This window comes from Anomaloglossus baeobatrachus, chromosome 6 (assembly GCF_048569485.1).
Source record: "Anomaloglossus baeobatrachus isolate aAnoBae1 chromosome 6, aAnoBae1.hap1, whole genome shotgun sequence".
Classification (NCBI taxonomy): Eukaryota; Metazoa; Chordata; class Amphibia; order Anura; family Aromobatidae; genus Anomaloglossus; species Anomaloglossus baeobatrachus.
Window position 1 is genome coordinate 239,787,465 of NC_134358.1, and position 144,179 is coordinate 239,931,643.

General features: G+C 46.0%; 1 protein-coding gene across 1 annotated transcript; it reads right to left on the reverse strand.

Annotated features, from left to right (window-relative positions):
• Positions 1 to 13,902: 13,902 nt before the first annotated feature.
• On the reverse strand, positions 13,903 to 99,456 carry LOC142244253 (N-acetyllactosaminide beta-1,6-N-acetylglucosaminyl-transferase-like). Its single transcript, XM_075316456.1, has 3 exons — positions 98,362 to 99,456; positions 19,264 to 19,353; positions 13,903 to 14,191 (listed from the first exon to the last, which is right to left on the reverse strand). Exons 1-3 carry the CDS (start codon positions 99,335 to 99,337, stop codon positions 14,001 to 14,003), a joined length of 1,257 nt encoding a protein of 418 aa, XP_075172571.1. The 5' UTR covers positions 99,338 to 99,456; the 3' UTR covers positions 13,903 to 14,000.
• Between the last annotated feature and the right edge of the window lie 44,723 nt (positions 99,457 to 144,179).

Here is a 144,179-nt window from a genome sequence, read left to right on the forward strand (position 1 = left end):
GTGCTATCTGTGAAAACTATGAAAGCAAAAATCAGATATATGAATGAGGCCTTAAAAATGAGTTAAAAAAATAGAGGTGTCTGATTAGCTCCAATCTTATTCTGAAGCAAGACGATGACCACAACATACAGTCAATGTCATTAATAAAAATAACTTTAGTGTAAAGAATAAGGAGTCCTGGAAGTGGTTATATGGTGCCTACAGAGTTGTGATTGCAACATCATTGAGTCTGAGTGATGTCATATGAAGGGACAGAGAGATTTGCACAAGCCTATATTCACAGATATTTGGTTATTTCTCCAAGATGTTTGGAACAACCTCCCTGTCAAGTTACATCAAAGACTTTGTGCAATTCTACCTAGAAGAATTGATGCTTTTTAGAAGGCAAACTGTGGTCACATCCAATAATGACTTGATTTAGATTTGTCTTTTCTTTATTCACTTTGTATTTTAACTGATATATATAAACTATTTAGGCGTCATGTGTCATCCCTGTGCTGTCCATGTTTAACATTGCAAAGTATAGGAGAAGCTATGTACCATATTTTGCAGACTATAAGACACAACGGATTATAAGATACACCCCAAATTTAAAGGAAGAAAATAGGAAAACAAATTTAATGTTAAAAGGGGGGTTCTGTCTTAAAATCCGAATCCGTTTTATAATCCGTATATAGCTTACTGGGGGATGCAGTGGAGCGGTGTCACAGGAGGCAGGGTCGCAGCTGAAAAAAGTTGGCAGTGGCACAACATGCTGTGCGTCCGAGGCTGGAAAGAGGGAGTGTGGCAGCAGCGTGATATGGGCACCATTGATATCCAGTCAGTGGACAAGATGGGTTTCAAGAAAATGGCTGCGGAGGCAGTGCATGCACATGTCGCGGGCGGAGGAGGGGACGCTGCGCTCTCCCACTGCTCGGGTCCGGCTGCCGCTGCTGCTGCGGCCTCTGCTGCTCGGTGGCTCAAGCGATGGGCCGGATCCCGGGGACTCGAGCGGTGCTCCTCGCCCGTGAGGGAAAAGGGGATTGGTTTTGGGATTTATTGTTGTCCGTGACGCCACCCACGGTTGTGGTGATTGTGTGGACACCACCGCTGCTCTGTATGGGGATCCAGGGAGCGGTGACAGGGAGCAGCTTTGTTGTTATTCCTCCCCTCCGTGGGTAGGGGGTTGGTTGTCCCGGGGCCCGGTGATGGGGTAGGGATGGATGGCAGGCCGGGTGCGGGGCCTGGTGATGTGCAGGGTCGCGGGGGCAGCGCTGTGCCGTACGGCACGGTGGTACTCACTCAGCCTGAGACGTTGACACAGTTCTCGGTAAAACACACGGCTGGAAAGACGGTTCCCACGGACGGCTGCTGTTGCTTTTCCCCGGTAGTTGGAGGTGACGGTCTCTGTCCCTGCACCTAGTGTAATGTTGGTAGCGATGGGTTCCCACCGGTAACCCACTCCCCGACTTGGATATGGGCCGGAGGAGCCCCTCTTTGCCCGCAGGCGCTGGCCCTGAGAAACTGGTGCCTTGGCGGTAGCGGTGTCTCTCTCCTACGGTTGGACTGTTGCCTTCAATCGGGACTTAGTTGTTGGGAGACCCGGAGGTCCCCTTCACTGACGGATTTGGCAAATTCACGGCGACTCCTAAGGCCCCTGCCAATGGTGCTGGCTTCTCTTCGTATACCGTTCCGGTACCGCCGGGCCACCACCCGTCCACGGTCCTTTCGGCAACCTCCGATCAGCCTCTCCTGCAGACGGTCACCACCATCTGCTAACCTTGCTGTCTCAGTCCGGGGCACACACCCGGACCAACTTCAGGCTTTCAACTGTCACTTTCTCTTCCACCTTAACTCCTCTCTCTTGCTCCTCTACCACTCAACTCCTAAACTCATCTCTAAACTGCCTGGTTTTCCCACCTCCAGGGCTGTGAACTCCTCGGTGGGCGGAGCCAACCGCCTGGCCCTCCCCCTGCTGTGGACATCAGCCCCTGGAGGAAGGCAACAAGGATTTCTGGTGTAGCTTTGGTGTACCTATCCGGGGTGTAGGGTGTGGTGGTGTCATTACCTGTGACCCCTGGCTTGCCCAGGGCGTCACACACAGTTTGAGATCCCAGAGAGCCGAGACCGCAATCTGTGCTTGTGCCGCCTTCGCAGCCATTTTCCTGAAGTCAATCACGTCAGAAGCAGAGAACGTACAGATTGAGATCTCAGGTCTCTGAGATCTAAAACTGCCCGTTGCCTGCTTTTGCAGCCATTATCCTGAAGTCTATCTTGTCCACTGACTGGAGATCAATAGTGCTTGTATCACGACACTTCCTCCTCCCAGCCTTGGGCCCCACAGCATGCCATGCCACATGCTGACTTCTATCAGCTGTGACCCTGCCTCCTGTGACCCTGCTCCATCACATCCCACAGTAAACTATATCTGGATTAGGATTTTCACCCCAACTTTTTGGGAAAAAAATAAGTCTTATAATTATAAAAATACAGTAATTTATTAATCCATATGTGGAAAAACACTGACCAAACACTGATAACACACAATTCTAAAACACTGATGATATCACTAGCAATTTTTTTTTGTGTACGTGTAATATCAATCTGAATGAAGCCTAACATTTGTATTTTTTAAAGCATTCTTACTTTGCAGCACTTTTTCCACAGCTGTCTGAAATGATTGCATAATACTGTACATTTTGGAAGAATTTCTTGTGGTGTGCGCTAAAAATAAAATATATTGTTAACAGTAAGAAACAAAAAGCAGCGCAGGCAACACTGTAAGGGCTTCCTAGCAATGGAAGTAGAGACTTGATTTTTTTCACTACAACTCCAAAACATGGACTACCAGCTATCATATAAGACTGGAAAATCGCTTTTTATCCTTTAAACCTACTGTATATTTGCAAATAGTACCTGATGAAACCTGTACCTTTCACAATAGTATCACATAGCCTGTACCTTTCCAAGATCTGTTTCACTGAGCACTTTTACCATATAAATCAAAATAATGGATTGAAGAAAATTCACCTTTCTACACCTAAGTAATCTCATGCACTGCTTGCTTAACCTATTCACCCCCGAGCGATTTTCCATTTTTCGTTTTTGTCTTTTCCTTCTTTTGAGAGCTGTAACTTTTTTATTTTTCTGTCAATCTTGCTATATGAGGGCTTGTTTTTTTTGTGGGACAACTTGTACTTTTAAATGAAATCATGAGTTTTACCATATATAAAACTGATGTGTTAGTTTGATGCCTCAGGTTGGTACGAGTTGCAGATACCAAACAAGTATAGGTTTACTTTTATCTTAAGGGGTTAAAAAAATTCAGAAGTTTGTCCAAAACAAGTGGCGCACTTTTTTCACCATTTTCCGTGACCCGTAGCGTTCTCATTTTTCAGAATATGGGGCTCAGTGACAGCTTTTTTTTTTGTGTCTCAAGCTGATGTTTTTAATGGTACCATATTTGCGCAGATACTATGTTTTGATCGCCTTTATTGCATTTTGAACAAATTTGCGATGACCAAAAAACATAATTTTGGTGTTTGGACTTTTTTTGCCGCTACGCCGTTTACCGATCAGGTTAATTGATTTTATATTTTGATAGCTCAGGCATTTCTGAACGTGGTGATAACAAATGGGTGTATATCTTTTATTTTTTTAACCGTTTCATTTTCAATGGGGTGAATGATGGGTGATTTGAACTTTTAGAGGTTTTTTTTTTAATTTTTTCAAACTTTTTTTTATTTAACTAATTCCCCTAGGGGACTAAAAGGCTCAGAAGTCTGATCACTGATTAATTTCTGTTGATTAGAGCCACACTGTTCTGATCAGCAGAAATGCTGCTCTACTGTTACAGCCGCTGCTCTGCTGGCTGTAACAGGAACTACATCATGATAGCGACAGGAGTCATCACATGACTCATTGCTACCATGGCAACCATCGGCTCCCTGTGATCATGTCATGGTGACAGGGAAAGGCGATTTCCCCGACACAACCATTTAAATCACGCTGTCATATTTTGATAGCGCAATCTAAGGGGTTAACAGGTGCAGGTGGATCGCGGATAGCCACACATGTCTGCAGTTCAAATCATCAGACATGTTTTCTGGATCACCACCGGCTCACTGCAGCAGCTGGCAGTGATTACCCCTTCATGATTAGGGATGTACCGATACGTATTCGGTCATGAAGGGGCTAATGATAGCTATATTGACTTAATTTTAAGGGTTGTCGTACAGATTGAGGCCTTCACAAGTATGTATAAAACACGTATGTAAAAAAACGGTACTGGTGTTATCAGTGTTTTCCATTATTGTCCGTGCAATCAATGTGTCATAAGGCTGCTTTACACCTTACAATTTCTCGTGTGATCGCATTTGCGATCGCACCCGCCCCCATCGTTTGTGCGGCACGGGCAATTTCTTGCCCGTGTCACACAATGTTGTAACCCCCGTCACACGTACTTACCTCCCAAACGACCTCGCTGTGGGCGGCGAACATCCACTTCCTGAAGGGGGAGGGAAGTTCAGCGTCACAGCGACGTCACACAGTGGCCGCCCAATAGAAGCGGAGGGGCGGAGATGAGCGGGACGTAAACATCCCGCCCACCTCCTTCCTTCAGCATTGCCGGTGGGACGCAGGTAAGCTGTAGTCATCGTTCCCAGGGTGTCACACGGAGCGATGTGTGCTGCCCCGGGTACGATGAACAACAGGACATGCGATTTTTAGAAAATGGGCGATGTGTCAGTGTGACGCCCTGGACTTTGCAGTGCTGAAGGAACGGGCCATCAATGCCCTACAAATCCTCAGAATCCGGCGCTCCCGATCCTCCATCTTGGCTGGTTGACACTGCTCCCGTCTCGGTAGCGCCCCCCTTGTTGGCCCTGCCAGCCCCTGCTGCAGCCACCGGAGTTCCGGAAGATCTGACATCGCAAGTCCGGCGCATGAATGAGGACGTCACCCGGATCCTCGCCGCTCTCTAGATACCAACGACTGGTACAAAGACTATGCCTTACTCGTTGTACCAGCGATATTGGGCTGATAGTGTACTTGCCCCTCCGGATGATGGCTTAACTACCATGCGGCCAATGGGCTCCCTATGATCCAGGTGGGGTTCAAGGAGGTGACCCTGACTGTGGGACAAACAGAGCTGAGACGTCAAGGGATGATTGTGGTGCTGAGTGATTCCAGTGACCGTAACCCAAAGGTGGTCCTCGGGACCAATGTGATTGAGCACTGCATGAGGGAGGTGTTGAGCCTGTTGCAACAATTGTCTGCCACTGCGGGACGGGGCCGGCAGAGGGCACTGCAGTGTGAGATCCTGGCCCTCCTGCAGCAATAGCAGGTGAACATGACAGGTGGAGAGATTGGTGGTGTGCGGGTGATGGACGCCGCGCCTTTGGTGGTGCCGCCGCGGAGTGAAATGATGATTTGGTGCAGGGAAGCAGTAGGACCCCAAGGACAAGATTACCCGGCAATGGTAGAGCCCTTGCCTTCGGAGCACTGGCCCACAGTAATGGCAGCCAGGGGGGTGATTGATGTCAAAAAGGTGAGAGTGCCCGTGAGAGTGCTGAATTGTGGAGAGGAAGAGGTCAGGCTCCCCCGCAACACCACTGTAGCCAAGTTGTTCACCGTAGACGCACATGCTATCCACGAAACCACCCCTACAACCACTACACCACACTCAGGCAGTGACCCTCCACCCGAACAATTAGAGGAGTGGTGCCGGGAGTTGCATGTCGGCATCGAGGCTACACCCATGCATCACAAGGAAGGGGTATACAGGGTAGTGCAGGAGTACGGGCAGGATTTCAGCAAGCACCCGCCAGATTTTGGGAGAGTTAAAGGGGTTCAACACCATATCCCCATGGGTACGCATCCACCCATTAAAGAGAGGTACATGCCAATCCCACCTGCACACTACCAGTGCGCCAAAGACATGTTGAGGAACATGAAGGAGGCAGGGGTCATCCGGGATAGTTGTAGTCCCTGGGCAGCTCCATTGGTGCTGGTGAGGAAGAAGGATGGTACCATGAGAATGTGTGTGGATTACCGGAAAATCAACCAGATAACACATAAAGATGCCTACCCTCTTCCCCGCATTGAAGAGTCGCTTGCTGCGCTGAAGACTGCTAATTATTTCTCTACCCTTGACCTTACTAGTGGCTACTGGCAGGTGGCGGTTGCACGGGAAGACCGCGAGAAGACTGCGTTTGCTACCCCCATGGGACTCTGCGAGTTCAACAGTATGCTGTTCGGGCTGTGCAATGCCCCGGGGACCTTCCAGAGGCTCATGGAGTGCTGTTTGGGGCATCTCAACTTCGAGACTGTTCTGCTGTACTTGGATGATGTGATTGTGTATTCCAAGACGTATGAAGCCCACCTGGAGCACCTTGCAGAAGTGTTTGCGGCCCTCGCCAAGTACGGGATGAAGTTAAAACCCTCTAAGTGCCATCTGTTGAAACCCAAAGTGCAGTACCTCGGGCACGTGTTGAGTGTGGAAGGTGTAGCCCCAGGTCCTGAGAAGATTACCGCTATCCAGAGCTGGCCGCAGCCAACCATGGTGAAGGAGGTGAGGCAGTACCTGGGCCTAGTGGGCTACGACCGCCGTTTTATCAAGGGGTACACGAAGATGGCTGCGCCCATGCAAGACCTCCTCGTGGGACAGACCAAGAATGGTAGATCTCCGGGACCCCCGTTTGTCTGGGGTGAGAAGCACGAGGAGTCCTTCCAACAACTGAAGTCGGCCCTTACAGGGGAAGAAATCTTGGCTTATCCTGATTACAGCCTCCCGTTCATCCTCTACACCGACGCCAGCAATGTGGGCCTGGGTGCGGTCCTGTCCCAGGTACAGGATGGAAAGGAGAAGGTGATCACCTATGCCAGCAGGAAGCTCCGGCCCGCAGAGAGGAACCCTGAGAATTACAGCTCCTTCAAGCTCGAGTTCTTGGCCCTCGTGTGGGTGATAACAGAAAGGTTTAAACATTACCTCATTACCTGAAGTTCACTGCCTATACGGACAACAACCCGTTAACACATCTGGATACGGCTAAGCTGGGTGCTCTGGAGCAGCAGTGGATGGCTTGACTGTCCAATTACGATGTCACCATCAAATACAGGGCTGGCCGCAAGAACACCAACGCGGATGCGCTGTCTCAGATGCCACACTTGCCGATGAAGGGATGGAGGAAGACAGCCTGGAGGAGATCGAGCTACCTGCATTCCATCGGCCAGGGGGGGAAGAAGCCCTGCGTTAGCCAACAGCAGGTAAACCTTGACCCACTGCCCAGTCAGGGGTGGCAAGAAGCCCAGGATCAAGAACCTGCAGTTCAGCTGGTCAAAACAATGATTGCCCAGGGTTCTTCCATGATGAGCCCCACAGCCCCCTCCAAAGCTCAGCGGTTGTGGAAAGAGAGAGACCTTCTGTACCTGCATCAGGGGAAGCTGTATAGGGGGTTGATCAACCCGAAGACCCATGAGAAAGTTCACCAGCTGGTGGTGCCCCAGTCATGCGTGCACAGGGTCCTGCAGGCCTACCATGATGGCGCAGGACACTTCGGCTGGAAGAAGCTGGAGATACTGCTGAGAGAGCGGTTTTACTGGGGCAAGATGCGAGAGTCCGTGGAGGCCTGGTGCCGAGAGTGTGGTCCCTGTGCGCTGAGAAGACGGGACAAAGCCAGCCAGAAGGCCCCGCTAAAGCCGATTATCACCCAACAGCTGCTAGAGTTGGTCGCCTTGGACCACGTCAAGCTCACGCCCAGCCGAAGTCGGTACACCTATGCCCTGACCATTGTCAATCACTACTCAAGATTCATGGTGGTTGTTCCCGTCAAAGACTTGACAGGCCGCACCGCAGTCAAAGCTTTCCAGGCCTACTTTTGGTGGATGCATGGCTACCCCGAGAAGGTGCTCACAGATCAGGGCCCGGCCTTTGAAGCAGAGGTGTTCCAGGAGTTCTGCCACTTGCACGGCTGCAAGAAGATCCGAACCACACCCTACCATGCCCAAACTAATGGGATGTGCGAGAAAATGAACCATCTGGTCCTGAACCTTCTCAAGACGCTACTCCTGGAAGAGCGGAATCTGTGGCCGGAGAAATTGCCTGATTTGTTGGACATGTACAATAACATCCACTGCAGCTCCACCAAGTGCATACCGGCGTATCTGATGAAAGCCCAAGCAGGGCGGCTGCCAGTGGACCTAGAAATGGACATAGAAGTGCCCGAAACCCTTCCTCCCACTGCCAACTGGGATGCCAAGCGACAGGCACAGTACTGACGGATCCAAGAGTACGTGGAAAGGAATCTGCTTCAAAATCGAGAAAAGCAAGAGCAGCGCTTCAACAAGCGGGCTCAGGCTGCCCCTTTTGTACCCGGGGATGTGGTGCTGAAGCGCAAAAGGAGAACACATAAGCTCAACGATCAATGGGAGAGGACTCCCTACGTCATACAGCCAACTGGATGGGAGAACGAGAAGACCTACCTGATTAGTCGCGACCAGGGGAAAACTACAGCCACTGTTTCCAGGGACCACCTGAAGAGATGCCCGGGTCCCCTGAGACTGGTAGAAGAGATCCCCGTGCCCACGCCGAGCGTGGAGGAGAAGAGAGGGGTGATCCATACAGTGATGGGTGACTTTCCAGCTGATTGGCCTACGCAGAACGGCGCGATAATTGTTCCTTTAATAATGTTCCCACAACCTGTGGAAGAAATGGAGCCGGAGATGCCCGCCATCGAACCACCCGAGAAAGCGCCCAGGGATGCACCTACACCACGCCCCGCAGGTCTCTACCCGCCATACCTGACACTCGGGAAGAGGGACCGGTCGTCCCCTCTCCCCCATTGCCTCCACCTGAAAGTATTGGACCCAGAAGGTCCACGCGCCCTAACCTAGGTCAGCCCCCGCTTAGGTACAGGGAAACTGCCATCTAGGGGTGCAACATGTTGATTATGTACATATGTGTGTGAATGAATGCCAATCACCCGAGACTCTCACCTGATTCGAAGCCTGTTAAAAAGGTAGCGGTTCCATACTGCCCGTCCCCATTGGGACTTTGTTGATTCACGTTATTTTACCCAGTTTTAAAATGAACATGGCCGAGAACTTGCAGACCACCCAATAACGCTTGGGTTTGTAAATAGTCCCGGACCACCTTTCCCGTCCTACAGTCTCCGGAGAGGCTGGTTGGAGGAAGGGCCTGCGGCAGAGGAGGCCGAGGTCCCGTCACCATGCAGACCGGTGACAACCCTCTGGGCCAGGGGTGCCCTGGACGTGTGGCCTCTGAGAGACTGCCGGGTAAGGAACTTTTTACCCGGCCCGTATGGGCAACACCGGACCTTACCCGATTCCTGGACTGGGGAAAAGGGATGCTGACCTGGTTTTAGAGGCAGCATCAAGGTTTAGGTTTGCTTTGGTGGGCAAATGGAAGGACCCGGTCCCGTCCCGTTCACGGTTTAATAAAATGTTGGTAACGTTTAAGCAAAATGCCTCCCGTAAGGGATAAATACAAAACTTTCTTGATTGTAAATACTGTTATTATAACTGTACATATGTTCTCTTTTATCTTTTCCAGTTACAAAATAAACGGTGGTGGACGGTCTGTGGTTAACCAAGGGAGAGTGTGACGCCCTGAACTAGCCAAGTAGTCACAGGTAGACCCACGCACTACACCTGTCCCCTAAAAAGGAGTCATCAGCCAACCACAAAAACCCTGGTCACCTCCCTCAGTGCTCGATGGACACACCAGGGGGCGGAGCCAGGCAGTTGGCACGACCACCGAGGAGTTCAGAGGGCCTGAGGCAGAAAACACAGCAGTTGAGCAGAGTTGAGTTGTCAGTTCAGTTGTGAGCGGTTCAGTTTAGAGTTCAGTGGAGGAGGTCAGGCCTGTAGGACAGGCCTTTGACGGACTGACAGGTGTGAGGGTCGTAGCCCGAACACCTTGGCTAGGAGGCAAGCAGAGGCCTCTGCCTGCAGGAGTTGGGAAGACTGCTCGGTGGAACCGTCGTGGACCAGGACAGGGTAGTGGCCCGCCGGTACCGACCCGGGGAACCGACTCGGAAACCGGAGCACACAGGGGGGTACTCAGACCCTAAAACGAGGTCCAGAATCCACTGGCCTGAGTTAATTCACTGATTGCGGTCTGGACTATAGGTCCTTTCCCACCCAAGTCCCGACTGAAGACAACAACCCACCGAGGGGGATAGAAAGCCACCGCACAGGCAAAGAGATCCCAAGGGCCAGCGTCTGCGGGAAAACGGGCCCTCCCGACATATACACAGCCGGGGAGCGGACTCCCGTCGCTGAAGCGCAGGCAGTCTACATCTACACAACACGGTGCAGGAGAAAGGCAGAGACAACCATCCGGGTGGGGGACCCGACCGCAGCCTGCTGTGGGCACCGACCACCATCAACTTGGTTTACCAGTGACTTGTGTGTGTCAATAACAGTGAGTACAACAGTGCCCTCCGGCCGCACACACCGCCCTGCACCGCCCAGCTATCCCCAACGGGTCCCGGGGGCCATCATCCCTGCCCACGGAGGGGTTAACATCTTGCTGCACTACCATCTCCCCCAGGTGCCCCGTAACTGCAGCGGTGGTGTCTACACCTTCACCACATCCCGTGGGTGGCGTCACGAACTCAAGCACGGCTCCGGCCGTGCACCTACCTAACCCCCCACCAAAAGCACCAGCATCCCCTTTGAGAGCGACGTGACCCCGGGTCTGGATGCGCTCGAGCCACCCACCATTGAGCTCGGATCCGAGCAGCTCGGCTGCGGCCGAGTGCAGGGCGTTACATCAGCGATGAACGAGAAGGTGAGTATTTCTGCTCGTTCATAGGTGTCACACGCTACGATATCACTAATGATGCCGGATGTGCGTCACTTACGACGTGATCCCGCCGACATCTCGTTAGATATATCATAGCATGTAAAGCCCGCTATAGACTTGTATTGGACCTTGTCATCCCTACAGACCCAAGAGCATAATAAACATAAGATTTTAAAAACAAAAATAAAACTTTTGCTCACGTTGTTGCTCCCTTCTTTGACCTCTACGCTACTCACTGTCACTCATCCGGTCCTAATCACGTCTTTTGATCACTGGCACGAGTTCTGTTTCCCCAGGCCGCTTCACACTAGGCTAGAACTTCCAGCTCTGATAAGGCCCGGGACAGGTCTGTGCAAGTGTTTACAATGTCATAATGGCATGACGTCTTGATGTATGACGTGACCATGTGCAGAACTTAGCGCGCACGGCAGTCAATAGAATGTGTGACGAGGACTGGATAGGTAACAGTGTGGAGCAGAGGGGCGGTGATAAAAAGATGCAGCAAGGATTCAATGGGTGGCGGTGAGGAGCAGATGCGCCAGAGAGTTGAGCAGTAAGGTGATTAGAAATATTTTCTTCTTCTTTAGCCTTTTGGTGGCCCTATTTGGCTCAGCATAATGGCAGTCAGTAATGGAAGTGACTTGCTAAAAATTTGCATTTGGGCGAATTCAGATTTTTGTAATATTTGAGTAGAATTAAATTCCACCCAAATATATTCGCTCATCTCTAGTAACCATCAATTAAAAATGTGAAGTCCCGAATTCTTTGTCATTGAAAGAAATTTTCCTTAGTACGAAAAGATCATTTCATACATCTGAATCTGCAGCACGGATATAGAATTCTTCCAACCCTGTTTTCTGTAGATGAATGGGACAGATGTTAAAATTTGCTTCTGTTGAATAGGAAGATATTCAAAGGCTCTCATCAGTCCAAAGTGAAAAAAATAGATGATAAATTTACATGAGTAGGAAGCGAGTAAGGATTCAGGCAAATGTCCTGTAACAGCTGAGAAGAAGGTAATAGAGCAGTAAAAAGGGCTGTACTGAGAACAGATAGAGGCGTACATATTGCCTGTGCAGCTTATTCAGGTACATGGGGGCTCAGGGAGGAAAAGGGTCCACTCTAGACACACAGTAGTTTGGGTTAGACCATTTGTTGCCTTGATGGCCATGATGGGAATAACTGTCTTTAGTTCACAGAAAGTACACTCCATAAAATGTAACTTTTATTGATAATCTTAAAACATAGAAAAATAGAAAATTAAAATCTTTGGTCCCCAAAAAGTCAATAGTGATGATAAACTGCTGCCAATATGTATATAGTCAATATTAACCAGTAGAGATAAAGAGGGAAAAAGTTTTACAGGGGGAAGGGGGGAAGCCCTATTAATCATCTCATGCTACCTCTACCTGATCACAGAGGTTGACAACCTACAAATACACTTTGAGTTCCCGCTCAACATAGACAACCCCTAGAGGTCCCCATTATGCCCTACACATGAGGAGGATAAAAGAATGTAAAATTGATTACGATTATTGGATATCAATATAATCAATGTATTGGAGGCACAAAATAAAGTACACAGGTAGGAATATTTGCCCACAGTTGAGCAGATGTGATGAATTTTGTCCATATGCATGAATTATTCCATTTGAGACTATAAGAGATACTGAGCTTTGGATGAAACTATGCTAAATTGAGTGTATGGGGATTCAGCTCATCAAACAGCATGGGGTTTTATGGGCCTCATCATCAGTAAAAGTTGTTTTGGACATTGTGTCTACATATGTACTGGAAAGCTATGGTTTCATCCAAAGCTAAGTTTTTGTTATAGTATATACTCCTGATAAACCTATTTAGGGGAAACGTGGCAAGTTTATGTCAGTAAAGTATACTATGTGGATTTGGTAAATTAGTTTTTACATGTTATTATTCATACTCAGAATATAGTATACCATCTGATAAAAGCATACTATGTGAATTTGGTGGATTGGCTTTGACATTACTATTCATGCTCAGACTATAGCCTATTATGTATTGGTGAATTGGTTTTGATTCACGCTTACAGGAAATTCATATTGTTTCAAATGGGATAATTCCTGCCTATGGCCACAATTCATCACATCTACGCAACTGTGGGCAAATAGTCCTTCCTGTGTGCTTCATTTTGTGCTTCCCATATATATGATTCTTATTGATATCTGGTAATCACATTTTTCATGTTGTTAGCATTTCCATTTTTTTTTAACCAGTGAAGTATAACCTTTCGCCCTGAGTGGGTTGCCAATTGCACTTCGTAGGGTGCCAACCTCCATGGTCAGAAATAGAGGGTAAATGGGGTTTATTCGCCCTCCTTTTGCAAAAATTTTTTTACCTCTTTACCTCTACTGATTGATATTGACTGAATACACATTGGCAGCATTTTCTCATCACTATTGGGGATGTCAGGTAACCAAAGATTTTAATTTTCTTATTTTCAATATTTTAAGATTATCAGTAAAAGTCATGTTTTCTGCTAACTAATTTGGTAATTATATAGACTGTGAAGAGTATCAGGCTAATCAGTGAATATTTCTGAATAATTGTATTTAGGTTTCAACCACCTAAAACGTAACAACAGGTGAAGGCAGCTGCACTATGCTGTTTGAGTACCTCCCATAGAAATCAATATGGCTAATGGAAACAAGGTAGCAAGCAATCCATGCTGTTGGCATAAATCCCAGGTTACGTAACTAGTGAAGTTCACTGTGCTATGCTGTTCCCAGAACATGCTGAATACTTTCACCGCAATAAATGTGGACATAGGCATTACACTTTGATGAAAATGAATGATTTCAACCAAAACGGTCAATCCGTCAGGTATCACTGATCATGCTTGGTGCAGCAACATGTCACCAGCTATGGTGCACAACTGATGTCTGTTGCATTTTTACTATTGTAGGCACTATTCTCTTATTTCTCAGGTCAGAAAATTGTGTATTGGCAGTCTTTAAGGGCTTAAAAAGCTGCATCAAAACTAACCAAAACAATATTGAGTATATAAGTGCAACGCAAAACCAGTTGCTGAGAATAAATAGACACGATAAACAACATAATAATAAAAAATATAAAATATTTTATAACTGTACACATTTTACTAATATTCTCCAATTACTTCCCAGTGTGAATCGGCATGGGAAGCTTTTTATAATAGTTAAAAGAACCAGTTGGGTTGCAGCGCTGTTTCGCTCTCAGACAATGTTTTGCGTCGCATCCTCAGCTCCAGGCACTCCATTGTAGGAGGATAACTTGACAGCTCAAACTTATTGGCAAAAACTCTTGTGGAGTTATATAGCCACGGTAAATCTCCTTCTCCATATACACACACTTGTCTGACATATCGACCTGTAACAGATGAAAGAGAAACAGTTAATAGCAGGCCTATTAATATATGATCACTACAACCGGGTCTTGTACACATCAGAGTTCAGACATACCCATAGTGTACTTATGACTAAGTTGAAAAACAATAAAAATAAATAAATTGTAAATTATGGCCATTTTGTAGTAATCAATACTTTGTCGGACCACCTTTCACTACAATTACTGCTGCAAGTCTTATGGGGTATGTCTCTACCATCTTTACACATCTAGAGGCTGAAAGTTTTGTACATTCTTGTTTGCAAAATATCTCTAGCTCAGTGAGATTGGATGGAGGCGTCTGAGAACAGCAATTTTTAAGTCTTACTACAGATTGACATTTAGATCTGGACTGTGACTGGGCCATCACACACATTAATATGCTTTGATCTAAACCATTACATTGTAGCTCTGAGAGTACAGTACAGACCAAAAGTTTGGACAGACCTTCTCATTCAAAGAGTTTTCTTTATTTTCATGACTGAAAATTGTAGATTCACATTGAAGGCATCAAAACTATGAATTAACACATGTGGAATGAAATACTTAACGAAAAAGTGTGAAACAACTGAAAATATGTCTTATATTCTAGGTTCTTCAAAGTAGCCACCTTTTCCTTTGATTACTGCTTTGCACACTCTTGGCATTCCCTTGATGAGCTTCAAGAAGTAGTCACCGGAAATGGTTTTCACTTCACAGGTGTGCCCTGTCAGGTTTAATAAGTGGGATTTCTTGCCTTATAAATGGGGTTGGGACTATCAGTTGTGTTGTGCAGAAGTCTGGTGGATACACAGCTGATAGTCCTACTGAATAGACTGTTAGAATTTGTATTATGGCAAGAAAAAAGCAGCTAAGTAAAGAAAAACGAGTGGCCATCATTACTTTAAGAAATGAAGATCAGTCAGTCCGAAAAATTGGGACAACTTTGAAAGTGTTCCCAAGTGCAGTGGCAAAAACCATCAAATGCTACAAAGAAACTGGCTCACATGAGGACCGCTCCAGGAAAGGAAGACCAAGAGTCACCTCTGCTGTGGATGATAAGTTTATCCGAGTCACAAGCCTCAGAAATCGCAAGTTAACAGCAGCTCAAATTAGAGAGCAGGTCAATGCCACACAGAGTTCTAGCCGCAGACACATCTCTAGAACAACTGTTAAGAGGAGACTTTGTGCAGCAGCCCTTCATGGTAAAATAGCTGCTAAAAAACACTGCTAAGGATAGGCAACAAGCAGAAGAGACTTGTTTGGGCTAAAGAACACAAGGAATGGACATTAGACCAGTGGAAATCTGTGCTTTGGTCTGGCGAGTGCAAATTTGAGATCTTTGGATCCAACTACCGTGTCTTTGTGCGACGCAGAAAAGGTGAACGGATGGACTCTACATGCCTGGTTCCCACTGTGAAGCATGGAGGAGGAGGTGTGATGGTGCTTTGCTGGTGACACGGTTGGGGATTTATTCAAAATTGAAGGCATACTGAACCAGCATGGCTACCACAGCATCTTGCAGTGGCATGCTATTCCATCCCGTTTGCATTTAGTTGGGCCATCATTTATTTTTTAACAGGACAATGACCCCAAACACACCTTCAGGCTGTGTAAGGGCTATTTGACTAAGAAGGAGCGTGATGGGGTGCTACGCCAGATGACCTGGCCTCCACATTCACCAGACCTGAACCCAATCGAGATGGTTTGGGGTGAGCTGGACCGCAGAGTGAAGGCAAAAGGGCCAACAAGTGCTAAGCATCTCTGGGAACTCCTTCAAAACTGTTGGAAGACCATTTCCGGTAACTACCTCTTGAAGCTCATCAAGAGAATGCCAAGAGTGTGAAAAGCAGTAATGAAAGCAAGAGGTGGCTACTTTGAAGAACCTAGAATATAAGACATATTTTCAGTTGTTTCACACTTTTTTGTTAAGTATTTCATTCCACATGTGTTAATTCATAGTTTTGATGCCTGCAATGTGAATCTACAATTTTCAGAGTCATGAAAATAAAGAAAACTCTTTGCATGATAAGGTGTGGTTTTGGTTTGGTCTGTACTGTATGTTTAGGGTCATTGTCCTGCTGAAATTTGAACCTGCATCCCATTTTCAAGTCTTTTGTAACCTCTATCAGGTTTTCCTCCAGAATTGCCTTTTATTTAGCTCCATCTATCTTGTCATCAACTCTAACCAGCTTACGGTCCCTTCTGAAGAAAAGCATTTCAACTGAATAATGCTGGCACCACCATGTTTGATAGTGGGGATGGTGTTTTCAGGCTAATGTGCAATGTTAATTCCAGCCATACATAGCATTTTGCATTAAGGCTAAAAAGTTCTACTATGGTCTCATCTGACCGGGGCACTTTCCTCCACATGGTAACTCTGTTAAGGTGAGATCAAACTAGAATGTTTTGGGATTAGCGCAAAACACTATGTGTGGCAGAAAACTAACACTGCAGATCACCCTGAAAATACTATCTCCACCGTCAAACATGGTGGTGGCAGCATCATGCTCTGTGGGTGCTTTTCTTCTTCAGGGACAGTGAAGCTGGTCAAAGTTGATGGGAAGATGGATCGAGCTAAATACAGGGCAATCCTGATGGAAAACCTGTTAGAGACTACGAAAGACTTGAGACTGTGTCATAAATACACCTTCCAGCAGGACAATGAACATAAATATACTACCAGAGCAACAATGGTGTAGTTCAAAGCATATTCAAGTATTTTAATGTCCCAGGCAAAATCCAGACCTAAATCCTATTGAATAGGTGTGGCAAGACTTGAAAATTTGATGGAGAGCATCTGTGAACAGCAATCTCACTGAGCTAATACATTAATACAAGAAGATGCCCAGGATGGGAGATGTGATTACAGGAAACAGCTAGGATAGAGAGCATTATTAAAGAAAAGGCCTATGATGGGGGACAACATTACAGGATGGGGGCTAGGAAAGAAGATATTATTTCAGGAAGGGGCCAATGTTTGGGACATGATTACAGGAAAATTCCAGAACAGAAGATATTATTACAGGAAGGTGGGAAAATGGAGACATTATTAAAGAAAGGGTCTAGCCAGAATAGGGATATTATTACAGGAAAGGGACCATAATAGGGAACATGATTACAGGAAGGGGCCAGAACAGAGGACATTATTACAGGAAGGGGCATATGATCGAAAACATGATTACAGGAAGTTGCCAGGACAGATGATATTATTGCAGGAACGAGCCTATGATGAGAGACATGATTACAAGAAGTGGAAGTTCAGTTTGCAGAGTGCAGCCTTACCAAACCTGCACAGGAAGCCAGTGTAAGTCACTAATTGGCAGTTTGGGTCTCTGCCTACATACAGCCAGCAATAAGCAGAACAGTTCTGGGGGTTTCCATTTTTATGTTTGGAGGGTTACACACTACATCTGATCATGCTGTTGTTACCACCAGTGCGAATCGTTCAAACACTACAAGTGGCTCACACTGGTCTAAGCACCGCATGTACTTAAGCACAGTGATGCTTGTGCGAGTGGTCAGCATGCATAAAGCACCCAAACTTTGTTTTATTTGTAAAGTCGGTTTTCGGCCCCATCTCTGAGATCCTATCCTAATATGTAGTAGGTGAAATAATATCAGCAAATAGAAATTAGAAATGTAGTATAGGACTTCTAATTCACTATATTTCTTATCTCATGTGCAGGACATTGCAGGAATTTAGGTATTCATGGTTATGACTACGCACATAGCGACAGTTAGTTGCTAGCGTCGTAACCATGGCTACCTTAGGTCCTGCAATACCCTGCACATGAGATAAGTGACATAGTGAATCAGAAGAACTATACTACATTTCTAATTGGAGGTATTTGCTAATATTATTATACCTAATACATATTGGGATATGATTTTGGAGATGGGAATACCCCTTAATACAGGAAGGGGCCAGGACAGAGACATTATTACAGGAAGTGGTCATGATGGAGGTCATTATGCAGGAAGGGCAGGCTAGAATAGGGACAATATTACAAGAAAGGGGCCATATTTGGGGACATGATTACAGGAATGGGTCAGAACAGAGGACATTATTGCAGGAAGGGGCCCATGATGAGGAACATGACTACAGGAAGAGGCCAGGATGGAGGACATTATTATAGGCAGGGCACAGGATGGGTAACATTATTACATGAAGAGCAAACACATGTCTTTATAGGATATAGAATGCTTCAATGCACCATACATTTGATCAAAATGCAGGTGAGGGCCCTAGGGACCTAGAAGACTCTAGTTATGAAATTAGCTAATATATTTGCTTTTTTCAGTAGGAGGAGTATGATGTGTCCACTCCAGGGGAAATGGATAGTTTTCATTCTGAATACATTTCTATATATTTTCATGTCATTTGGCAAAATTCAAGCAATCTAATTTTCATGTATGGAACGAAGGCTATCATCAGCACAATGCACACTGCGATTTTTCTACACAGTCACATGGTCCAAGTAGAACATCGTTCATATAAATAGTGCTACTGACTACTGTGGATCTTTTGTGGACTTAGACAAAACATGGGAGTGTTGTATAAATTCAGCCTATGTCAACAGTAACTTCTGATGTATACCCAGGCAAACCATAAATTACCCTGTAGGTCTCAATTTAAGAAAAAAATCAAACAGTGTGGATTTTGGATTTGTGGGGTAAATTGAGTCCTCTGGATACATTTGGCATGGCCTGGAGACTTTCTTAGTGCATACACCAAATGTTGTTAAAAGAAAAGATGTAAAGACCATAATGTAATATCGCAGTGTGCTAATCATGGTTTATTGTTCTGGCGTTTTATCAATTATAAAACAATAATTACATTTTATAAGAACTTGTGTGGTGACCAGTATAATAGTGTAATGGAAGACAGTTGTCTGTCAGCATTGCATGAGCAGGTGAATGTCGTACACATCAATAGGTGAAAGTTTCAATAGGCATTTCAAAAAGAAGCCGCCACTCCACCCGGAGGATCAGCGATATCCTGTTCTGCTATGCGGATCAAGTGACCTGTTATCTTTGACTTTCAAACTACTGTAATAACAATGAAAGCACATTACCATGGCAACCATCGTGACTACTGTCATCACTCCACTTTATCGCTCTGAGATTACCTTCCCATTTAGCATCTGGCATGGAACCTGGAAAATCTGTTGGAAAAAAAACATTGTCTCAGGAAGAGTACATCACCATGGCGTATAAATCAGATGTACGAAGAAGGTGTTTCCTTTCTAATACCAAAAATTGTTACATGTGATGGAGTAGAACAACTTTCCCAGGACTCTGCTTTCCAATTAGTGTAAATCTAGTGTTAGAACTAGAATCAGAGCTTATTACAGATATGTAACAATTTATCATGTGACTACCACCTTACAAAAGTATTACTTTTATGGTGCCTGGTCAGGTGAAGTTTATGTAGTATCTCCTAATCTTAATCTTAGGAGTACTTTGCATGCTGCGACATCGCAAGCCGATGCTTACGATGCCGAGCGCGATAGTCCCCGCCCCCGTCGCAGCAGCGATATCTTGTGATTATTGACGTAGCGAACATTATCGCTACGCCAGCTTCACATGCACTCACCTGCCCTGCGACGTCGCTCTGGCCGGCGACCCGCCTCCTTCCTAAGGGGGCAAGTCGTGCGGCGTCACAGCGACGTCACATGGCAGGCGGCCAATAGGAGTGGATGGGCGGAGATGAGCAGGACGTAAACATCCCGCCCACCTCCTTCCTTCCGCATTGCAGCCGGGACGCAGGTAGGAGATGTTCCTCACTCCAGCGGCTTCACACACAGCGATGTGTGCTGCCTGCTGGAACGAGGAATAACATCGTACCGTCGCTGCACCGGCATAATGGAAATGTCGGACCCTACACCGATGATACGATAATGACGCTTTTGCGCTCGTTAATCATATCATCAAGGATTTGCACACTACGATGTCGACTGCGATGCAGGAAGTGCGTCACTTTCAATTTGACCCCAGTGACATCGCACCTGCGATGTCGTAGTGTGCAAAGCCCGCCTTAATCCCTCCCAAGCAAACTCAATCACACCCGGCCTCGCAATTCAACATGAGTATTCTCCAATTGCTGATTACAACACCTTAAAGGGAATCTGTCACTAGGTTGTCACTGCCCCATCAGAGAGCAGCATGATCTCTAGGGGCTGAGCTTCTGATTCTAGTGATGTGTCACTTACCGGGCTACTTACTGCAGTTTTTATAAATGTACTGTTTTATCTGGCACAGAGCTAAAAGTTCTCTGAATATGTGACGCCCCTAACGCTTCAGGCGCCACAGGGTACTGCACCTCCATTAGGGTGTAATACTTATCCTGGGTCCAAGAAAGGTCAGTACCGGTTTCCACTCACACAAACATACAGTAACGCTGGGTTGCCCTCCCCAATGGGGACCAGGCCAGGGTTGGATCACAGTAGGGGGTCACTGAAGCGGTGCGTTTACAGGACGCCACCGCACTAGGGTCTCCTCGATCCACTGGAATCGGGGACTCAGGGTCAGGGACAAGCAACCACCAGGGGGAGACAGGAGCACACAGTGGGAAGAGCAGGTTGACCTAGTGAGAGTAGTGAACCAGCCGGTGGCAGTGGCTGGGGGCAACAGCTCAGAACACACAACACAACTACAACAAGGAGAGAACAGCTTGAGACACAGAGCAGAGCGGACGTGCCGCGAACAGCTCTATGGGCCAGGGCGTTTAACACAATCGTTTGGGAGAAGCAGGCGGCTGCTTCCACAGAACCGGCGCTGTCGGGGTACAGAATCCTAGGGCATGCATACTTCACGATGTCTACCAACTCTGCAAGGGTCGCGGGGAATGGCTAGAAAAGTCACCGAACCCATCCCAACGATTCAGCAGCCAAATAGCATATAGGATGGTTGAGAACCAGCCCCATATCGGAACAGCGCTATCAGCATACAGAATGGGACACTTTACTGACACCGGGATCCCCAGGTGCTTCACACCACTGGGATCTGATACTTAGTGCATCAAAAGAGAAAGGGCTCACAGGCTGACACACACACCGGACTTGACCTTTCATGGATCCGGGATCGGCTGGAGCCCATTGTGGCGGAGTCCGGTACTCTGGGGCAGCGCCTGAACTACCAGTGAGTAAACGACCTGGAACTGCAGCGCCTGTCTCTGTTTCTCCTTTACCGGCGCCGGCGCCCAGTGCCGTGGCGCCAATGAGGACTACCACCACCCCTGTCTGTCCTCCATCATCCTCCCCAGGGTAATCCCGCTCTGCCTGTGGGGAGCGACACTCTCCCAGCTGCGACCCTTAGCATCAGCCCCGGAGAGCAGCACCCACAGTGGCGGCCCATCCCTGGCCGCGTACCACAGGTGGCGTCACAATCAAAAATAGACTTTCCTAACCGTCACTATCACCCCCAACCTCCATTCTTCCTCCCTTCAACCGCCTTTCCTCCTCTCCTGTACATCTCGGGGTCACGAAACCGGGCCAGGCCAGCCCGTCACGACGCAGAGGATCTGCACCCCCGACCCGGCGATGTGTCGGGTGAAAACCCCTCGACCCCGGGGTGTTACAAATACCCCCGCCCACACCACTGATTGACAGACAGCTGTGCATAGGAGGACCTGGGGGTGGGGTTATACAGAGCTCAAAAATATGGAGGACTATATAGCAGATTTACTAGTCCTCTAGTGATAATCTCTTGTTGATAAAACAGTGATTTTATCAAAACTACAGCATGCAGCCCAATAAGTGAAACATAACTGGAATCATGGTCCCTGTTTCTACATTATGCTGCTCTCAGATTGGAGAGTGAATACCTGGTGACAGATTCTCTTTATTCTCTTACCAACATATGATGTTACATTATATGCTGGCTCCGTGAGCCCATATCTTTGCTGGCAGATGATGACTATGCTATTTAACCATCATAATCTTCTAGTAGCTGCCTACCTGACTGACAACCTCTATGCTGTGTGATCTCAGGCAAAAGAGCTGTCAGTCAAGCAGGAGAAAGCAGTGCTAGGCGAGGAATGGAGCTGGAGTGACAGAGGCTTCAGATCTACAATAGCTCTACAGCCTAATTTACATATTAATTCAAATGCTGTAATGGAGGGAAAGACTGACCATGTAAAGATATTGCTGGACTTGTCGTTGAAATAGCTACTTGCACATATAAAAGGTTTGAGGGGTGAAATCCTGCGGACAAATTTCTTTAAAGCATGATTTGCCTAACAACCAGATTACAATCTGGTTGGGAATTTGGCAAAAAGAGCAATCAGTTCCACAATATATGTTAAATAGAGTAAGGTTTGCACGTGTTTACTATTGCTTCATTTACACAGAGGAATGTCGTATTCTCATTTTTCTGATTTTCAGGGGTACCAAAAGTCAGAGCCCCATTGATCATACATTTTACTTGTGGTTATGTGTTATATGCAATTTATGGGCAACGTCTTTATGTGAAATCACATACATGTGTGATGCCCTGGCAAAACCAGGTGGTCACAAAAAGAGTAAATCTTCCTTGGCACCAACACAGTCCCCACACAGATATACACCAGCCAATCAGGCCCTACTCACCCCCTCCCTAGGAAAATGGGAGGGAGCGAGAGGAGCTTAGGAAGTGCAGAGAGGAGTTAAGTTTCAGTTCGTGCTGTAGTCAGTGAAGAGCTGACAGGAGGGAGTTGGACCTTCTTGGAGAAGGTGGTAGTCGGGGTTGGAGCCCTGGACTAGGTGGCAGTGAGGGCCACAGGCATGGAGATCCGGTCACGGGGAACCGGAGGCCGACCGGGACAGGGTTGTAGCCCGCCGGTGCCGAGAGAGGGGATTTGGTCCGGAGGCCATTAAAGCAGACTAGTCCAGACAAGAAAGAGACAGGCAGAGAGTGTGGAAGAAAGGGCCCCTAACTCACCACATCAGTACAACCTCATCCAGCACCACAACAACTATTGACTCCCCACATCAGTGCAACCTCATCCAGCACCAGGACAACCGAACTGTGAGTTTACCGCTCCCTGCAATCCCTCACAATATTCTGGGCCCTGTGTTGTGAATGTTAGTTATCTTTTGGCTGCTGGGAGGCTCCCTCTGGTGGCCAGGAATGGTTTGGACTTGGACCAGGTGTGTTGTGCAATGGGCGTTTCCTTTGCTAACGCTCTGCTTATTTAAATCCTGGTCTGATTGCAGGCTGTTGCCGGATGTCAGTTGTTCTTTGTATCTCCAGCCTGCTTAATCCTGCTCTACACCACATCTTCCCCAGATAAGTGCTTGCTCTTTATTTATTGTCTGGTTCTTTTGTTTATCTGGGTTTGTCATTTGCTGTGGTTGGTTCCAGTTTATTTGCTTGCAGGGATTTTCCCCTTCAGTTGCTTGGCTGGGGAACTCCCTGCAGTTCTGTTTGGAGTATAGCTCCTTTGGGTCCATGTGTTTGTGGCTTGTTGAATTTGTTATGATTCTTGTTTTCTGTTCATTGGTATGACAAGAGCACCGGGTATCGGACGGAGTTTTATACTATCAGGAATTTGGAATCTTGCAGGGTTTTTCTCCGGCCACCATCAGCCCCTTTCCTGTCCTTTCCTATTTTAGTCAGTGGGGGCCTCACCTTTTGCTAATCCTGTCATCTATCTGTGTATTGTGTTTTTCCTATATCACCGCAGTCTTTGAATGTGAGGGGCTTGCTATTCTTGTCTATTTTCTGAGGCAGAGAGTTATTCATCTTTCCTTCCTTTAGGATAGCTAGTTCTCCGGCTGGGTTCGCGGTGCACAGGATGTTAGTTCACCCCTCGGCTACTTCTAGTGTTGATGGTTAGTAAGGGGGTGGCTGCCAGAATAGTTACCAATGCTCTTGTCACCTTTTACCAATGATTTGTGTTGGTCTTCCATGGATCCGGATCATAACAGTACATCCGGCCAACAAATTTAAAGGGTACTCTTAAGAAGGAAAAAAAAAAAGAAAAAAAAAAGTCTGCAGAGAAATTTTTTTTTTTTTTGGTGTTTTTCCTCTTCTTTTTTGGGTTCCATGGAAGATTTCTTTTGTCTAGCATGGATGAATTGGGTGAGCGTGTTGCTCATCTTGATGCTAAGGTTCGTCGTATAGAGTCTTATCTTGCACAGACTCCCCTTGCAGAGCCTAAGATTCCCATTCCTGAATTTTTTTCGGGAGATAGGTTGAGATTTTTGAGCTTCAAAAATAATTGTAAATTATTTTTTGACCTGCGCACTAAGTCCTCAGGGAATCCCGTACAGCAGGTTAAGATTGTCATCTTCTTACTGCGTGGTGACCCTCAGGACTGGGCCTTCTCTTTAGCGTCTGATGATCCGATTCTCAGTGATGTGGACTCCTTTTTTCAGGCCTTGGGTTTATTATATGACGAACCCAATATTGTGGACCAAGCAGAAAAATTCTTGTTGTCCTTAACTCAGGGTTTGGATTCTGCAGAAACGTTTTGTCAGAAATTTCGAAAGTGGGCGGTCCATACCAAATGGAATGATGATGCGCTTGCGGCTCTTTTTCGGAAGGGTGTTGCTGTTTCTGTGAAGTATGTAATGGTAGGATTTCCCATCCCTTCTGGTCTTGATGCCTCTATGACCTTTGCCATTCAGATTGATAGACGGTTACGTGAGCGCAGGAAGATACCTGCTAGTTTTGTGCCTGTGGAACAGCCTTTGGAGCCTATGGAGTGTGATAAGGTCCTTTCTAATGCTAGTCGGCAGGGGTTCAGACAGAAGAATAGACTGTGCTTCTATTGTGGAGACGCTTCTCATAACATCTCTGTCTGCCCTAAACGTGAAAGGAGATTGGCTACTTCTGTTACTGTGGGTTCTTTGCAACCAAAATTTCTTTTGTCTGTCACATTGATTTGCTCATTGTCTTCCTTTTCTGCATTTGCCTTTGTGGACTCAGGGGCAGCGCTCAATTTGATGGATTTTGGGTTTGCTAGGGATTGTGGTTTCCCCATGGTTTCTTTGCAAACTCCTATTCCTTTAAGGGGCATTGATGTCACCCCTTTGGCAGAACATAAACCCCAATTTTGGACCCAGGTGCCTATGAGAGTTGCACCAGCGCATCAGGAAACTTGTACATTTTTAGTATTGCATAATCTACAGGATACCTTGGTACTGGGATTTCTGTGGTTGCAGACCCATAATCCAGTTCTTGACTGGAGATACTTGTCAGTAGCTAGTTGGGGTTGTCAAGGTTTGCATCAGGACCTTTCCGTGTCGTCCACGTCTGCTCAGGCAGTTGATGTTCCGGCCTTCTTGTCTGATTTCCGTGATGTATTTAATGACCAGGAATCTGATTCTCTGCCCCCACACCGGGACTGTGACTGTGCCATTGAGTTGGTGCCCGCTTGTAAATTTCCCAAGGGGCGGATTTTCAACTTGTCTGTGCCCAAACATGATGCCATGCGGTCATACATCAGGGAATCATTGGAGAAGGGGCACATTCGGTCCTCATCTTCTCCTTTGGGTGCCGGCTTCTTCTTTGTTGCTAAGAAAGATGGGTCGTTGAGGCCTTGTATTGATTACCGTCTTCTTAATAAAATTACGGTCAAATATCAGTACCCTTTGCCTCTGATGTCTGATCTCTTCTCTAGAGTGAAGAGCGCCAAATGGGTTACGAAACTGGAACTCAAGGGTGCGTATAATCTCATCCGTATTAAGGAAGGTGATGAATGGAAGACAGCTTTTAATACTCCTGAGGGGCATTTTGAGTACCTAGTGATGCCTTTTGGGCTCACTAATGCACCCTCCGTCTTCCAGGCCTTCATGAATGATATTTTTCGGGACCTTATTGGTAAATTTTTGATTGTGTATTTGGATGACATCTTGATTTTTTCTGATGATTGGGACTCTCATGTTGGGTAGGTACGGGCTGTTTTTCTGATACTTAAGGATCATGCACTGTACGTTAAGGGGTCAAAGTGCCTCTTTGGGGTGCAAAGGATTTCCTTTTTGGGCTTCATCTTGTCTCCCTCCGCTATCGAAATGGACCTGGTTAAGGTTCAGGCTATTTACGACTGGGTGCAACCGACTTCTCTAAAATCCCTGCAGCGGTTTTTGGGGTTTGCTAATTTTTACCGTAAATTTATAGCCAATTTTTCTGCCATTGTCAAATCTCTGACAGATTTGACAACGAAGGGAGCTGATGCTGAGCATTGGACCCCAGAGGCAATTGTGGCCTTCCAGGAGCTTAAAAGGCGATTCACTTCTGCCCCAGTCCTGCAGCAACCTGATGTGTCTCGCCCATTTCAAGTTGAGATCGATGCCTCAGAGATCGGAGCAGGTGCTTTTCTGTCTCAACGAGACGCTACTTCGGGTAAACTTAAGCCCTGTGCCTTTTTCTCTCGGAAGTTTGCTCCTTCTGAACAGAATTATGATGTGGGGAACCGGGAATTATTGGCTATGAAGTGGGCATTTGAAGAGTGGAGGCATTGGTTGGAGGGGGCTAGGCATCAAATTGTGGTGCTTATGGACCACAAGATCTCATCTATCTGGAATCGGCCAAGAGGTTGAATCCTCGCCAGGCCTTGTGGGCTTTGTTTTTTACCCGGTTTAATTTTGTGGTCTCTTTTTTGCCGGGCACCAAGAATGTTAAGGCCGATGCCCATTCCAGGAGTTTCTGCGCTGACTCTTTGGAGGTTGTCGAACCGTCTACTATCCTGAATGATGGTGTCGTTTTCTCGGCTATTTCGCCTGATCTGCGGTTGGCACTGGCGGAATTTCAGGGGGATAAACCTGATAGATGTCCTACAGGGAAACTGTTTGTCCTGGACCAATGGAGAGACCAAGTTGTCTCTGAGGTTCATTGCTCTGTTTTGGCGGGTCATCCTGGCTTTTTTGGTACTCGGGATCTTGTGAAACGCTCTTTTTGGTGGCCTTCCCTGTCCAGGGATGTCCGTTGTTTTGTGCAGTCGTGTGGAGTTTGCTCTAGGTCCAAGCCCTGTTGTTCACGTTCTAGTGGGCTATTGTTGCCTTTGCCAGTACCTAAGAAACCTTGGACACACATCTCTATGGATTTTATTTCAGAGCTTCCCGTCTCTCAGAAAATGACTGTGATTTGGGTGATCTGTGACAGATTCTCCAAGATGGTCCACTTGGTTCCCCTATCTAAGTTGCCGTCTTCATCAGAGTTGGTGCCTTTGTTTTTCCAACATGTTGTTCATTTGCATGGTATTCCCGAAAACATTGTTTCTGACAGAGGGGTGCAGTTTGTATCCAGGTTTTGGAGGATTTTTTGCTCCAAATTGGGTGTTCAGCTGTCTTTCTCATTGCCGTTTCATCCTCAGACTAACGGTCAGACTGAAAGGGCTAACCAGACCCTGGAGACCTATTTACGGTGTTTTGTTTCTGCGGATCAGGATGACTGGGTTTCGTTTTTGCCTTTGGCTGAATTTGCCCTTAACAATAGAGCTAGCTCTACTACATTGGTAACCCCCTTTTCTGCAATTTTGGGTATCACCATAGGTTCCTCTCAGGGCAGCTTGAGGCGTCTGACTGTCCAGGGGTGGATTCGGTGGTCAACAGAATGCAGCAGATTTGGGGGCAGGTAGTGGATAAATTGTTTCAGTCCCAAGAAACTGCCCAAAAGTTTGCCAACCGGCGTCGGACTGTTGGTCCCCGGTTTAAAGTAGGGGACATGGTGTGGTTGTCCTCTAAAAATATTCCTATGAGAATTCCATCTCCTAAATTTAAGCCCAGATTTATTGGACCTTATAAGATTTCGGAGATTATCAACCCTGTATCGTTCCGTTTGATTCTGCCTGCGTCATTTAAGATTCACAATGTCTTCCATAAGTCCTTGTTGAAGAAACATGTGGAGCCAACAGTTCCTGCAGCAGTGCCTCCTGACCCTGTTTTGGTACAAGGGGATCTGGAGTATGAGGTTTAAAAGATTCTGGATTCCCATCGCAGTAGGCGTCAGCTTCAGTACCTTGTAAAATGGAAGGGTTATGGGCAGGAGGATAACTCTTGGGTTGTGGCTTCTGACATTCATGCGGACAGGTTGGTTCGCGCCTTCCCTCATGCTCATCCCGAGCGTTGGTGCGGGTTCGGTGACCCCTCCTCAAGGGGGGGTACTGTTGTGAATGTTAGTTATGTTTTGGCTGCTGGTAGGCTCCCTCTGGTGGCCCGGAATGGTTTGGACTTGGACCAGGTGTGTTGTGCAATGGGCGTTTCCTTTGCTAACTCTCTGCTTATTTAAATTCTGGTCTGATAGCAGGCTGTGACGGATGTCAGTTGTTCTTTGTATCACCATCCTGCTTCATTCTGCTCCACACCACTTCTACCCCAGATAAGTGCTTGCTCTTAATTTATTGTTTGGTTCTTTTGCTCTTATCTGGGTTTGTGATTTGCTGTGGTTGTTTTCAGTTTATTTGCATGCAGGGATTTTCCCCCTCAGTTGCTTGGCTGGGGAACTCCCTGCAGTTCTGTTTGGAGTATAGCTCCTTTGGGTCCATGTGTTTGTGGCTTGTTGAATTTGTTATGATTCTTGTTTTCTGTTCATTGGTATGACAAGAGCACCTGGTATAGGACGGAGTTTAGATCATGCGATCTGAGGGCCTTTTTGTACTATCAGGAATTTGGAATCTTGCAGGGTTTTTCTCCGGCCACCATCAGCCCCTTTCCTGTCCTTTCCTATTTTAGTCAGTGGGGGCCTCACCTTTTGCTAATCCTGTCATCTATCTGTGTATTGTGTTTTTCCTATATCACCGCAGTCTTTGAATGTGGGGGGCTTGCTATTCTTGTCTATTTTCTGAGGCAGAGAGTTATTCATCTTTCCTTCCTTTAGGATAGCTAGTTCTCCGGCTGGGTTCGCGGTGCACAGGATGTTAGTTCACCCCTCGGCTACTTCTAGTGTTGATGGTTAGTAAGGGGGTGGCTGCCAGAATAGTTACCAATGCTCTTGTCACCTTTTACCAATGATTTGTGTTGGTCTTCCATGGATCCGGATCATAACAGTACATCCGGCCAACAAATTTAAAGGGTACTCTTAAGAAGGAAAAAAAAAAAGAAAAAAAAAAGTCTGCAGAGAAATTTTTTTTTTTTTGGTGTTTTTCCTCTTCTTTTTTGGGTTCCATGGAAGATTTCTTTTGTCTAGCATGGATGAATTGGGTGAGCGTGTTGCTCATCTTGATGCTAAGGTTCGTCGTATAGAGTCTTATCTTGCACAGACTCCCCTTGCAGAGCCTAAGATTCCCATTCCTGAATTTTTTTCGGGAGATAGGTTGAGATTTTTGAGCTTCAAAAATAATTGTAAATTATTTTTTGACCTGCGCACTAAGTCCTCAGGGAATCCCGTACAGCAGGTTAAGATTGTCATCTTCTTACTGCGTGGTGACCCTCAGGACTGGGCCTTCTCTTTAGCGTCTGATGATCCGATTCTCAGTGATGTGGACTCCTTTTTTCAGGCCTTGGGTTTATTATATGACGAACCCAATATTGTGGACCAAGCAGAAAAATTCTTGTTGTCCTTAACTCAGGGTTTGGATTCTGCAGAAACGTTTTGTCAGAAATTTCGAAAGTGGGCGGTCCATACCAAATGGAATGATGATGCGCTTGCGGCTCTTTTTCGGAAGGGTGTTGCTGTTTCTGTGAAGTATGTAATGGTAGGATTTCCCATCCCTTCTGGTCTTGATGCCTCTATGACCTTTGCCATTCAGATTGATAGACGGTTACGTGAGCGCAGGAAGATACCTGCTAGTTTTGTGCCTGTGGAACAGCCTTTGGAGCCTATGGAGTGTGATAAGGTCCTTTCTAATGCTAGTCGGCAGGGGTTCAGACAGAAGAATAGACTGTGCTTCTATTGTGGAGACGCTTCTCATAACATCTCTGTCTGCCCTAAACGTGAAAGGAGATTGGCTACTTCTGTTACTGTGGGTTCTTTGCAACCAAAATTTCTTTTGTCTGTCACATTGATTTGCTCATTGTCTTCCTTTTCTGCATTTGCCTTTGTGGACTCAGGGGCAGCGCTCAATTTGATGGATTTTGGGTTTGCTAGGGATTGTGGTTTCCCCATGGTTTCTTTGCAAACTCCTATTCCTTTAAGGGGCATTGATGTCACCCCTTTGGCAGAACATAAACCCCAATTTTGGACCCAGGTGCCTATGAGAGTTGCACCAGCGCATCAGGAAACTTGTACATTTTTAGTATTGCATAATCTACAGGATACCTTGGTACTGGGATTTCTGTGGTTGCAGACCCATAATCCAGTTCTTGACTGGAGATACTTGTCAGTAGCTAGTTGGGGTTGTCAAGGTTTGCATCAGGACCTTTCCGTGTCGTCCACGTCTGCTCAGGCAGTTGATGTTCCGGCCTTCTTGTCTGATTTCCGTGATGTATTTAATGACCAGGAATCTGATTCTCTGCCCCCACACCGGGACTGTGACTGTGCCATTGAGTTGGTGCCCGCTTGTAAATTTCCCAAGGGGCGGATTTTCAACTTGTCTGTGCCCAAACATGATGCCATGCGGTCATACATCAGGGAATCATTGGAGAAGGGGCACATTCGGTCCTCATCTTCTCCTTTGGGTGCCGGCTTCTTCTTTGTTGCTAAGAAAGATGGGTCGTTGAGGCCTTGTATTGATTACCGTCTTCTTAATAAAATTACGGTCAAATATCAGTACCCTTTGCCTCTGATGTCTGATCTCTTCTCTAGAGTGAAGAGCGCCAAATGGGTTACGAAACTGGAACTCAAGGGTGCGTATAATCTCATCCGTATTAAGGAAGGTGATGAATGGAAGACAGCTTTTAATACTCCTGAGGGGCATTTTGAGTACCTAGTGATGCCTTTTGGGCTCACTAATGCACCCTCCGTCTTCCAGGCCTTCATGAATGATATTTTTCGGGACCTTATTGGTAAATTTTTGATTGTGTATTTGGATGACATCTTGATTTTTTCTGATGATTGGGACTCTCATGTTGGGTAGGTACGGGCTGTTTTTCTGATACTTAAGGATCATGCACTGTACGTTAAGGGGTCAAAGTGCCTCTTTGGGGTGCAAAGGATTTCCTTTTTGGGCTTCATCTTGTCTCCCTCCGCTATCGAAATGGACCTGGTTAAGGTTCAGGCTATTTACGACTGGGTGCAACCGACTTCTCTAAAATCCCTGCAGCGGTTTTTGGGGTTTGCTAATTTTTACCGTAAATTTATAGCCAATTTTTCTGCCATTGTCAAATCTCTGACAGATTTGACAACGAAGGGAGCTGATGCTGAGCATTGGACCCCAGAGGCAATTGTGGCCTTCCAGGAGCTTAAAAGGCGATTCACTTCTGCCCCAGTCCTGCAGCAACCTGATGTGTCTCGCCCATTTCAAGTTGAGATCGATGCCTCAGAGATCGGAGCAGGTGCTTTTCTGTCTCAACGAGACGCTACTTCGGGTAAACTTAAGCCCTGTGCCTTTTTCTCTCGGAAGTTTGCTCCTTCTGAACAGAATTATGATGTGGGGAACCGGGAATTATTGGCTATGAAGTGGGCATTTGAAGAGTGGAGGCATTGGTTGGAGGGGGCTAGGCATCAAATTGTGGTGCTTATGGACCACAAGATCTCATCTATCTGGAATCGGCCAAGAGGTTGAATCCTCGCCAGGCCTTGTGGGCTTTGTTTTTTACCCGGTTTAATTTTGTGGTCTCTTTTTTGCCGGGCACCAAGAATGTTAAGGCCGATGCCCATTCCAGGAGTTTCTGCGCTGACTCTTTGGAGGTTGTCGAACCGTCTACTATCCTGAATGATGGTGTCGTTTTCTCGGCTATTTCGCCTGATCTGCGGTTGGCACTGGCGGAATTTCAGGGGGATAAACCTGATAGATGTCCTACAGGGAAACTGTTTGTCCTGGACCAATGGAGAGACCAAGTTGTCTCTGAGGTTCATTGCTCTGTTTTGGCGGGTCATCCTGGCTTTTTTGGTACTCGGGATCTTGTGAAACGCTCTTTTTGGTGGCCTTCCCTGTCCAGGGATGTCCGTTGTTTTGTGCAGTCGTGTGGAGTTTGCTCTAGGTCCAAGCCCTGTTGTTCACGTTCTAGTGGGCTATTGTTGCCTTTGCCAGTACCTAAGAAACCTTGGACACACATCTCTATGGATTTTATTTCAGAGCTTCCCGTCTCTCAGAAAATGACTGTGATTTGGGTGATCTGTGACAGATTCTCCAAGATGGTCCACTTGGTTCCCCTATCTAAGTTGCCGTCTTCATCAGAGTTGGTGCCTTTGTTTTTCCAACATGTTGTTCATTTGCATGGTATTCCCGAAAACATTGTTTCTGACAGAGGGGTGCAGTTTGTATCCAGGTTTTGGAGGATTTTTTGCTCCAAATTGGGTGTTCAGCTGTCTTTCTCATTGCCGTTTCATCCTCAGACTAACGGTCAGACTGAAAGGGCTAACCAGACCCTGGAGACCTATTTACGGTGTTTTGTTTCTGCGGATCAGGATGACTGGGTTTCGTTTTTGCCTTTGGCTGAATTTGCCCTTAACAATAGAGCTAGCTCTACTACATTGGTAACCCCCTTTTCTGCAATTTTGGGTATCACCATAGGTTCCTCTCAGGGCAGCTTGAGGCGTCTGACTGTCCAGGGGTGGATTCGGTGGTCAACAGAATGCAGCAGATTTGGGGGCAGGTAGTGGATAAATTGTTTCAGTCCCAAGAAACTGCCCAAAAGTTTGCCAACCGGCGTCGGACTGTTGGTCCCCGGTTTAAAGTAGGGGACATGATGTGGTTGTCCTCTAAAAATATTCCTATGAGAGTTCCATCTCCTAAATTTAAGCCCAGATTTATTGGACCTTATAAGATTTCGGAGATTATCAACCCTGTATCGTTCCGTTTGATTCTGCCTGCGTCATTTAAGATTCACAATGTCTTCCATAAGTCCTTGTTGAAGAAACATGTGGAGCCAACAGTTCCTGCAGCAGTGCCTCCTGACCCTGTTTTGGTACAAGGGGATCTGGAGTATGAGGTTGAAAAGATTCTGGATTCCCATCGCAGTAGGCGTCAGCTTCAGTACCTTGTAAAATGGAAGGGTTATGGGCAGGAGGATAACTCTTGGGTTGTGGCTTCTGACATTCATGCGGACAGGTTGGTTCGCGCCTTCCCTCATGCTCATCCCGAGCGTTGGTGCGGGTTCGGTGACCCCTCCTCAAGGGGGGGTACTGTTGTGAATGTTAGTTATGTTTTGGCTGCTGGTAGGCTCCCTCTGGTGGCCCGGAATGGTTTGGACTTGGACCAGGTGTGTTGTGCAATGGGCGTTTCCTTTGCTAACTCTCTGCTTATTTAAATTCTGGTCTGATAGCAGGCTGTGACGGATGTCAGTTGTTCTTTGTATCACCATCCTGCTTCATTCTGCTCCACACCACTTCTACCCCAGATAAGTGCTTGCTCTTAATTTATTGTTTGGTTCTTTTGCTCTTATCTGGGTTTGTGATTTGCTGTGGTTGTTTTCAGTTTATTTGCATGCAGGGATTTTCCCCCTCAGTTGCTTGGCTGGGGAACTCCCTGCAGTTCTGTTTGGAGTATAGCTCCTTTGGGTCCATGTGTTTGTGGCTTGTTGAATTTGTTATGATTCTTGTTTTCTGTTCATTGGTATGACAAGAGCACCTGGTATAGGACGGAGTTTAGATCATGCGATCTGAGGGCCTTTTTGTACTATCAGGAATTTGGAATCTTGCAGGGTTTTTCTCCGGCCACCATCAGCCCCTTTCCTGTCCTTTCCTATTTTAGTCAGTGGGGGCCTCACCTTTTGCTAATCCTGTCATCTATCTGTGTATTGTGTTTTTCCTATATCACCGCAGTCTTTGAATGTGGGGGGCTTGCTATTCTTGTCTATTTTCTGAGGCAGAGAGTTATTCATCTTTCCTTCCTTTAGGATAGCTAGTTCTCCGGCTGGGTTCGCGGTGCACAGGATGTTAGTTCACCCCTCGGCTACTTCTAGTGTTGATGGTTAGTAAGGGGGTGGCTGCCAGAATAGTTACCAATGCTCTTGTCACCTTTTACCAATGATTTGTGTTGGTCTTCCATGGATCCGGATCATAACAGTACATCCGGCCAACAAATTTAAAGGGTACTCTTAAGAAGGAAAAAAAAAAAGAAAAAAAAAAGTCTGCAGAGAAATTTTTTTTTTTTTTGGTGTTTTTCCTCTTCTTTTTTGGGTTCCATGGAAGATTTCTTTTGTCTAGCATGGATGAATTGGGTGAGCGTGTTGCTCATCTTGATGCTAAGGTTCGTCGTATAGAGTCTTATCTTGCACAGACTCCCCTTGCAGAGCCTAAGATTCCCATTCCTGAATTTTTTTCGGGAGATAGGTTGAGATTTTTGAGCTTCAAAAATAATTGTAAATTATTTTTTGACCTGCGCACTAAGTCCTCAGGGAATCCCGTACAGCAGGTTAAGATTGTCATCTTCTTACTGCGTGGTGACCCTCAGGACTGGGCCTTCTCTTTAGCGTCTGATGATCCGATTCTCAGTGATGTGGACTCCTTTTTTCAGGCCTTGGGTTTATTATATGACGAACCCAATATTGTGGACCAAGCAGAAAAATTCTTGTTGTCCTTAACTCAGGGTTTGGATTCTGCAGAAACGTTTTGTCAGAAATTTCGAAAGTGGGCGGTCCATACCAAATGGAATGATGATGCGCTTGCGGCTCTTTTTCGGAAGGGTGTTGCTGTTTCTGTGAAGTATGTAATGGTAGGATTTCCCATCCCTTCTGGTCTTGATGCCTCTATGACCTTTGCCATTCAGATTGATAGACGGTTACGTGAGCGCAGGAAGATACCTGCTAGTTTTGTGCCTGTGGAACAGCCTTTGGAGCCTATGGAGTGTGATAAGGTCCTTTCTAATGCTAGTCGGCAGGGGTTCAGACAGAAGAATAGACTGTGCTTCTATTGTGGAGACGCTTCTCATAACATCTCTGTCTGCCCTAAACGTGAAAGGAGATTGGCTACTTCTGTTACTGTGGGTTCTTTGCAACCAAAATTTCTTTTGTCTGTCACATTGATTTGCTCATTGTCTTCCTTTTCTGCATTTGCCTTTGTGGACTCAGGGGCAGCGCTCAATTTGATGGATTTTGGGTTTGCTAGGGATTGTGGTTTCCCCATGGTTTCTTTGCAAACTCCTATTCCTTTAAGGGGCATTGATGTCACCCCTTTGGCAGAACATAAACCCCAATTTTGGACCCAGGTGCCTATGAGAGTTGCACCAGCGCATCAGGAAACTTGTACATTTTTAGTATTGCATAATCTACAGGATACCTTGGTACTGGGATTTCTGTGGTTGCAGACCCATAATCCAGTTCTTGACTGGAGATACTTGTCAGTAGCTAGTTGGGGTTGTCAAGGTTTGCATCAGGACCTTTCCGTGTCGTCCACGTCTGCTCAGGCAGTTGATGTTCCGGCCTTCTTGTCTGATTTCCGTGATGTATTTAATGACCAGGAATCTGATTCTCTGCCCCCACACCGGGACTGTGACTGTGCCATTGAGTTGGTGCCCGCTTGTAAATTTCCCAAGGGGCGGATTTTCAACTTGTCTGTGCCCAAACATGATGCCATGCGGTCATACATCAGGGAATCATTGGAGAAGGGGCACATTCGGTCCTCATCTTCTCCTTTGGGTGCCGGCTTCTTCTTTGTTGCTAAGAAAGATGGGTCGTTGAGGCCTTGTATTGATTACCGTCTTCTTAATAAAATTACGGTCAAATATCAGTACCCTTTGCCTCTGATGTCTGATCTCTTCTCTAGAGTGAAGAGCGCCAAATGGGTTACGAAACTGGAACTCAAGGGTGCGTATAATCTCATCCGTATTAAGGAAGGTGATGAATGGAAGACAGCTTTTAATACTCCTGAGGGGCATTTTGAGTACCTAGTGATGCCTTTTGGGCTCACTAATGCACCCTCCGTCTTCCAGGCCTTCATGAATGATATTTTTCGGGACCTTATTGGTAAATTTTTGATTGTGTATTTGGATGACATCTTGATTTTTTCTGATGATTGGGACTCTCATGTTGGGTAGGTACGGGCTGTTTTTCTGATACTTAAGGATCATGCACTGTACGTTAAGGGGTCAAAGTGCCTCTTTGGGGTGCAAAGGATTTCCTTTTTGGGCTTCATCTTGTCTCCCTCCGCTATCGAAATGGACCTGGTTAAGGTTCAGGCTATTTACGACTGGGTGCAACCGACTTCTCTAAAATCCCTGCAGCGGTTTTTGGGGTTTGCTAATTTTTACCGTAAATTTATAGCCAATTTTTCTGCCATTGTCAAATCTCTGACAGATTTGACAACGAAGGGAGCTGATGCTGAGCATTGGACCCCAGAGGCAATTGTGGCCTTCCAGGAGCTTAAAAGGCGATTCACTTCTGCCCCAGTCCTGCAGCAACCTGATGTGTCTCGCCCATTTCAAGTTGAGATCGATGCCTCAGAGATCGGAGCAGGTGCTTTTCTGTCTCAACGAGACGCTACTTCGGGTAAACTTAAGCCCTGTGCCTTTTTCTCTCGGAAGTTTGCTCCTTCTGAACAGAATTATGATGTGGGGAACCGGGAATTATTGGCTATGAAGTGGGCATTTGAAGAGTGGAGGCATTGGTTGGAGGGGGCTAGGCATCAAATTGTGGTGCTTATGGACCACAAGATCTCATCTATCTGGAATCGGCCAAGAGGTTGAATCCTCGCCAGGCCTTGTGGGCTTTGTTTTTTACCCGGTTTAATTTTGTGGTCTCTTTTTTGCCGGGCACCAAGAATGTTAAGGCCGATGCCCATTCCAGGAGTTTCTGCGCTGACTCTTTGGAGGTTGTCGAACCGTCTACTATCCTGAATGATGGTGTCGTTTTCTCGGCTATTTCGCCTGATCTGCGGTTGGCACTGGCGGAATTTCAGGGGGATAAACCTGATAGATGTCCTACAGGGAAACTGTTTGTCCTGGACCAATGGAGAGACCAAGTTGTCTCTGAGGTTCATTGCTCTGTTTTGGCGGGTCATCCTGGCTTTTTTGGTACTCGGGATCTTGTGAAACGCTCTTTTTGGTGGCCTTCCCTGTCCAGGGATGTCCGTTGTTTTGTGCAGTCGTGTGGAGTTTGCTCTAGGTCCAAGCCCTGTTGTTCACGTTCTAGTGGGCTATTGTTGCCTTTGCCAGTACCTAAGAAACCTTGGACACACATCTCTATGGATTTTATTTCAGAGCTTCCCGTCTCTCAGAAAATGACTGTGATTTGGGTGATCTGTGACAGATTCTCCAAGATGGTCCACTTGGTTCCCCTATCTAAGTTGCCGTCTTCATCAGAGTTGGTGCCTTTGTTTTTCCAACATGTTGTTCATTTGCATGGTATTCCCGAAAACATTGTTTCTGACAGAGGGGTGCAGTTTGTATCCAGGTTTTGGAGGATTTTTTGCTCCAAATTGGGTGTTCAGCTGTCTTTCTCATTGCCGTTTCATCCTCAGACTAACGGTCAGACTGAAAGGGCTAACCAGACCCTGGAGACCTATTTACGGTGTTTTGTTTCTGCGGATCAGGATGACTGGGTTTCGTTTTTGCCTTTGGCTGAATTTGCCCTTAACAATAGAGCTAGCTCTACTACATTGGTAACCCCCTTTTCTGCAATTTTGGGTATCACCATAGGTTCCTCTCAGGGCAGCTTGAGGCGTCTGACTGTCCAGGGGTGGATTCGGTGGTCAACAGAATGCAGCAGATTTGGGGGCAGGTAGTGGATAAATTGTTTCAGTCCCAAGAAACTGCCCAAAAGTTTGCCAACCGGCGTCGGACTGTTGGTCCCCGGTTTAAAGTAGGGGACATGGTGTGGTTGTCCTCTAAAAATATTCCTATGAGAGTTCCATCTCCTAAATTTAAGCCCAGATTTATTGGACCTTATAAGATTTCGGAGATTATCAACCCTGTATCGTTCCGTTTGATTCTGCCTGCGTCATTTAAGATTCACAATGTCTTCCATAAGTCCTTGTTGAAGAAACATGTGGAGCCAACAGTTCCTGCAGCAGTGCCTCCTGACCCTGTTTTGGTACAAGGGGATCTGGAGTATGAGGTTGAAAAGATTCTGGATTCCCATCGCAGTAGGCGTCAGCTTCAGTACCTTGTAAAATGGAAGGGTTATGGGCAGGAGGATAACTCTTGGGTTGTGGCTTCTGACATTCATGCGGACAGGTTGGTTCGCGCCTTCCCTCATGCTCATCCCGAGCGTTGGTGCGGGTTCGGTGACCCCTCCTCAAGGGGGGGTACTGTTGTGAATGTTAGTTATGTTTTGGCTGCTGGTAGGCTCCCTCTGGTGGCCCGGAATGGTTTGGACTTGGACCAGGTGTGTTGTGCAATGGGCGTTTCCTTTGCTAACTCTCTGCTTATTTAAATTCTGGTCTGATAGCAGGCTGTGACGGATGTCAGTTGTTCTTTGTATCACCATCCTGCTTCATTCTGCTCCACACCACTTCTACCCCAGATAAGTGCTTGCTCTTAATTTATTGTTTGGTTCTTTTGCTCTTATCTGGGTTTGTGATTTGCTGTGGTTGTTTTCAGTTTATTTGCATGCAGGGATTTTCCCCCTCAGTTGCTTGGCTGGGGAACTCCCTGCAGTTCTGTTTGGAGTATAGCTCCTTTGGGTCCATGTGTTTGTGGCTTGTTGAATTTGTTATGATTCTTGTTTTCTGTTCATTGGTATGACAAGAGCACCTGGTATAGGACGCAGTTTAGATCATGCGATCTGAGGGCCTTTTTGTACTATCAGGAATTTGGAATCTTGCAGGGTTTTTCTCCGGCCACCATCAGCCCCTTTCCTGTCCTTTCCTATTTTAGTCAGTGGGGGCCTCACCTTTTGCTAATCCTGTCATCTATCTGTGTATTGTGTTTTTCCTATATGACCGCAGTCTTTGAATGTGGGGGGCTTGCTATTCTTGTCTATTTTCTGAGGCAGAGAGTTATTCATCTTTCCTTCCTTTAGGATAGCTAGTTCTCCGGCTGGGTACGCGGTGCACAGGATGTTAGTTCACCCCTCGGCTACTTCTAGTGTTGATGGTTAGTAAGGGGATGGCGGCCAGATTAGTTGCCAATGCTCTTGTCACCTTTTACCAATGATTTGTGGTGGTCTTCCAGGTTCCGGATCATAACAGCCCCGGGACTACACCTCCCCTACCCGTCACAGACAACTTCCCTGTAAATATCCCCTTTTCACTCGTGGACGACGCACAGCTGCGCGAGCCCTGGATCCGGTTGCCACTCGAGCCACACCACTGCCCAGATCCGAGTGCCTCGAGCGGCCACCCGGTTGTGATCTGTCCCCTGCCCACGACACATGAATATGATTGCGGGGGTGACAGCATATGGTGAGGGCTCAGCAGCTGATCTCTCTACACATGCTGTAGATGTAAGGTGAATCTCTAGCAGCAATCTTTAAATTGAACTTGGACCACTGCTAAGGCACGCTAGCTGCCATAGACCCCATGACCGAATTGCTGGCCATCGATGGGTCACCTGCTCAAATACCCACTGCTGTCATCTTTGTACTCTTGTGCATCTCAAGCTTCATCTGATACCTCAATCTTCACTACATACTGCAATTTTGAAGCATTGCAATATATAGTAAAAGTAGTGATGAGCGTGCTCATCATTGCTCGATACGCAATCGAGCATCAGGGTGCTTGGGGATGATTGTTACTTGGCCAAGTATTGTGGGTGTTCGAGCTCCATGCTCGAGTTTTGCAACTGTTTCAATAAGCACGCAGGGATTGCCTGCCACACATGGTAATGCCATAGCCATGTTGGATGACCGCATTGCATCATCGGGTCTTATATGAGACCTGGGGTAAAAATTGTTTATTTGAATATAGAATCCCTCACACTATCCCTCATTCACAAATTTAAAAAAAACAAAAAAAACAAAAAGGCATAAATATCCATCATAATCCATGGTGTAGTGGTCTCAAAACATCCTCCAAATCCATATTCCAACCTATGGGGCGTTGTTCTTAGAATGAGGCTCCATAAGTCTCTCCCAATCAGTGCCAGACCCAGAATTTCTCACGCGTGGTGACATAAAGAAGTTACTGATGTCATCGTGCGTGAGAAATCCGGGTCTGGTGCTGACCGGGAGTGACCTCTGGATCCACACTTTTTTTTAAAAATTATTTAAGTTTTCACTTCTCAGTACCGACATGGGATCAAAGAAGCTTCCAGACGTCTTCTCCATGCTGTTCCCGTTACATTTGAGTGCTGTTTCCAATCATGGAAGGCTCTGCCTGAAAAATGCTCAAGTTCCCCATAAACTTCTATTATATTTGTTACTCAAATCAAGCCTTTGGACACACTCAATTTGAGTAAGGAGCACTCGAGCACTTTAGTGCTTGATTATCACTAACTTTAAGCAATCAACTCAACTTTAGCAACCACTGCAAGGCAGCTGTTGCCAAAGCAAATGAAAGCTTGGGATTCAGGTGTAGTTACAGATGGAAAACAAAGGTTATTAGGGATTGGAAGTACTGTAGCACAACGACAGGTTAGACTTGGAGGGAAAAAGACAGCATAGGAACGCAATCATATTACAATATACAAACAATGACTGGACCGTACGTAAATGTCTAATGATCTTTTTACAAGGAGGCATCCTCAATGTCTAGAGGAAAGAAGAGTTTACCATCATCAGATACTTTAATTGTTAACTGTAAAAGCACTGAGACTATTATTAAGCTCTCTGCTACACAATGTTGGGATGGATCATTGGAAAACTTCAAGGAGGGCCTAGATGCCTTGGGTGAAAATATAATATTACATGTTATGGGCACTATGTTTCTAGGAAAGGGATATTGATCCAGGGGAATAGCCTGATTGCTGTATTTGGAGACAAGAAATGCATTTTCCCCCAATTGGGAAAATTAGCATCTGCCTCATGGGGTTTTTGCTTTCCTTTGAATAAATACTTTGGGATTAAATATTGGACCTGATAGACTCGTGTCTTTTTATTCCCTTATCAACGACGTAATTAATTAACTCTTAGCCATATTAAAGATCTCTTCAATTTTATTAGAAGTTGAGTAATTGTGTAAATATATTGCAGTTAAATCTTTTCTTTTCGTGTATCTGTGCAGAGCTGGCTTTGGTGACATAAAACAATCTTCTTCTCACAGATTGGAGTCCAGCACGAAATATTGTATTGTAGGAGCTCAGCTATTGAACTGTATGTAAAAGAAAGGTGAAAATGCTGTAGGGTGAGTATAATACTAGGGTCAGGGTATTTAGGTTAAAAGCACCACTCTGGCACTGAAAAACCCCACTGGAGTGGTGCTTTAAATGCCATGTGCAAAGCATTTGCCCACAAAAAATGGTGTCATGTAATTTGTTTTGGGGGATGGAATAGGATAGCATGTTCACCGCTTATGATTTAGCTTGTTTCCCTTCATTAGAGCCCTATAAAAACTGGGTCCGCAAAGGTTGGTCTGACCTTTACTAATGTCCCCTACACATTGTACAGTAGAAGTCATTGTGACACATCCGCACTGGGGCCTGGGGTGACTCGTTATCGGGCCACGGTTCTGCTTCTGGGACGCCGCGGTGGCGAGGCCCGGCTCCGTGACCCCGGTGGTGTTGTTTAGAAAATAGGAAGGGGATGATGACAGTTTATTCGTGATGCCACCTGTTGTATGCGGCAAGTTAGGTGCCGCTGCTGCGGGATGGGGGCCTCTGGGGCAGATGGTGACACTGTTGAGATGGTGCAGTTCTCCACAGACAGAGCTGGGCCCCAGGGTGGATGGGAGGCAGTAATAGGTGACCGCAGGTGTTGCACGGCTTGTAGGCACAGGTGAAAAACGGCGCAACACAAGGATGCAGTGTCAAGATTTTTACTCACTGTAGCAGGTACCATGGTAACACAACGTCAATGACCACCTTTGGAGTGCTGAGTTCCACTGTGAAGGGCTCCAGCTGATCCTGGGTAGTTTGGAGGTTGAGTCTTGTGCACCTTTCTTATATGTACCTTCCCTGGTCATCTTCCTGCGCTTGTTTCTCCCTCCTGCTTTGCGACCTCACACACAGAGCCCTGAGCCAGTGCCCGTGGACCCTTTTAGGTGGCGTGAAGCTCTATACCTTGTCCCTTTGGGGTCACCTTGATGAGTGAGAGTGTTGTGTTTTGTGTGAACTGGTGGATGACCTCCTCTATACTCAGGATGGAATACCACACCTCTGGATGAGATGCAGTTCCTCTGTGGCGACTGAAGCCTCATGGGCGCCACAATTGCAAAATGCATGGTGTAGGCTTTTGCATGGCATCTGAAAAACACAAACAGGGGCTACCATGTGACCTATGCTGAGTTAGGCATATTGGCTCTTTATCACTCAGTCTCTCTTTCTTTCTTTGTTTCTTTCTTTCTCTTTCTTTCTTTCTTTCTTTCTTTCTCGCAGACCTCATAATATGTCAATACAGTCCATATGGTACCACTATGATCTTTCATGAAACAGATTCTGAAATTAGGAATTTTGTCAAGCTTTTCACAAGCCTAACTGTTCTCCAAAATGTTTGGAACAACCTCTCTGCCAAGTTTCTTCAAAAACTATATTGAAGTATACTAGTAAAATTAATGTTTTAATACTATTTTGAAGGCAAAGATACCAAATATTGATTTGATTTACATGTTTCTGTTATTAGGGGACTGTGCGGGGTTGAGGTTGATGTTGCATACAGGAGCCTGTGTGGGCTTATACTCGTACTGTATGTAGGGGCCTTTGTGGGCTTATACTGTATGTGGGGGCCCGTGTGGGCTTATAGTGTATGTAGGGGCCTGTGTGGGCTTATACTGTATGTGGGATAACAATCAAAAAGACTGCTGGAACACCATTGCAAATGTGAACAGGGTGCTAGCTAAAAAATACACAATCTATATGAAGTGAAAACTGCACACCAAATTCATAGAAATATGAACAATCATAACTGCTTTATAATACATAAGGAATGAAAAATACAATTAACCATATGAAAAATTTAAAAAAATTGAAATGTGACATTGCATAACTGCTGAGGATTATTTGAAAAAAAGAGATATTTAGCTAATGTATTGATCAATTCATTACTGCCCCATAACCACTTCATGGTAATCTCTTATTTATGGGGTCTCTAACCAAATGTTACCTCTATGTGCGGTTGAAACTTGCTTGTGTATGGGAAGCCAGGGACCTGTCTATATAGGAAATTGAACCATCGCTAAAGGGGAGGACTGGGTTCTCAGACAGAAAAAAGTTGCATAACAATCAAAAAGACTGCTGGAACACCATTGCAAATGTGAACAGGGTGCTAGCTAAAAAATACACAATCTATATGAAGTGAAAGCTGCACACCAAATTCAGAGAAATATGAAGCTTTCACTTTATATATACTGTATGATGGGGCCTGTGTGGGCTTATACTGTATGTAGGGGCCTCTGTAGGCTTTATCTGTATGTGGGGGCCTGTGTGGGCTTATAGCGTTTGTAGGGACCTGTATGGGCTTATACTGTATGAAGGGCCCTCTGTGCGCTTATACTGTATATAGGGGCCTGTGTGGGCTTATACTGTATGTGGGGGTCTGTGTGGGCTTATACTGTATGTGGGGGCCTGTGTGGGCTTATACTGTATGTAGGGGCCTCTGTGGGCTTTATCTGTATGTGGGGTCCTGTGTGGGCTTATAGCATTTGTAGGGACCTGTATGGGCTTATACTGTATGAAGGGCCCTCTGTGGGCTTATACTGTACATAGGGGCCTGTGTGGGCTTATACTGTATGTGGGGGTCTGTGTGGGCTTATACTGTATGTAGGGGCCTGTGTGGGCTTTATCTGTATGTTAGGGCCTGTGTGGTGGCTCACACTGTAACAAGAGGGCTGTGTTGGCTCATTTTGTATATAGGGGTGCTCATATAGTATAGAGCAGACCTGGGCAAGGGGCGGCCCGCGGGCCACATCCGGCCCGCCTACTCTCTGTGACCGGCCCGCCTGGCTCAGGGTGTCCTTGCTGGCCGGTCACTGATGAGGGCAATCTGACCTGTTGTCCAGAGCTCCAGGCTCCGGGAAGCCCGTGGTCAGATTGCCCTCATCACACGCTGCGTGCCGGGTAGGAAACAGAGGACAGATCCTGCAGCTCCGCACAGTCAGTGCAGGCAGCGGAACGTAGGAATCTCTCCTCTGTTCCCTGCGGCAGCTTTTCTCTGTGACACACGCGCGCCTTTATATCGTCAGTACAGCGCGCGTGTGTCATTTGAAAAGTTCCCGCACGGCAGCAGAAGATGCTGCAGCAGCCGGGGCCGTATGGAGAGAAGCAGCGGCTCCTAGGAATACAGCGTCGGTGCAGCCTGGGCATCTGAAAGAGAAGACGCTCAGCGGGGGGAACGTACGGAGGTGCCTGAGGAGGGGACAATAAGAAGACAGGTGAGTGGTTACTAGTAACCTGCGGGGGCAATGGGGGGGGGGGTATCTGTTGACAAATATTTGGGGTGTAGGGGTGCAGTATATGGGAATGTAGTTTTACAGGTGTGGTATATGGGGGGGGTGTAGTGGTGTACTATGTAGTGGTGTAGTATAATACAGGTGTATATAGTGGTGTAGTGGTGTAGTATATTACAGGTGTATATAGTGGTGTAGTATATTACAGGTGTATATAGTGGTGTAGTGGTGTAGTATATTACAGGTGTATATAGTGGTGTACTGGTGTAGTATAATACAGGTGTATATAGTGGTGTAGTGGTGTAGTATAATACAGGTGTATATAGGGGTGTAGTGGTGTAGTATAATACAGGTGTATATAGGGGTGTAGTGGTGTAGTATGATACAGGTGTATATATTGGTGTAGTATAATACAGGTGTATATAGTGGTGTAGTGGTGTAATATGATACAGGTGTATATAGTGGTGTAGTATAATACAGGTGTATATAGTGGTGTAGTATATTACAGGTGTATATAGTGGTGTAGTGGTGTAGTATATTACAGGTGTATATAGGGGTGTAGTGGTGTAGTATAATACAGGTGTATATAGTGGTGTAGTGGTGTAGTATAATACAGGTGTATATAGGGGTGTAGTGGTGTAGCATAATACAGGTGTATATAGTGGTGTAGTGGTGTAGTATATTACAGATGTATATAGTGGTGTAGTGGTGTAGCATAATACAGTTGTATATAGTGGTGTAGTGGTGTAGTATATTACAGGTGTATATAGTTGTGGAATGGTGTAGTATAGTACAGGTGTATATAGTGGTGTAGTGGTGTAGTATAATACAGGTGTATATAGGGGTGTAGTGGTGTAGTATAATACAGGTGTATATAGTGGTGTAGTGGTGTAGTATATTACAGGTGTATATAGTGGTGTAGTGGTGTAGTATAATAGAGGTGTATATAGTGGTGTAGTGGTGTAGTATAATACAGGTGTATATAGTGGTGTAGTATAATACAGGTGTATATAGTGGTGTTGTGGTGTAGTATAATACAGGTGTATATAGTGGTGTAGTGGTGTAGTATAATACAGGTGTATATAGTGGTGTAGTGGTGTAGTATATTACAGGTGTATGTAGTGGTGTAGTATAATACAGGTGTATATAGTGGTGTAGTATAATACAGGTGTATATAGTGGTGTAGTGGGGTAGTATAATACAGGTGTATATAGTGGTGTAGTGGTGTAGTATAATACAGGTGTATATAGTGGTGTAGTGGGGTAGTATAATACAGGTGTATATAGTGGTGTAGTGGTGTAGTATATTACAGGTGTATATAGTGGCGTAGTGGTGTAGTATAATACAGGTGTATATAGGGGTGTAGTGGTATAGTATAATACAGGTGTATATAGGGGTGTAGTGGTGTAGTATGATACAGGTGTATATAGTGGTGTAGTGGTGTAGTATAATACAGGTGTATATAGTGGTGTAGTGGTGTAATATGATACAGGTGTATATAGTGGTGCAGTATAATACAGGTGTATATAGTGGTGTAGTATATTACAGGTGTATATAGTGGTGTAGTGGTGTAGTATATTACAGGTGTATATAGTGGTGTAGTGGTGTAGTATAATACAGGTGTATATAGTGGTGTAGTGGTGTAGTATAATACAGGTGTATATAGGGGTGTAGTGGTGTAGCATAATACAGGTGTATATAGTGGTGTAGTATATTACAGGTGTATATAGTGGTGTAGTGGTGTAGTATAATACAGGTGTATATAGGGGTGTAGTGGTGTAGCATAATACAGGTGTATATAGTGGTGTAGTATATTACAGGTGTATATAGTGGTGTAGTGGTGTAGTATAATACAGGTGTATATAGTGGTGTATTGGTGTAGTATATTACAGGTGTATATAGTTGTGGAATGGTGTAGTATAGTACAGGTGTATATAGTGGTGTAGTGGTGTAGTATAATACAGGTGTATATAGTGGTGTAGTGGTGTAGTATATTACAGGTGTATATAGTGGTGTAGTGGTGTAGTATAATACAGGTGTATATAGTGGTGTAGTGGTGTAGTATAATACAGGTGTATATAGTGGTGTAGTATAATACAGGTGTATATAGTGGTGTAGTGGTGTAGTATAATACAGGTGTATATAGTGGTGTAGTGGTGTAGTATAATACAGGTGTATATAGTGGTGTAGTGGTGTAGTATATTACAGGTGTATGTAGTGGTGTAGTATAATACAGGTGTATATAGTGGTGTAGTGGGGTAGTATAATACAGGTGTATATAGTGGTGTAGTGGGGTAGTATAATACAGGTGTATATAGTGGTGTAGTGGTGTAGTATAATACAGGTGTATATAGTGGTGTAGTGGTGTAGTATAATACAGGTGTATATAGTGGTGTAGTGGTGTAGTATAATACAGGTGTATATAGTGGTGTAGTGGTGTAGTATATTACAGGTGTATATAGTTGTGGAATGGTGTAGTATAGTACAGGTGTATATAGTGGTGTAGTGGTGTAGTATAATACAGGTGTATATAGGGGTGTAGTGGTGTAGTATAATACAGGTGTATATAGTGGTGTAGTATATTACAGGTGTATATAGTGGTGTAGTGGTGTAGTATAATACAGGTGTATATAGTGGTGTAGTGGTGTAGTATATTACAGGTGTATGTAGTGGTGTAGTATAATACAGGTGTATATAGTGGTGTAGTGGGGTAGTATAATACAGGTGTATATAGTGGTGTAGTGGTGTAGTATAATACAGGTGTATATAGTGGTGTAGTATATTACAGGTGTATGTAGTGGTGTAGTATAATACAGGTGTCTATAGTGGTGTAGTGGTGTAGTATATTACAGGTGTATATAGTGGTGTAGTGGTGTAGTATATTACAGGTGTATATAGTGGTGTAGTGGTGTAGTATAATACAGGTGTATATAGTGGTGTAGTGATGTAGTATATTACAGGTGTATATAGGGGTGTAGTGGTGTAGTATATTACAGGTGTATATAGTAGTGTAGTGGTGTAGTATATTACAGGTGTAGTATATAGGGGTGTAGTGATGTAGTATATTACAGGTGTATATAGTGGTGTAGTGGTGTAGTATATTACAGGTGTATATAGTGGTGTAGTATAATACAGGTGTATATAGTGGTGTAGTGGTGTAGTATAATACAGGTGTATATAGTGGTGTAGTGGTGTAGTATAATACAGGTGTATATAGTGGTGTAGTGGTGTAGTATAATACAGGTGTATATAGTGGTGTAGTATAATACAGGTGTATATAGTGGTGTAGTGGTGTAGTATAATACAGGTGTATATAGTGGTGTAGTGGTGTAGTATAATACAGGTGTATATAGTGGTGTAGTGGTGTAGTATATTACAGGTGTATGTAGTGGTGTAGTATAATACAGGTGTATATAGTGGTGTAGTGGGGTAGTATAATACAGGTGTATATAGTGGTGTAGTGGGGTAGTATAATACAGGTGTATATAGTGGTGTAGTGGTGTAGTATAATACAGGTGTATATAGTGGTGTAGTGGTGTAGTATAATACAGGTGTATATAGTGGTGTAGTGGTGTAGTATATTACAGGTGTATATAGTTGTGGAATGGTGTAGTATAGTACAGGTGTATATAGTGGTGTAGTGGTGTAGTATAATACAGGTGTATATAGGGGTGTAGTGGTGTAGTATAATACAGGTGTATATAGTGGTGTAGTGGTGTAGTATATTACAGGTGTATATAGTGGTGTAGTGGTGTAGTATAATACAGGTGTATATAGTGGTGTAGTGGTGTAGTATAATACAGGTGTATATAGTGGTGTAGTATAATACAGGTGTATATAGTGGTGTAGTGGTGTAGTATAATACAGGTGTATATAGTGGTGTAGTATATTACAGGTGTATGTAGTGGTGTAGTATAATACAGGTGTATATAGTGGTGTAGTGGGGTAGTATAATACAGGTGTATATAGTGGTGTAGTGGTGTAGTATATTACTGGTGTATATAGTGGTGTAGTGGTGTAGTATATTAGAGGTGTATATAGTGGTGTAGTGGTGTAGTATAATACAGGTGTATATAGTGGTGTAGTGATGTAGTATATTACAGGTGTATATAGGGGTGTAGTGGTGTAGTATATTACAGGTGTATATAGTAGTGTAGTGGTGTAGTATATTACAGGTGTAGTATATAGGGGTGTAGTGATGTAGTATATTACAGGTGTATATAGTGGTGTAGTGGTGTAGTATATTACAGGTGTATATAGTGGTGTAGTATAATACAAGTGTATATAGGGGTGTAGTGGTGTAGTATAATACAGGTGTATATAGTGGTGTAGTGGTGTAGTATATTACAGGTGTATATAGTGGTGTAGTATATTAGAGGTGTATATAGTGGTGTAGTATATTACAGGTGTATATAGGGGTGTAGTGGTGTAGTATAATACAGGTGTATATAGTGGTGTAGTGGTGTAATATAATACAGGTGTATATAGTGGTGTAGTGGTGTAGTATAATACAGGTGTATATAGTGGTGTAGTATAATACAGGTGTATATAGGGGTGTAGTGGTGTAGTATATTACAGGTGTATATAGTGGTGTAGTATAATACAGGTGTATATAGTGGTGTAGTGGTGTAGTATAATACAGGTGTATATAGTGGTGTAGTATAATATAGGTGTATATAGTGGTGTAGTGGTGTAGTATAATACAGGTGTATATAGTGGTGTAGTGGTGTAGTATAATACAGGTGTATATAGGGGTGTAGTGGTGTAGTATAATACAGGTGTATATAGGGGTGTAGTGGTGTAGTATAATACAGGTGTATATAGGGGTGTAGTGGTGTAGTATATTACAGGTGTATATAGTGGTGTAGTGGTGTAGTATAATACAGGTGTATATAGGGGTGTAGTGGTGTAGTATAATACAGGTGTATATAGGGGTGTAGTGGTGTAGTATAATACAGGTGTATATAGTGGTGTAGTGGTGTAGTATAATACAGTTGTAGATAGGGGTGTAGTATAATACAGGTGTATATAGGGGTGTAGGGGTGTAGTATAATACAGGTGTATATTGGGGTGTAGGGGTGTAGTATAATACAGGTGTATATTGGGGTATAGGGATGTAGTATAATATAGGTGTATATAGGGGTGTAGTATAATACAGGTGTATAAAGGGGTGTAGTGGTGTAGTATAATGTATAATACAGGTGTATATAGGGGTGTAGTGGTGTAGTATAATACAGGTGTAAATAGGGGTGTAGTGGTGTAGTATAATACAGGTGTATATAGTGGTGTAGTATAATATAGGTGTATATAGTGGTGTAGTGGTGTAGTATAATACAGGTGTATATAGTGGTGTATTGGTGTAGTATAATATAGGTGTATATAGGGGTGTAGTATAATACAGGTGTATAAAGGGGTGTAGTGGTGTAGTATAATGTATAATACAGGTGTATATAGGGGTGTAGTGAAGTAATATACAGTGGTATAGTATATAGAGGTGTAGTTTATTACAGGTGTAGTGTATAGGGATGTATATTACAGGTGTAGTATGTGGCGGGTGTAGTGATGTAGTATATGGGGATTGTGTGTGTATGTATGTATACATTGTGTGTATGTGTATATGTATTATATACACACAGTATATATGCGTGTGTATAATATATATATATATTTTTATATATATATATATATATATATATATACTAGAAGGTGGCCCGATTCTACGCATCGGGTATTCTAGAATTTACGTATTGTGTAGTTAATGTTTGATTTTTGTTATATATATCTATATATATATATATATATATATATAGATGTTGTTGTGTGTAGTTACCAAGTGTTTGTGTAGGAGCTGTACATGTTCTGGGTGTGGCGGGGGGTGAGAGCGGTGTTGTGTGTGTGTTGCGTGTTGCGTTGTTTGTGGAGCGCTGTGTGTCTGTAGCGTTGTGTGTGTATGTGTTGCGCAGTTTGTGTGGGTGTGGTGTGTTTTGGGGGGAGGTATGTTTTGTGCAATGTGTGTGTTGCATGATATGTGCGTATATTTATGTATGCCACGGTGTTTGTGTGTTGGGTGTTGTGTGTGTGCAGCGTTGTCTGTGTGTGTGGGTGTCTGTGTAGGGCGGTGTTTGTGGTTCCCAGTGTGTGTGTGTGGTGTGTTGTGTGTGTTGGGGGAGGTGTGCACCTCCCATCGTGCTCCATCCGCCATGCTGCGCACCCCCCATCGTGCTCCATCCGCCATGCTGCGCACTCCCAAACGTGCTCCATCCGCCATGCTGCGCACTCCCAAACGTGCTCCATCCGCCATGCTGCGCACTCCCAAACGTGCTCCATCCGCCTCTCTCCTCCCAGCATCAGTCTCTCTCCTCCCAGCATCAGCCTCTCTCCTCCCAGCATCAGCCTCTCTCCTCCCAGCCTCAGCCTCCCCCAGCATCAGCCTCCCTCTCCCAGCCTTCCCCAGGATCAGCCTCTCTCCTCCCAGCCTCCGTCCTCCCAGCCTTCCCCAGCATCAGCTTTCCCCTCCCAGCCTCCCTCAGCATCAGCCTTCCCCAGCATCAGCCTCTCTCCTCCCAGTCTCAGCCTCTCTCCTTCCAGCCTCCCCCAGCATCAGCCTCTCTCCTTCCAGCCTCCCTCAGCATCAGCCTCCCCTTCCCAGCCTTCCCCAGGATCAGCCTCTCTCCTCCCAGCCTCCTTCCTCCCAGCCTCCCCCTTCCAGCCTCCCTCAGCATCAGCCTTCCCCTCCCAGTCTCCCCCCAGCATCAGCCTCCCCAAGCATCAGCCTCCACCAGCATCATCCTCTCTCCTTCCAGCCTCCCCCAGCATCAGCCTCCCCAAGCATCAGCCTCCCTCGTCCCAGCCTCCCCCAGCATCAGCCTCCCCCAGCATTAGCCTCCCCCTCCCAGCCTCCCCCAGCATCAGCCTCTCTCCTCCCAGCATCAGCCTCTCTCATCCCAGCATCAGCCTCTCTCCTGCCAGCATCAGCCTCTCCTCTCTGTCCCCAGCATCAGCCTCTCTCCTCCCAGCCTTCCCCAGCATCAGCCTCTCTCCTCCCAGCCTCCCCCAGCATCAGCCTCTCTTCTTCCAGCCTCCCCCAGCATCAGCCTCTCTCCTTCCAGCCTCCCCCAGCATCAGCCTCCCTCTCCCAGCCTTCCCCAGGATCAGCCTCTCTCCTCCCAGCCTCCGTCCTCCCAGCCTTCCCCAGCATCAGCTTTCCCCTCCCAGCCTCCCTCAGCATCAGCCTTCCCCAGCATCAGCCTCTCTCCTCCCAGCCTCAGCCTCTCTCCTTCCAGCCTCCCGCAGCATCAGCCTCTCTTCTTCCAGCCTCCCTCAGCATCAGCCTCCCCTTCCCAGCCTTCCCCAGGATCAGCCTCTCTCCTCCCAGCCTCCTTCCTCCCAGCCTCCCTCTCCCAGCCTCCTTCAGCATCAGCCTTCCCCTCCCAGTCTCCCCCAGCATCAGCCTCCCCCTCCCAGCCTTCCCCAAGATCAGCCTCTCTGCTCCCAGCCTCCTCCAGCACGCCGTGCTCCTCTGCCGACACTCACACACCCAATCGCATACACTCACACTCGATCGCATACACTCACACACACCCGATCGCATACACTCACACACACCCGATCGCATACACTCACACACACCCGATCGCATACACTCACACACACCCGATCGCATGCACTCACACACACAGACACTGACGATATCGCACATACGCGCTCACATTCACAACATCCGGAGATACCACATGCTTCTGGCCATGTGATCCTCCGTCAGGTCCTGGAAGGTCACAACAGCACAGTATCGAGGCCGAGAAGCAAGCGATATCGCCGGATGCTGTGAGTGTGTGGATGCGATGTGATGTGTGTGTGAGGTGTGTGTGAGGTGTGTGTGAGAGTGAGTGTGATCTGATGTGTGTGTATGTGTGTGTGTGTGAGTGTGGATCTTCCGCCGCTGCAGGACCTTGATGCGCTTGTAACCATGCTAGCCGTGCATACCAACGTATCCACACCACTCCCGTGCGAGCGAGGGACGGGGGGGGGTGTTGTACAGTACTCACCTCCGTGACAGCCGTGTCAGTTCGGGGAATGCGCGGGGGGGGGGAGGGGGGGAGTACAGTACTCACCTCCGTGACAGCCGTGTCAGTTCGGGGAATGCGCGGGGGGGGAGGGGGGCGGGGCCAGAGCTAGCGTGCATTGCGTGAGGGGGGCGGGGCGTGGCGTGGCCGAATTGCCAATGCCTGCAGGGTGCCGGGGCAAGAGGCCAATGTGTGGGGGGGGCGGAGCCTGGGCAAGCGGCTGGCCAATCCGTGTGGGGGCGCAGCCTGGGCGAGCGGCCAATCTGTGTGGGGGGGCGGGGCCATGGCGAGCCCAGCGGCCAATCAGCTTTGTGTCACCGTAAGGACACAATTTTGGAGCATGACAGACAGACAGACAGACAGACAGAATAAGGCAATTATATATATAGATATATATATATAGTAGAACCGAGTTAATTATATTAGTCCGGCCCTCTAAAACCATCCCAACTTCTCATGCGGCCCCATGGGAAAATTAATTGCCCACCCCTGGTATAGAGGGAGGTTGTATATGAAGAACCTGTGTGGTCTCATACTGTATATAGGGGAAGCGGTTTATAAGTACTTTCTTAAACATAATAGTGAATAGCGCCATGCAGGGCAGGTTAGGCAGGGTATTTGGGCATACAGGTATGAATGCTGCTGGGTTGGAGGGCACAGGAGACCTGACAAGATCCCTTTAAACATACAACAGGCAAATCCATTTTTCTAAATGTTGTTCCTACAAAGTCATGTATTTGCGTGATGTTGCCTAGCACCGTGACTTGGTTTCATTTACTGATGCCACTTTGATTCCAAGGTGTAGACTTACAAGTTTATTCATCTGTTCTGACGAAAAGAAGAAATACACATAAATAGGGCTGACGGATGCAATTGAGGACATCAACTGCACATATACCATAGATGTGCACACTGCATGTATGGAGCGAGCTTAGAAACTGGAGCTAATCGCAGCAGTTTAACCCTTTCAATGCTGCTGTCAAACATGTGCCTACTATATCATCCAGCATAAGCCAGTGTGATACATGTTGTGCAAATTTACACTGCTTAGTCTAAATATTAGAATTTAAGGACTGAGTTATGGATAAAATAAATTAAAATTCAACATAACCGAAACATCCTTATTTGTTGTGTAGATAAATTAATTAGCGAGTACTTGTTTCTGGAAGGGCAAACGTTTACTGTGTATTTCTTCATTAACATAGAGGCATTGAGGTGCTCAAATATGGGTGGCACGATGGCTTAGTGGTTAGCACTGCAGTATTGTAGCCCTGGGGTCCTGGGTTCAAATCCCACAACGGAAGACATCTGCAAGGAGTTTGTATATTCTCCCTGTGTTGCGAATTTAGATTGAGTCGCAATGGGGTCAGTGTTGCCAATGTATGTAAAGCACTGTGGAATTAATAGCGCAATATAAACAAATAAATATTATTAAAAAAATATGGATGATAAGATGAGACTATAAATCTGTAGCAAGCATACCAGGGGAATCACAATGGTATGGAAATACTATATTTCTGTACCATATTGATAATAATCTCATATCAACAACATCCAAGGATAAAACTGTGATTAGGGAACATATCTCATCCAGAAAAAGTCATTTGTAGACTCAGGAGATACAACGTGTCTTGTAAATCTGTCAAATCTCTCAGCGATCTCCTCTGCCGGAATATCTGGCAGATTCCATCCGTAAGATAGTCTGTATTTAACCCTTTTATTTTTGTAATGTTTTTGTTGTGTGTAAGTCTTTTCTATTATTTTTGTAAACACTGTTCTTTTTTCATATATTAAATATAAAATGTAATAAGTTTGTTCCTTGGTGCTCTAAACGTATCCCCATCTTCGAAGAAGGGAAATACACCCTGGTTGAGCTACCCTGTGTATGTCATTGTGCATGAAGAGCATCTATCAGGTGCTTAGGAATGTCGAGTGTGAGTGTGTGCTAGTGTGCCACCCAGGGCAGGCGTCTTGCTCGCCTATAAAAATGTTGAGTGGTGACAGCAAGAAAGTGTGGTGTGAATGTGTGAACTGCCTGGGGTGCGGTGAACTCATTGCCAGCTAATAGAGTTGGGTGACTGGACGAGTGAGTGTGAGAACCCGAATCTCCCTTTACAGTCACATCCGAGCCACGGGTGCAGCGAGTGGACGGTGATTGTTATAATATTAGTGGCAGTGTGCATTAATTTTTGGGATTCTTTTAGTAATCCTTGCACTTAAGAAATGGAGATAAAAAACATCTAGTCAACCAGGGCAATCTCACTACATAATTTTGTTTATTAAGAAATATTTGGAAAATAGTCCCCCCCATTCTTGTTTTCTTTTCTATATTTTATGTGGTAAGCAATGTTAAGATGGCAGCTTCTTATAAGAAACAAGACAATGCTGTGTTGATCCATCTTTGTGAAGAGAGAGGTATCATTGGGATGGATACAACTAAAGTTATGTTTATCTGTGCCTTAGCCGGGGGTGATAAAGATGAATACAATGTGGTACTGGACCTAGGGACCAATATTGCACCCACATATCAATCCACAGATCTGGTTCCAGAACTGTCTGACCCAGAAAAGGTACCAGTAGCAACTATGGTTGTCACAATGGGATGACCTTTTGCTTGCCCCTAATTCTTCAGCAAATGTGAGAATGTGACCCACAAGTGCATCTACAGCTTGTTGTACGAGAACGCCAAGCAAAGTGTGAATTTGCTGAATGCCAGGCTGAGCGAGAGACTGCACTGCGAAAGGCCATGCAATCTGAGTGAAAGGGCAAGCGAGAGGTTGCAGAGTAAAATGCCTAGCTCAAGCGAGAATACCAGCTAGAGTTGTACAACTACAAATGCAGCACTCTACCCGACACAGCAGCAAGTCCAATGTACCCACCAAATTTACATATAGTGTAGAGGACTTTCATACTATGGGAAAAGATAGGGACTGTTTAACTTTCCTAAGATTTCAAAAGACCTACAGACAGTACAAACTGCCCAGTGAGCAATGGGTCAGGTACCTAACCTAAAGGTGGTGTCACACACTACGTCACCATTTTCTGTGACGTTGCAGCGACGTCCCGTCGCTGTGTGTGACATCCAGCAACGAGCTGGCCCCTGCTTTGAGGTCGTTGCTCGTTGCTGAATGTCCTGCTTCATTTTTTCGTCGTCGCTCTCCCGCTGTGACGCACACATCGCTGTGTGTGACAGCGAGAGAGCGACTAAATGAAGCGAGCAGGGAGCAGGAGCCGGCGTCTGGCAGATGCGGAAAGCTGTAACCAAGGTAAACATCGGGTAACCAAGGGAAGACCTTTCCTTGGTTACCTGATATTTACCTTCGTTATCAGCCTCTGCCGCTCTTGCTGCTAGTGCCGGCTCCTGCTCTGTGCACATGTAGCTGCAGTACACATCGGGTTAATTAACCCGATGTGTACTGTAGCTAGGAGAGCAAGGAGCCAGCGCTAAGCAGTGTGTGCGGCTCCCTGCTCTCTGCACTGTGACATGTAGCTGCAGTACACATCGGGTTAATTAACCCGATGTGTACTGTAGCTAGGAGAGCAAGGAGCCAGCGCTCAGTGTGCGCGGTTCCCTGCTCTCTGCACATGTTGCAGCACAGCGACGCGTGTCGTTATGATCGCTGCTTCGGCTGCTGTGTTTGACAGCTAAGCAGCGATCATAACAGCGACTTACAAGGTCGCTGCTACGTCACAGAAAATGGTGACGTAACAGCGACGTCGTTGTCGCTGTCGTTTAGTGTGACCCCAGCTTTAGGGTTAAGAGGCAAAGTCCCGGAAGTGTTTGTCGCTCTACCTTAGGCAAATATGAAGATTGAGGCCTTCAAACACTTCTTGATATGGCAAGATAATCTCATCTCAGAAGTATGTGGTAAAATATTCCAGACCTGAATGAGCTTTCACTGAATTCACAGACCTGCATCTCCTGGTAGAAAACTGCAGGGTTTTTTTTCCAAGAGATGAGATTTGGTGCTGAAATTTTAACACCATATTCCTGCACCTAATCTACACCTCCAAACAAAAAGCACATCACTACCACATACAGTATGATGCAGTGGTCATGCATTTTTTGCCAGGAGATGTAGGTGGGTGCAGGAATATGGTATAAAACTTTCATCACCAAATGTGCATCTCTATGCAAGAATATGCACAAAAATAGTTTTCATGCCGTTTGGGTGCAGTTTTCTGCCAGGAGGTGCATATTTGGTACTGAGATCTGGTACAGACATTTATTTTTATTCCAAGATCTATTGATTAAAATATACATTGTTTTTGGGACAACCCAGTTAAATTGAAATTGCTGCAGATACACTATGTGCAGACAGCTCTACATGTTTGATCTATTATCTTACTTTATTCTAATATATGTTCAGCTTCCTATTAATGGTTTCACCTTTAATTATTTGCTTTGGAGCAAAACCAAACATTGTTTTCATTCCAAGCAAACCAGACATCAGAACATTTGGCTCCATGGAAGTTTTAAAGTGTATATTTGTCTAATGATTAATAAGAAGAATAGGAAAAAAAATGTGATAATTAACTCCTACTTTAGATATGATAATCTTTTTGCTATTGAACTTCCTATGGTATCATTGCTATGGGGTCTCAGACATAAAAATCTACTGTTGGTTCACACTGGCACTTATTAAAGGGAATCTGTTAGCAGAATTTCGCCCCTCAGACTATTTCTATGTGTATGTACCTCTTTAGATGACAAATTCAGCAATACCTTTACATGTCATTACTGAGAAAACAGAATGTGAATTGATATGCAAATGAGGCAGAAGAGCTACTTGTATATCTGATTCCTCTGTCATTCCATGTTAATTCCCTGCTCAGCGGCCTGTCCTGTTGCGATGCTGAGCACTTATATTAGAGTTTCCAACAAACATGAAAAACGTGATTCCAACAAAACCCTTGATGTAACATTTACTATAATTAAACAGATGGAGCTACTTTGGCCCCTGTCTGGCTTATGTTTCGGCCATGTGTATATTTTTAGGCAAATACAAAAGCACAGACAGTTTGACAACGGTTTTGTGCACAACTAAAAAGATGGACACTGCTGAAGAAATGTGAGATGGACTCTTCAGTAAATCAGCCTTGCCTCTTTATAGTAAATGGACTTGGGGATTTCATCTTAAATACATATTCAAATTTTAGTGGAAATCCCAATGTAAGTGCTCAGCATAGAGCACAGGAAAAATATGAAGCAAGCCTTAGAAGCAATCCAAAATATTATGTATCCCAAAAACTAACAATAAAATCTTCTTCTCAACCACGAAAAACATGCTCCCACTAAAGTCCATCATGTAAGGGATTTCGATGCTATTGACAGCATAAAAACTCTGAAAAAGTGACGTGGCTCCAACCTGAACAAATCCAGCAAAACCTGCACTCTCAAATCCAAATGCCCCAATCCCTTCTGAGTACTACAGTGTTCATAAACCACAGTTATTGACCACATTTGGCAATACTGTAGCGAAAAGGGCTTAATTTATGGCGTGTGTATCTCCAGTTGCACAAGCTGTGCACAATATAATTTGCACTGCAATGTACTGGGCTATTAATAATGGCATATTTGAAATTTTCACTCTGCAACATACACTCGATTTTTTATTCTGTAAAGCAGAAGTAGATGAGTTACCATTATGGTCTCTGCTCCCCTAGATTAATTATAATTGATGTGTGTAGCTTGTCACTCTTTGAAGATTCTCCTGTTCTGACATCTCAGGGACTCTAAGTTGAAATGGCATCCACAAACCAATCCAGCAAAATATGCACAATGGCACGCTTCTAAGCTCTGCACTGTGCCTGAAAAGCAGTCTCCAACCACAAATGGGGTATTGGCGTACTTACAAAAAATTGTAGAGTTACACACCCAGAACAATAAGTACAAATATATTTTTATTACTATACAAATAAAATCCAAAATTCATTAAAAAAAGAGTAAACAAATAAGGTCACCAGTGAAGACTCAAAACAAAGGAGAAGGACAAGGACTGAATTGTTCATGATGAATTGCAAAACATTATCCCAAACACAAGTGCCATCATACAGGGATATGGTGCATGTTAATATTATTAGTTAGTGAGGGAAAATTGTTTCTATATAGAGTAATCACAGTAAAAATTAGATCATACTAATGATTAGCCAAAAATGGAAATATCAACTATAACATGGTTCCTATGTAAACCCTGATATTAGTGCCTGAGTACGACATGCTATCATCATATGACAAAAATACTATTTACTCATAATTAAGATGTTTTTGTGCATACCTTGTAACCCTAATGCATGTAAACTTACTATAATGCCTGCACCAAAAAAAGTGGGTTGTGTCCGACAATCCCACTGAGGTGCATGGGTCAAAGGGGTATTTTTGCTAACATAATAGATATGCACGAGCCCCGTGTGGATGCCGCTCATGCCACCACAAATGTGCTGGTACAGATATATTGATGACTTACTTATAATTTTACAGGGTGCCCAACTGGAATTAAATGACTTCATGTTGGAATTGAACCAAAACTATCTCAATGTAAAGCATATTCACAAATACCATAGGCACCAGATTGAATTATTGGATATTCAATTGGTGACACAAATAAATGTATTTAAGAATGAGATCTCCATTAATTCTCTATTACATGCAGACCATATAAGATCCACTATATGGGCCATTCCTATTGGTCAATGTTTGAGGATGAGGCAAATATGCTCTTCTGATGAGACATTTGAAAATCAAGTAGCTGATCTAAAATAAAAATTCTTCACAGGAATATATATTATTGGTCATCTTCATCCAAGAACAACATTTCATAACAATTTCTTGATGACTGCCGAAAGGAAATCCCGTAATGATTCCGCAGTGAGAATGATCTACACATGTAAAAATATCATATGAGCTATATCTTCAAGTGTGCAGATGGCAGTGAACTATATAAGATCACTAACTACATATCATGCAGTACTTAATTTGTCATATACTACTCTACATGTACCTGCAAAATGATATATGTAGGTCTCACCTCTCGGGAGTTGCGTATAGAAACCAGAGAGCACGACAGAAATATTCTGTCAGCATATTAGGTGGAGGAAAGTTCCATACTAAAACCGTTCCTAACCACTTTAAAACCTGTAATGGCTGTAATCCTAGTGAGTTAATGGTAGAGGCATTGACAGGCTACACTGTGGGGCCAGAGCAGGCGACACGAAGAGCCTCTTATTGCCATTAGAATGCTGTTGGTTAGTAAAATGGGGCACAATGACACCCAATGGACTGAATGAAAAGCTTAGCTTTGCTCTATTTGGATATTACTTATCTCTGCCTTTGCATTTTATTTTGTGTTGTTTCTGTTTTTAGTTTTAATTCTTTTCCTTTGTTGACATTACTTCTGTGTTGCCCAATTACTCAAGATATTGACATTTTATTGTGGATGATCCAGATATGACTTTTGTATATTAATTACTTGATATTATGTCTATTTATGTCATATGTCAACTATGGTTTTTTTTTTACATATGTCTTAATCATGTTTATTTGAATACTTAGTGCTTAGCACTGTTGTCTTGCAGCGCTGGGGTCGTGGGATCAATTCCATCCAAGAACAAACTGTGCGAGGAGTTTGTATTTTCTCCCCGTGTTTGGGTGGGTTTCCTCCCAGGACTTAAGGCCACTTCACACATAACGAGATCGTAAACGAGATCGTTACTACGTCACAGTTTCTGTGACGCAAGAACGACTTCAATTGCGATCTCGTCACGTTTGACACGTACCATGCCGAACAGCTTGGGCCATTTTTGGCTCGTTGGAGTCCTGCTGGGCTGCATGAATCTGTATGTTTGACACCCTATTAACGATTTCGTTGACGACCTAGATGAGATGCACGAAGGCGTGTTGTTGCGTCCCCGTTTCCACGCCCCTTCTGCACCCATTGGTTGGCGCTGAGAACAATAGTGTGTAGTTACGTCACCATTTCCGCGCCCCTCTCTGCACCGATTGGTTAGCAATGAGAACACTATTGCATTCTGATTGGGTATCGCTTCATGCTTTGTTCCCTTTTGAGTCTTCTAGGAGCAAACCTGTGACTACACCCAGATTCATTCGTGCTTTGTTCCCGCTTGCTTGGTTTTCGGATCAAAGCCGCATCTTCCCTCATCCGTTCCCGAGCGTGTCGCTGTATTCCAGATTCATTCGTGCTTTGTTCCCGCTTGCTTGGTTTTCGGATCAAAGCCGCATCTGCACTTGGATATCCCTCATTCGTTCCCGAGCGTGTCGCTGTGAGGATCGAAACTGCGATTATTAATAGATAGCATAGACGGCTGCATTTTCTGGACGCGGTAAGTCATTTTCGAAAAGTCTTTGTTACTTGTTCCATGTTTTTGTTATAGTATTGAAATTATTTGTGTTTATAGATAGTAATTATTTTTGCGGATAATGAAAGTGGTTGGTTGTTATCTGTATACATTTTGCCTTTTGTGCATCCATCGTCCTTTTATGTGTCCTTATCTAGTATTGCTGGCTATTTTGTCTCTCTGCTACAGCCGCCTTTTTGTTTCTCTGACACAGTTACAGCCGCCATTTTGTTTGTCTGACACAGTTACAGCCGCCATTTTGTTTGTCTGACACAGTTACAGCCGCCATTTTGTTTCTCTGACACAGTTACAGCCGCCATTTTGTTTCTCTGACACAGTTACAGCTGCCATTTTGTTTCTCTGACACAGTTACAGCCGCCATTTTGTTTCTCTGACACAGTTACAGCCGCCATTTTGTTTCTCTGACACAGTTACAGCCGCCATTTTGTTTCTCTGACACAGTTAGAACTGGTGCACTTCTATGGGGGCGGCCATTTTAGTGTCTCTTCTACACCCCCCCAAAAAAATGTGATTGGTTTATAGCAACTTTTCTCATCCTTACATGTTTTTTTGCAGTGTGGACAACATGAACGACATGCAGCGTGTTGTGCTGGGTGCTGCATTGATGTTTGAGGCCGGTCGGCTACGTGAAGGGGAACAGAGGCGTTCCAAACGAAAGCGCTGCATGTGGACCAGAGAGTGGCTGCAGAAGAGGTACAAATACTCCAACATGCAACTGCTAAGAGAGCTGCAGGAAAATAATCCTCAGGATTTCCACAATTTTCTGCGGATGTCAGAAGAATCATTCAGCCTTTTACTCGAAAGAGTTACGCCAATTATTCAGCGCAAGAATACAGCGATGCGTGCTGCCATCCCGGCAGATGAAAGATTGGCAGTCACGCTGCGTTTCCTGGCCACCGGACGCTCCCTGCAAGACTTACAGTTTTCTTCTGCAATTTCAAGGTCCCTGCTCAGTGTTCTTATTCCGGAGACATGTAGAGCAATTTTCCACAGTCTGCGTAACTACATTGAGTTCCCCAAAACTGTGGAGGAATGGCAGAAGATTGCCTCCGATTTTGAGCACCTTTGGCAGTTCCCAAACTGTGGTGGTGCTTTGGACAGGAAACATGTGCGGATCACTCAACCACTGAACAGCGGCTCCTATTTTTATAACTATAAGGGCTATTTCAGCATCATCCTAATGGCCCTTGTGAATGCCAATTACGAATTTATTGCTGTTGATGTTGGCATGAATGGCAGGGTTTCTGACGGTGGGGTTTTAGAGCACACAGGCTTTGGTGAACGTTTGCAAAATGGTGAACTGCACTTGCCCCCCAACTCTGACACTACCGCAAACCTTAACTTTGTATTTGTGGGCGATGAAGCCTTCCCACTTGATCCCAATCTCATGAAACCATTCCCCCAGAAAAGTCTAACGGCGGAAAGACAAAGGTTCAATTACAGATTATCAAGGGCACGCAGGGTTGTGGAAAATGCCTTTGGGATAATGGCAAATCGCTTCCGAGTTTTCCACACACCAATAAACCTGAGTCTACCATCAACAGACGCAGTTGTTTTGGCCTGTTGCGCCCTTCACAACTTTCTTCGACGGCAAGATGCTATTACGTACTGTCCAACAGGCTTTGTAGACTCTGTTGACTTAAATGGTGAAGTGGTGCTTGGCGAATGGCATTCTGAAGATCCCGCAATCGCAGGACTTCAACCATTGGTGCCCGGCAGAAATACCGATGATGCGAAGGCCTGTCGAGAAAAGTACTGCCAATATTTTAATGGTCCTGGTGCAATTACGTGGCAGCATTAGATAAACTTGTATTGAGCACATTTATGCTGAGTTTTATTTTCTTGTATTGATTTGTTTAAGAAACTTCCCTTCTTAATTTTAAAATATATGGTTACTTGTATTGTTATGTTCATCACATTTATACTAAAATGTCATTTTTGAAAAATGATTACTTTAATAAACAGTTGTTTTTACTTTCCACAAGATTTGTTTGTCATTCATTCACTATTAAGGGCTACTGTGGGGAGCAGTACCACCATTGCTGCCGTTCCATCACCCCCGGAGGCCCCATACAGAAGCGGCGGATTAAGGTGGCGTCACGAATATAAACTACAATCACCCCCACTGAAGCCATATCAGGTGACTCCCGCCACCACTTACGACCCCCAGACTAGTCCGGCCCGGCACCGGGTGTCATCACCGCTATCATTGGGCCTCCTGCTCCGGATCGCACATTGAGAGTGAGCGTAGCGAACAACAGCGTGCCAAAATATGTGCCAAACCAGTTGCTTTCCACCACATATTACATATGGGTGCACTAAGAAGAAATTGCACAATATATTTTATGGTGAATTTTTTCATGATACCCTAGTATAAATGCTCAATGGTATGACTAAAATTTGATTTTTGGGTTTAAAAGTAAAATGTTCACTTTTAACTTCAACATTGCTTTTCATTAGGTAAAACCCTGCAAAGGTTTATTTACTTCCTCAATTTGGCGTCCAGCTGTATGATGAATACATCATTTAGGGCTGTTGTACAATTATGATTTCCATGTGCCAATGCAATAAAAAAAAAAAACACACAATGTTATGAATATGAAGCCGTATATATTTTTATTTGGGGTTTTTAAACGGGGACGTTTGTGCGTCCCCGAAAACGTCATCAAACGACATCTCTTTATCGATTTTTTATAATTGTATGTGCGCTCGCAGTGTGTGCTACCACGACCCCTTGACACATCATTTGCGTCATGGCGCAATCTCATTTCTGCAGCAAAGATCATTATGATTTGTTAAAAGTGCGTCGCACTTTCAACCTTCAATCATAGCAATTGTAATATATTTCACAAATCAACAATCCAGCCATGGCCGAAGGTATAATATCGGCCGGCCATTGGCTGGAGCATGATCAACAACGCCCACCCCAATCTGATTGGAGCTAGCGTTCATGTGACGCTATCCGTCGAATCAGATTTTAAGAGGCGTTACCACGGGTGACGCAACTGCGTTTGCTACGCAGACACACCTGCGACCAATGATAACAATGGCGGCACGCAGGAGAGCGACAGCTTGGGGAGAGGCGGAGGTCCGTTATTTAATAAGGGAAGTGGATGCTCGCGACTACGATTGCCGTGGGTCGCAAGAGCATCCACTTCTCCATAAAAAAGCGGTCTTGCGCAGGATCCAACGTGGGCTGAGGAGGAGGTTTAATTTGGAGCGCACCTGTGCCCAGATCCGCAAAAAACTAGCGGATCTGCGGTACCGCTCCAGTGCCCGGATCTCTGCCATACAAGCAGAGTTGCAGAACCAAGGTAGGCGCAGATGAGTGTGCCTTGGCAACTTATAATGGTGTTCTTAAATATATATATATCTATCTGTATATAATTAATAATATATATATAAATAATATATATATATATCTATATATATAATTTTAAAAATAAATATATATATAATTCATATTAATTATATATATATATATATAAATATAAAAAAATATACACATATAATAAATAATAAATATATATATTTAAATGTATATATTTATTATATATATATATATATATATTTTTTTTTTTAAATTAAAATTATATATATATAATCTAGCGATCTATTACATAGATCGATAGATAGATTATATATATATATAATATATATAATATATATATATATAAATATATATATATATATATATAAAATTATAAAAATATATTTAGATATATATAATAATAAAAATAAATATATATATAATATATATATAAATAATATATATATCTATATATATATATATATATATATATATATATATATATATATATATCTATATATATAATTATAAAAATATATATAATATATATTAATTATATAGATATATAATTATAAAAATAAATATATACATATAATATATAAATAATAAATATATATATATATTTAAATGTAAATCTATTTATTATATATATATATATATATATTATTTTTTTTGATTAATTAAAATTATATATATAATCTATCGATCTATGTAATAGATCGATAGATAGATTATATATATATATAATATATATATAGATTATATATATATAATATGTAATAGATCTATATATAGAGATCTATTGCATAGATCGATAGATACACCGACACTTGTGGTACGGGCTAATTACACTGACACTCGGGACACAGGGAAATTACGCAGACACTAGGCTCTCTACACCAAGATTTCCCATGAACTGACAACCCTCTATCAGCACACAGTTTTCATATGTTCTGATATACCTCTTGTCCTTGGCACCCAGCTTCGCCATGCTTGGCAAAACATCATTCCCTCAGCACCCAGCTTTCCCATATCAGAGAGAGCATGGGAAAGCTGGGTGCTGTGGGTAGTGGGCCTTTTTCCCTCAGCATAAAAAAATTCCATCTCCTGCTTGTATTTTTGTTCCCCCTCATATCTAGTTCTCCAAATACAATATTGGCCCCCCACATAGCCTTCCATATAGTATAAAGGGTTCCACATAACCCTTCATATATTATAATGCATCCCATAGTCCTCCATGAACTGTAATGAATTTCCTAGAGTTCTCCATGTAGTTTAATTCACCCCATAGTTCTCCATATATTATACTGCACCACATAGTCCACAATGTGTTCGAATTCACCCCCATAGTCCATGTATAAGGTAGGCTACGTAGTCCGCCATATATTTTAATGTACCCCCCACAGTCCTATATGTATCATAATGCAACCACATTAAACTTTATATTTTCTTAAGAACCCCTAGAGGAGCAAGGGGCCGCAGAGGAGGGAGAGCCCCCACAGGAGCATGTGCCCCATGATGAGCCCGAGCCCCCGGTGGAGCTACAGCCACCAGAGGAGGAGGAGGAGCACCCACAGGAGCCACCGGCCGGATCGGCCCCCGGTAATTTTTTCATATAACATAAACTCCATATAAAGTGCAAAACAAAAAGCTGTTGAGTGCTATAAAGTGTTTTTTGTTTTCATAGATGGTAGTCCAGGGTCCATTAGTCCGTCTATATCGGACGAGGGGGATAACCGTAAGTCATGAATCTCCTACTTTGTAATAATAAGCAGAAATAAAAATTATGATTTATAACTTTTACCATTCCCTCCATAGGCATACCCACTTTGGCCGACCTACTGTCCTCCCAAGCAAACATCGTCACGTCCCAAAGACGAATGATGGCAGCCCAGAGGAGGCTGATGGCCAAAGTGGGGCGGCATGCGGCGATGCTGGCCCGTTATGTGGCTGCCCAAGGGGAGGGCAGCAGCAACTAACGGGGTTTTTTTTTTTTTTCCTGTAAAAATATACATGTGTGATAAAAAATTTGAAATTGATATCTGCTGTTTGGTATGTCTCATTGCATAAAGCAAGTTAACAGCTATCACCACTCACAAACTCACCACTCACAAACATCATATTACATGTAGGCATCTGTATAGATGCACCAATCCCATTATCCACGAGGGGGTGACTAGGCTTTACTGGTTGTTTGGTGTACATGAGTGTGGGGGTTGTGTGGTGGTATGCCAATGAGGGTGGAGTATGGTACAATCTCTGTAACTACCGTGTTTTGCCAGGCCATCACAACCATATGCTGAATTAAGTAAAGCAGGCAGCAAGATTGAACCAACATAAATTTATTATTACAATGAAAATATAACAATCAATTAAAATTAATCTCAAATAACAAAACAACAACAATAACAAAATTTAGTTGCCCTCTTCATATTGGTTGACATATTCCGGCCGGGTGGGAGATGACAGTTGGGTTAAAAATGAATCATTTGAATACATGGGATAATGGGGGGGGGGGGGATACTGTGGGGGGTGATACTGTGGGGGGGTGGTCAAGCTGAAAGCTTGGTGGATGCATCCTCTTTGGTGTACTTCGCAGGGGCTGGCGAGGAATCCATGTAGTAGAATGATGGGGCTGGTTCATCTTGCATATCGTGTCATTGTCATCAAGTTCTCCTCGGCCTGCCTTTCTTAGGACTTCAAACATTAGTCTCTCTGCTTGCTCCCTCTGTGTGGAATCCAATTTGCTGAGTCTGTCTGATGCAAATGTGGCAAAGCTATCAACTGGAGTGCTTTTTGGCTGTGATAGCAGTTGGGTTGCCAAAGAATAAAATTCAGCGGATGTCACAGGGGTGGTGGCCTTCTTTTTGCGGAAATGTGTTCGCCGCATTTCACCAGAGGGTGCAGGTGCCTCATTATCCTCCACAATAGGCTCGATAGATGTGGTGGGGTTCTCATTCAATTGGGGCCTCACAATATCTGTCTGAGGGTTCTGCGGGAACAGAAAAATAAATGTTAATTAAAAGTCATACATTAATAGTTATGAAATTTAATTTAAGTGTGACAAAATTGTATTGGAGTGTACTTATCTGAACTGGAAGGGATAACTTTTCAAAACTGCACAATAAATCATGGTAACAAGAAGTTACTATTTTGTATTCCTCAATGGCATGTACATAAAAAGTTTGAATGCTATGTAACGTGAAGCAAATAAGGTACTTACATCTACAACAGCGGAGGTGTTGTCATCGATCGGGATGTCATCGATTGGGATGTCTGTTTCCAGGTCTTGGTTTGGTTGGTAGGAGCTTTCCATCCTTCGTGGTAGCTCCTGGTCCCTTGTGAATTCAAGGAGATTAAAATACCACAAAGGTGAAACATACACCTGGTCAGTGCCGGCCCCTGACTTTTTGGATTTGTCCACCTTATTAGCTTCTTTCTTGTATACAGTCCTCAAGCCTTGTATCTTCTTTTTTACTAGTTTGGCATCCACCGCCTCGCCTCCACTGTGTTTTTTAAAAAGCTCCACCAGTTGGGCATAGGCGGCTTGTTTTTTTATTCTGTCAGAATATTCTGCGGATTTGATTCTCCACAAGCAGGGCAGTGATTTATACAAATCCAGCAGCTCACGCACAAAGTCTTCTTTGTTATAATAAGCCATCTGAAATAAAGAATGAAAAATTTATATGTAAACATAAAAGAAGTTGCAATAAACCGATCACAATTTTGGGTTATGGTGTGGCAGAGACTAAAATGGCCGCCCCTATGTGTGGCAGAAACACAAAATGGCGGCTGTAGCTGAGAGACAAAAGAGCCAGCGATGCTAGGATAGGACACATTACAAACAGCACTATGGAGAGACCCCTCTTTAAAAGGCATTATACACACACAGATAAAAGCCAGCAACTTTTTTAACTCACATAATAAATATTAACATATATCTAACAGCAATCAACTCACATAATAAATATTAACATATATCTAACAGCAAGAACATTAATCAAAAATAAGCCCCCCCCCAAAAAAAAAAAGACCTACCTTTTCAAAGAAGTGTATATCAATGTAGAATCCAAGCGGAATCGCAAATACGATCTCACCGACACTCGAGAGCACTGCAAGGATACTCCAGGTGCAGCTGCGGCTTCGATCCGAAAAACACACCAACAAAGCGACCGGGTACAATGGACGAAGGAATCAGGGTGGAGACGCAGGTTCGATCTCAAAGCAAAGCGCAAAAGAAGTGACAAAGGGTGACGCGATCCAAAATTTAACCGCTAGATACGCCCCCTGCATGCCCAATCAGAACGCAGTATTGGACACCAATCAGAGCGGAGGGTGTGGAAAAGGCGACGCCCGCCCGGCCGCCCAATCAGAACGCAGTATTGGCCGCCAATGAAAGCGGAGGGGGGTATGGAAAAGGCGACGCAAATGCACGCCTACGTGACTCACTGCATTTTACTACGCCCCTAATGGGATTGGAATCGTTAACATAGTTGCTGTGTGACAGGGTCCCAGCGATTTGAAAGATCGTTATACGGGACGCATGCTCGTTCATAAACTCGTTATGTGTGACACCCAACATGCGATTTCAACAACGACTCATAAACGATCCAGAAAGTGTGACGTAGTAGCGATTTCGTTCACGATCTCGTTATGTGTGACTGGACCTTTAAGGTACCTTAACACATAACGACTTACCTGCGATCCCGAAAACGATGCGACCTGATAGGGATCGCAGGTAAGTCGCTGGGAGGTCGCGGGTGAGATGTCACACAGTCAGATCTTACCAGCGATGCAGAACAATACAGATCGCAGTAGCGACCTGTATAACGATCTCAGCAGTCACTGTGATCCTGTTACACAGTGTCAAACACAGCGATGTGTCCTGCCCAGCAGGACATCGCCTTTGAAGAAAATGGCCTGGACCATTCTGCAACGACTAGAGATCTCACAGCAGGGGCCTGATCGCTGGTAAGTGTCACACATAACGAGATCGCTAACGGGATCGCTACTGCGTCACAGAAACCGTGACTCAGCAGCGATCTCGCTAGCGATCTCGTTATGTGTGACAGTACCTTTAGATTTCCTCCCAGCCAGAAGACTGATAGGGGATTTCGATTACTGTTCAAACTGGGGCTCACAATGATAATGACTGTAAAACGTTGTGGAATATGATGGGGCTGTATAAGCATAATAAATAAATCCTTATTGAATCGTGTATCTATTCATATTCCATTCCCCTTTTCTTTCTCACTTTTTTGATCACTTTTTTTATCACTTTTTTTTCCATATTTGATTAGGTAGCTGTATCATATATACATTATTGTACACTTTCTTGCCCTTTATTTGAACACTAGCACTTTATATCATGTTTATACTACGTACTTTGATCCTCCATGATACAGTGATCTACATGATCTTTTTAAAAATGGCAACCAGGGGTGGATTAAGAGTAGCCAGGGTCCCAGTTTTGAAGGTGAAGGGCCCCCCTAGTCTCATGTATCATGTGACGATCCTCTTTTGAAAGGTCATGTGATAAGTCACATGATTAGCACACAGGTGCACATATGAAGATGCAAAATGAGAAAGACATTGGCACGCATAGCTCGGCGATATCATGCAAATACAAAACTTTGTAGTAACGCCTATCAGGGAAATGTATTTGCCTATTGTATTTTTATGGCATTTTACATAGTTTTATAGTGGATTTATCATAGACAAATATATATATATATATATATATATATATATATATATATATATTCAAATATCAGAAATTGCACAAAAATTACCTGCTACCAATTAAGTGTCATTCTTTCTGTAATAGGTGTTATATTTTTATTTTCCAGATTTCTTCACGTGAGCACAGTGATTGAAGATGTACACATGAAAGATGGTAATTTACCCTATTAGGATTTTGTTGCCCTATATGCCTCCCTTCTCCCTTCCCTATAAGTGAAATCTACTTACTTATGTGACGCCCTGGCGCCGCCAGGTGGTCACAGAAAAGTACTGCACCCCACATAACACCATTCCACACTGGGTTCCATCAGCCACCAAATCCTAGCCACCCCCCCAAGGGTAAGAATGACACACCAGTGGGCAGGACCAGGCGGATTGGGAGCGCCCACCTAGGGCTCTTGAGGATCCGGGGGCGGGAACACATGAGATGAAGTTTAAAGCTCAAGTGGAGAGGAGTGGAAGTGACAGTGCAAGGTCAAGGCTATGCCTAGTGGAGGGTAGCCAGGGTAGTGGCCCTGTTCTACTGGCTAGGTGGCAAGCAGTTGACCGTGTTCAAAGGCGACGGGAGTATGGTCGTGGGAGATCCAGAGTGGACCGTGACAGGGTTGGAGCCCACCGGTACCAACCGCGGAGATCCGGTCCCGAAACCATGCACAGGCGGGGTACCTGGACCCTAGTTAGAAGACGGTTGCAAGCCCCTTCTCTAATTCACGAGGCCGGGAGCAGGTTTCAGGCCTAGCTCCAGAAGTGTTAGCCCAGATAGAGCGAAACGGCAGCCCACCGTGGGAGATAGGGTATCCGCAAACACCCAAAAATCCCAAGGGGCAGTTTTCGCGGGCACGTCTCCCAAACAGAATATACTGGGACTGGACTTCCCCCGTTCCAAACTGAGTCGTCCAAGAGTGAGGAAAAATTACAGAATGCCGGAGGAAGGGACATTGGTACACCAGCTGGGTGTGGGACCCGAGTACACCCGGACGCAGCAGCCGGCCACTGACACCTTGGTTTACCAACAGACTCTTGTGTAATTCTTCAGCAGTGAGTTCACCAACATTCCCCGCTCTGGCCAAGCACACCACCTCTGGCCTACATCGCTCCCCGTATCCTGGACACTGAGACCCAGGGCATCTACCCCTACTCACGGAGGGCTTAACAGCCAGCTGCCATTTCATCGCCCCCGGGTGCCTCCCAACAGCAGCGGTGGTTCTCCCTATTACCACCCACCGTGGGTGGCGTCACAAAGTATCTACAACAATCACTGTACATATACGTCACCTTTTTATTTGAGTGTCCGCGAGACCCCCGGGTCCGGAAACCCCTCGAGCCACTGCGGATCCGGATCCGAGCAGCCCGACTGCTGATGTGGGGGCGGCACACTTATATATGTTTGCACATTGAGATATGTTTATTCAATACGTACAGTATATTACTTGCTATTATTTCCTACTATGATCATGCGATAGTTCATTTTATCATATTTAGGTTTCTGGTTCCTTTAAGAAGTACTGTATATGTATTGTTGCGATGTGATGTTATCGTTCTTTATGTAATTTCACCTATTTTTTATGGTATTGAGGGTGGCTATATTGAAGTATATGAGTTTTGTCCTTTAGCGGTTAATGCGATAGTTGTGTTTATGTGGTTTTTGATCTGATAATGTGGATTGCTGCCTATTCCAGGATTAAGAAATTCGTGATGGGTGCCACTGCATGCGCAGTAATCGCAGAGACACTTCTGTGCTGGATCCTCTTGATGCATCGATTCAGGATGCCGGCGCAGTCATTATGCCGGCTCAGAAGATCATGTGAACACATGACTATGCAACCCCTTTTGATTGGTCGATTGTCCCCAGGACAGCGGAGAAACCATCCAATGATTGGAGCATCAGTACACACTCCCTTGTGTGGAGGATCTACTGCAAAAAGTGCACTATATGGGCACCATTGATGTATTGGATATGGACTTATACTCCTGTCATCTTATTACAGTGATGTGAGTTTCTTGTCTGCATACTAGTAAGGGCACTGCTGGAACGACTGTATATGATATGTATTTTGATTGTTTTCCATGTGCACTATCTGTTCATGTTATTTAAACTTCTATGTTTGGGATTAGCTGTATGCTTGACAAAGACCTGTAATGAGTAAAAATGTTGCTATTATGGCAGAATAAAGGGGAGTGGATTTTTTACTCTTCACCTCACCTCCTGGGATGCTGTCCATTTTTTGCTCTGTCTCTAAGAATATTGTGGAAGGAAAATCCTCTCAAAACTCACACTCTAGAGCAGGAGTGGGCAATTAATTTTCCAGAGGCCCACATGAGTGACTGTTAGGGAGGATTGAACCAATAGGCTGAAATTAATTCTGCTCAATATTAATATTAGCATACCAATTATAACTATTGTTTTGTGTTAATATTAATTGTATCACTTAATATTGACCAAACATAAGTTTGCACATAGCCCCCTATATACAATATGAGCGCCCACACAGCCCCTCTATATACAGTAAAGCCCACACACAACAGGCTCTATATACAGCATGAGCCCATATAGTTCCCTATATACAGTATGAGCTCTCACACAGCCCCCTATATACAGTATGAACCCCCAAATAGCCCATATATACATTATGAGCCCCCCACATAGCCCTCTATGTACAGCATGAATCACCGTATAGCCGCTATAGACAGCAAGAGCTGACACACAGCCTCCTGCATACAGTATGAGCACCCACATGGCCCCTATATACAGTATGAGCTCCCATATAGCCCCTACATACAGTATAAGCCCCCACATAGACTTCTATAAATATTATGAGCCCCCACATAGCTCCTATATACAATAGGAACCCCCACATAGCCCCTATATACAGTATGAACTCCCACAGGGTCCTCTATATACAGTATGAGCCCCCACATAGCTCCAATATACAGCATGAGCACAGGTCCCATAGACATAAAAAAAATAAAACCACATACTATCCTCGCTCTTGTTTCCCCGTGCTCTGCTCTGGTCTAATGGGCTCCACAACTTCTTGATATCAATGTATACACTCTGGCGCCGCCACTGGCTGATAACATCATTGCGCCGACGATGGGTGCTCTCCTGAAGCTGCACTTTCGTTCTATAATGCCGGCAGCGTAGTTCCAGAAAAGCTCCCTGACCGAAGATCTGTACTGGGAGAATGGGAGAGAGGTGAGTATGTGTTACTGCACAAAACATAATGGGGGCAATCTGGCCATAGGTCCCCATTGAGTTTTGGGCCCTGTGCAGTAGCCCAGATTGCCCTCATTATAATCCAATGCCATTGTCATACACACAGCATGTGCACGAGTCCATGACATCAAACAAAGTACACCATTGACATCACTGCGCAAACGCCTTATTACAGTTTGCTGATTGACACCAATGGGGATAATATGAGATGGGACACCACACACCTACCGTGTTTCCCCGAAAGTAGGACCCCCCCGAAAGTAAGACAGGGTGGGGGTTACGGGGGGGTCCTTCAATGTAAGGCCTCCCCCGAATGTAAGGCAGGGTTGGGGAGCCGCTGTGAAATGTAAGGCCCTTACCTTTGGGCCGCCGCTGTTCCCCATTGGGTCCTAAGGCTCCAGAGGTGTCCTCAGGTGCAGCTGGGCGGGTCCAGCGCTCATGGGGTTAACTCGCCGTGTTAACCCCGCAATCCGCCCAGCTCAACAGCTCATTGGCCGCCCCTGCTCCCCACGTCACCGCCGGCCCCCGGCTCGAGCGCTGATTGGCCCAGCAGCTCGGGCTGTAATTGGCCGCCCCTGCTCCCCACGTCACCGCCGGCCCCCGGCTCCACCGCTGATTGGCCCAGCAGCTCGGGCTGTAATTGGCCGCCCCTGCTCCCCACGTCACCGCCGGCCCCCGGCTCCAGCGCTGATTGGCCCAGCAGCTCGGGCTGTAATTGGCCGCCCCTGCTCCCCACGTCACCGCCGGCCCCCGGCTCCACCGCTGATTGGCCCAGCAGCTCGGGCTGTAATTGGCCGCCCCTGCTCCCCACGTCACCGCCGGCCCCCGGCTCCACCGCTGATTGGCCCAGCAGCTCGGGCTGTAATTGGCCGCCCCTGCTCCCCACGTCACCGCCGGCCCAGCTAATGTAAGACCTCCCCCGAAAGTAAGACCGGGTGGGACTTTTTGGGGTAAAATTAATGTAAGACAGGGTCTTACTTTCGGGGAAACACGGTATATACAATCCCCTGATGCACATGGAATGTACAGTCATGGGGAGTAGTTTTTGTCATAGTATGATAGCATGTCATATTCAGGGACCAACGTCTGGTTTGTATAGAGACCTTGTTATAGTTGATATTTCCATTTCTGTCTAATCATTAATAGGAAGTGATTTTTTCTATGGTTATTCTCTATGGAAACACATTTTTGCCTCACTTACTGAACCAATGCTTGTAACATTATTATTCACATTATTTATTTTTAAAGCACTATTAATTTCAGGATACTGTACATTTGAAAAAGAAATTACATACAAAACATACAAAACGTTAAATATAAATTAAGTAAATAGACTGCCAGACAGATACAGAGGGGGAGAGGACGCTGCCCACGGGGGCTTACAATCTACAGATATCTATCTATATCTACCATATCCATGTATGATGGCACTTGCTTACACTATGTGTTTGTGGATGATGACTTCCAGTTTAGCATTGCCCATGGTCACCTGTCCTTGCCTTTATCCTTTTTTATTTTTGAGTCTTCACTCTGAAACTTATTTTTTACCCTTTTTCATGCATTTTGTATTTCATTTGTATATTAATAAAAATATTTTTTACCTATATTTGTGGGTTCATGACTTGCTTATAGAATATATACTTTTTTTGTCTTCTCCACATAACTGTTATAATTATTGGTACGTTATGTGGACCTAATTTCCTGATTGATGTTTCTTTTGATCATTTAGATCAAGAGAACTTGTGTAGCAAATTATGCCGTCAGTTTTCTCCTATTAGCTCTTTTAATAATGAAAAACTTGGTTAAAAAAACATTTGCGTGAAAAGAAATTAATTTTACATTTCTATAACCCGATGTTACACAATTCTGTGACTCACCTGTGGGTTGGAAATGCTCACTACACTACTAAATTCATTGAGAACAATACTTTCCAAAATGGGGTCTCATGTGTGTATGTGGGGGGGGGGTTGTAATGTTTTGACATCTCAGAGGCTCTCCTTATGTGACATGGCATCCATAATCTATTCTTCCAAAAATTGAGCTACAAATGTAAAACCTCACTTCTTCCCTTCAGAGATCTGTTGTGTGCCCAAACAGTAGATTCTAACCACATATGGGGTATCGCTGTACTCAGGTGAAATTGCACAGAAAAGCGTGGAGTCCTATTACCCAATGTGAAAATGATAAATTTGGGGCTAAACAACATTTTTATAGAAAAATATGTAATACTAGCTGTAGTACCCGGCGTTGCCCGGGATAGTAATTGTCTCACTGTCTCTCTCCCAGTCTCTGTTTGTGTGTCGCTGTCTGTCTGTCTCTCTGTCTTTCTCTTTCCTTGTCTGTTTGTCTCTCTCTATCTCTGTGTCTGTCTCTATGTGTGTGTCTGTTTCTCTCTTTGCCCATCTGTCTCTTTGCCCGTCTGTCTCTTTGCCTGTCTGTCTCTTTGCCTCTTTGTTTCGTTGCCCCTCTGTCTCTTTGTCCGGCTGTCTCTTTGCCCGGCTGTCTCTTTGCCTGGCTGTCTTTTTCCAGGGCTGTCTCTTTGCCTGGTCTGTCTCTTTGCCCAGTCTGTCTCTTTGCCCGGGCTGTCTCTTTGCTCAGTCTATCTCTTTCTAGGTCTGTCTCTTTCTAGGGCTGTCTCTTTCCCCGTCTGTCTCTTTCCCTGTCTGTCTCTTTCCCTGTCTGTCTCTTTCCCCGTCTGTCTCTTTGCCCATCTGTCTCTTTGCCCGGTCTGCCTCTTTGCCCGGTCTGTCTCTTTGCCCGGTCTGTCTCTTTGCCCGGGCTGTCTCTTTCCAGGTCTGTCTCTTTGCCCGGTCTGTCTCTTTCCAAGTCTGTCTCTTTCCAGGTCTGTCTCTTTGCCCGGTCTGTCTCTTTCCAGGTCTGTCTCTTTCCAGGTCTGTCTCTTTGCCCGGCTGTCTCTTTGCCTGGCTGTCTTTTTCCAGGGCTGTCTCTTTGCCTGGTCTGTCTCTTTGCCCAGTCTGTCTCTTTGCCCGGGCTGTCTCTTTGCTCAGTCTATCTCTTTCTAGGTCTGTCTCTTTCTAGGGCTGTCTCTTTCCCCGTCTGTCTCTTTCCCTGTCTGTCTCTTTCCCTGTCTGTCTCTTTCCCCGTCTGTCTCTTTGCCCATCTGTCTCTTTGCCCGGTCTGCCTCTTTGCCCGGTCTGTCTCTTTGCCCGGTCTGTCTCTTTGCCCGGGCTGTCTCTTTCCAGGTCTGTCTCTTTGCCCGGTCTGTCTCTTTCCAAGTCTGTCTCTTTCCAGGTCTGTCTCTTTGCCCGGTCTGTCTCTTTCCAGGTCTGTCTCTTTGCCTGGCTGTCTCTTTGCCCGGCTGTCTCTTTGCCCGGCTGTCTCTTTGCCCGGCTGTCTCTTTCCAGGGCTGTCTCTTTCCAGGGCTGTCTCTTTCCAGATCTCTCTTTGGCCATCTATCTCTCTGTCTCTTTCCCTGTCTGTCTGTGTCTGTCTCTCTGTCTGTCTGTCTTTTTCTGTCTCTCTCTCTATCCGTCTCCCCACCGACATCATACTACCTCACACATAAGCTTCTTATACCAACAGTTTACTTTGTTCCTATAGCAACCACTGAGAGTTGCTATTTATAGCCTGTAGCTCCCACCTCCTTTCAGTTTAATAGAGGCAGGATTTTTGGAGAGTAAGTGTAAAGCGCAGGGTTAAATATTCCCACCCAAACATAGCCTATGACGTTCCCTGAGTTACATGGGGTGTCAGTGCAAAATTTCGTGATTGTAAATGCAACGGTGCGGATTCCTTTAGCGGACATACATACACACACACACACACACACACACACACACACACACACACATACACTCAGCTTTATATATTAGATTTAATTTTTGTGTCTCAATATTATAAAATTCTGTGAAACACCTGTGAGTTCATGATGCTTATCAAACCTCTGAATGAATTTGTTGAGGGGTGTAGTATCCAAATTTGGATCACTTATGGGGGTTTCTGCTGTTTTTGGCACCTTGAGGTTTTTCAAATGCAACATGGCATCCGAAATCAATTTCAGCCAAATTTATACTCTAGAAATCAAACAGAATTCCTTCTCTTCCAAGACATGCTGTGTACTGAAATAGTAATCTCAGACCAATATATTGGATATCGGTGTAGTCAGGAAACATTGCACAAGACATCGTAGGGTCCATGTTATAAAATTCCACAAAACATCTGTTGGCATGAAATGCTTACTGCACACCTCGATAGTTTCTTTGAGGCGGCATGCAGTTTGCAACATGAGGGCAATTGGGGCCTTTTGCTGTTTTGGCACCTCGAGAGGTCCCAAAATGCAACATAGTGTCCACAATCTGTTCTAATGTTCTAAAAAAAATATTTTCCAAAACTCAAATGGTGCTCTTTGCCTTCCGAGGCCTTCCATGTTCCCAAATAGTATTTTCTAACCAAATGTGGGACATCGCTGTAGTCAGGAGAAGGTGGGCACCATATTCCATTGTGAAATTTCTCTTGCTACCCTTGTTAAAATTAAAAATTTTCATCAAAAAATAGGTAATATTTAATTTTTATGGCCCAATATTATAACATTCTATGAAGCATCTGTAGGTCTGTAGGCAAAGAGATAGTCATCACATCAATCTACGAATTGCTTAAAGGAAAGGTGTAGTCGTCAAAAAACAAATTTCAGTAACTGAATAAATGTAAAGTATTAATGTTTTAATGTTTTGTTTAAATATTATTTGTTTTTAATTGAGCAAAATATCTAAAAAAAATTTTAAAAAGTTTGTTATTTTCCACTGTTAAACACTAGGGGGAGCAGCTGCTGAAATCCTTCAGAAATCACACTGTAGAAATAACCTGGATTACAGCTGCAGTAAAATAGGCAGAATCTGCTCTCCTGTGTGTGATGTCACCTCCCTCCCAACCTGAGTGTTTCCAACTGATAAGAGAGAATGAAATGTAGGGACATAGTGCAGAGCCATTTTGTTGGTGACCACAAATGTCTAAAGTGTCACCAAGGACAGCAGGAGTATCACACAGGACAGGATTAGATACACAGCTCAGCAGACAGTATCACACAGGATAGGATTAGATACACGGCTCAGCTGACAGTATCACACAGGACAGGATTAGATACATGGCTCAGCAGACAGTATCACACAGGATAGGATTAGATACACGGCTCAGCAGACAGTATGACACAGGATAGGATTAGATACACATCCCTGCAGACAGTATCACACAGGATAGGATTAGATACACGGCTCAGCAGACAGTATCATACAGGATAGGATTAGATACACAGCCCTGCAGACAGTATCACACAGGATAGGATTAGATACACAGCCCTGCAGACAGTATCACACAGGATAGGATTAGATACACAGCTCTGCAGACAATATCACACAGGATAGGATTAGATACACGGCTCAGCAGACAGTATCACACAGGATAGGATTAGATACATGGCTCAGCAGAGAGTATCACACAGGATAGGATTAGATACATGGCTCAGCAGACAGTATCACACAGGATAGGATTAGATACACACCCCTGCATACAGTATCATAGGATAGGATTAGATACAGAGCCCTGCAGACAGTATCACCGGTACACACGCAGGCCGACAGGTGGCAGGCAAATGGGGGATAGGGGGGGGGTTGAGCAGGGGGGGTGTTTTTGGAGATGGTAGCAGCGGCGGTATCACATGCAGAGGCACACAAACACACGCACAGCAGTGGTAGCAATAGCGGGGCTGGGTAGAGCAGAGGAAGGGGGTGTCATTGGAGACAGTACCGGCGGGGGGAGGGGCGGTGGCTGCAGTAGCGGGGGCTGGGTAGAGCAGAGGGAGGGGGTGTCATTGGAGATGGTGACGGTAACGGCAGGGGGAGGTGCGGTGGCGGCAGCAGTAGCGGGGGCTGGGTAGAGCGGAGGGAGGGGGTGTCATTGGAGACGGTAACGGCGGGGGGAGGGCCCGTAGGCGTCCCGTACTCACACATCCTGGCGGGTGACAGGGGTAAAGTGGAGCAAACAGCAGTTTGATGCAACAGTTGATGCCTACTGTAACGTTACTAAATGGTGTTGGATCCTGACCACTGTTCTCTATGCACAGGGGCTGCCATAAAGCAGTGAGTAACTGTCGTTACACACACAGCAAATCCATCATGGCAGCCCCCAGTGCCTTCAGTAAAATGAGAATTAAATAAAAACTAAATAAGCAATGATTTTCATTTTGTAGTAAAAATACTTGATTTCATAATCACTATTTTTAATACAAAAATAAAAAAACGCGACACCTTCCCTTTAAGGTTAATAATAAAGATAATAGTTTCTAAAATGGAGTTACTTATGAGGGGTTTCTGCTGTTTTGAAATGTCAGGGGCTCAGTAATTGCAACATGGCCTCAATCCATTCTAGCCAAATTTATGCTCCAAAAACTAGATAGCGCTCCTTCAGTTCCAACCCATGGCGTGCTCAAACAGTAGTTTGACTACATATATGGTATCTATCATGCTAAGTATAGGGAAGTATCATGCACTGCAACACGGAAGGAAAGGGAAACCCTGTGTCTAGGGAATGGGGAGATGGTGACTCCTGTCCAAAAGTTCGCTAGAGTGCGTACCCGCCCCTGTCGTTTGTGCGTCACGGGAAAATCGCTGCCCGCGGCACACAACATCGCTCGGACCCGTCACACTACTTACCTGCCTAGCGACGTTGCTGTGACCAGCGAACCGCCTCTTTTCTAAGGGGGGCGGTTTGTTCGGCATCACAGCAACGTAACTAAGCGGCCACCCAATAGAAGCGGAGGGGGCGAAGATGACCGGGTCGAACATCCCGCCCACCTCCTTCCTTCCTCATTGCGTGCGGCCGCAGGTAAGGTGAGGTTTCTCGTTCCTGCGGTGTCACACATAGCGATGTGTGCTGCCGCATGAACGACGAACAACATCGTACCTGCAGTAGCAACGATATTTGGGAACTGGACAGCGTGTCAACGAGCAACGATAAGGTGAGTATTTTTGCTCGTTAGTGGTCGCTCGTACGTTTTATGAGGCCGAATGGGCGTCACGAATTCCATGACCCCAACGACATTGCGTTAGCGATGTAGTTGCGTGTAAAGCAGCCTTAAGGGAGAGAAACATCAGCACACAACAGTGTTTCTTTAGATGAATATTGTCATGACCACGGCTGTCAGTGTTTCCTCAAGTGTGGCCGGGGGGAGGGGCCCCCCTCCGTGCCTTGTTCCCAGGATCACGGTGCCTTTATCTTCAGGGCGCTTTCGTTCATGCGGTGCCAGTTATAATTCTTCCCTGCAGTGTGCCATTGGTCCCTTGTAAGTTTTGATCCTGCCTCCCGTCCTGATTACATTCATCCTCCATGCCTCCCGTCTTGACTGTGTCCGCTCCCCCGCCTCCTGTCCTGCCTGTGTACATTCTCCCTGACTCCCGTCCTGACTTTCCATCCCCTTTGCTTTCCATCCTGTCCACCTCCGTTCCTCTCTGACATCCGTCCTCCCACCTCTGTTGTTCTGTCCTCCTGTACTCCCTGCTATTACCTGCTCTCCCGACTCCCGACTTCGGCTCCCCAGGTCTTTGATGTTTTCTCTCGGCTCCTGACTCGGCTCTCCCTAGACTGTCTCCGTCTGACCTCTAGTACCTCATTGACCTCCTGGTTCTGACTCCGGCCCGTACAACCATCCACTTCTTCCACTGGGAAGACTTGTGCCCTCTAGTGGAGGATTGCTGTCAGCACTCTACTGGTGCTCCAGCTCCTCCTGCTAGTTTGTTAAGTCTAGTGCCATCTAGTGGGGAATTATACCTAGCACTCTCCTGGTGTTCCAGCTCCCCCTGCTGGTTCATTACACATACAAGCTGACTGCTTGTATCCAAAGCCTTTATAGAAATATAACTCTATCACTAGCAATCAAGAGGAAATGTGGGTATTTAAAGACACAGCAGGAAGTGATGATGATTAACAGCTGAAAGGTGAGGATATCGCAGGGTCCTAAAAGGAAAGGGATTAACACCAAGAAGTGATGAAACGTAGGATATAAATTACATCATAGCAGGAAGAATATAATGTCAGGGAGCAGTTCGTATAGCCAAACACTGTGACCTTCAACAGCCGGACACCGCAGGACTGTCTGTCAACCATGACACACCCGTGACAGTATCTGTGTAGTCAGGAGAAATTGCACAACAAATTGTGGTATCCTTTTTATCTTTTAACCCTTGTAAAAATGAAAAATGTGGGGCTAAAGCAACATTTTAGTAAATAAATAAAAAAAATGGTTTTGAAAATTTAATTGAAAAAATGAAAATTTGATGGTGAGCTTTAAATCCTCCTAATATCCTAACAAGAAAAAAAATATTTCAAGAATGATTCTAATTTCATGTATATATGTGGTAAATGTTATTTAATAACTATTTTGTCTGCTATGACCTTCTGTGTTAAGGGCAAAGATAAATCAAAATTAAAAAATTGCACATTTTTCAACATTTTTGTTAAACTTTGATATTTTAATAAATAAATGTAACATATAACAATCTAAATTTACAACTATCATGAAGTACAATATGTCACAGAAAAACATTCTCAGAATCACTGTAATATATTGAAGAATTCCAGTGATTTATATAAGATGACACAGATTTGAGAAAATTTGGTCTTATAATAAAGAAAACAAAAAGATGAAAAGAGGCTTCAGCATTAAGGGGTAAAGGAAGTGTGTCATCAGAAAATGATCTATTGTTTAAAAAAGTATTTTTGTTGAATGCATTTTTAATTGCGGCTATTTTTATTTCTATATCACAAACTTTATTGGGTTTTTTAGAATCTGACAGTTGTTTCGGGAAATCCACAGGTGCATAGCCATGATTGAGAGAGGCTCTGTCCCTAACTTTAGTGAGCCTGTGAAAAGCTCATTGTGAAGGCAGAGAGTAGGGTCAGCTGTGACATCATCTCTTGTGAATAGTGATTCTTTGTTATTAACTGTGTTTAGAGGTGTTAACTGTCATTGTAAAACCTACCACTAATTAAATTGCTGTTAACTCATCCTGAAAGATCAGAAAGTGTGAGTCTAAAATAGACCCAGTGGCCTGTGAGAAAGTTTTAAGTTTACTAATTATTATTATTTATTTTTTTTTTTAAATAAAGATCATTTTCTCACTTTCTTCCTATCTATATCTATATGTCAATATGTAAAAATAAATGTGTTATGTAAAATCATGACTTATTAAATGAGTAATTTTCCAACAACTCATCCCTGTAAAGAGAAAGTGTTGAGTATGTGTAGGAAGTGGTCACTCTACCCCCACCCTAACTGTGTGGTGCTGTTATACTGTTTAATAACGAGTAGGTTTTATGACAAGTGTGTTGCATACACTGCGGAGTATTATAATGTATGCAATGATATGGGCTGCTCGTCAGTCTGGTTCATGGATGTAGCAGAGCTGGACCTGTGAAGCGGCTGGGGCCACATAGTGGCCGAGAATCCAATGTAAAGTGTAATGTTTTATGTAGATAGGTTTTGTTAGTAACAAAAACAGTTAATGTCAGGTTCAACTCACAGGGGGTGGAATTAGTGTTGACAGCAGAGACATTTCCTGGTTGTAAATGATCTTAGAGCAAGGTGGAAGAAGTGACATGTGGCCAGTAGGTTGGTTAGTGAGACGGGCCTTGTGAGGTGCCAGTTCTGCAGTGGGGTTCCTGGAGTGAGGACATTACCTTGTAATGGAACCGTCACGGAACCCTGAGGAATCCACCAAGGGTCTGGATCCTACGGCTCACCTTTCCATAGGCTTAGAAGTATCCAGGGACTAGACTGCCATTGGGGCAGAGAACTTTGAATGGGCTAAAGGAAGTTGAGTGACTAGAAGCCATCAGAAACCGTGAGTGGACCACAAGTAGCTGAAGAGAGAAGAGGTGGAAGCGGAGGCATAGGCACAGCAGCTGGATGACTTTAGTCCCAGTTTGCAAGTAGGCCAGGCGGAGTATCCCGGGAGAAAGCGTCAGCAGAACCGTAGAAGTGTGTCCATGTCTGTTATAAAGGTGGAAGATCAAATAAACTGTTTTATGTTGTTTTGCCAAGAGAACCCAAGTGTCATGTGTCTATCTGCTAAGTCTACGACTGTGACCAGCTGTGGGGTGGTGGATACTGCCCTGAAGAAAACTATAAGTGTTACAAACCCCGCCTGAAGTGGTATACAAACACTGATTCTCTCTGGCGAAGGAGTGCGGAGCCTTCACAGCCCGGCGTCAGCACCTTCCTTCATATGAAGACTTATTTGTAATGCTCCAAGGAGAACATGTATAGAAATTTGCTTTCCGGCTGTAAAGTTAATAACCCTTTAACTCAGTAGTCCTCTACAGCCACCCACACAGACAGGCATACATTAGACCTTATCGTCACCCATCTGTGCTCCCTAACTAAACTCACCTCTCCCCCTGTCGGACCATATTCTACTTACATTCTCATCCCTGTCCCCTTCATCTGCCCTTAGGTCCAGCAGATAGCATCCCCTTCCCACAGAAAGCTCTCACACCTAGACACTCTCACACACTCTGACTTAATTCTACCACTGTCCTCCATATGTTCACTCCAAAACACAGAGACCGCTTTACACGCTGCGACATCACTAGCAATGTCGCTAGCGATCGCACCCGCCCCCGTCGTCTGTGCGTCACGGGCAAATCGCTGCCCGTGGCGAACAATATCGCTACTAAGCGTCACATGTACTTACTTTCCTACCGACGTCGCTGTGGCCGGCGAACAACTTCTTTTCTAAGGGGGAGGTTCGTGCTGTGTCACAGCAACGTCAAACAGCGGGCAACCAAAAGAAGTGGAGGGGCGGAGAGCAGCCGCATTAACGTCACGTCCACCTCGTTGCCGGAGGACGCAGGAAGGCTGTTGTTAGTCGTTCCCGGGGTGTCACACGTAGCGATGTGTGCTGCCTCAGGAACAACAAACAACCTGCATCAAGAACGAGCAACGATCTTTTGAAAATGAACGACGTGTCAACGATCAACGATTAGGTGAGTATTTCTGATCATTAGCACTCGTTCGTAGGTGTCACACGCAACGACGTCGCTAAAGATGCCGGATGTGCGTCACGAATTCCGTGACCCTGACGACATATCGTTAGATACGTCGTTTCGTATAAAGCGGCCTAGACAGTGCCACAGTTTTCTACAATCCCATGCTTGCCTCAGCTATGGACTCAGTCCCCCCTCTCATGCATAGCAGAGTGTGGTAAATCAATAGAATACCCTGTCAAATTCTATTCTACAACGTAGAGCAGAGTTTGACAGTATTCTCTTTTCGATCTCTGCAGCAACACTATAGACCATTCAGTATGAACTACTCTATGGTCTACTCTTTAATCTGCTGTACTGAGTACTACTGACTGCTGGTTTAAAGTGGTTTTCTCAAGTTTTGAAGTTATCCCCAATCTAAAAAGCTGTGTTTAAACCTTAGGTCCTCACCTCATTTCTTTTTGTACAGCATTTATTTGACAAACATTCAGGAGGTTTAGAAATGGGTTCAACTTCTATGCTGATGACCCCCAATTATACACCTCATCTCTACAAAAGATAGCGACCAGATGTTGATTATATCAAGTCCTCTGTCTGGCTGAAAAAAAAAATCTTAAAAAAAACCTGAAATACATGAGCTTCCAACATTTACAAAATATTTTCATCCTGGAAAGTGACACTGTATGAACTTATAGGCAGCACACCTGCTGTTTTAGGCTGGGGCCACACGGGGATTACTGCGATCCCCTTGCATGACACTTGGCTCACGCTGTTAGTACAGCAGAGCTGAGTGTCATGCGTTCGATCTTGCGAGCGGACCTCACCTGCGGGAGGCAGTGTTGGTGATGATGCGACTGCAAAGCAGACTCTGACAACAAGGTAAACCAAGTGTCTGGGTGCCGCTGCCCTCTTGGGGGAGCCAGTCCGGGTATCAGTCCCCTATAGTACTGCCGGGTGGTCCGGAGCTTGCCTCCGTGCACAAATTAGAAGTGATCTGGTGGCTCGTTGGCATAAAGCTGTCCGGGCCCCGCTCCCTACTTATTGGTAGTGGAGCTGTGCTCTCAAGGGCTCACGCTTGGGATTTCTGTGGACAGCATGGGTTGGAAAGCCCTATCCCCCTTATTACACTAGTTCCCCTGATCTCTGAGCTTCTTGGGGATAGCCCATAAAGTCACTATCCTCTGCAAGTTAATTGCCGGGTTGCCTGAAGCTACTCCCCAACCTAGGGTCCAGTACCCTGCCATGCTTTCGGTCCTGGACCGGTTATTAGACTCAGTTGCCTCCCATCCTCCAAGACCAGGTCCTGGCACCCAGCCTCAATACCCTGCGACCAGGTCTCCGGCTCCTCCGGCCCAGACCACTGTCTGCGACCCAACCTCTTGCTCCCATGGAGCCACACACTCCCCAGCTCCTCACTACTCGAGAGCTATCTCTACACTGTCCTACTTCCCTCCCACCAGTCTGCCTGACCCCTAGGTGGGCAGCCCTATTCCAGCTCAGCAGCCCACTGGTGTTTCTGACAGGGTGTGGTTTGAGGTGTGGTTGGGATTTGGATGCTGATGGAGGCAGTACTATAGGTTGGGAACCCAGAACCATTCGGGGTTGAGTCCTGCATTAAGAGATAAAGAGTGTGTAGTACCCTGTGACGACCTGACTAGTCCAGGGGCGTCACACTTCTATGAGGATGTAAGTTCCAGACTGGACCAGGGAAAAACAATGGATGTTGTGTATATGGACTTTTGAAACACATTTGATGTGGTGTCACAAAAAAGGTTGGTACACAAAATGAAAATAATGCAGCTAGTTAAAAATACGTGTAACTGTATAAACAACTGGCTCACTGATAGGAAACAAAAGGTGGTTATTAATGGTACACACTTGGACTAGGTCATAGTTAAAAGTTGGGTACCATAGGACTCACTATTGTGCCCTCTTCTTTTTAACATATTTATTAATGAGCTTGCAGGGGGCATGCAGAGTAGAATTTCAATATTTGCAGATGATATTAAACTCTGCAAGATACAGAGAAGGATTCTTTCCTATTACAGAAGGATTTTGTAAGCTGGAGGCTTGGTGTCACATGGTCCCTCTTATATCTGGTGTCAGGAGATCACAGCTCAGGTCTGCATACACACTTGCTCAAATTAATACTACTCGCTGTGCAGATTCTCCTTTGACCCATGCTGCTAGGGTTAAATAGTTTATCCGATCTTCTAAACCCTCGATGAAAGATAGAAACAGCTGTTCTGTGTTGCTATTTACCTATGCTATAAAGACTCCTTTCCCAGCCCTGGTAAATGCTGGTGATAGCTTCTGGTTAGCTAATCTCTAGGGGGAACCTGTGGGCTGTGGACCATGAACTCATTCAGGCATTATTTGCTGTGTGACAGCTGTGTTGTGTTTTCCTTTCCTTATAGTTTTTGGTTTTACCCATCTAGTCCATTCCTCATTACTTCCTCCTGTCGTTTTGAGTGCTTTGTATGATTGCTGTTTATTTTAGCCCTGTCTGTCTAATCCTTTCTGTGTCTTTAACCGAGACCGGGACTAGCGTTTCCGCTGCCCTGCTCACTACACAGTGCTAAGTCCAGGGAAAGACAGGGATAGCCATGTGTTCGGCGACAGGGTGAAAGAACTCTTAAAAAAACGTTAGCTAGCACAGGGATCAGCCTCAGGTGAGTTTAGGAGGATACCCTGCCCCATATACCCTAGCACCAGAGCCTACTGTTGTACTGTGTCCCTGGTGTACCCTGTCTGTTGTGGTGCTCGCCAGGGATTCGCATGTACCTAGCAAAACTTTGGTAGTCACTGCATGACACTTGGGCTGAGAAATGGAGATTGAAGTATAATATAGATAAATGTAAGGTAGTGTATAGTGTACTTGGGGAGAGGAAAAAAAACGTATAATTATGTAGTACGTTATAAAACACTAGGGAAAGTGTCACTAAAAAAAGACATGGGTGTATGGGTGGATGGGAAACTCAGCTCTAATGACCAGTGTCAGGCAGCTGTTGCCACAGCTAATGAAATAATGGGAAGCATTAAGAGGCACAGATGCTCATGACAAGAACATAGTTTTACCCCTATACAAGTCACTAGTGCGACCACACTAAGGCGGGCTTTGCACGTTGCGACATCGCAAGCCGATGCTGTGATGTCGCACGCAATAGTCCCCGCCCCCGTCGCAGCAGCGATATCTTGGGATTCCTGGCGTTGCTACGCCAGCTTCACATGCACTCACCTGCCCTGCGACCGTCGCTCTGGCCGGCGACCTGCCTCCTTCCTAAGGGGGCGGGTCGTGCGGCGTCATAGCGACGTCACACGGCAGGCGGCCAATAGCGGCAGAGGGGCGGAGATGAGCAGGATGTAAACATCCCGCCCACCTCCTTCCTTCTCATTGCAGCCGGGAGGCAGGTAGGAGATGTTCCTCGCTCTTGCAGCTTTACACACAGCGATGTGTGCTGCCGCAGGAACGAGGAACAACATCGTACCTGTCTCTGCACCGGCATTATGGAAATGTCGGAGAATACACCCATACTACGATAATGACGCTTTTGCGCTCGTTCATCGTATCAAAAAGGTTTTACACACTATGACATCGCAAGTGACGCTGGAAGTGCGTCACTATCGATTTGACCCCACCGACATCGCACCTGCGATGTCGTAGTGTGCAAAGCCGCCCTTAGAATACTGGGTACAATTTTAATCTTTAGTGAATAAGAAGGACATAGCTGAACAAAAGCGGGTGCAGAGAAGAGCAATGAAGGTAATTAAAGAAATTATTGACCTGCAATACAAAGACAGGTTATTAAACTTGTGGTTATTCAGTTTGTAAAAAGGAAGGCTTAGGGGTGATCTTACAATGTACAAATATCAGAGGGAACAATACACAGATCTTTCTAATGATCTTTTTACACCTTGTCCTGCAATGTGGCAAGGGAGGGCATCCACTATGTCTTGAGCAAAGAATGTTTAATTATAATCACAGATTCTTTCCTGTAAGAGCAGTGAGACAATGGAACTCTCTGCCACATGATGTTGTAATGGTTGATTTATTATTGAAATTCTAGAGGGGTTTGGATGCCTGTTTTGAAAAATATAATATTACTGGTTATGGGCAGTAGATTCTGTGATGGGGCGTTGATCCAGGGAACTAGTCTACCGTATTTTTTGGACCATAAGACTCACTTTTTTTTGCCCCAAATGTTGGGGGAAAGTGGGGGGTGCGTCTTATGGTCTGAATGTAGGGGAATGGCTGCGGGGAATGAGGGTGCTGCGGTGGAGCGGGTCATCGGGAGCACAAGCAGGCTGTAGCAGCGCCTGCCGTGACCACGTGGGCCCGCTCATTACATATGCACGCCCATCCTCCAGCCCATCTCTCAGCGCTGAAGCTGGCGCTGATAGGTGGGCGTGCTGATGGGCGGGGGGTGCGCGCATAGTAAACAGCCAGCTGTGATCACCCCTGGCAACTACAGCCTGGAGTGATCATGTGCGGCTGTATTCACTACTCCCTGCGCATCATCATCAGCGCGGGGTGCAGTGAATCAGTACATTCACAGTTCCCCTGCAGCACCGCGATGTCCTCCTGATTGTCGGCCGCGTTGTGTGGAGACTAGCGGGGCTCACAGCGATGACGTCATCGCTGTGCGCACGTGTCCACACGGCCGCGCTGGCACAGACAGAAGGAGATTGCAGTGCTGCAGGGAGCGTGGCCCGCTCCACACAGCACTGCCGACACAGAGAGGAGGAGGAGCGACGCTGCGTGGAGCGAGGAAAGGTGAATATAAATGTTTTTGGGGGTTTTTTTATGTGTGTGCCGCAGGATGGGCGCATATGAGCAGGATGATGTGCGTATATGAGCAGGATGATGGGCGCATATGGGCAGGATCATGGGGGTATATGAGCATGATGATGGGCGCATATGAGCAGGATGATGGGCGCATATGAGCAGGATGATGGGGGTATATGAGCATGATGATGGGCGCATATGAGCAGGATGATGGGCGCATATGAGCAGGATGATGGGGGTATATGAGCATGATGATGGGCGCATATGAGCAGGATGATGGGCGCATATGAACAGGATGATAGGCGCATATGAGCAGGATGATGGGCGTATATAGCAGGATGATGGGCGTATATAGCAGGATGATGGAGTTATATGAGCAGGATAATGGGGGTATATGAGCATGATGATGGGCGCATATGAGCATGATGATGGGCGCATATGAGCAGGATGATGGGCATATAGCATGTAGCAGGATGAGGGACATATATATATATATATATATATATATATATATATATATAAAAGGATGGGGATTATATACAAGGCAGGAGAATCATTACCAGGATGGGGTACCTTACTAGAGAATTTGGGGACATTACCCCCATAACAGTGTCAGAAGCAGATCCTCGCCCCATAACAGTGTGTCATGACCACATTTTTTGCTTAAAATTTTATTTTCCTATTTTCCTTCTCTAAAACCATGGTGCGTCTTATGGTCCGGTGCGTCTTATAGTCCGAAAAATACGGTAATTGCCCTATGCGGAGTCGGGAACAAATTTTTCTCCTAATGTGGAGCTATTAAGGCCCTTTATACCATGCCTGATGAAGGGACCTGAGATGTCTTGAAAGCTTGCTTTGTAACATCACTTTATTTTATTTTAGTTAGCCATTAAAAGGTATCACAGATTATAATTTTGTTCCTCTCACTGAGAACATTCAATAATTTTTCAACTGGCTAACATGGCACCAAAACCTTTTCACTTGTAACTATTAAGGCCCTGTCACACACAGAGATAAATCTGCGGCAGATCTGTGGTTGCAGTGAAATTGTGGACAATCAGTGTCAGGTTTGTGGCTGTGTACAAAGCGAACAATATGTCCATGATTTCACTGCAACCACAGATCTGCCAAAGATTTATCTCTGGGTGTGACAGGGCCTTTAATGTCTGCCCTGTGGGGTTTTGCCTTTCACAGGATAAACATGTTAGGCTATAGGTTAAAATCGATGGACTTAAGTCTACATCAACCTTATAAAATATGAAACTATTTATTAAAATTGATAAATATTCCTCACAAAGGGTTGAGTATTATCCAGAAATGTGTTGACCATTTATCCGTTTGGTAAAGTATTGCTCTTCCGAGAGGTTGTAGTACTTGTTTTTTATCAAACATGGGGAGCAGCGCGGCATGACAAATGCTATACAGTATGTTTTAACGCCACAAATACTATTTTACTGAGAAACCAGGCTGAATCAGGACTAGGACCACTAGGACAGGTGAGGGTTGACATCTTAGAGGACCACCTTATTACACGGATCGCACCACCTTATTACACAAACACTTGCCTATGAAGCACTATCCACTGCTTTTAGTATATTTTCCTCCAATTCTAAAATACCTCACATAGGAAAGCTGCTTTCCTATTGGATGAGGCTGATGGGCAGGACTGGTCACATGTTCCTTCATCAACCACCATGTTATGAAGTGTTGGTCAGTCTGTGGGGAAAGCTACTCTAAGAAGAGGGAGTGGCTGACCCATTTGATTATTGTACCTCAATTCTAATCTAGTTTCTTCTCATTAAACTCTCTCCTCTCCCATCTTTGAAGCATGCAGTGAGCAGGATAATCTTTATGGCCTATTACTACACCAATACTCCATTATGTGCCAGCCACTGCAATGGTTGCTCACCATATCTTTCATATGATCACTCTCACCCATAAAACTTTCCCCAGTGCTGCATATATTTCCACCATCGTCTCCATCTGCCACCTTACCTATGTTCTACTTTCTTTTAATCTAATATAGGCCTCATGTATAACCGAAATCTGACAATCCCATCTCAAAGCCAATGTTTGTGCATCACAAGTTCTCTGGAATGCCCTACACCACTCTCAAATCAACACATGCCATGAAAACACATCTCTTGACCACTGAGGAAGGATTTCCGGTCGTGATGGTTACTATACCCCTTAAAACTTAACCTAAAAATAATACACCGACTGCATGCGACTTGGTTAAACAAATTGGCCACAGCAGCCTTTATTACCTATTATTAACATACTACCACAAAAGGGGGCGCCGTCCAACGGGCGACCCCAAACACAGAATAATAGGTAACACATAATAATAAACGGTACATGAAACCCTATGTAGGCCCGGTCCAGAAACCCTTTTCTACACCAATATCCCTGGCCGCAACACTCCGACCCAGAGATGAGGTATTAATCACCCCACGGATTAATACCCCCCAAACTTTGCAGAACCCCGTGCCTGCAATTTCCCGGAACCCAGAGACACCATACCAAGACAGTGCCTCTCGGTCCAGCTACAAAATCCCTTCCAACCGCTTCTGGACCAGACCTACCCCCGCCACAGGACAGGACACGTGACACCTTACGTGGCCTGGACCCGCCACACGCCCAAGGCTTGCTCCACACCATCCCGCAAACCCAGGGCCCATAAATCAGAACCAATGTCATTAAGATGAACCCCATCACCTCTCCGAAACTGCCACTTCGCCGATTCCAGGTCCACATGCCTCACCACCACGCCGCCGTTTCTCCGCACGAAACGCGCAACCACCCTGTTCACTTGTGCCCGGGCGCGATTAATCTTCTCAACCGACCGGGCCCCCCTCCACCATAATCTGGCCACAATATCCGACCACACCACTATCAGGCCCGGATACCTTGCCCATAACCGCAGTAGGTCGATCTTAATGTCCCGAATCAGATCGCGGGATGCCCGCGAAACCAGGTCATTCCCCCCCACGTGCAAAACCAACACGTTCGGGGGTCTGTCCATCCTGCAATAGTACTCGAATTCCAGCACGACCCTGCTCCATTCCATGCCCCGCACTCCAATCCACTTGACCGATGCCAGCGACCTGTCCAGACCCAACTGCCGACCATTCGGGCGAGCGTCGGCCCGACGGGCCCCCCAAAAAACGAACGAGTGCCCCAGGATCCAGATCAGACACACTCCTACAATAAAAGGAAACAATTTTAACAACAACACCAGCATTCCAGATTGCAACAAAGAACAACAAAAACCTAACGGCAGAACAAACAACTCCCCACCAGAGCCCTCAACGAGATAATAACTGCGGGCGCACATAACCACGAAAACGAGAGGACTCCCACCGACCAATCCGTCTCACCATGTCATCTCCAAGACCCCAACGAGAAGCCTCGGTAGCCGCCCCAATCCTGAACGAATGGGACCCGTGATCCTCTGGGCGCTCACCCGCCCAGCGCAAACAACTCCTCAGCACTGCCACAAACTGATAACGAGACAACCAAGCCCCGTCCTCGTGACGTAGCAGCGGGCCCGGAAGACCGCCCCGCAGACCACAAAACTGACTCACCACCTGCACCGGGCACAAGCCATCCCCTTGCACCGCATACAACACTACCAACCTGCCCCGACCCATCTGGTCCGTCTTGGACCGCCGAAGCCGACACTCCACTCTCCGTCCCACTACCGACACATCCTCGAATAGCAAACCACCCCCAATCACCCTTGACGGGCTCACCAATTCTCCTATCCGAAAAGCCCCGAAAAAAGCCAACACGAAAGCAGTTTTAAACAACACCGTCTCATACACTGAGACACAAATGCCCTGCAAACCATCCACCAAACGCCGTAACAAGTCCAACGAAATGGGCCGCCTAGTGTCCCGCACCTTCACCCCTTTCCGAAAACCTTTCAATGCTTGCCGTACCCGAAAGTCCCTTGAAACGTCCTGCTCACCCCTAACCTTTAACCAGAAGGCCACGGCCGCCACCCTAATCGCCACCGCCGACGCTGACCTCCCAGCCCTAAAATCCTCACTCACCAATGCCAAGAGCGCCAGTAAATAATCCGCTCGCCCGTTACCAAACATCTCACCCAGCACTGCCTGCCACTCAACCCACACCTTAGCATAACGGCACCAAGTCACCTCGGTCACCGAATTCCTAATCAAACCCGCAATCACTGCCTCACCAGGCTCCACAATTCCTCTGGGCACACCGCTCCGACCTCGTCCGCCCCCGGCAGTAACTCCCGAAACCTGTGGAACTGAAAACGAGATAAAGCGTCAGCCACCCCGTTATCCACCCCCGGCACATGTTTTGCAACCACATGAATATTCCACAGCAAACACTTGAGCACCAAATGCCGCAAATATGCCACTACAGGTCCAGATTTCGCTGACAAGCTGTTGATTGCATGTACAACTGCCTGATTATCGCAATGGAAGCACACCTTACGTCCCGAAAATTGCGACCCCCACAACTCCACCGCCACCACGATTGGAAACAACTCGAGCAGGGCCAGATTTTTGACCAGGCCACCCTGTCGCCAATCCTCGGGCCACCTTCCCACACACCAATGACCCTGAAAAATGGCGCCGAAACCCGCCGACCCGGCCGCATCCGTATATAGTTCCAGAGCATCATTGGGCACCACCTTCTTCAACCACAAAGTGCGGCCGTTAAAATGTCGCAAGAAGACGTCCCAAACCAACAAGTCTGCCTTGATCTCCCGCGTGACCCGCACGAAATGCGCCGATGACCGTACGCCTGCCGTAGCTGCCGCCAACCTCCTGGCGAAAACACGCCCCATCGGCATAATCCTGCATGCAAAATTCAGCTTTCCAAGCAAAGACTGTACCACCTTAAGCCGCACTTTTTTTGCTGCCAGCATTGCTGCAACCGCACTCCGCAAATCCACAATCTTGTCCTCTGGCAACCTACATTCCATGGCCAGCGAGTCGATCTCAATCCCCAGGAACCGCATAACCGGCGCCGGCCCCTCCGTTTTTTCCTGCGCCAAAGGGATCCCGAACCGATCCGCCACTCTCTGCAAGGCGAACAACAAACCAGCGCAAACCATGGAACCCGCCGGACCAACACACAGAAAATCATCCAAATAATGAATAATGGACGACAAGCCGGACACGTCCCGCACCACCCACTCAACAAAGGAGCTAAACGCCTCAAAATATGAACAAGAAATCGAACAGCCCATGGGCAAACAACGATCAACATAAAACTTCCCGTTCCACCAGCAACCCAAAAGGTGCTGACTCTCCGGATGCACCGGCAACAAACGAAACGCCGATTCTACATCCGCCTTTGCCATCAATGCACCGCGTCCTGCCGCCCGTACCAAGTCCAACGCTTTGTCAAACGAGACGTAGTACACCGCCGACAATTCCGGCGCAATGCCGTCATTCACAGACGACCCCTCCGGAAATGAAAGATGATGAATGAGCCGAAATTTATTCGGCTCCTTCTTTGGCACCACCCCCAGCGGGGACACCACCAAATTACTGCACGGAGGGCTCTCAAATGGGCCCCCCATCCTGCCCAGCTCAACCTCTTTACCCAACTTCTCACCCACAACCATAGGGTGGTCCCTTGCCGACCGTAAGTTGCGACAAACCGGAGGCAATGCCTCAACCGCCGACGGAATCCGAAAACCGTACAAAAAACCAAACCGCAAAAGCGACGCCGCTGCCCCGTCCGGGTACCTACTTAAAAACGGCGCCATCGCCTCTATTTTCACCGGCGTCCTCCCTTTTTCCAGACCCGTCCCCAGCCTTGCCTCTCCCTTTTTTAAAGCATTTGGACAAGCTATGTCCCCCCCCGCAGCCGGAGCACTCATGCTTGAACCTACACGCTGCGCCAAATTTGCACTGGCCTTCGTTAAATTGCCAGCACAATCCCTTTTTCTGAATCCCCGAGGGCCCGGCTCCCGGTCCCCCGGCACCGCCACGAAAGGGCTGGCTCGGGGCCGCCATTAAGCGCATCCATAAGGAAATGTCCTTATGGTCCCACCGCATGCCGGGCCGCAACGCCTTCCGCTGCCTAAACTGCTCATCATACCGCAGCCATGCCAAACCCCCGTACGTGCGATACGCCTCCCCGATTGCATCCATATAGCCGAATAGAGCCGAGCAGTGCTCCGGCTCCTTTTCCCCTACCACGCTAGCCAAAATTGCGAACGCCTGCAACCAATTGGAAAAGGAACGAGGAATGAGCCTATAACGGCGTTTTTCTTCCTCCTCCTTTTCCTTCTTGGAATCGCTTGGCTTCACCTTGTCTAGGTTAAATTTTTCCAGGGGCAGCAGGGAAAATATCTCCACATACTCCCCTTTCCAAATTTTTTCCCTCACCTCTTTTTTGAGGTGCGCCCCTAGCGGTCCCTCAAAGCACACATACACCTCGCTCTTAGCCCTATCATCCAGCCGCACCACCTCATCTTCCTTTTCCTTCTCCTTTTCTCCCGCTTTATCGCCTGCAGTCTCCACTACTCCGCTACCTACACCCGCCCCCACCGGCACCTTCTCGCCGCTAGCCGCCGCCGCGCCATCCACCGCCGACCCTGTCCAGGCCGTCGCCGCCGCCGGCGCTCGCGCTAAACCCTGCAAAAGCCCCAGCAACTGGCTAAGCAAAACTGACCCCTCTGGCGCTGCCGTGCCCGCAGCCACCTCCCCAACACCCGCACCCCGCGCCGCAAGCAATGCCGAATCCACGGCTAGCTCACCCGACCGTGACGCGGAGACAGAATTCGATACTGCGATGTCGTCCGCCAGCGGCTCCTCTAATTCATCCCCCGACCTGAGGGCTCCTTCTTCCTCTTCGCTGTAGCCGTCCTCCACCGTCCCAGCTCCAGAGGACGCAGCCGATGCGTCCCCTCCACCACAGCCACCCTCCTGGGCAGCCGCGTGGGCACTGGCGGTGGGCGTCCGCTGCTTTCTTTGCGGCGACAGCCCACAAGACCGTCCTGTCCCCTGGGCCGCCGCCGACCGAGTCCTCTTCCTAGAGGAGCCTCTCCCCGAGCTCAGGGGGCTCCCCACCGCCGGTTCCCGCCCTCCCGGGCCTCCGACCGAGACCTCCCGCTGGGTCCTCCCCCCCCCGAGGGAGACCGCGTCCGCCGGGCGCAGAGCTGATGACCTGAGGGACCTGGCGCGCCCTGCGGGGGTCCCACCGTCCCTCCTCTCCTCCGCAGCCGTGCAGGTATCCGGGTGGCGCCTGCCCACACCGGTCCCCCTGCTGGCTGCCTGCGCCCGGCCCCCCCAACGTCCCCGGGGGGTATTGCTGGCCTCCATCACAAGCCGGGCACGCTCCTGGTCAGAAGCAGCCGCCGGGACGTGCCCCACCGCCGGGGGCCCGGCGTCCAGAGCAGGCCCCAGGCTGGACACGCCCCCTCTCCGTGCCTCCGGTTCATGCTGGGCACGGCCCGGTCCCCGGGCTGCCGCCGGCCTGTTAACTCGAGCCCGCGGCCTGGGACCGGAAGTAGGCCCCAGGCCGGGCCCGCCTCCATCCAGGCCACCGCTGGCCTCATTCCATCGCCGGGCTCGCTCCCGGCCGGGAGACGCCGCTGGGCTCTGCACTCCAGCCCGAGGCCTGAGACAGGAAGAAGGCCCCGGGCTGGCCACGCCCCCTTCTCGGCCGTCGCGGCCGCGTCGGAGATTCCTCCCGGCGGCCGGAGCGGACGCAGGGAGCTGCCGCTGCCCGCCCCGCCGCGGAGGGTCCCGGGGGGGGCTCTCACTTGGCCTCCTTGCTCCCCCCGCACCCGGAGAGTACCGGACAGGGGGCCTGGAACGCCGCCCACGGCGAGGGGGGGAACAAGGGGCAGGTGCCGACGGGGACACACAGGCAGCCCTGACGTGGGATTGCACTGCCTGGGCCCCGTGCACCGCCATCGCCGCTCTAATCAGCCGATTCAGCTCCTGGAGGTCCGCCATGCTGGTCCTTGTGGTCCTGGTCCTGGGTCTCTAATCTGTCGCCGTCCGGAGTCCAAAAGGGGAGGTAAGACCCTCCCTCATCGCTTTTATACTCCCCCCCCCTCCCCTACAGGGATCCTTTCTCCACCAATCCCCTATACCTTCCCATAATGCCCCTCATTATAACTTTATTAACCCCTCACTCCCTCCCTTCCCTCTGGTCATGTCGCCCCTCCCCCCTATGGGGTCCATGGCTTTCTTTATGTGCACGGCGCGCCTTTCACATTTAATAAATTGACTCCTGTCTTCTTGCCACCATTACTCCTCAGAAACTCTTCACTTCGTTAAATAGTATCTCCACTAGCCATGTACCCTATCATACTTCAAGGGGTGTTCTGCTTTTGGCATACCCTTGTCCCCTGGCTATGTTACTCAGCCTTTCTGGGTCCAGCCCTACATTTTCACCACTGATCACAGTGCCTGTTATTGTCTGCATGGCTGCCATGTTGACAGTACTTCATCCAATCTCTGGGCTCAATGGGTCTTGACATCAACTCGGGAAAACCCATTGAGTTCAGTTTTTGGCTGCATCTGAGGGTCAGGATTTTCCTGAAGCTGGAATATCCCTTTAAATGTTAACTATCACAAGGTTTTTGACACATAATATGAGAACAGCATAATTAGAGACAGATTCCAGCAATGTGTCAATTATTGGGCTGATTGCTGCAGTTTTGATAAAATCACTGTTTTATCAGCAGAAAATTGTCACCAAAAGTAAACCTGCTGCCATGTAGTCCACCATATTCATGAGCTTTGTATAACCCTACCCCGCCACTGATTGGCAGCTTTCTGACAGTAAACGGTGTACACAGGAAGCTGTCAATCAGCAATGTGGGTGGGGTTATATATCACTCAACATTCAGAGAACTGGTAGATCTGTCAGTAGCTTTGTAAAAAATACACCGAGCACCCCAGCAAGCGACAGAGCACTGTAATCAGGGTCTCTGCCCCTATGTTATGCTGCTCTCTGATCGGTGTAGCAAAACCCAAGTGACAGATTTCTAATAATTTAAATGCAAACAATGGATGACTGTCTGCTGTAGCTTCTACTAATCGTAATCTGTTTGTCAAGCCATAGTATTAGCACAGTGCTTTGCATGCAGATGATAACTATTAATCTAAATGTGTCCTATGGAAGATGTAGCCATATTTAAAAAAAATAATCAAATTTCATTGGCATATTTATAACAAACCAAGGGCATTCAGACCTATACTATATTAGCCTTATGTTTGTTTATTAATAGGTCAGTAAAGGGTTTTACAATCTTTAGAAGGCTACTTGTAGAGCCTTATATGCTTAGAGTGCACATACCTGGTAATCTATTGAGTGACACCCAGTAATGCTCATCCGGACTGTAAGTGTCCTTAGACCATTTCAGTAGATCCAAGGCTCTCTGATCTTCTAGAATAAATTTCGTAAACTCCCTTGTCAGGGCTACATACGCAGACCCAAAGTATATGGTGATATTGTGAGGAGGGGAAGGCTTTACAATGTTGGTCCTCACCACATGTGAATGTACTATATCCTCACGGTGAACATATTTGGTCCGGGGGATGGCATGATCTGGGGGCAGGACCCCAGGAGTGATATTTTTCCCATTGAATTTCTTTAAATGTCGCACAATCTCCTTGTTGGTTTTCAATGGGAAATCCTGTCCACACATATTGATCACATACTTCCACTGCACCTCTGATTTCAGCAGATCCTTCATGCAGTTGAGATCAGCCTGCAGTCTGGAGATTCCAGCATAAACCACAGGCTCCATTTTCGAGGCGAGAAAAGCATTAGGAAAGCAATTTACAAAATCATCGACTGCCTGCAAGTAATCCGCGCTGGACTTCGCATCCACGTGGATGCAGTATATATTTTGGGGCATATAGATGGCTCTAAACAATCTCTCGAATGTATCGAATTCCTTGTGCAGTATGATTACATAGGCAAGAGGAAAATCCGCTTCTTCGGCAGAGAGAGGAGCTGTGATGTAATGGTTGTGGACGAGGTATTCCTCTTTACATTTCATTCTTTTCAGAGGAGTTGTTAAATAATTTACCCAAATAAATGAATTTTTTTGTTTGGCTAATCTGTCGCAGGCGACCTGTAATAGAGATGCATCGTGGGAAAACCGAAGTCTGCGTAAGTTATTCTGCCCAATGAATTGGCTGAAATTACAAAGGAACAATAGCAGAACTCCCAACGCAACCACAGAGAGGAATGAATTAAAATAAAGAGTCATTCTCCGCTGCGTCAAGTAGATATAGAGCTTGTCATAGTCGTCCTTCAGCCTCATATTCCTCTAGCTGGGTGTTCCAGGTGTCATGATTGTCTTCTTCGTTGCCTGGGAAGGATGTTTATCAGCTGGTATCACTGTGTGTCTGTTTCCTCTGAAAGCTTTGCTTTAACAGTGCCCAGCCTTCTGGGACCGGCTACTTGCATATTAATTCAGGGCTCCTGCTATTGGGTGACTCCTGTATGACTGACTGGCAGATGTTTCCTCCTTTTCCTTCGCAATAAGGTCAGATTACATACTAAGCCCATGACAAACAAAACTTCACAATGTCCTTAGTGGAGCACTCTGCGAATAATTGGAATGATCTCAACTCAATTGTTAATCTCCTGTCCAAATATTAATACACGTCCTCTCTATACGCTATTTCTTCATTTTTTTATGCCACTTTATCATCATCTTTTGAAAATATGAACGTGGTCCAGTTTGATTACTTTGGATATTCTCCTGAGCAATGAATAATATTAATTTAGAAATGTACACTAAAACTGACGATGATATGAGTCACAGAGGGTTGATAGCGAGAGTTAAAGTTTACTTACTGTTAAAATGAAACTACTAAAAAAATGTGATCACCATTACAGTTGCAAATTCTGGCCCCACTTCTTTGAGGAAGAAAGTGGTCATAATATTTCACCAATTTTACATTGATTGCCTGTGCTTAGGATAGGTCATCAATGTCTGATCAGCCTGAGTCTGATGCCCAGCACCCCCCTAATCAGCTGTTCTCAGTGCCACCTGCAGTGACAGCAGGCTGCTGGAAATGCTCAAATCCAGTGCTGCTCCATCTTCTGATAGTCACTGTACCCGGGTACTGCACATCTGCCTCCTATTGATTTGAATGATAGGCGGATGTGCAGTACCCAGCCGTGCCACTAACAATTGATGGGGCAGCTCCGGAACTGAGCATTTCCAATTGCCTGCACCAAAAAAACAGTTGAGAAGGAAGAGTGCCAGATGTTGAACCCCAGCCAATCAGACATTGATGACCTATCCCGAGGATAGCTCATTAATGTAAAAGTAGTGGACAACCCCTTTAAAGAATTTGCAAATGTGACACCCCACAGAGCCCAGGATAGGAGCTTTAATCATACTCTGGTATACCCGTCACCAGGCCAGTGGTTTGCAGAGGTTGTGGCCTGACCCGGTTCCGTGGCCCCGTGGTACACAGTAAAAGGGGCAAACAAGGATTGTTCCTGGAGAGGTTGTCACTGGTTACAGTGGTGACTAGGGTCCCAGTCTCCTCCGCTGCGGACCCCTCCTCTGACTTTCCCCCTCCAGGAGTGGACCGGATGATGTTGACTACGCCACCTGTGGTTTGCAGCCAGGGATAAGGCTGCCGCTGCAGAGTGCCTTGCCGGGAAAGATGTTGGGGTGCAGCTGGGATGATATCACTCCCCACAGGCAGAGAGGCCCCCGGGAGGGAGAACGGGGAACTGCGAATCGCCGGAGCGCAAGGTGATGACAAACAGAGTCAGAGTCACTGGGCTGCGGGTTTCAGATCTTTTACTCACAAGTCTTTGTGTCGCACCCAGTATGCTGGTCTTTACTGTGATGACTCCAGTTGTTCCCAGGCAGGACAGAGGTCAAAGTCTGGTAGGGCAGCCTGTGGGCTTTCTCCTTTTGTGCTCTCGAGTGGTGATCCCCTGCTTGTCTCTGGAGCTCTTGGGACCCGCTACTCTGCCACCTGAAGCTGTGGTGGTTCCAAGGGACAATGAAATCCTCCCCTCTGTAACCCTCTTCTCCTCCATGCCACACGACTACCGGTCCCAGGCTCTCAACTCCTTCCTGGCTAGCCACCTGTTCCATTCCAAGTCTCTGCCGGCTAATGGAGCTGGAGCCTCCTAACTGGCAGCTCTCTCAGCTTAGGGGTCCTCAGCCATCCACTCGCCCGGTCCAAGGTAAGGAAAAGGTGTATGAACCGGTCTGGACCTGGTTGTTCCTCTGCTCTGCCTCCCTGAGAGAGAGAGTTCCCTCAGGAAGCTGGTCACTGTGTGTCCACTGTCACTGGTCTTCCAAGCTGTTCTGAGGTAAAATGAAACAAAACTGTCTATTTTGTAACTCCCTCTTGCACATGCTCCCACCTAAGGAATGTTCCAGATTGCTCTGTGTGAGACACATGCTGTCTGTGTTTGCAAGGCTGTGTGATGCAGAAAACGAAACTTACCAGACTTTAACCTCTTCCTGCCCAGGATGGACGGACATTATAAAATACATAAAAATACATAAAATACAATACCCTGTAGCAACTAGTCGGGGGCACTACACAAATTCCTTTTTTTTAACATAAACAGGGGGATAAACCTAATTTAATCTTTAATCTATTCTAATAAAGTGTCTATATAGTTTGATTTCAGACCAAATGGCGGATAGAGACCATTTCCTGTCATCTTTATGTGACATAAGGCAACCAAGATGTAAAGGTTAATCTTCTTTGTTGACGTTTTTTTTAATTGTCAAGTGCAGTCAAGTGCAGTCTTCTTTGGCATACGTTACTTAATTAATTTATTAATATAAAACAACAGATGTGTACCATGGTGTACCATGGGGCACCAGTCTAAAAACAACTGCTTACAGATTATAGGTTTTTTTTCCCAAAATAGCAAGTTAGTCACTCTCAGTAAGATAGGAGATAACTTACTGAAAGCTGGGGGTCTGATACCTGTTTCCTCCAAAGATCCTGAAATCGGAGCTCAGAAATTCTGAGAATGAGAGCCCTGTCTTGAATGGAGCGCAGGTGCGCACACTCACTCTCTGCTCCATTCACTGTCAATAGCACTGCTAAAAATATCAGAAAACTTAGTTCTTATCGCAGTACCTGTACTTTGGATTGCTGGGGGTCTCAATGGTCGGACTAGCAATGTTCAACACATTTTTCTATTGAACAAATAGGGGGTAACTTGTAACCATCTACAGCAGAGATTAGTTTTCCAAATGAAAGCAATGTATGTTTGCAATATAGGACATTTTTGGTCAAAAAGCCAACTTTCACAGACCAACCATGAATGACACGTCTTTTAGAAAACAGCATCTGAAATATCTAGTGTGTGTCTGTAGTCAAGAGTCTAGGGAGTTAGTCTAAACCTATTATACCCTACAATGGTGTTACAAGGAACTGTAGGTATTGTAATTGGTATTGTAGGAGTGGTAGGTATTGTAAATTGTGAGTATCTTAAAGCACCACTCCAGAGTTGTTTTTTTTTTATTTTAGCACTGGAGTGATACTTTAAATGTAAGTCACCTGACCGCTGGATTATAGAGCTCATCCTCGATTTCTAATGCCACCACTCTGGTGAGTTTCTGGTGATTTGTGACCTGCTGGCATGCTCCTGTGGCGCCCTGGACTAGCCAGGTCGTCACAGGTAACACACACACACCCCCACCCCCACTAGACAGTAACATTAGCCAAAGACAAAATCTTGTTGCCTCCCTCCAGGGTCTGATGTCCACACCAGGTTGGGCGGAGCCAAGCGGTTGGCCCCCGCCCGCCGAGGAGTTCACAGGCCTGGAGGCAGGAAAAGTGAGAAGTTGAGTTCAGGAGTTGAGTGGAGGAGGTTGAAGTGAAGAGTGTCTGGGTTTGTGGCCCAGGCACTGACAGCAAGGTTAAAAAACCATGAAAAAAATTCCTATTTTAAAATACCAAATTTTATTAGTCAATTCGCTAAAAAAAATGTCAGTGCAGTACTATAAAATAGCCACTAAAAGGTGGTTGAATAGGTGAGGGGGACAAGTACGTCAAATATCGATGTTAGAGATGTTAATTGGGTATCGGTGGGGGTAGGCTAATCCTGGCCCTATGAATTCCCCCTACCAGCGGAGTGTAAACACCCTAACACTCGGTGCCCCCGCTCCTCGGCGGCTGTCCCTTACTGACCCTCCAATCCACAATACACTACCACCATCACCATAAATTGTGTACGTGAAAAGTGCAGGTCAAAAATAATAATTGTCAGAGTAACTACTCTCTATGGTCAATGAATATCAAATATAGTAGCACCCTTAGGGATAGACAAAATACTCTTATATTCCAAGAAACATGTTAATGCATATACATACTCAGTCAGAAAATGCCTTAATGCCTGCACATCTATATAAAGTTATAGTACTTATCATCTCAACGCGTTTCTACCTCAGAATATCTGGGGGTTCATCGGGAGATGTTCAAATCTTTAAGTCCATAGAACCGAGAGCACAATGGAGATCCGGTTATTGTTGTGACTGATGGCGTCACTCAGGACCACACAGATCTGGGTCCTATCTCATTGATGGTGTCAGGAATAATGCCTCACCATGCCCTAAGCCACCTCCACTTTATTCAGCTGGGTCAGTCCCGTATAGCTCCGCCCACAGGAGGCTTACCGTCCGTCTCCTTTGAACAACCGCGTCAATTCACGTGCGGTCACTTCCGGTGGCGGCTCCGTCTGGCATCATGCAGGAAATCAATGTGACCCACAAGGCCTTGCTCGCGCTTCCGGGCCTCGGACGTCACACCGGAAGTTACGGAGTGTGGAACGCACACTGCGTTCCACTTGTGCAGCCTCCTCTCATAGCAACCCGGAAGAAAATACTCAAATCTACTATGAGCAGATCCTTTGAATTAGCTCATCACGGGCCTGAAGAGTCTGATCGGGCTATTTTTAGCAATAAACAAAGAAAGAAAGTGCGATATAATTAGATCGCCGCAAATTAACCCTTGCTCGTCCTGTCAGGACAATAAGCACAGAGGCATTCCTGCCCATTCCAATAAATAACTCATCTCTTAGTGATGGATGTGAAATAAGGAGATCTTATTGTAAAGGGTGGGCAGACCCCTTACAAGGAAGTACAGTTTCCCCGGAATGTTAATGCGATTTAATAAAAATGTTTTATTGTTGAATGCTTTTACTGTTTTAGGGGATCCCCTGGTGGCCGGGTGGGACGGCTGTCACCACAGAAACAGGGTAGAGGAAAGGAGGAGCCGGCAGCTGAAAGGGGAGGGAGAGTTGTTAGGAAAAAAGTGAGAATCAGGGGCAGTCGAGTCTGGGACGGGAGAGAAGAAGCAGAAAGGGGCAGAGTGTGGGAGCTGGGTAAATAGGAAAGCCGGAGAGAAAAGGAGAAGGCGGAACCTCAAGTGCGAAGCAGTACCGGTGTGGGTCCGGTCTGTGGGTAGCCGTAGTGGGAGCCAGGTGAAGCGGATTTGCCGGGCATATCCCCACTGGAGGAGACGTCAGGACAGGTTTTCCCCCAGCTAAAGGAAGTGTGAAGTCATCTATATCTGCCGGTTGTGTGAAGAACTGTGTAATAAAGAATGCCTTTTGATTGCACCGAATCATGCCTGGAAAGTGTTTGTACGTCGGACGACATCTGCACCACCACACTCTGCCCCACCAAGGCATCTCCTGTCCCCAAAGTGACGGCGGCACCAGGGGTAAGCCTAGCAGAAGGGGCCATGACTACAATCCCCGAGGCACCCCTGGCACCCCGTTACATGTGGCGTAGTCGGCAGGATCCGGATTGTATGCAAGGGGTCCCGACCCAAGAAGACGGAGACCAAGTGGTGCCTAGGGCACAGGATCCGGATTATGGGAGAAGAGTCCCGATCCCATGGTGGGAAGAAGAAGCAGTGCCTGAGGCGTTGGACCGGGCACGAGATGGCGGCAAGATGGCCGTCGTCTTTGAGAACACTGAGAGCGCGCGAAAAATTGGCGCCAAAAGAAGAGCCTGGGGCTGGCCGGTGAAGAAAAAGAAGTGCGGAGTGCGCCGCTCAAAGAGGGGAGGTGCTGGCCCCAGGATGCTGAGGAAAACTTGTGAAGTAGGCGGTGTTCCAGAAAAAAAGAAGAACCGCCGCGGAGGGGTCGATCTGATGTGGGAGACTGGGGGTGGAGTATACCCAAGAGCGGGAAAAGTAGGCCCGCCTCCACTTCCTCCAGCATCTCCACTGACCCCGCCGCCATTACCAGAGACGCTGACTACAAACAAGATGGAGACCGCAGGAAAGCAGCAAGATGTGGTGGCCGCGCTAGCAGCAACTAACCTGGGCAGAGGACGCCCTAAGCAGACTGCGGCTGCAGCTGCAGAAGGACTTCCTCTCAACCTACCGGCTGTACCCGGAGGACCGGAGCGGCCCACGAAAGTCACCTGGGTTACGACCTGGGACGCCGCGACCGGAGAGACCACGACCGAGGTCCGAGCGACTTACACCGCACAGCTGCCGTCGGGAAACAGGCTTCTGGGAACCCCATACCCGTGCCCGGAGATACCCCCGCCAGTCGCAGTGGGATCTTCAACCCACGTAACCGTCCCGGCCTCGGAAGGACCACATGCCCGGGAGCTGGAAAAGGACAACTGGGGTTTCTTCTGGGACCCAGTACAGCCGTCGTCCCAGACTCAGCGGAAGTCTCCATCACCAGAACCCGACCCGGTACAGGAGAGACTACTGGCTGAGACCGTAGCCCGGGAAATGATGGCCGGTCCCCGGAGTGAGGAATTTGAACGCCAGCGTACCATCGGGACGGTGGTGAAGTTTAGCCAGAAAGAAGGCTATGGTTTCATCGAAGATGAGGAGACCGGTGACCACTACTTCTACAATCGGGTGAACCTTAACACCGAGGGCCTACCACAGCGCCTCCACACTTTATACCCGGGGGAGAAGGTGCGGTTCATGAGAGAGGTGGGATGCCGGGGCCTCTTTGCGGTCGGAGTGACCCGGATGCCCACTACCCAAGAGGCTGCTCAATGGCAGCAAGAAATCGAGTGGGAGGAATGTCAATACCGGCGACGTGCACAGCAAAGACCGCTACTAGCTGAGACCTCCCACCCGAAAAGCACACTGGCGGTGGCACCTGAGATCATGACCGGACTGAGCGTTGACCCGGAGAAGGGGACCCCGGCGGTGCTGGCTATACAACAGAGCCTGGTGACTCACCCGGTAATTGTCATGGGCAGCCCCCAGCCGACCCGTGCAGCGACCCCGTCACCCCCGTCGGGAGTCGAGGAGACAAGACCGGAGACTGAGACACCGGAGCCGACCGTTAATTATGAGCCCTTCCGGAGGCTGCGCCGATTGCCTGGACAGTCTTTGTCGGACTACGTGAAGGCTCAACGGGCCGAATGGCAACGTGCCTATCACCAGGAGTGAACTGTCCAGATTGGAAGAAGTAGACCTGTTTATGTTAAAGACCGGCATTGTTCAGAGCCGGAGAAGTTCCGTTGTTTGCAATCGGTTCAAGCTACTAAGCCCGGAAGGAGCCTGATGCTGGACTGAGCCAGGGGCTCCCTCCGCGTTATTGAAGGAGAACGTGTTGTTTTGTGTTCCTGCCGTCTAAGACCGGGAGTGCTGCAAAAGCCTCCGGGCGGAAGATCTTCAAAGACCGGGAGTGCTTACTGAAGGTCTCCGGGCACGCTTTCTTCTAAGACCGGGAGCTCTCAGGAGAGACTCCGGGCGCCGGACTGGTGCGCCCTTTGCGTGTGCCCTAAGGTGAACATGTTCATAGTTTTAGTGCAATGACTTTTTCATATAAATGTGTTTTTAGGTTTATGCCTTGCCGGGAGGCTTAGGCTTAAAGAGGGGAGGTATGTAAGGGGTGGGCAGACCCCTTACAAGGAAGTACAGTTTCCCCGGAATGTTAATGCGATTTAATAAAAATGTTTTATTGTTGAATGCTTTTACTGTTTTAGGGGATCCCCTGGTGGCCGGGTGGGACGGCTGTCACCACAGAAACAGGGTAGAGGAAAGGAGGAGCCGGCAGCTGAAAGGGGAGGGAGAGTTGTTAGGAAAAAAGTGAGAATCAGGGGCAGTCGAGTCCGGGACGGGAGAGAAGAAGCAGAAAGGGGCAGAGTGTGGGAGCTGGGTAAATAGGAAAGCCGGAGAGAAAAGGAAAAGGCAGAACCTCAAGTGCGAAGCAGTACCGGTGTGGGTCCGGTCTGTGGGTAGCCGTAGTGGGAGCCAGGTGAAGCGGATTAGCCGGGCATATCCCCACTGGAGGAGACGTCAGGACAGGTTTTTCCCCAGCTAAAGGAAGTGTGAAGTCATCTATATCTGCCGGTTGTGTGAAGAACTGTGTAATAAAGAATGCCTTTTGATTGCACCGAATCATGCCTGGAAAGTGTTTGTACGTCGGACGACATCTGCACCACCACACTCTGCCCCACCAAGGCATCTGCTGTCCCCAAAGTGACGGCGGCACCAGGGGTAAGCCTAGCAGAAGGGGCCATGACTACAATCCCCGAGGCACCCCTGGCACCCCGTTACATTATCACCACCTAATATCATTTTTTGAGGAGAATCATATAAACTAGTGAAGTTAAGCTGTTCATTAATACCATCCGTGCTCATGCTACGCAACAGATAGATCCACCTGGTTTCCCTCTGGAGAATTACCCTATTCCAGTCGCCCAGCCTCTCATGTTTCTGGACAGTCTCAATTGCCTTAAATAGGACACTTTTCGTGTCCCCATTATGGTATTGGAATACATGCCGGGCTAGCGCAGTGTCTCTTTTGTGGAGCATGCCCCCTATGTGCTCCCCTATCCTTACTCTTAGCTCTCTCTTGGTTTTACCCACATAATTTCTGGGACATTGGCAGGTGCACATACAGTTAGGTCCAGAAATATTTGGACAGTGACACAATTTTCGCGAGTTGGGCTCTGCATGCCACCACATTGGATTTGAAATGAAACCTCTACAACAGAATTCAAGTGTAGATTGTAACATTTAATTTGAAGCTTTGAACAAAAATATCTGATAGAAATTGTAGGAATTGTACACATTTCTTTACAAACACTCCACATTTTAGGAGGTCAAAAGTAATTGGACAAATAAACCAAACCCAAACAAAATATTTTTATTTTCAATATTTTGTTGCGAATCCTTTGGAGGCAATCACGGCCTTAAGTCTGGAACCCATGGACATCACCAAACGCTGGGTTTCCTCCTTCTTAATGCTTTGCAAGGCCTTTACAGCCGCAGCCTTCAGGTCTTGCTTGTTTGTGGGTCTTTCCGTCTTAAGTCTGGATTTGAGCAAGTGAAATGCATGCTCAATTGGGTTAAGATCTGGTGATTGACTTGGCCATTGCAGAATGTTCCACTTTTTTGCACTCATGAACTCCTGGGTAGCTTTGGCTGTATGCTTGGGGTCATTGTCCATCTGTACTATGAAGCGCCGTCAGATCAACTTTGCGGCATTTGGCTGAATCTGGGCTGAAAGTATATCCCGGTACACTTCAGAATTCATCCGGCTACTCTTGTCTGCTGTTATGTCATCAATAAACACAAGTGACCCAGTGCCATTGAAAGCCATGCATGCCCATGCCATCACGTTGCCTCCACCATGTTTTACAGAGGATGTGGTGTGCCTTGGATCATGTGCCGTTCCCTTTCTTCTCCAAACTTTTTTCTTCCCATCATTCTGTTACAGGTTGATCTTTGTCTCATCTGTCCATAGAATACGTTTCCAGAACTGAGCTGGCTTCATGAGGTGTTTTTCAGCAAATTTAACTCTGGCCTGTCTATTTTTGGAATTGATGAATGGTTTGCATCTAGATGTGAACCCTTTGTATTTACTTTCATGGAGTCTTCTCTTTACTGTTGACTTAGAGACAGATACACCTACTTCACTGAGAGTGTTCTGGACTTCAGTTGATGTTGTGAACGGGTTCTTCTTCACCAAAGAAAGTATGCGGCGATCATCCACCACTGTTGTCATCCATGGACGCCCAGGCCTTTTTGCGTTCCCAAGCTCACCAGTCAATTCCTTTTTTCTCAGAATGTACCCGACTGTTGATTTTGCTACTCCAAGCATGTCTGCTATCTCTCTGATGGATTTTTTCTTTTTTTTCAGCCTCAGGATGTTCTGCTTCACCTCAATTGAGAGTTCCTTAGACCGCATGTTGTCTGGTCACAGCAACAGCTTCCAAATGCAAAACCACACACCTATAATCAACCCCAGACCTTTTGACTACTTCATTGATTACAGGTTAACGAGGGAGACGCCTTCAGAGTTAATTGCAGCCCTTAGAGTCCCTTGTCCAATTACTTTTGGTCCCTTGAAAAAGAGGAGGCTATGCATTCCAGAGCTATGATTCCTAAACCCTTTCTCCGATTTGGATGTGAAAACTCTCATATTGCAGCTGGGAGTGTGCACTTTCAGCCCATATTATATATATAATTGTATTTCTGAACATGTTTTTGTAAACAGCTAAAATAACAAAACTTGTGTCACTGTCCAAATATTTCTGGCCCTGACTGTATAAACCACGCCAGTAGTCTTACAATTCGCAAAATCTCGGTTGGAAAAAACTCTCCCTGTCCTAGAACTTGTAAACGTTTTTGAAGGGTCAATAAATCTACAGAAACTACAGGAGCCACACCTAAAGGTCCCAATAGGTCTCCTGTCTAGCCAAGTCCCTGCAGGTTTAGGCAACTCAAAGTGGCTGTGGACCAAATGGTCCCTTATTGAACTTCCTCTCATAAAGGTGACCGAAGGTTTTGTAGTTAAGGTATTTACCAAATCTGGGTCTGCCCGTAGGATGTCCCAGTGCCGCCTCAAAATGTCCATAATCCTATCTGCTTGGTCGTCATAGGTCCCGATCAGTCTCGTCATGCCATCAGTCTCTGTCTTCTGACGGGGCACAATCAGTTCTGTCCTATTTCTCCCTTTCGCAAAATTATAGGCCTCATTGATCACCCCCATTGGATAACCTCTGTCTCTGAACCTACGCCTGAGATTATTGGATTGTGACTGAAAGTCCCCCAAGCTAGAACAGTTCCTCCGAAGTCGAAGGAACTGTCCCTTTGGAATCCCTCTCTTTAGTGTTGTGGGGTGACAGCTCTCCCACCGTAGCAAGCTGTTGGTTGCCGTGGGTTTCCTATAGATAGTCGTGTCCAAATAGCCATCCTGATTCCTCTTAATATACAGATCCAAGAAGGAAATCCTGTCCCCCCCTACCTCCGAAGTAAATCTCAGGTTCAGATTGTTCGCATTAAGATGTTCCACAAATGACCTGAAGGAATATTGGTCACCCGACCATAGGATGAGGATGTCATCAATCTATCTCCCCCAGAATAAAATCCTGGGGGTCCAGATGACATCCTCATCCCTAAAAACAACTGTGTCCTCCCACCAACCCAGAAGCAAGTTAGCGTATGTGGGAGCACAAGGGCTCCCCATTGCTGTGCACCTGAGTTGGTGGTAGAACTTCCTGTTGAACAGGAAGTAGTTGTGCTCTAGGACAAACCTCAGTAGTTTTATAATTAAGGTGTTATGAGGCCCAAGATGACTCCCCTACTCTTTAGGAAGTATTCTACTGCCTCAATCCCCTTTTCATGAGGGATACTGCTGTATAGGGCTTTCACATCTATTGATGTTAAGATGGTGCCCTGTTCCACATGGATTCCTTCCAACTTCCCAATCAGATCAGCAGTATCCCTAATGTATGATGGCAGTGATGTCACAAAAGGGTGCAGACGTTTGTCCAGCTAAACACTAACATTCTGACACAGTGCCTCTATACCAGAAACTATAGGTCGGCCTTTCAATGGCACAATGCCTTTATGTATCTTTGGAAATGAGTAGAATGTTGCTATTCTTGGATGTTTCAGATACATAAAGTCTAGTTCACTTTTGGAGATTAGCAAATTGTCCAGTGCATGTGTCAAAATCTCCAACAGTTCACAGGCATAGTCCTTCCTGGGATCCCCCTTCAGTATCTCGTATGTCTCAGAGTCATGGAGAATAGAGCAACACATATCCCTATATTTTTCTACATTGAGAATGACAGTGTTCTCTCCTTTATCGGAGGGCTTAATTACAATGTTTCTGTTTTTTTAGGGACAATAATGCCTCCCTTTCCAACTGCCCAAGATTGGCCTCAGAGCAACTCTTTTTTGGATTTATTTTACTGATTTCCGCCAAGATCAGTTTGGCAAATATGTCAATGTTGCTATATTCTCCAAGTGGTGGTAATCGTAGGCTCTTAGGTTTCAATTCCGAAAAAGGACCCTCACCAATTTCACGGTCACTCTCCTCTGCAAGTCCAGCCAAAACCCTAACATCACTCAGGGCCTCCAAAGGAATACCCAATTGTTGGCATTTTATTCTGTCATTAATTACAAAATGTTTCTTCCACTTCAACTTTCTGAGAAACAAATTAAGTTCCTTAATCCATAAAAATGGATCGCACCGTGTGGTCGGAACAAATGATAGGCCGGCAGCCAGCACCTTTTCTTCATCAGTAGATAAAGTATATGAGGACAAGTTAATAATTCGCTGCCTATCTTCCTCAGATCCTATCCCTAGTGTTTTTTCTGTACTCCCACTAGCCGTGTACGTAGTTGATATGACATTCCATCTGTCCCCTCTAAAAAAGAGGCTGGAGAAGAGGATGAGGCGGAGGATGAGGATGGGGTAGGGGATTCCCCTAAGGGTACTCCAGCTGGTGGGAATCTTTGACTCCCCCTTCTTTCCTCCCATTTTTTATTTTTATTTTTATTCCTTCTAAATTGGCCCCTTCCTCTGTTGGCTCTTAGACCACCCTCTCTTAGCCGATACTCAGTATCAGAGGTATCTGTGTCTGAGGAAGAAGGATCACCTGTATGTTCGTACGACTCCAAGGTAGGATAGGCTTTATTATCCTTAAAATCAGCCAGATCTCGTACGTAGTGTCTATGTTTCCTTTCCTTGAGTTCCTGTTGGTATTTTTCTACCGTTGATTTTAATGTGGTCTCTTTATTACTGAAATCAGAATCTGATTTATATTCACGGGCTTTCTCAATTTGAATCTCAAGTTTTTTAGATGATTCCTCTAGGGTCAGTTTCTCTTCCTCTAAGAGGATTGTCATGAAGCGGATCGATGAGGCTATTGATTCCTTACGCCACTTCTCTAACAATGCTTGGGTCCTTGACCTAGTTGCAGGTGTAAGTGGGATCCTTAAACCCCTTGGGACAATGCCACTTTTTATATAATGCTCCAAGGATCTCACCTCCCACCAAGATTTCAAGTGGTCTTTGTAACACAACAACAGTTCTGCAAAAATATTTTTGATGCTAGGTTTGGCCAGTGTCTTACTCAATTCAGAGGTCTCAGAAAACACCTTTTCCACATCACTCATCCAATCAGATGTGTTAAGAGGAGCTGACAGGAAGCCAGCCATATCAAACTTAAACCACAGATACAAATAGGGAAGGAATCCAACGATCAAAAAACCATGAAAAAAATTCCTATTTTAAAATACCAAATTTTAGTCAATTCACTAAAAAAACTGTCAGTGCAGTCCTATAAAATAGCCACTAAAAGGTGGTTGAATAGGTGAGGGGGACAAGTGCGCCAAATATCGATGTTAGAGATGTTAATTGGGTATCGGTGGGGGTAGGCTAATCCTGGCCCTATGAATTCCCCCTACCTACCAGCGGAGTGTAAACACCCTAACACTCGGTGCCCCTGCTCCTCGGCGGCTGTCCCTTACTGACCCTCCAATCCACAATACACTACCACTATCACCATAAATTGTGTACGTGAAAAGTGCAGGTCAAAAATAATAATTGTCAGAGTAACTACTCTCTATGGTCAATGAATATCAAATATAGTAGCACCCTTAGGGATAGACAAAATACTCTTATATCCCAAGAAAAATGTTAATGCATATACATACTCAGTCAGAAAATGCCTTAATGCCTGCACATCTATATAAAGTTATAGTACTTATCATTTCAACGCGTTTCTCCCTCAGAATATCTGGGGGTTCATCAGGAGATGTTCAAATTATATTAGGTGGTGATAAGATCTCCTTATTTCATATATCCATCACTAAGAGATGAGTTATTTATTGGAATGGGCAGGAATGCCTCTGTGCTTATTGTCCTGACAGGACGAGCAAGGGTTAATTTGCGGCGATCTAATTATATCGCACTATCTTTCTTTGTTTATTGCTAAAAGTAGCCCGATCAGACTCTTCAGGCCCGTGATGAGCTAATTCAAAGGATCTGCTCATAGTAGATTTGAGTATTTTCTTCCGGGTTGCTATGAGAGGAGGCTGCACAAGTGGAACGCAGTGTGCGTTCCACACTCCGTAACTTCCGGTGTGACGTCCGAGGCCCGGAAGCGCGAGCAAGGCCTTGTGGGTCACATTGATTTCCTGCATGATGCCAGACGGAGCCGCCACCGGAAGTGACCGCACGTGAATTGGCGCGGTTGTTCAAAAGAAACGGACGGTAAGCCTCCTGGGGGCGGAGCTATACGTGACTGACCGAGCTGATTAAAGTGGAGGTGGCTTAGGGCATGGTGAGGCATTATTCCTGACACCATCAATGAGATAAGACCCAGATCTGTGTGGTCCTGAGTGACGCCACCAGTCACAACAATAACCGGATCTCCATTGTGCTCTCGGTTCTATGGACTTAAAGATTTGAACATCTCCTGATGAACCCCCAGATATTCTGAGGGAGAAACGCGTTGAGATGATAAGTACTATAACTTTATATAGATGTGCAGGCATTAAGGCATTTTCTGACTGAGTATGTATATGCATTAACATGTTTCTTGGGATATAAGAGTATTTTGTCTATCCCTAAGGGTGCTACTTTATTTGATATTCATTGACCATAGAGAGTAGTTACTCTGACAAATATTATTTTTGACCTGCACTTTTCACGTACACAATTTATGGTGATGGGGGTAGTGTATTGTGGATTGGAGGGTCAGTAAGGGACAGCCGCCGAGGAGCAGGGGCACGGAGTATTAGGGTGTTTACACTTCGCTGGTAGGCAGGGGGAATTCATAGGGCCAGGATTAGCCTACCCCCACGATACCCAATTAACATCTCTAACATCGATATTTGGCGCACTTGTCCCCCTCACCTATCCAACCACCTTTTAGTGGCTATTTTATAGGACTGCACTGACACTTTTTTTAGTGAATTGACTAATAAAATTTGGTATTTTAAAATAGGAATTTTTTTCGTGGTTTTTTGATCGTTGGATTCCTTCCCTATATTTATATCTGTGGTTTAAGACTGACAGCAAGGTTGACAGACGGTGGTGGCCGTCTGCAGGAGTGGTGAATCGACGCGGAACCGTAGGACCGGGGTCGAGTGGTGGCCCGCCGGTACCGACCGGGGAGCGAAGTGAAGCCAGCACACACAGGCAGGGCCATCGGACCCCGACTAGGCTTGGAGTCGCCGTCAACAGTCAAATCCGCGTGTGACAGGAACCCCAGGGGTTTCCTAACAGCTAAAGACCCGTTAGAAGGCAACCGTCCGCACCGTGAGGGTATACAGCTACCGCCTAAGGCTAGAGACCCAAGGGCCAGCGCCTGCGGGCAAACGGGCTCCTCCGGCACCTATACACCGGGGAGTGGACTACCGTTGGGGATCCATCGTAGTCAAAACAGTACACAAAGGTGCAGGGAAAGACAGCCGCCATCACCTGTCCGGGGAGAGACACTGCAGCCGGCTGCAGGACGCGTCCATCCAGCCGTTTGGTTTACCGAGGACTTTGTGCATCTGTTGGTGAGTGAGTACACCCGTGCCATCCGGCATCGCGCCGCGCTGTCCCTGCAACCCTGCACCTCACCAACCCTGCGACCCCGTCACACCACCGGGCCCCGGGGCCACCAACCCCTACCCACGGAGGGGGAAAACAACATCCCAGCTGCTCCCCACCATCGCTCCCGGGATCCCCGTCACCAGCAGCGGTGGTGCCCATCTTCACCACAACCCGTGGGTGGCGTCACGGACTAAATCCCCCAAACCAACCACCCCTTTTCACTCACGGGCGAGGAGCGCCGCTTGAGTCCCCGGATCCGGCCCACCGCTCGAGCCATCGAGCAGCAGCCGCAGCAGCGCCGGACCCGAGCGTTAGCGAGCGCAGCAGCGGCGTCCTTCCCGCCCGCGACACTCCCTAGTTTCAAGGAGTGCACCGGAGGTTACTACTCAATACATCTGTATGAGGGCATCGTTCTGGCCTCTTTCTGGCTCTCATAGAGATGCATAAGGACATTGTGATGTAACTTCTGACTTCCAGCCATTCGGAAGTTACTGTCACAAGATGGCGCCACGGGATTGGAGTGGCATTGCTAAAAGGTGAAAACATCTGAAGGTGAGAATATGAGAGGGGGCAGGGGGCTTAGATGTAAGGCGCCACTCCAGCACTGAAAAAAAACCTGCTGCAGGGGTGCTTTAAAGCATAGATGTCTTTAACCAAACCACAAGAAGGGCAGAGCAGGGTAAATGGGCTTACATTTGATATAAGTCAAGTCAGGTTGATCATGAAAGTAATATGGTTTCTAAAGCAAAGCAAAAAAGCTATTGGCTGATGGTTGTAATTGCAAATGATGTTTCACAAGTCCCGAAATTTAAGGTATAATTATTAGGGATGAGCGAATGTATTCGCCACTATTCGGTATCCGACGGATAATGGGGTATTCGAGGTATTCGGTATCCGACGGCTAATATGGTATTCGGTCAGATACTTTCATTTTAATTTCTAGACTTCCTGGCACCTTTTTCCAGCCAATGAACACATCTGATGTTGCTTGCCCTCACAGTAACGCTGCAGACATCTTTGTTGTGGTGTTACTGTGATTGCCTTGGCCGCACAGCGTCATAGGGGCTATATAAGCCAGCGGCCATTTTGGACAGTCGGTCTCTCCCTCTCTCTTTCTTACTCACTTATCACGTGCGCAGTGCTGCACAGCTGTCACACTGTAGCGGATTCTCCAGCTTTTGAAAATGCCGGCCGCACATTATTCCATCTCGTATTCCCTGCTTCCCCCGCCCACCGGCGCCTATGATTGGTTGCAGTCAGACACGCCCCCACGTTGAGTGACAGCTATCTTTCTGCAACCAATCACAGCCGCCGGTGGGCGAGTCTATATCGTGTAGTAAAATAAATAAATAAATAATGTAAAACAACAACGTGCGGTCCCCCCCAAATGATACCCAGGTTAGGTAAGCACACAGCAGCGGGCCGGTATTCTCAGGCTGGAAAGGGCGAGGGCCATGGTTACGGCCCCCCTCTTGCAGCTGAGAATATCAGCCCGTTGCTGCCCCAAGAATGTCGCATCCATTAGACAGTCCATTAGACAGTCCCGGCGTGTCACCGGCCCTCCTGATTGCCGTGATGCGGTGGCAATCAGGGTAATAAAGAGTTAATAGCAACCCATAGCTGCCACTAAGTCCAAGATTAGTAATGGCAGTGTCTATGACATGCCATCACTAATCAGTAAGTAAAGTAAATAAACACAACACCGAAAAATCCTTTATCTGAAACAAAACACCAAAAAGCCCCTCTGTCACCACTTTATTAACCCCCCAAATATCCAGTCTGTGGATTGTCCTAGACTGTTCTCACCATTCTTCTTCTATGCCTTTCTGATATATTTCTTGGCCTGCCACTTCTGGGCTTAACAAGAACTGTACCTGTGTTCTTCCATTTCCTTACTATGTTCCTCACAGTGGAAACTGACAGTTTAAATCTCTGAGACAACTTTTTGTATCCTTCCCCTGAACAACTATGTTGAATAATCTTTGTTTTCAGATCGTTTGAGAGTTGTTTTGAGGAGCCCATGATGCCACTCTTCATAGGAGATTCAAATAGGAGAACAACTTGGAAGTGGCCACCTTAAATACCTTTTCTCATGATTGGATACACCTGCCTATGAAGTTCAAAGCTCAATGAGGTTACAAAACCAATTTAGTGCTTCAGTAAGTCAGTAGAAAGTAGTTAGGAGTGTTCAAATCAAGAAATTGATAAGGGTGCCCATACTTTTGCACCTGTCAAATTTTGTTTAAATGCGGATTGCACATTTTCTGTTAGTACAATAAACCTCATTTCAATCCAGAAATATTACTGAGTCTATCAGTTATTAGATATATGAAACTGAAATAGCTGTTGCAAAAACCCAAATTGTTATAAAGAAAATAGGTTAACATTAATAGGGGTGCCCAAACTTTTTCATATGACTGTATCTATCCCTCTATCTATCCATTACCTAGCTATCCTTCTAGCTATCCTTCTATCTATCTATCCATCTATCTATCCATCTATCTATCCATTATCTATCTATCCATCTATACCTCTATCTATCCCTTTATCTTTCCATCTATCTATCTATGCATCCATCTATCCATCCATCTATCCCTCTATCTATCCATCTATCTATCCATCTATCTAATCCTCTATCTATCTATCTATCTAATCCTCTATCTATCTATCTATCTATCTATCTATGTATCCCTCCACCTATCCCTCTATCTATCCATCTCTCTATCTATCCATTATCTATCTATCCCTCTATCTACATATCTATCCATCCATCTATCCATCTATCCATCTATCTATCCATCTATCTATACATTATCTATCTATCTATTTATCTATCTATCTATCCCTCTATCTATCTATCCATATAGCTATCTATCCATCTATCCCTCTATCTATCCATTATCTATCTCTCTATCCCTCTATCTATGCATTATCTATCTATCTATCTATCCATCTATACCTCCACCTATACCTCTAACTATCCCTCTATCTATCCATCTCTCTATCCATTATCTATCTATCCATCTATTTATCTGTCCATCCATCTATCCCTCTATCTCTCTATCTATCCATCTATCTATTCATTATCTATCTATCCATCTATCTATCTCTCTCTCCCTCTATCTATCCATTATCTATCTATCCCTCCATCTATCCATCCATCCCTCCATCTATCCCTCCATCTATCCCTCTACAATATCTATCTATCTATTCCTCTATCTATCCATTATCTATCTATCTATCTATCCCTCTATCTATCCATTATCTATCTATCTATCTATCTGATAGATAGATGGATAGATAGAGGGATAGATTGATGGATAGATAGATAGATAGAGGGATATCTATTCATTATCTATCTATCCATCTATGTATCTATCTATCCCTCTATCTATCCATTATCCATCTATCCATTATCTATCTTTCCCTCTATCCATCTGTTTGTCTATCTATCTATCTATCTATCGCTCTGTGCCGCCCCAGCAGTGGATTGAACCGCTCGGATCCGGGGGTGGTGTTCGTTTGTGGCTCGATGGTCTCCGGACCCGGGGGCTTAGGGGCCACACTCAAATGTAAAAGGGAGTATTTACAGGGGATTTGGTATACTTCATGACGCCACACGTGGTGTGTTCTAATTGGGAGTACCGCCGCTGCCTTTGGGAGTACCCGGGGTGATGGAGTGGGGCAGCTAGATGATTTTGCCCTCCACGGGTTGGGGTAGGCCCCGAGACTCTGGATAGGAATGCGGGGTGCAGTGCAGGGGTCAGTCGGGTACTCACTCAGCAATAAAGCAGACGATGACAACAGGGTAAACCAAGTCTCTGAACGCCACTGCCTCTCAAGGGGAGCTCGTCCTGGTCCCGTCCCCTGCAGCACTGCTTGGTGGTCTGTAACCTGCCTCCTGGCACTAAATTTTAGATTGTCCGTTGTGGTTCGGCAGCTTGGAGCTATCTGGGCCCCGCTCCCCACTGTGGCTAAGTGGAGGAGCCTGCTCTCAGGGCTCACGCTTAGGATTTCAGTCTGCTGTTTGCTAGGAAAGCCCTATCCCCCTCATTGCACTAGTGCCCCAATTCTGGAGCTGGTGGGAACAGTCCATAAAAGCCCCGTTCTCCTCAGGTTAATTGCTGGGTTGCCTGAAGCTTCTCCCCGACCTAGGGTCAACGTACCCCGTCGTGCCCTGGTCCCAGCCCGGTGATGGTACAATGCCACCGGCTGTCCTCGACAGTTCCGTGCCCCTTGTCATGATCCCCTGCGACCGTGGGTCCAGCTCCTATTAGGCCCAGGCCACCGTCTGCCACCTAGTTACTTCCAAGGAGCCCGGATCCTGACCTCCTCTCTTTCACTTCCTACACTTCACTGACTTACTCCTGACACTCATGACCTCCCCTTACCAACCCCCCATTCGGCGACCCTATTCCACTCAGGCCGTCCACTGGTGTATCTGGTGAGTGTGGTGCAGAATGTTCCTAGGATTTTGACTGGCTGGTATTGGCAACATTATAAGTTGGGGACCCGTAACCAAGGAGCAGGTGGATATTGCACAGAAGGGCAGATTGCACAATACCTGTGACGACCTGATAGGCCAGGGCGTCACAAAAGCTCTATAGATCTGTCACGTAAAGTGGCTTTATATAGTACTGTCTTCACTGTCTTGAAAAGTGTCATTTTACTACTACCATATTTTTCAGACTATAAGATGCACCTGACCATAAGCCGCACCCTGGTTTTAGAAGAGGAAAATAGTAAAATAAAATTTTAAGCAAAAAATGTGGTCATGGCACACTGGGGGTAATGTCCCCAAATTCTCTACTAAGGTACCCCTTCCTGGTAATGATCCTCCTGCCTTGTATATGATCCCCTTGTATATATGTCCCTCATCCTGGTCCTGGTATAGCCCCCATCCTGCTATATAGTGCCATCCTGGTATATGCCCTTATCCTGCTATATACTGCCATCCTGCTATATACCACCATCCTGCTATATACCACCATCCTGCTATATACCACCATCATGCTATATACCGCCATCCTGCTACATACCCCCATCCTGCTATATACTGCCATCCTTCTATATGCCCTCATCCTGCTATATACCCCCATCCTGCTATATACCCTCATCCTGCTATATACCCCCATCCTGGTATATGTCCTCATCCTGCTATATACCCCCATGCTGCTATATACCCCCATCCTGCTATATACTGCCTTCCTGCTATATGCCCTCATCCTGGTATAGCCCTAATCCTGCTATATGCCCCCATCCTGCTATATGCCCATCCATCCTGATATATACCCCTATCCATCGTGCTATATACCCCCATCCATCTTGATAAATACCCCCATCCTGCTATATACCCCCATCCTGGTATACGGCCCGCATCCTGTGGCACACAAAAAAAATAAACGTTTATACTCACCTTTCCTTGGTCCCTGCATCATCGCTCCTCCTTCTGTCTGTGGCAGCAGCAGCGCCGCTGACCTGTGTGGAGCCGGTCACAGTTGTCTGCAGCATCGCTCATCCTCCTGTCTGCCTGTCAGCTGACCTGTGTGGAGACTAGCGGTGCGCACAGGGATGACGTCATTGCTGTGCTCACTGCTCGCTACACAAATCAGCGGCTGGCAGCCAGGAGGAGATCGCGATGCAGCAGACAATGGTGACGGGTGAATATACTTATTCACTGCGCCCCGCGCTGATAATGATGTGCTGGGGGCAGTGAATACAGCCGCACATGATCACTCCAGGCTGTAGTTGCCAGGGGTGATCACGCGGGCCGGCTGTTAATTATGCGCGGAACCTCCACCCATCATCCCGCCCACCTACCAGCTTCAGCGCTGAGAGATGATGGGCGGGAGGATGGGAGTGCATATGAAATGAGCGGACCCACGTGGTCACGGCAGGCACTGCATACCCTGCTCGTGCCGCCGATGACTAGTGTTGAGCCACCCCCTAGTGTTCGAGTTCGTTTCGGTTAGTTGAACAGCGGCTCAGTTCGGCGAACGTTCGACGAACACCTTCGAACCCCATTGAAAACAATGGCAGGCAAACACAAACACATAAAAACACATTATACATATAAATACCATAAAACCCTAACTAAAACTTAACATTTATTGATGTTATTAAAAGGTAAAATACCACAAATCAAGTAGAATCCGGCTGATTAAACATCGCGCTGGTATCTACAGTATAGATCTGTCACAGGCATGCGTTTCACTGTGGAACGCGGAAGTAACGATACTATAATACTGATCGGTCAACAGGATGTGTGCCTTGGACCCACCCCGATCTGGGGTGGAGTTGGTGATGCGGCGCGTGCGTGCAGGGGGCGTGGTAACGCATGCGCCTGGGAATGATCCTCCTTGGAGCGCATGTGGTGTACACCCCTCTGAGCGCGCACTGCATTACCCTGATTGGGGGTGTAGTCTGGTGACGCGGCATGTATGTGCGGTGGGCGTGGTGACGCATGAGCATTTGATGCGTCCCACCTTTGGAGCGCATGTGGGGTATGCCCCTTGAACGCGCGCTGCGTGATGATTTGACGTGGATGGGGGCGGGACGCTGGTGCGTTCCACTGTGGAACGCGGAAGTGAACGCGGTTACCATTATAGGACATGTGGAGGAGCATGGACAAATCACACCTGTGAGCAAGTAAGGCAACCAAAATTAACATACTGATTGGCTAAGATCTGGGCTTGGAGGACACCTGAGGGGTTATAAGGTAAATTGATGTACCTGGTGGCCCCCTTAGCATCATGAAAATCTAGCAGCACACTGGCTGCTATAGGTCCACAACAGACTGACATGGGCCTCCTGATGAACCATGAAATGGGGAAACGCGTTGAGGTGTGAGGCAGCTTTTAGCTAAGTATTAATGTCCCTGCTATAACTGTGGTTCTCATTGAGAACGATTGTGACCTCCTGATATTTGAGGTTATTTGTGAACTCCATATTTGCACATTATCACTTTATGTATATGCACTGCACTTTATTATGCGCACTGCACCTTATCTTTGTGTTTAGGGGTTCACAGGGACATAGCAGGGATAGCCGTCGAGGAGTGGGGGCGCCACTACGTATCTTTAGGGTGCCAACCTCCACGGCTAGGTAGGGCAGAGGAGGGAGTGGATATTGTAGGGATTGATTTTCCCTCTCTCCTCTGTGCACTAAGTCACTTTATTTACTTGATTTGTGGTAAGTTTTAAGTTAGGGTTTTATGGTATTTGCACGCTTACCCTTTAACTAGTGGAATCACATTATACATATACACATACAGTTAATAAACATTGCCATTGTACTTACAGGTCCACGCAACGCGTCCTGCACTCTGTCTCCCGCCACTTTTCCTTCCGATCATCGCTGCGCCCTCCCGGTAACTAGCACTGATGATAGGACCATCCGTGACGTCGTCATAACATGTGACCAGTCACGTGTCTATTATCTCATTGGCTACAGACTGGTCACATGGCTAGACGTCATGCTAGGTCCTATCAGTGCATCTCTCCGTTACGCAGTGCTCGTTTGAGCATCTCCGTGTACCAGCGAGATTTTCTGGCACATGGTCAACTCCCCGTCCCTGCATGTCGGCACTCTTTACAGAGTCAGCCCACATGCAAGGTGTTCTGCCTTCTTTCACGTAACGCTGTGAATCTCCGGCATACAGCTAAACCCTCGTTCACATTTCAAATAAACAGACTGAATTCAGTAGCCTTGATTTATTGGCTTGTAACGTGAACTTGATTGCAGTATGCGAGGAATATATAGTGAATATAGGAATATCCAAGATACAGTTGAATACGGTATATCCAAGATGCAGTTGAATATGGTATACGGAATATGGAATACGGGTAAAAACTATAACAAGAAAATGATTACAGTCAGTACAGTGTTAATACAGAGTTAACATAGCATAACAGTGCATGAGATACACTTCTTATGAGAATGTAGGTGAAAGGTCACTGCATCTGCAATACATAGAAAATCTTATCTATACAAACGAGGCAGGGACTAAGATGTAGGATTACAATGTACAATGCATTTACTGCAGTCTTCCATCTAAGATTCTATCACTAACACATGTAATTTGCTTTGCTCACCGAATTACACTAGGCAGGGGTGAATTTACAGAGAAGTAAGTCAGCAGGTCCTTTCCTAACAAATCCAAGGAGAAAATGGCTGCAGGCTTCTTCTCAGCTCAGGGAGGCGTTCCTTACCCAGAATACATTTAGCTTAAAGGGAAACTCAGGAATTCAAAAGAATAACAACGACCTCTAGGGGTTGTAACAGAGATTGCAATGAATGACTATTAGCAGGCTGCCATATATGGCAGAACACAAGGACTGGATGCCACAGCCGGTGAATAGCGACACCGGGAATCACGTGATCGGAGATCACCGTTGCTATAGTAACCTGTCAGATTACTATTTCAACAGTGGCAGCGGTAACGTCACCGCTTACAACCCACAGCCTCTGCTCACTCACTGAGTGATTAGACTGCACGGGAGCAGCAGCGTCTTCCTCCCATAGAGGTGCTGTCTGATGTAGCAGAGCTGCATGGGTTGAAGGAGAAAGAAGACAGAAGACCAGGATCATGCAGAGGTGAGAGGGAGTAATAAACATGGAGTCTCTAAGTGTGTCTGTGTATTTATTTCTATTAAAGTATTTTTTCTCTGTGTGGTGTCTTTTTTTAACCCTTTATTGGAGATTCTTAATGGCCGGGTCAAACTTGCCTGACATTAAGAATCTCTGGATTAATACTAGCTAGCCACCCATCACCAGGGCAGCTGGAAGAGTTGGATACAGCGCCAGATGATGGCGCTTCTATGAAAGCACCATCTTCTGGGGCGGCTGCGGACTGCAATTCGCAGCAGAGGGGCCCAGAAACCTCGGGCCAAACTGTGCTGCGGATCCCAATCCCCAGCTGCCTAGTTGTACCTGGCTGGACACAAAAATGGGGCGAAGCCCATGTCGTTTTTTTTTTTTAATTATTTCATGAAATTCATGAAATAATTAAAAAAAGGGCTTCTCTATATTTTTAGTTCCCAGCCGGGTACAAATAGGCAGCTGGGGGTTGGGGGCAACCGTACCTGCCTGATGTACCTGGCTAGCATACAAAAATATGGAGAAGCCCACGTCATTTTTTTGGTGGGCAAAAAACTCCTGCATACAGTCCTGGATGGAGTATGCTGAGCCTTGTAGTTCTGCAGCTGCTGTCTGCTCTCCTGCATACACTAGTGAATGGAGCATTCTGAGCCTTGTAGTTCTTCTCCCCCTGTCTCTCCCTCCAGCATACAGTCCTGAATGCAGCATGCTGAGCCTTGTAGTTCTGCAGCTGCTGTCTGCTCTCCTGCATACACTAGTGGATAAAGTATGCTGAGCCTTGCAGTTCTGCTCCCCCTGCCTCTCCCTCCAGCATACAGTCCTGGATGGAGGATGCTGAGCCTTGTAGTTCTGCAGCTGCTGTCTCCTCTCCTCTATACAGAAAGACAGCAGACCGCAGCTGCAGAACTACAAGGCTCAGCATACTCCATCCAGGACTGTATGCAGGAATTTTATGTCCCCCAAAAAAATTACGTGGGCTTCGCCATATTTTTGTATGCTAGCCAGGTACAGCAGGCAGCTACGGGCTGCCCCTAACCCCCAGATGCCTATTTGTACCCGGCTGGGAACCAAAAATATAGGGAAGCCCTTTTTTTTTAATTATTTCACGAATCTCATGAAATAATTTAAAAAAAAATGACGTGGGCTTCGCCCAATTTTTGTGTCCAGCCAGGTACAACTAGGCAGCTGGGGATTAGAATCCGCAGCGCAGGGTGCCCAAGCTTTCTGGGCACCTCTGCTGCGAATTGCAGTCTGCAGCCGCCCCCAGAAAATGGCGCTTTCAAGCGCCATCTTCTGGCCCTGTATCCAACTCTTTCAACTACCCTGGTGACGGGTGGCTCGCTGGGTAATAATGGGGTTAGGGCTAGCTGTATATTATCAACTGGCCCTAAGCCAAAAATTCATGGTGTCACGCCAATATTAGACATGGCCACCATGAATTTCTAGTACAGATAAAAAAAACACAACACACAGAAAAATATAATCCTAAAAATGACCACTAGTAGTTGATAATGTAGTCTAATAAAATCAATGGACACAGATTTATGCAAAAACAATATATATTTATTATTTATAAATAGTTAGAGAGCACACAGTGCATGAAGTGAATTTTAAAACCATGCATACATATGACAGGACAGTGTGTTGGATCTATCTTAATAATGGCGCTGGTAGACAAAAATAGAGGAGGCTAGTAATGTACGCCGTTGGTCAAATTTACAGTCAATATTGATAAAGATATATTTAGAAAATCCTAAAAAGAATGTTAATACAGGACCAATACATCAGCATTAGATATTTTCTGTTTGAGGGTGTGACCCAAACAGTGGAATATGTAATACTGGCGTACAGTATAGATTAAAAACGTCCTAAAGAACAGTGCATAGATCTTCAGATATAAATAATCAATAAACATAGGATCATTTCTCCCAGCATAATATGATGTGCATATATGGATCATAAATCAGGTCAAATGATTAAATCACATAGGTCATTGTTGACATCATAGATTCACAGATCACAGAAGACAATGGTATGTCCTAGTATGTAGCACAATAGTCATCAGCATGATATAATTTTCATCAAAGAATGTACCTCCCAGAATCTGGGATAATATAATTTTCATCTAAGGGTGTACAGCCCAGAATATAAGATGGAAATTTAAGCTGTAAAAGTGCTACACACAGTGCATAATTGTTCATAGGTCAGTGTTTAATCATAAAATACATTTCCCAACATAGAGTGGTATGTAAGTACAGACCATAGAACAAATCAATCATTTGAGCTTATCAGTATGAATAACCAGTTGAACTTAACACAAAGAAGTATAATGTGTCCCAATATAAACATCAGTCATGCTCCAAATATCCTACATGTTAAGACATTGGTATTATTGAGATCAGCAGTATATAGGAACGAGGAAGCCCCATAGTTATAACATACCAGCTGTAGCCATTAGATCCTCAGCACACTGCCCACAGAAAAATATTTTTATTAGAAATAAAACACAACACAATTAGTGACTCCATCTTTATTGAAATAAAGAACCCCGCTCCGCAGTAATCCTGGGTCAAGAGTCCCGCGCCGTCCAATCTGGATCCAATATCATCTGATCGGTTTGCTGGAAGGCAAAGTGATCAGATGATGTGTCAGGTTCAAGGGCCTGAATCACATGGCACAGCAGCTGATTGTACAAACAGCTTTTTTACAATCAGCTGATGTATCGGTGCAAAAAAAAAAAAACTACACACCTCTGTGCAGACTCCTGTCTGACAGCATCAGCTGATAGTTTAGCTGACCGGGCGGTAGAAAGCCGGCCTCACCGCTTGACTTATAGTGTCAGCTGATTCCGTCAGGTCACCGTATCAGCTGATCATCGCCAGATCTGAGAGAGAGAGAAAGAGAGAGAAAGAAAGGGAAAGAGACAGAGAGAGAGAAAGAAAGAGAAAGAGAAAGAGAGGAGAGAGAGGAGAGAGCAATGCAGCCTCATTCCGTGAGCTGCTCCGATTTTAGAGGAGTGTCCCGCGGCTCACAGCTGATGTCCAGCTCCTCACCTCAGTGCATAATTAAATTAAATTATAATTATAAATAAATAATAATTATAAATAAATCGAATTCTTTAACGGGACGGCCGGAACTCAAACTCGTGAACTAATTCTCCTAAGGCAGTAGCTCTACCCATTAAGCCACTGTCTGTAATGAAAAGCATTGGAAGATTTGGTAAACTTGAACTCTGTATTGTAGTAGAGAATCCAGAAGTGGATTATTCAGCTACAAGGATGGATGAAGGGATGGATGGATGGAGGGATGGATGAATGGATGGATGGAGGATGGATGGAGGGATAGAGGGATGGATGGAGGGATGGAGGGAGGGATGAAGGGAGGGGTGAATGGATGGAGAGATAGAGGGAGGGATGGAGGGAGGGATGAATGGATGGTGGATGGATGGAGGGATGGAGGGATGGATGAATGGATGGAGGGATGGATAGAGGGATGGATGGATGGATAGAGGGATGGATGGATGGATGAATGGATAGAGAGATGGAGGGAGGGATGAAGGGAGGGATGGAGGGATGGATGGATGGAGTGATGGATGGAGGGATAGAGGGATGGATGGAGGGATGTAGGGAGGGATGAAGGGAGGGATGAATGGATGGAGGAAGGGATGGAGGGATGGAAGGATGAAGTGATGGATGAATGGATGGAGGCATGGATGGATGGATGGAGGGATGGATGGATGGAGGGATAAAGGGATGGATAGAGGGATAGAGGGATGGATAGAGGGCGGGGTGGAGGGAGGGATGAATGGTTGAGAGATGGAGGGAGGGATGGAGGGAGGGATGAATGAATGGAGGGAGGGATGGATGAATGGAAGGATGGATAGAGGGATGGATGGAGGGATGGTTGGTTGAATGGATGGAGGGATGTAGGGATGGATGAATGGATGGAGGAATGGATGGAGGGATGGCTGGATGGAGGGATGGATGGAGGGATAGAGGGATAGATGATGGGATGGAGGGAGGAATGAAGGGAGGGGTGAATGGATGGAGAGATGGAGGGAGGGATGAATGGATGGAGGGATGGATGGAAGGGCAAACACCGGCACTACCGCACTCATCATCGCACACACGCAGGCACTACCACATGCATCATCACCGCACAAACACCAGCACTATCGCCCCAATCATCACCGCACATGCAGGCATTTCCTCAGTGACGTCCCCGCTGACAGTGCGGCTCACTTCAGTTGCTGCGTGGATCTGACACAGAGTGCTCGTGTTCTACTGCCGCTCCTGTCAGCTTCATGTAGCAGAGCTGATAGCGTAGTGGGACCTCTGTGGATTACTTCAGACCTGGAGGGGTATTTGGGGGGTTTAATGAAATGGTGAAAGAGGGTGTTTTTTGTCTTTTATTCCAAATAAAGGATTTTTCGTTGTGTGTGTTTATTTACTTTCACTTACAGGTTAATCATGGAAGGTATCTCTTGAAGACACCTGCCATGATTAACCCCTTATTACCCCGATTGCCACCGCTGGGCAATTCGGGATGAGCCGGGTAGAGTCCCGTCTCTGCCACATCTAATGGATGCGGCAATTCCGGGCGGCTGCTGGCTGATAATGTTAGGGTGGTGGGCTCCCCATAATGTGGCGCAAACCCATACTGACAATACCAGCCTCCTGCCGTGTGGCTTTATCTTGGCTGGTATCAAAATTGGGGGGAACCGCAGTTGTTTTTTATTATTATTATTAATTTATTTATTTTACTGCACGATATAGACCCGCCCCCCGGTGGCTGTGATTGGTTGCAGTGAGACAGCTGTCACTCATCGTGGGGGCGTGTCTGACTGCAACCAATCATGGGCGGCAGACATTTTCAAAAGAGGAAAAGCCGCCGGAGCTTTGTGACAGCCGTGTAGCACTGTGCCCGTGATCGGTGACTAGGAAAGAGAGAGGGATTATGCTGGGGACGCAGGACGCATGCAGATACGCAACGTGCGCACATAGCCTTTCTGTGAAAAGCCACGCTTTTGGTGATCGAACCATTATCGAACGGTAACTCGAACTGCCGAACTTGAAGCAAATCGTTCGAGTTCGTTGAACGACTTGAACACCGCCCAAAATCACTCGAATTTGAAATTGGCGAACGGTTCGAAACGAACATCGCTCATTTCTACCGATGACCTGCTCCACCACAGCACCCTCATTCCCCGCAGCCACATTCAGACTATAAGACGCATCCCCCATTTTCCCTCAACATTTGGGGGGGAAAAGGTGCATCTTATAGACCGAAGAATACGATAGTTCTTTTGTAGTATTATTTTCTATTATACATTGTTGCCATTGCATGAAGCAATTTGAAGAAGTTATAGGCATTATTCAGAAGTAAATTACATAGTGTGGGATAGCGAAGAAGAGGAGAATGTCTTATTATACTTGCTTTTCCTTTATCCAACAGTGTACAAGGAAGCAGAGTCGGCTGAAACTGAAACTCAAGACGCTGCCACACTGTTGATGTCACGCCAGCAGAAGGTGCTGAATCCCCTGCAGGACCAGTCTGTGACCACTCAAAGAACAGTGCTGGTGCAACAGGCCAGACTAACCCCCTGCCCAGAATATACCCGGGGTTAAAGTGGCCTAGGCCAGATTATACCCCTCCGTATACCCCAGCTGCTGTAGATCAGGGCCCCAGCCAGCAAACGGGGCCCCAGGCAGCGCACAGGGTCCCCAGACAGCGCATGGGGCCCCAGGCAGCACACAGGGGGCAAAGACAGTGCACAGGACCCCAGGCAGCTCAGAGGCGGGCAGAGACAGCGCACGGGGCCCTAGGCAGCACACAGGTGCCCCAGGCAGCACATGGGCCCCAGGCAGCACACGGGGCCCTAGGCAGCACACAGGGGCCCCAGGAAGCACACTGGGGGCCCAAGGCAGCGCATGGGGCCCCAGGCAGCGCACAGGGCCCCAGGCAGTGCACAGGGCACCAAGTAGTGCACGGGGGCCCCAGGCAGTGCACGGGACCCCAGGTAGCACACGGGGGCCTCAGGCAGCGCACAGGGGCCCCAGGCAGCACACAGGCACCCCAGGCAGCACACAGCGGCCCCAGGCAGTGCACAGGGGTCCCAGGCAGCACACAGGGGGGCAGAGACAGCGCACAGAGCCCCAGGCAGCGCACAAGGCCCCAGGCCACATACAGGGGCACCAGGAAGCACACAGGGGCCCCAGGCAGTTCACAGGGGGTTCCAATCAATGCACAGGGGGTCCGAGACAGCGAACAGGTGCCCTGCGCGCTGTATCTTCCCCCCTTGCATGCTGTCTCTATTCCCCAGTGCGCTGCCTAGGGCCCCATGTGCTGTCTCTGCCCAATGTGTGCTGTCTGGGGTCCCTGTTTGCTGCCTGGGCCCCCCTGCACTGCCTGTGGACCCTCTGCACTGCCTGGAGCCCCTGTGCGCTGCCTGGGGCCCCATGCGCTGCCTAGGGCCCCATGTGTTGTCTCTGCCCCCCTGTGTGCTGCCTGGGGCCCTGATCTACAGTAGCTGGGGTATACAGAGGTGTATAATCTGGCCTAGGCCAATTTATACCCCAGGGTATAGTTTGGGTTAGGTCAGAATATACCCGTGGTATATTCTGGCCCAGAGGGGTATAATCTGGCCTAGGCCACTGTAACCCCAGGTATATTCTGGGCAGGGGGTTGTTCTGGCCTGTTACACTGGACAAAACAGGCACATAAATAGCAATCACCTGCCTGCTGAATAAGCACATATTCTCACAAAATCCTCGTAAATTCCCTTTAAGATTCACTACAAGATAAATATTATCAATAATGCTGCTATATAAGATGAAACAATACTGGAAAACCATGACTACATAATATAACACATACTGACAGAATAATAGCATCATACTGATCATTAGGGTTCAGGATGGATGAGCAGCAGATATATAATGTCCCACCCCATGCATATTGTAAGCTTGCACGCTTTAGTTCTTTTCATGTGGCACTAAAGGGTATTTTTATGCCCTTAACCAATATTTCTTTTTTAAAAAAAATGACATGGGGTCCCCCTTATTTTTGATAACCAGCTAAGATAAAGTGTACAGCTGCAGGTTTCAGACCCCAGCTGGTAGCTTCACCATGGCTGGTAACCCCATGCTGTTGTTGTAAATTATTTATTTAAAATTAAATAAATCATTTTAAAAAAAATTGGGGTTCCCCCTCCAAATTGGATCACAAGCCAAGGTGAAGCTGTCAGCTGGGTTCTGGTATTTTCAGGCTGGGAAGGCCGATGGTTATTGGGCCCTCCACAGTCTAAAAATGGCAAACTGAAGCCTCCCCAGAAATGGTGCATCCATTAGATCTCACACTACTTTGTGTGAGAAACACTGACTGCACTGACCTGCTGTGAACTCATGATGTCACTGCACATCAATACCCACGATGGGTCACATGCTACTGTGTGACACGCTGTTGTGACCTGGGGTGACTTCATGAGGTCAGTTCACAGATGCAGTTCTCACACAGCAGTGTGCGAGAGCTGACAGTTGCTGCTGTTCCACCATAAAGGGAACATTCTGTTTTTCATAGGCTGGAACATTAAGTCTGCGGACGTCATTGGACCCCCTTTTAATGGATTATGGCGGACTTAGATTAGGGTTTTGAAGGGTATTAAATTGGCGAATGAGGGTATCTCTTGTCTTTTTTCTTTAATATTTCTTTCTTTTCAGGTTCACTGTGGAGGAACACTGTGGGACCTTGTTATGAATTACAGTGGACCTGAAATTATTTTTTTTTCATAAATCGGTGAAGGGATTTTATTATAAATAAAATATTTTTGGTGTATTTTTTTCCATTTACAAATACTGAATTAGTAATGGGGGTATCTAATAGATACCCACCTATTACTAATACCAAGGGCTTGATGCCAGCTGGTAATTCAGAGCTGGCATCAACCCCATATATTACGCCATTTGCCATTGCACCAGTGCACTAGAATGAGCCAAGGCAAAGCGCCAGGATTGGCACAATTTTAGGCTGGGGAGGGCCCAATAACCATGGGCCTCCCCAGCCTGGGAATACCAGACCCAACTGTCAGCGTTCCCTTGGCTGGTGATCCAATTCAGGAAGCATCCCACATCTAGCTTTTGACAGTATGTAAAACTCCATGTTAAAAACTCATGTCACACTGATGACACAAGGAAGACACAAGGAAGACACACGGAAGACATACGGAAGACACACAGAGACTAGGCAAGGAGGAAAAACGCACTCGCAGAGCACTCTCATGTCATTCACATCTCACGCCAAGACAATTCAGGAGCAATAACGGAGCCATATTTTTCACACAGATGTGAGTGAACCCTAAGATGATCACTCCCATTGTAGTTTTGGTACATGGGCTCTGCAAATGGAACTGCAAATATCAGGAAATTAGATTTGAAGTTAATATTCTGGGAATGATACACCTCATCTCTAAAGCTTAATTATTAAAATATTTACACATGGCCCTGGGAATGGAAGCAACTTGGTATTAAAAAAGAATTTTGCTTTATCTCAAATGAGTAAAATAGAAATTCTAAATTTCTACTGTTGAAATCTACGCTAAACTTTTTTTTATATGTGAATTACATCTTTTTTTAAGTGCAATATTGAAACAGCATTAAAATTAAGTGTAATAATTGATACTTTTTTAAATACATTACAGAAATGGAAATAATATTAAGTATCATGATTTACATTTTTTGTTGCTTTATTAGAAAAATTGATGTATAAAAGCAGTCTCAGAGAAATAAAGGCAACTAGTTATCCTGAACTACATACTGCTTCTTATTGGTAAAAGACTACTGTGACGCCCTGGGCAAGCCAGGGGTCACAGGTAATGACATCACCACACCCTACACCCCGGTTAGGTACACCTAACCTAGACCAGAAATCCTTGTTGCCTTCCCCAGGGGCTGATGTCCACACCAGGGGGTGGAGCCAGGCGGTTGGTCTCCACCCACCAAGCAGTTCACAGTCCTGGAGGAGGGAAAACACAGGCAGATAGAGTTGGAAAGGAAAAGAGAGCAGTTTGAGAGGTGAAAGTGCAAAGAGGAAAAGTGACAGTTTGAAAGCCTGAAGTTGGTCCGGGTGTGTGCCCCGGACCGAGACAGCAAGGTTAGCAGACGGCGGTGACCGTCTGCAGTGGAGGCTGATCGGAGTTGCCGTAAGGACCGTGGACGGGTGGTGGCCCGGCGGTACCGGACCGGTACACAAGGAGAAGCCAGCACCATTGGCAGGGGCCTTTCGGATCCCGGCAAGGCTAGGTGTCGCCGTGAATTTGCCAAATCCGTCAGTGAAGGGGACCTCCGGGTCTCCAAACAACTAAGTCCCGATTGAAGGCAACAGTCCAACCGTGAAGGAGAGACACCGCCACCGCCAAGGCACCAGTTTCTCAGGGCCAGCGCCTGCGGGCAAAGAGGGGCTCCTCCGGCCCATATCCAAGTCGGGGAGCGGGTTACCGGTGGGAATCCATCGCTACCAACATTACACAAGGTGCAGGGAAAGAGACAGTCACCGTTAACTACCGGGGAAAAGCAACAGCAGCCGTCCGTGGGAACCGTCTTTCCAGCCATGTGTTTTACCGAGAACTGTGTCACCGTCTCAGGCTGAGTGAGTACCACCGTGCCGTGCGGCACAGCGCTGCCCCTGCGACCCTGCACCTCACCAGGCCCTGCACCCGGCCTGCCATCCATCCCTACCCCATCACTGGGCCCCGGGACAATCAATCCCCTACCCACGGAGGGGAGAAATAACAACAAAGCTGCTCCCTGTCACCGCTCCCGGGATCCCCATACAGAGCAGCGGTGGTGTCCACACAATCACCACAACCGTGGGTGGCGTCACGGACAATAAATCCCCAAAACCAATCCCCCTTTTCACTCACGGGCGAGGAGCGCCGCTCGAGTCCCCGGGATCTGGCCCATCGCTCGAGCCACCGAGCAACAGAGGCAGCAGCGGCAGCCGGACCCGAGCAGTGGGAGAGCGCAGCGTCCCCTCCTCCGCCCGCGACAACTTGGCGTCACAAACAGGATCTTACCGCTCTGTCGTTGGGTAGAGGTGCGCCTTGTTACCGCCGGAGGTGTCCGGCCAGAAAATTTCAGAAGCCGCCATCTTTGGCGCGAAAAGTTCCCGCTCGAGCGTCTCCTCGAGTAGTGGAGGCGCGAAGGCCAAAATCCCGCCCCGATAGAGGAGGGGCCGGAAAGAAACTAAGGGGGACGAATTAGCAGCTGGTCGCATGTGAGCGCGGCTATGGAGGCAGGGACGCCAGGACCCTGCAGCCATTTACTGGTTCCTGGACGAGGCCGCTGCTAAGGATGCTGAGTCCGACCGACAACACCGTGGTCCCCGTGCCTGGCACCGCAGCATGGGTGGAAGTCCGGACCATCCAGCTAAGCAGCCATCTGCAGGTCCGCATGCAGCTCCTCCTGGAGGAGTGGGAGGCCGACATGTCGGAGGTGGTGGCGGCCATACGGAGACGCGAGGTGGAGGGAGTCTTGGAAGGGAGGGTAAGTGACCCACGTCCCTGTACCCCTAGTGGGTCGGTCATCGTGGCTGAGGGACCCGGTCCATACTTGCTCGCCCTGCTACCTCTCCCACTACCCGTGTTTGCTGCTACTGCCCCGCCACTAGGCCCGCTACCACCACCACCGGTAGCGGTACCCTGCCAATCTGCCCCGGCGGACCAACCTGCAGCAGAAGCTCGTGACCGCCCTGATCCGCTTCCATGGAAGAAGCCGAAGGCTGAGGCTGTCAGCAAAGATGCACCGGAGGCACGGCGGGGATGCAGCTGCCAGGAGGCAGAGCAGGCCATGTCACAGCGGGGTCCCTCATTACTGAAGGTGCCGGTCGTAGCCGACACGGAGGGACTCTGGCTGGGTCCATCCCCCGCACACGCTGAACCGGAGCAAACAGAAAGTGCTCCAGACTGGGAGCGGCGGCAACGGCAGCTGCGCAGAGAGATCGATGCCCGAGAGGGGTGTAGAGCGGATGTGCATGCCCGCATGTATATGGAGGAAGATCACCTGCAGCGAGCTACCATTGGGGTCCAGAGCGGTGCACCATGTGAAGGTGGCACTAGAGCCCCACGAGTGAGAATGGACTGTTGAGCCGCAAAAGGCAGCGGTCCACTGCTGCAAATTGTCCCCGTTGGGACCACCAGTGTGTTTAAAGTTTTGAAAAGAATGATTAACCGAAGATTTACCTGATTGGCAACCTTGATTTGGAACCGGTCGTAGCCGGCAGCTGGTCCCCGTTGGGACCCCCCCTTCACCACTTTACATAGAAACTACTATGAACATGCCTAAGAACTTGCAGGGCAACCACAAACTAGTGGAATGTAAATAATAACGTTGTTGTTGCAGCTTCCACCGTTGCCGCCTCCGGAGAGGCAGATTGGAGGGAGGGCCCGCAGTGGAGCAGGCTGGGGCCCAGCCACCACCGGAACCGGTGGCTACCCTCTGGGGGTCCAGGGGCTCCCCATGGACGTGGGTCCCCTGGAAAGGACAGATCCCGCTCGGGTAACTTGGTGCAGGACTGGGGTCAAGGGGTGCTGCCTGTTTCTTAGGGGCAGCATCAGGGCCAGGTTACTTGGGTGGGTGAGAGCGGAAGCCGTAACCGTTTAAAACCGTTTGCAACGTTTAAGAAAAGTGCCTCCCGTTGTGGGATGATGTTCTTCTACTTGTATGTGTTTTTATCTTTTTACAGTTAAAAAAAAAAAAAGAAAAATAAAACCGGTGTTGGACGGGCAGCCCGCGGACGGTCTGCGTTTTGCTAAGGGGGAATGTGACGCCCTGGGCAAGCCAGGGGTCACAGGTAATGACATCACCACACCCTACACCCCGGTTAGGTACACCTAAGCTAGACCAGAAATCCTTGTTGCCTTCCCCAGGGGCTGATGTCCACACCAGGGGGTGGAGCCAGGTGGTTGGTCTCCACCCACCAAGCAGTTCACAGTCCTGGAGGAGGGAAAACACAGGCAGATAGAGTTGGAAAGGAAAAGAGAGCAGTTTGAGAGGTGAAAGTGCAAAGAGGAAAAGTGACAGTTTGAAAGCCTGAAGTTGCAAGAGCAGCAGTGGTGTCCACACAATCACCACAACCGTGGGTGGCATCACGGACAATAAATCCCCAAAACCAATCCCCCTTTTCACTCACGGGCGAGGAGCGCTGCTCGAGTCCCCGGGATCCGGCCCATCGCTCGAGTCACCGAGCAGCAGAGGCCGCAGCAGCAGCGGCAGCCGGACCCGAGCAGTGGGAGAGCGCAGCGTCCCCTCCTCCGCCTGCGACACTACCATCTAGTGGTAGCATATATGATGAACAGAAAACAGGCAATTTTATACAGCCAACAGGTTTAAAGGGGTTGTCCAGTCAAATAATATTGATAACATATCCCTAAGGCACCCGTCATCCTCACCTATCAGCTGTTACAAGGTCTGGCAGCTAGATGTAAACCCTGAATGGAGCCGCATTGTGAAGCTGCAGAGTATTGCACATTAGCATTAACAGTTGCTTGTGAGACCGAGGCTTGGACTGGCCCACAGGGGAAAAGGTAAATTCCCGGTGGGCCACTCTGCATAGGTGAGCCACTTACCCATTTATATGAGCAGTAGCTGGCACTAAATACTTAATTTATTATGTACAGACAGAAGCAGAATCTCATCATTCATTTAACAAACTACCAAGTTTTTTATTAAATTTGTGAATAAGGGTAATATCAATGTAACTGGTAGACCCTTGGCACCCCAGTACGACACTGGTTGGACCACTACAGATCTGATATTATTGACTTAGCCAAAGGATGGGACACCAATGTAATTTTCCAAGAGAACCACTTTAAGCTAAGATGTTGCAAATGTATTCTTAATTAAGTTAATGCATCTTGGGCTGCCCATTTTCACAAACTGAAGTGTACACCAGGTTGTTAGTGCTATAAGGTTTGCTGATAGCTGGTATAACTTTACGTAAACCAATTGGGATGTGATTATTTCCACTTACTGTACTCTGCTAATACCTCCCAGCTGTTTAAAAAAAATTGGCAAGCCACAAAGAAGTGTCATATAGGTTTTGATAAATTCGCTCCTAAAGGTGGCTTTACACGCTATGAGATCGCTAAAGCGATCTTGTTGGGGTCACGGAATTTGTGACGCACATCCGGCTGGTTTAGCGATGTCTTTGTGTATGACACCTATGAGCGATTTTGAATCATCGCAAAAACGTTCAAAATCGCTCATCGGTGACATGCCCCCCTCTTCCCAATTATCGTTGCTGCTGCAGTAATGATGTTGTTTGTCATTCCTGCGGCAGCACACATCGCTATGTGTGACGCTGCTGGAACGACAAACATCTCCTTACGTGCGTCCACTGGAAAAGGAGGAAGGAAGGAGGTAGGCAGCATGGTCCGGCCGCTCATCTCCTCCCCTCCTTTTCTATTGGGCGGCAGTTCAGTGACGCTGCTGTGACGTCGCTGAGACGCTGAACAAAACGCCCCCTCAGAAAGGTATGTGCGTGTGACGCTGCCGTAGCGATAATGTTCGCTACGGCAGCGATTATCACATATCGTGCCACCGACGGAGGCGGGTGCTATCGCACGCGACATCGCTAGCCGATGCTAGCGATGTCACAGCGTGTAAAGCGACCTTTAGGGTTTGTGCACACATTAAAGCACCACTCCAGTATTTTTGTGGGGGGGTTTTACCGCTAGAGTAGGGCTACTAATCTAAGGTCCCTGACACTGGTCTTCTACTCACCTTTTATTAGCGCCGCTTCAGTCCCGCGGTGCCATCTTTTGATCTCAACTTCAGCCAGGCCCGAAGTCAGAACATATACCACAAGCTCTCAATGCAAGTCAATGAAAGCCAGAACAAAGCTCTCATAGACTTGCACTGAATTTGAAAAAAGAGAAAAGGGAGTACAGGGATAGGTGTTCTGCAGATCGTTACACTGACATGAGGTAGAAAACATTTTTATTATTAATTGTTGATACCCTACGCATTTCTGGGTTGAACTATCCCTTTCTTCAAGTGTCAATACAGATGAGCTAACCCATTTATACCATGGGTGCAATCATGGTAATTGGGTAAAATCATACAAAGGGTTACACACGTAAAACAATGCAATAAAACACTGGTGAAACGTATTGGAATACAAATTCACGAACATTCTCTAGTATTATAACTCTTAGGCCTTCAGGATCTTTTTGATCAGTATTGTATTTGTATTCCAATGCATTTCACCAGCCTTTTGTTACATTGTTTTACATGAGTGTAACCCTTTTTGTGATTTGTTCAATTATCCTATTACCATGATTGTACCCATGGTATACATGGGTTGGCAACTGTTTCATCTGTATTGATACCTGAAGAAGGGGACAGTTCGTCCCAGAAACACGTAGTGTCTCAACAATTAATAATAATAATTAAAAAAATTCTAGCTCATGTCAATGTAACAATCTGCAACGCACCTATCACTGTACCCCCTTTTCCCTTTTTTTTCAAATTCTGTGTGTTTCCTCACTTCCCTTTGGGAGCGGGTGGCTGTTGCTGGAGCAATCATGCTGACGTATGCTTACCTGGGGCTGACAGCACATCACTCCCCTCCGGAAGTGGCAGGGTACGTTGTTCAGATCCCAGGAGGAGTGAGCGGGCATGATCCAGAGGTCTGCTCATCACGTGGCAGCCGGGACCTGTGCTCTGTGCAACACGCTTTATCCTTTGACTCGCACGGCAGTTGAGCTCTGGCTGACTGTTCAGTGCAGCAGATCCGTCGGCATGGCTCATTCCCGACTTATGATTTATTTCAGTGTTGTGCCTGCCAGTACAACCTGTAAAGGTGAGCTTATTGATCCTAAAGGATTTTACATAGAAGTGCTCCCTTTTCTTTTATGTTATATAGACTTGCATTGAAGAGTGACCTTTGGCTCACTCCATTAAACACTGAATAGAGCTGGAAAGTCACAAACTGCCTGAGCCAGGCCGATAAAAGTGAAAATGCAGGAGAGTGAGTTTAAGACAGAGGGCAGGGACGTTAGATTAAAAACACCACTCCAGCAGTAGAAACAAAAAAAGAAACCAATGAGTGGTGCTTTAAGTATTTCCTGTAGACATTTCTGCATCAAAAACTTGTCTGTTGGTGAAGCACCAAAATAACTTAAACATGTATCCAGCTCTATTCGGCAGCAGCTACTACCCAGTCTATTTGTAGTGGTGTACTATCTGTGATCCAGAAGACCATACCTCCCAACCGTCCCGGATTCTGCGGGACTGTCCCGATTTCAGGGCTCTCTCCCTCAATCCAGTGGCTCACAGCTGTTGTCCCGACTCCTCCTTTCAGTGGAGTGAATAAATTAACTCAGTTCAGTGCATAAATTAAATTCTCATCTGCTCTAGTTTACTGGGATGGGCAGGACTCAAACTCATGAGCTCATTGTCCATTGGCAGCAGTTCTACCATTAAGCTACTGCCTCTATTGACAGATGTCGGAAGATTTGGTAATTACGACCTCTGTATTGCAGGAAGAGAAACCAGAAGCAAAATATTCAGCTAGATAGATAGATATAGACAGCCAGACAATAGATAGATAGATAGATAGATCGATAGATAGATAGATAGATAGATAGATAATAAATAGATAGATAGAATAGATAGATAGATAATAGATAGCAGATAGATAATAGATACATAATAGATAGATAGATTAATAGATAGATAATAGATAGATAATAGAAGATAGATAGATAATAGATGCTAGATAGATAGGTAATAGATAGCTAGATAATACATAGAGAGATAGATAGATAAATAATAGATAGCAGATAGATAATAGATACATAATAGATAAATAGATGGATAATAGATAGATAGTGGGATAGATAATAGATAGATAATAGATAAATAATAAATAGATAAATGATAGGTACAGTAGTTAATAGATAATAGATAGATACATGATAGATATAATGGATAGATAGATAGATAGATACTGCATCTCTATGTAGGTAAAGGTAAGAGTCAGATTCATTTGTTCACATAAAACTACTATAAAAATTTGAGAAAAAAATACAAATATATTTTTATATATATATATATATATATATATATATAAATCTTCAGTTTCACCCCTTTGGATTCAAACCAGCAACTTTCAAACATGTGCCCAGCAGCCTTGAGCTGTTGAGCCACAAGGGATGATGTTTTCATCACACAGGACATAGAGCTCTATTGTACAGAGCAGCATCTCTGTGTCCTGTGTTGTAGAGGGAGAGGAATAGAATTTTTTTTTCTTCTAATAAAATTACTAAAAATAATAATAAAAAAAATTAGAATAATGTAATTTTTATTGTGCTTTTTATAAAATACTAAACATCACAAATCATCAAATAACATGGACATATTTGATGTCACTGTAATCGTAATGACCCGAACAACACAGCAATTACATTATTTATGGGGATTGGTAAATGGAATTAAAAAAATGGCGCAATTTATTATTTTTCTCTATTAAAACCCATAAAAAATGTAATAAAAATGAATCGCTGAGGCCGTGTTCACACGTAGCGTAAATGCTGTGTTTTTTCTACAGGTGTGCACACCACAAGCGCAATAAAAATCTTTTTAATGCATTGTACCACTTATTTGATACATGTTTGTTGCCGATGTGAATCCTGAAGCTTATAAAGAAAACAAAAGATCCAGCACAGCGGGTGGAGATTTCATGACATCTCATCCACTTTGCTTGAACATTTAGTCCGTGTTCACATGTAGTGTAAATGCCAGTTTTTCTGCTGCTTTTTTTGCACATAAACTCTACTGTGTTTAATTGTCCAAACAAAGTGATTGTGATTCCATGAAAAGATGTCGCTGAACTCTGCGGTTTTGGTGCTTTTTTTCTCTAGAGGTTTCTATGTGGAACTTAAAAATTGCAGGAGAAAACTGCAGTTACTTTTATAGGCCTAAAACACACTTCCACAAAAAAAAAAACGTCCGTATGACACGGTCCATTTTTCGGGTCCGTGTTCCGTATTCTTCGGGCGTTTCTCCGGTACGTATGGCATCCGTGTGATGGCGTATGCGAGCCATGTGTACGTGTGGAATGTCCGTATTGACATAAAATACATACGTGTGCAGTCCGTGTGCCGTCCGTTTTTTCAGATACGTATTTTCACACAAATAACCTTGTTAGCCCATCAAAATGTGCTCCTGGTGTGTTAAATTGGTCAATTAACTAGCCAATTTGTTTAGTTTGCTTAAATAACCTTAAAAAACATGGCTTCAGAGCTCATTCTCACATTAGACGCACTCCAAAATGTCTCTCTCCAATGAAGCAATCATGTATTTGCTCTGGTTGATATCTAGGAGATTTGGGGTTAGGCAATATATGATTGAAGAAGAGCCACCACTGGAGAAAAGGATGTGGATTCACCCCCTTGTGAAGCTCAGGAAAACACATGGGCATTTTAATATTTTATATGGGGAAATGCGGAAATTTCCACCTAAATTCCAAGCCTACTGCCATCTCACCATGAATTCATTTGACAACATCCTTGACCTTGTGTACCATCGTTTGAAGCATCAGGACACCTCTATGCGCCTCATAATCTCCCCTGAGGAACGACTGTTGGTGACTTTACGGTAGGTGTTGTCATGTATACTCATGCTTTATCGGTTATATTGAAATACATGTTGAGTCGCTAAGGCATAATTTTTTGACATTATGTAATTTAAAATTATGGTATTTGTAGAAAACATATATTGATCACTTAACCACAGTGCAATTTAAAATTAAGATCTGAGAAGTCACATCTACCATTCTATCTCTACCAAAATTGAAGACACAAGAGGCTTAACTCAAACAAACTTGTTTATTAAACACAAAATTAAATATTTTTCCAATATGGAAAGTAAAGATCACATATGCTTTTCCCAACCAAAGATATTATAAAAAAACATACACAGTATCTCGCCAGTCATTGGATGATACAAATATTTGGTGTGAAATATAAATTACATGAATAGTCACAGTAATGTCATGTTTTTATTCTATTTCAGTTACCTAGCAACTGGGCTATCCATCAGCAGTCTACATTTCGAATTCTTATTGGGAAGGTCAACAATTGGCAAGATTATCCTGCATACCTGCACTGTGCTATGGGAGACCCTTAGGCATCATGTCATGCAGCTGCCTTCAACACAGGAATGGATGCACATTTCAGATGAATTTTTGGAGAAAACAGCTTTCCCTAATTGTATTGGGGCCATTGACGGAAAACACATTAGAGTGAAGAAACCACCGAACTCAGCATCAAGATATTTTAATTATCATAAGTTTTTTTCTGTAGTTATTTTGGCCATGGTAGATACAAACTATATTGGGGCCTATGGCAGTGCCTCAGATGCTCGCATTTTCCGAAGCTCACGTTTAGCAAGACGATTAATGTCTGATAGTTTAAGTTTGCCTGCACCAAGACCATTGCCTGGTACTAATGGCCCAATTGTCCCTTTTTTAATGGTTGCAGATCAGGGGTTTGCATTATCTAGGCATTTGATGCGTCCATATCCCAGAAGGGGGCTGGACAGATCAAAAGCCCTATTTAACAGCAAAATGGCCAGAGCCCGTTGCTATGTTGAACGTGCCTTTGGCATTTTGGCCTCAAGATGGTGCATTTATCAAACCACCATACAACTCCAACCAACCACCGTCAAGGCTGTCATTAAATCGACAGTAGTGTTACATAATTACTGTAGATTACATGAAAGCAATGACGAAGACATTGAGGAGTTGCCGGCTTTAAATGCACCATTTGTACAGAATGGTAGTGTCAGAACCACTGTGTCCACTTCTGGTCTACAAGTGAGGAATCCGTTTAAAGATTATTTTAGTTTAAATCGCCATAGTCATGTATAATTTTGGCATTGTTATAGTTTTTTAACACTTGGTTACATAAGCACAAACACATATGTAATACAAAAGAGAAAATGACCATACATAGGTATAATTTGAGGTTTTTTTGTAGGTTGGTTGTGTTTGTGGTCCCCATAACCTATTGTGATATAACAATATTGTTATAACATCAGGATTTTTTGTTATTCTAAAAACAGTACTACTGAATGTACATGACTAATAAAATTATGGCAAATTTGATTTGAAAAAGTTAGTCCAGAATTATTATTTTACCTATGTATGTATGTTATCTTTTGCAAGACACCCTGTATTTATTTATTTTTTTTAATACAGTTTTGTCAGGGACATTAGCCCATACAAAACACCATACTTTATTATGCAATAATGTCACGCAAACATAATTTGTTTGACACTATTGGAATACAAGTATGGGACCAGACCATATGCAGATACTGCATAGTGGCTGGATTTTTAATAATAAAGGTGTCTGCATGTTAGTGTAGTAGTTTATGTGCATGCATTTTTTCCCTAAACCCAGTTTATTCTAATGGATGGTCCAATCAACATGTCCAGAGCAAGGCTTCATTCTAACAGGCAGGTATTGTTTTTGAAGTGATAGAGTAATTTCTATTGAATTTTTGTAAAGGAAAACAAAAATATGAGCAAATGCATATAGAGTAAGTAATGTGTTACATTTTGATATGTTTCCCCACCAGGAATACCATAGGAAACATACCATAATGTAAAATAATACATACAATATCACATTATGATTCAACTAAATCCTCTAGGCTAGTGATGTTTTCCTGTGTAGGCTCCATTGCATTGACATCTACAGAATATGTTTGCTGCACAACAGTAGATGTTGTAGTGAGTGACTGATCAGTGTTTCCACTAGTAACAGTTGTTGTACTTGGAACAAATAATGAGGCAGTTGTTTGAGCAGATGGAAGACCAAGTGTAGGTGGTACATATTGATGTGTTGGAAGAGGCTGAGTATGTGTGTATGTGAAGTTAGTTGGGTAAGTCTGATGTTGAATGTACTGTTGTTGTGTATTATTAGGAACATGGTAGGCTGTTGGTTGTTGAATCATTTGAGGTAGTCTATGAACATTACTAACAATACTAGGATAGTTAAAAGAGGTTTGCATTGGTGTTTGTTGGGGTACTTGTGGGACAAATGTTGGCTGTTGAAATGGCCTTTGTGTCATTAATGTACCTGTTTGGTGTGGGACAACTGTTGGCCTAATTTGTACATCACTTCCCATAGAAGAAGATGGACACTGTATATGTGTTTGCTGCACTACAGGATTAAGTTGAAAATTAGAGTAATGTTCATCAGTTTGGGTTTCCACAGTTTGTTGAGTTGTGTATGTGTGTGGGCCACGTGGATGGGCTCTCCATTGCTCTATCACTTCAAAACAATATATGGGTTCTGGCTCACTTGGGTAGCAGATATTAGTGTTATTAAGGACGCCCTCAATCTGTCCTGCCTATCAGGTGCAACCAATACAAGAGAGGGAGAAAGGGAGCGGCAAAATCTCTCTCCATCACTCTCTGGTATCAGTGAATTCATCATGTGTATTATTCTGGTATCAATGATATCTGGCAGGGAACGTAAATCTTCATAACGCCTATGTCTGCGACCACGGATAGATTGGGCTACTGTGCGCATGGTATTAGTTGATATTCTTAGCTGTGTGCCTGCATGTTGCTGTGGACTACTCTCTGCAAGAACTGGTGAAGGGCCACTTTGTTGCCCTGTAGACTGGCCTGCAATTACATTAGTGGATTGACTTGTTCCC

What these genes read in the sequence shown, in the direction of transcription:
- LOC142244253 (XM_075316456.1), bottom strand. Translation starts at nt 99,337, where the DNA reads ATGAGGCTGAAGGACGACTATGACAAGCTCTATATCTACTTGACGCAG. An exon ending in GTCACTCAATAGATTACCAG is followed by an intron (nt 19,354 to 98,361) that starts GTATGTGCACTC and finishes TTTTTCCAACAG; the next exon opens with ATTTTCCAGGTTCCATGCCA. An exon ending in TAGTCACGATGGTTGCCATG is followed by an intron (nt 14,192 to 19,263) that starts GTAATGTGCTTT and finishes CATCTGTTACAG; the next exon opens with GTCGATATGTCAGACAAGTG.